Consider the following 111,945-nt stretch of genomic DNA (forward strand, 5'->3'; position numbering starts at 1 on the left):
GAGAACCTTTAAGATCTGAGTATGTTTTAGGATCAGTTTCACGCCTTGTGTTTCAAAGTGGACGTTAGTGTCAACCTCAGTTTGGCTTGAGCGTGGAGATGAGATGTGGGTTAAAAGGCTTTCATTAGTCTCTAACTGAATGCTTAATAAACGCTTCACACTCATCAAGCTCTGGTTCAATCGACTTCGTAATGTCTGAGCTTATTACCATATTCATGGCGGTGACACAGAGGTCAGAGTTTGAGTTATTGTCAAGGTGCCTTTGAACAGATTTTATGGCGAGGATTGTGTCTGATTTATTTTGCTACTCATGGCGATTAAAAGTTTGTTTGTGACTCTGGAAACACCAGAAAGGGAAGCAACTCAAACTGTGATACAAGTTATAAAAACATAATGAATGAACACCTATATTCAATCTCAATGCGACCTCTAATGGCCAAAGTGTTTGCGATGAAAGCGACATAAAGTGTCAAAATCAAGACAAAGTCCACTTTGGGCGAGAGGGAGAGGAGGTGGACAGGTCAGGCAAGCACAGGACTTTCATCCAGGAGAATTGTGTTTGTGTCCTGGGTGAAATCAAAAGTAAATGCCGACTTAGTTTAAGAACATAAATAAATGCAAAGCATGATCACTGCATTAAAAAAAAATCACCAGTAACTTTACTGATAACGCAGTGCAAACTGGTAAATGGGAAACAGTCAGAAAGCATATTAAAACATGTAACTATTGGCTGCTTGAGTATATACACTATATGACAGAGAATGATTAATATTCCTTGCAAGAACTGTATTGAGTTTAATTTACAAAAAGTAGTCGTGACATTTAAATTCAAACAACATGAATAACATGTGAAATCTCAGATCACTCAGAGAAATAAGTCCAGTTATTTGGGGTTCTGTGTATAGGTGTCAGAATAGGACATGTCATTAATATCTGTCATAATATTTAATATTTGTCATCTGACAAGAAACACACAGATCACATCATCACTTCCAGCAGCCATCTACTGTACGTCTGAGTGTCACCGAGGTGGACTGTCTACCGATCCGCAGTCACCTCCAAAGAAAACAATTAACACATTCTCATTTCCTGCCAGACGTGTCCATCTCACTGACTGAGCTGAAAAGCTCTGAATCAAATGTCTCCCTGCTGGTCTGACTCATGACTTTCAGAACTTTAATTGCACTTTGAGTCAGGCAGGTGGCTGAGCACCTGTCAGCCCTTTTGTATGCAGTAACGCACACACACACACCCACACACACGCACACTTAATTATCTTATTGATTCTTTTTTCATTAAAAAAGACCTGTTTAATCCACCCAAAATAAATAAAAATAGATAAATAAAAATAAATGATTTTTTTAAGATAGACTTTTTTATAATCAATATAAACAATGAGTTCCCTCACATGAATGAAAACCTGTCACAAGGTCAGCTATGGGCAACGAGAGAGGAGGACGCAGAAACACGCAGGCAGAGGAAGGTTAATTTAAGGGACTTTTCAAGAAATTGCTGGACAATGAATCAGCACACCAGCCTGTTTTCATTCCAAATGTGTAAAATTCCCTCGCTTGTTTAGTGATGTTGGCGTCAGACACTGAGAAAAAAGCCACATTTTACGGCACTAGGATATGCAGGCGGATGAAAACTGTTTTTTTTGCAGTATGAAACTCTGCTAGGAGATGTCAGATTGAAATCTGGTAACAAAATAATATAAAGAGCTGGAAAGCCTCTATAGGGAGGATGGGACCAATGGTGGAAGGGTCCAACAAACCTTGGACTTTCACCCTGGAGTCTACTGTTCGCTTCCTGAATGAATGTTGAGCCAAACTATAAAGCTTATTTCCTAAACCTAACCACGTGATTCTATTGCACAAGGAAATAAATCTAAATGTGAGGTGTTTTACCAACGTAAGTTTATTTTGAAAGAGACTGGATGCATCTAACAGGGAGAAACTTTAAATTTCCTGCAAAAACAATTGTATTTTGAAAAGTCACAATGCATTTAACAGGCTTAAATTGACAAACCATCCCTGAATGTCAACAACAAACGCAGGAGACATGAATGGCACTGACTAAGCAGTGATATGTGATGAAATGGGATGAGAATGTGTTTAGCACTCATAAGGATTGTCCAAAATGCAGTGAAAGACTAGCTACATTTGTGTTCAGGGAGGCAAAGTTACAGCGTTTGTCAATGGAGCCTGGCTTTTAAGAGTCTTAAATCAATCAAGAATGTCCTCCACTTTTTTGGATTCTTTGTTCACATTCGACGCATAGAAGAAAAACAAAGTTTACTTCACAAATTCAACGTAACACAGGGTGAGTTAATGATATACAGTTGGTCATTTGGGGGGTTAATTATTCCTTTGAGCCAGAGGAGCTGATTAAGGAATTAGGAGCAGGTGTGCAGGGCAGTCAGGTGGCAAATGATAGGGGGGTGTGATGGTACCCAGTGGACAGGCAGAAAATGGCAAGATCTGGAAAGTTTTGGGGAACTGTCCAAGAGTTACTCTGATTTGGTCAAATGGCGTTCGATACACAACTTTTAGGGAAAACATACACAACATAAGTTCTTATTTGTTGTCCATTAATATGGTTTTTTTTTAAATTCCAAAGATATCTCCAGTTTTGGCTGCTTTTTGGCTGAGGCAAAACTGAGTGCTGTGGTCACAAATGTATACATAGCTATACTTATATATGACAAACATGTCACAGGCACCTCAGGGTTTCAGTTCAGCCTCATTTTGTCTCCATCTCTGTTGGACCGTTTGCTCTTGCCCTGATTTCAGCAGACCGGAGGGTGTAAATCTTGGGGGATAACTTGGAACGGAGCCTCTGGATTTGTCACTGTGCAGCACAACAGAGGTATTTTAGCAATGCAAATCTTCATGAGTCCAAATCAGTTCAGCTGCAAAAAGATGCCCATCTGCGGATGAAAATATGATTGGAGCTTTTAAAAGCCACAAAATCACCTACTTAAAAGAATAAACATATCACTTCACCACACACAACTGTGCAGTAAAAGAAAATATACAGTCTAATCCTTTTAACAGCATCTTTTCTGCTGAAAAGAGACATTCCAGCTTTTGTCTTACTGAGGGCAACATGAGGACACAGGAAGAGACAGTTCAAAAGCAGAGTGATTACAGTATGTCTGGGAGCAAACTGAATCAATTTCTCTGAATGTATCGTAGGTGTTAAATTTAGATGTGAGCCTCCTCCTCCACCTCCTCCGGTGATGGCTCTGCAAAGTGGGAGCCGTTAGAATTAATGCAATTTGAAATCCTCACTTCCTGTAAGAGAGACGGAGAAAAGAATGATTTTGTCAGCAACAGTTACCAGTGGAAAATTGCTACAAGAAAAACACAGTTCTATGGCTACATCTATATTTGAGGTATCCTTTGGCAATTTAGTATTGCACTTTTAAAAAGTTTGTTAGGAAAGAATGACGTGGCAGTAGTGATAGGCAAAAACTAACAAATCTCTTTGAACAACTTAACTGTGAAGAATTACAGATTACTGGTCACTGACATCTCTGTGTAGGTGTGTATACGGACAGTAGGGACATGTTGCTACCAATATTTGAGTGATTCTGTTTGCATTATCCTTACTAGTTCTTTGCATGAAACTCTAGGACAAATTGCATCTTGTATTGAATCAGTAAGGGACAGTGTTTTTTTTTTGGCATTACTGATCATTACTGATGGTGTTAGACACCACTTGGCAGCATCAGATAATAACGTATGGCTTTGGTTTGAAACGCCACTGGATAACAAAGTACTGTAAGGGGCTAGAAAGTCCCTAGGATGTGGTGGTGGATTGGTCCAACAAACACCGGACTTTCATCCAGGAGGGTGGTTTTTGCTTCCTATAAGAATGTTAAACCTGAACCTAAAGCATGTCCATTTGTTGCACAAAGAAATATGTTTATTTTGAAAAGGACTGTATGCATTTAACAGGAGTAAACTGACAGGCAGTTGACAACAGATGCACCGGGGATATAGAGCATCATGTGTAGATGCCCAAACTCCACTGAACAGGTGGCAACGATATGTGACAAGTTGGAAGTAAGAATATATCGCCATAGAGAACTAATGTAATGCACAGCAGCCTTTAGGACAGGTACATTTTGTTACCTTGACATATTATGACTTGAATCTCATTATATTATAAGTTTAGTGTCATAATGTTAAAAATCTTACAGTAACATGGACTTTTAAAGTGGTTAAGTCTCCTAACAAAAGACACAAAAGAAGATGAAAAAGTAAATGATGGCTTTATGTGTTTGACTCAGCAGTAAGGCTCTGAAAGCACATAATGCCTCAGAGCCTTACTGCAATACTGGATTTTAAACTGTCACCTATCACCTGAATTTAGTTTTTCTTTACAAAAAGACATTTTCATCAGAAATTGGTGCATAAAACTAAAATGCAGGAAATTAAGTCATTGAAAATCATATGAGGTCTGTTCCGCACAATGTGTTCAGTTGATACCTTTATTGGTTATATGCAAGCTTGGAAAAATTTACCTCACTCCAAGAAACACAGTTTTTTGCTGCTTAATATTCCTGTTTTGTGTGAAAGCGCCCAGTTCGAAACAATGTTCAACAAACAATGTTCAACAAGTGAATTAGTCACATAAAGAAAGGCCTTAATCTTTTCATGGTCACAAAAGTAAGAGAACTGCTGCTGGACTCAAAGTCCTAAAAGTAGTAATTCTTCATAGTGTGGACTATGTTTGCCTCCAGTGTGTTGGACTGTCCTGAGCAGCCTTGAAATGTCCAAACAGTTTGGAAAATAATGGAAATTTTATGGAGTCATGGTTTTGCATTTAAATTAAATCAGTTACATAACTGGGAATATAATGTAGATGGGTAAAACTCCACCAAAAAGCCAATTGAATTATCTTTTTATATTAATATTGGCTGCTTGCAGACATATTTTGTGCCATGAGTCACAGATGGATTCCACTGTAACTGCTCTGAATCCAAACTCACTACTGCTCCCTTCTTCCATTAGGGAGCAACAGTGCAACTGAAAAAAGTGACCAACTCAATTGTTGCTGCCACTGTAGTAACAACAACACGTTCTCATCTCAAACTATCAAATATCGGCGGTTGGTTTGTGCCACTCATGACTACATTTGCGCTAGGTTTCCCCCTGCATCTGTTGACGTTCTGTGGCGGCTTGTCAACTTACGCGTGGTAAATGCTTTGTGTCTTTTTAAAATACACTTCTGTTTTCACAGGAAATGTACAGTCTCTGCTTGTCAGATGCATACAGACTTTTCAAAATAAACTTGGGTCAGTAAAAAAAAACAACTCACATTTACCTTTATTTCCTAGTGCAGTGAAAGCACATGGTTAGGTTTATATAAAGAAAAAAAAAATCATCATTTGGCTTACAGTTCATATTGAAAGCAAAGAGCGTGAAAGTCCGGGGTTTGTTGGACCTATCAGGCCCTCAAACCCGCTACACAGGGACTTTCCAACTTATATTCCATCCTTCCTGGGAGCGTTTATAACTGATACCATGTGGTAGCATATCATACCACTGCAAAAGGTGCCATCCAGCTGCAAAAAAAAAAGGCTTTTAGGTGTCTTTGTTTAACGTCAAAATCACTGACCAAATGGCAGTATGTTACAACTTGCAAATTAGAACAGGCTGTCTGAATGATAAAATATTTTTTAAAAAATCTAGGTTGCCACCCTCATGGAGGTTTAAACATCAGTGTCCAAATGTGTAAAATTGTATCTGAACAGTAGAGAAACACACAAATATGAGATAGGGGTGTAAAAATGTGATGTGTTTGTCTTACAGTAAGAGTTCAGGGGTCCACATGTCTCTGTGTAAACCACAAAAGGTCTTGTAGAATTTGGATGAGGCTGCGTGCTGTCCAACCTGCTGTTTAATAATGTGTTTCCATCCAGACGGCCTTTTTAAATCTTAAAATGTGCTCTTTGTCCTGTGAGGAGTGGGCATGTAAATGCTCTGACAAAGAAGTCATATGCTTTTAGTCGCCATGGTTACGGTGGATGGTGCGACCCTGTCATTGAAACATTTGGAAACAGACATGAAATTTGTTTGAAATGGCCAGAATGTAGCATGTCTGACAAACATGGGCCACGTGGGAAAATGTAGGATGTTACATGTAGAGTGCATCAACTAAAGATCATTCAGCCACTAGAGGGTTAAAAAGCGAACCTTGTGGATTTACTGGAGTGGAAGATGAGGAAGAAGCTAAGGAAATGACATTTTGACATGTAATTTTTGATCATTTTTATATGTTATTCTAATGAACATAAATATAGTTTTAAGGTGCACTGGAGTCAGACAAATATTGCACATAATGCAAGCTAGTTTATGTTTATGGTGGCAGGTGAGAAGAAACTATTATTGGGTGTATTTTTTCACGATAATGATTTGAGGAGCCTGAGAGTTCAAGTTGTTCAGACAGAGTCATAGGGGTTGATTTTAACCAGACAGTGATGTAAGTGATACAAGAACAGACTCAGTGGCAGCCATGTAGGACTGGATCCAGCAGAGGTTCGTGGGACAAACGGTGCTCGGGGCAAGACCCGCCACCCCCACCTAACCACCACCAACTCTGTGTGTATCTGTGCGTGCGTGCTATACGATGGAGGAGGAGCGCTGGCCGGGCACCACAGTGTGTGAGCGATGTTGCCTGGAGTGTAAAGTTGCTTTTTTGAAAGTCGAGGAATCAGTGTACTCGCCTGCTCCGTATCACCAGTCTGCATTCAGCTGCAGTAAAAAAGACCACTCTTTTAAAGTTCTGGTTTCTCTCTCAAATTTGAGAATTTCTGTGCATAGTGTGTAAGTAATGGTGTGGTCCCTCAGTGTGGCATTTATCTGGATCTCCAATGAATGTTTGGTTAAAAAAAAATGGTTACATAGTGACTTGTAATAACTTGTAAACCTTCTGGACAGCCACAGCCTTTTCGGATGTGCACACAGTTCTATTTACAGTAGAACTGAGGGTCTGTGTCAACCCCAGCATGAAAACGGGGGGGCTGAGATGTGAGTTTACCGTCTTCCTTCTGTCAACATTGGGTGAAAGTGAAACTAAGAGCTGCTGGGTCTGGGGTATGTTGTTTGAGTGCAGAAAACTCAATAAGAAACAAAGAGAAGTTGCACTAGATGGGTTCACGACAACAGGACGTTGTTTGCACAGACACTTCTAGTGTTTAAATACAAATCCCCTTTGGGTATCAATCCAGCTGACACTAGGATTGATCTTTAAAGTGAAAACATAGAATAGAAAGCATCAATATTTTGGTATTGATCTGCCCATGCCTAATGGACAGGTTTACATTAGAGTTAATGGCAAGCACAGTATGTTGCAAACAGATGCTGAACCCAGCATCACTGCAATAACTGGCGTCACTTACCAAGCAGTGAATTTTGGGTGCTTTGGCAGTTAGACCAGGCTGTGTGGTGGAGAAGGAAGCAGCTGGAAAATTGAACCCCCTCTGCTGAATCTCAGACATTCCTGCAGTCAGAGCAGTGAAGAGGGAGCTGATTGGAGACCTGGAGTGGGTTGTGTAAGTAATGCATGGTATGAATGCCAAAATAATAGAACAATAGTAGTATTACACATCCATTCAATAACAACTGAGCTTTCAGAAAATATTTCCTTTTATTTGCGCTCTTCATTTGAAAAATAGAATATAAAACACTGAAATCTTTCTTTATGCTTTCATTTTTATGAATATCAGTGAAAAAAGACAACTTTTAAGCGAAAAGAGATTGAGAGTACGGACAAAGATGTGGACAGGCAGAGCCACCAGCTGCCGGTGTGTCTTTCCACCTTCTGGTCAGGACTTGGAGTATATTTGCTCGGGACTCTTACAGCCGATGAAAAACCTGTGCGATTATTTTGTGTGAGCGTCAGGCTGTGAATGAGTCTTTTGTGAACCCTGGGGCAATCCAAGTGTGAACCACTTCAGATATACCAATGCGATTATTCTTGTGTTTGTCCACCCACTCACATCAGAAAACATCCACAGAGTGATGATTGGTTTTTAAACGAGCTGTCCAAACCGCTGTCCGCTCAACATTAAGATGATAATTCTCATTAGCCTCAGGTTATAAAATCTCTGGGCTTTGTTATGCCCGCTGAGGCATTACACTGGCTGCTAATTATCTGTCATCACCAGCGACAGCGTCTGCCACTTGATCATATCCAACATGTCTCAATCGGAAGTGACAAATAAATGTACACAGCGATAAACGTGCACATTAATTATGCCTCTTTTCATTTAAATTTAGAATATACACATTAAAACACAAGAAGCAGTGCTGTAAGTATAGGTACATGACATATGTTTTGGCTGTTTCATGTGCTTTTTAAAGACAATTAGACTTTGTTCCTCTGTACAGTATGGTCATTGCAGTAGGTGATAATAGATATAACATTTCTCATGTTAGGTTATGACTGATATCCAGTTTAGACACAATAAAGGCGCTGGGCTATTTCCTGGTTTGTTTGTTGGAATTTGGTTTGATGCCGTTTGCTGTTGACATTTTTTAAGTTGCGGTAACTGTAATTCACATCAATGAAAGTACTTTTCAGTGTTATACCTTTGGAGGATTGTATGTTTTTGGTCAGTGCTTTATGAGAGCAGCAGCTTTATCAAAGTATCGAAAGTCATTTCACAAACCTGCAGAAGCCTCGGCTTATCTTTCAGCGACTGAGAAATGGCAACAAAGCAATCTGGGATTAAAGGTTGAGTGGAGTCCTCATGCACATATCAATGATAGCTTGCTGTAACATATTTAATTCTAAATTATTGCTTTTTGAATGTAATAAATGTAAAGGTCTGAATAACATATATAATAACAGTCATTTGAAATGGGATGATAAAAACATGAACTGATTTCTCAGCGTGTGGTGTATGACATTCAGCCATAAAGTGCACTACATTTAACATTCAGCCGCTACGTGTGCACATACCGAATGCCATTTTGCTTTGACACCTGTCGGGGACGTTGCCTCTCTCAGCATAAACATGGAAGATGGACTCATTTGAGGGAGGAGAGTTATCAGGCGGCATCTCGCCCACACAGCCGCTGATGGTTGCAATCAGCAGAAGGAGGAAGAAGGGGACTCGAGAGGGCAGCTCGTCAGCTCTGATAAGGCCTTTTGTATCACCTCTGATTGAGTTGGAATACTTACAAGATGCACTGTGATGATAGTCATCTCGGCTAGTTGCTGTCTGGGTGGGTTGTTTGAGGATCTCGGCCGTTTTGTATTCATGTGCGTGTTTGTAAGAGTGAGTGAGGGAGTGAAGAGAGAGAAGGCGAAGACGTGAGAGTGTTTGTGTAAGTCAAGAACTCGTGCAGGGAAATGTACACATGACACGGCTGCTCATCCTCCATCAACACATCCAATCTAATGTCACATGGGATTAAATTTGAATGCAAAGTAAGGCCTTCTGGGAAAAGCCCATCCACATTTTGGAAGCTGCTGTTTTGAGGAATTTACAGGGACTCCACTGACACATAGTTTTTCTGGTACAATAAACCATTACCTGGGAAATGCATGTCCCTGAAGTGTCTCAAAAACCCTAACTGGACTTATTTCTCAATGTGGAACTCATAAATTTCACTGGTCAGTTATTTTAATGTAAACTGTAACTTTGGTTTTTATTCCCCTCATTCATAAGCAAAAGTGATTCGTTGAACACTTGGGGAAACATCACTTTTCTTGTGCTGCTTTCAGATGCCTCTTACAAGTATTTCAACCTTTGAACCCTGGGCACATGGGTGCAATTTCATTCAAAGACAGATTGCGAGAAAATAGTAGATTTAGATTTTTTTTTAGCTAGGGTAGAATGTCTAGGGAAAAAGAGAAAAACTGTATCAATAATTATCAGAATTACATATTAAAATGCATTATAATATTTAGCACTTTTGTCATGTTTTAACTCTTTTTTGCTTATTTTTTTTAAATATTTTCCTGTATTTCCCATTTCTTCTCCCTTTTTCAATTTTCAGCACTAGAGGTTGCCTTTTTTGAGTAGTTGGTTCCTTGGTTAATATTGATAGTTGTAATACTTACCTCTCCTGGTATATAAATCCAGGCCACAAAGTTGTAAACACTGAGCATGAAGATCTATCTTCATTAAAACTAAGGGGCCTGAATAATGAAAAACAACCTTATGTGTGTCCATGTATTCTTTGCCATGTATTATGTATTGCAGGAGCAGAAAAAAATAGAAGAAACTTGAAATTATTTAAACAAGCACAGAACTTTCATCTATTTTGAGCGCCATTGTTTTCTGCGGCCTTATTTTCATGATTGTTGATGGGAGTGGATGTCTGGTGCTTTTTGACTTGCAGCATGTTGTCAGCCTCCTAGAAAGCTCTTTGGCATCATGGAGCTGTCAAAATGTGGAAAGTCCAACTCAGCTGAGTGAGCTGCAAGCAATCTTATCTGCAAATGACCATAAGGCCCTCCTAATATTATTTGATGTTGTTATAAGCTGGCGTTGTGTGTTCTCACAGTTTGTGCTAAATTACAACAGTCTTTTGTCCCTTATTACTTTTTAATGGCCTCATTATGTGATTTTTGTCTGTGATTTAGATTTATTTTTATATCTTTCTAAGTACATAGGCTTCTAAAAATGTGTGGATATTGTGTGTTGTCTTATAGTATAGAGCACACATTTTGGATAAGTAGTTTAACCTAAGAACTCCTCATGTTTCACCGAGTGGAGCTACAGAAGGCTGAGAACAACAGTATTAATTGGTCAGTTGGTCCAACGAATGGATGGATGGCCTCCACTTCAAAGCTACCTCATGTGTAAACTCGGTTTCCAACTCTCATCCTGTTCCCATGTGAGCTATTTTCTCCCGGTTTTAAGTCAGAACCCAGCTGCTGATCACGGGGCTCTGCTTGCAGCAGAGAAAAAAAAAGCCTGTGGCTCATTTTGGCCTTGGAATATAAAGCTATGAGGGCTGTATGAAAATCCTCTGCTTGTCCCCCAGAGCTTCATTCTCTCTGGACCATTTTGCAGTACTCCACTTTGAGAAATATGAACATGTTTATCGACAAACAGCCCAGTTGCAAGAAGAAATGTTGGCATTGCATGCGTCTGCAAACCTGGATATGAGACATTTGTGTTATTATGCGGTGGTTTTTTTTTATGTTTCAACAGTGCTTTGGTACATGCTTGGTTATGTTTAGGCACAAAACCACTTGCTTACGGTTAAGGAAGAGATCATGTTTTGGCTACCAACAAGTTAAATAAGCAACGAGTAAGAGGGTCATTTGTAACAAAGCTCATGTTGTATTTTTTCTTTATGTTAGTTCACTTCTTTTGTCTTACACTTTGGACATCAGATTCTATATACCTGCACCATGTTTTTATCTCAAGTTGTCACGTTGCCTCTGTGTCAATGGACTTATACACTCTAGGTGTCCTTCTGCATCTGTTGATGCCACAATAGATGACAGGATATCAACAAAAGCACATTATGGGATTACACTACAAAAACACATGTTTATGTTAAGACAACAAAAGCATGTGGTAACCAACGCCAGGATGTCAACAAAAGCACATGCTTAGGGTTAGGCAACAAGGGCACGAATGGTTAAATTTGGGCAAAAGGGCACGTGGTTAAGTGTAGAAAAAAACAAACATCATATTCAGACAGGAAGCAAACACCTGAGGGTCAAACATGTTACCCTGGTCAAAGTCTGAGATTTGTTGGACCCATCTTTCGCCCCTCATGTTCCCGCCTGCCCTATAGGGACCTTTGTGCTTCTCTTATTGCACGGTTACTAGCAGCATGTCAACCTGATGTCGTCCAGCGGTGTATTATGCAGACACGACTGGTTCTGTTCAGCCAAGTTCTCAACTGATGCTGCCGAGCGGAGTATCATACAGCTGCGAAAGCTGGCTTTTGGGGTTGGGATCTTACACTGACATCATTGCAAAAGCAGCAGTGTCTGTCGACCTTGGAACGAAAATAGGCTGAAACTTGACATGCAAAACTTATTTTAAACAAAGTAATATGTATATTCACACAACATTGCAGGAGGGTTGAATGCTGCCGGGATGATGTTTAGTGGGAATTTGTTGCACTTTTGGTAAAAGTAAGGGAAAAATCAAAGTTTCTGTTAAATGTTAGTAAAGTACACGTGTTGCATGAATGGCGAACCCCACCAATAACGATAAAACTTACTTTACTTCCATAACTTAAGTATATTGAATGTCTGTTGCTAAAAAGATGAGACTGTGTCAGAAATGGGGTTTTATTTGAATAATAATAATAATAATAATAATAATAATAATAATAAAGAATCATAATTTCAATCACTTACAATCCTGTTGAGTGCCAAAAAGTTAGGATTTCTTCATATTCTGTACCTTTGTGAGCTTAAGGACTGTGGCATACAGTAACAGAATCCTCTTAAAGTGCTTAAATCCACGCAAAGGCATACATAAGTAGAGACAAAAGCTTCATCTCTCAGCATTGGCATTTTCAAGCTCTGAAAATCTGCAAGTTGTGCAGGTGTTCAAAAGGTGCATGATTCTAAGAAAGAAAAAAAAAGAGTGATTACCTGCCATGAAATGCTTTCTTCACTGGAAGAAAGCCTGACCTCTTCATAATCTCAAAATGCCACAGTTCCTGTCTTTCACAGATGCCTGCTCCTCTTTGCCTCCCGGTCTTTTCTGCAGTGGGAAACAGACTGCATCACCCACTGCTACCATCTGCCAGTCTGCACCGGCCTGGCACGGGTTAGCAGGTTTTCACATTATAGAGAAGCGTGCATGACCCATCGTAGCTCCAAACTACTAGAGCAATCACCTGAAACCTTCAGCAAATGTGTGCATAGACAAACTTCTTGCACTTAACGTATAGACCTGTCTGTGGCACAGGACACAAACTTCCTGGAAGTCATTCAAGAAGGTCAAAAATCATAATTACAGCTGCATGAGAACATTGTGAGTAATTAAACGGAAAATAAAGAAATAACATTAAGGTGTGTGTGTGTGTGTGTGTGTGTGTGTGTGTGTGTGTACTTGTGAACCAGTGGGAGATTTGTCACTTTGTTCAAGTCCTGGGGAGGAAAGTTTCATTCAGTCAATTAAAAGTAATCCATTAAAGGTAATTGGGTTGGACTGATACTAATTAAATATCTGATACTATCTCTGATAAAGATAATGATATTCGTATATAATAAAATAAGATTGCTTTTAGCATAATGGAGGTCATGTTAATGGACATGCAGCACAAATCTAAACTATATACACTTTAAATTGAATCCAAAGACGATGATGGAGTAGGTCATTAATAAGCATTTACAATATAAACATTTTAAATTTAAATCTAAAACTCTGTCAGCCGAATGTTTTTGTTTTTGTATCCTGTCTGGCATTTTGGGTCTATTATTATTTTAATAATAATAATTATTTTTTAAAATTTTACTTATTTATTTATTATGCTCCAACAGGGCAATACATTTATTTCCATTTAGTATTCTGACAATTTTCCTGTTTAATTCGTAAGTATATAAAATGTCAGAAAACAGTGGAAAGAATATCCTCTACAGGCTTCCAGAACCAATTATGGAGTAAATAGGTTGTATTGTAGGACCAACAATTGAAAATCCAAAGATTTTCAGTTTGAAGTGATATAAAACAGAGAAAAGGAGAATTTCACTTAAAACTGTAAATGTAGACATTGTGGTGGAGAAGTCAGGGGATCACAAAGTCTTAAAGATACATTGTCCATCCAGGAACCACAAAGGTCTGTAGGTACATAGTACTTTTTGTCATTCCTTTTAATCACCTACGGATTTCTTTAGGCAGCATGCCAAAAAAAACCCCCAAAAACTAAACATAAGGGAGAAATATGCCAAAGATTTAATTTAATGCTTGTTTGGGCGTCCAGCGTGCGAGCAGTGCGGGCTCTGTTCATGTTGCACTGGATGAGTAAGATCTTAATGCTGCTTGGCTAGCGCCTTCCCTCATCTGCATTTTCAGTTTTTTTGATGGAGTAATTCAGCTCTTAAACTGTTAAATTAGCTGAGTTCAACCTCTGGGAGTTTCTGATGGCTTGTTTGATGTGTTTTGCCGTCATAGAGGACATAAATCCTTGACGAGGGAGTCAAAAAAGTGGACCAGGGACAGACTGAATCATCTGTCAAGCAGGTGAGAGTTAGCAGTGTCACTCTGCCATGATGAAAAATGCTAACTGCCAGTGAAAAATCATCACTTCCATAAGTCTGACAGGAGAGCGTTTGAGTGCGTGACTGAAGAATTAGCACTTAGAAACGCACTTGGACAAGCCTGACAGATGCAGGATTTACATGAAGCTTTAATGGAGCTCACTTTTCCGTTTTATGACAGAAAAATCTTCAAGGTTAAGGATAACTTTTCCCATGAGATGAAAATAAACCAGAGAAATGCAAAAGACTTAGTCAGCATTATTGAATGGATAGCTCACCCAAAAATAAAAGTTTAGTCATTATCTACTCACCCTCATGCTGTTGGATGGTCAGGTGAAGTTTTATAGTCAAACAAACAATTGAAGCTTATAGTGACCAAGATTCAAATGTGACAAAAACAAACAAACAGAAAAAAACAAATAAAACCATTAAATGCCTCCATGCTGCCTGTCCGAATTAATCCAAATGTACTGACGCCCAGACATGCAAAGTTATTTTAAAAAAAAAAAAAAAAAAAATCACTAATGCCGTGTTTTCAGCTGTGCTGTACGGTAGCTCCTTATGTGGGATATGGCTAAATGTGGGATGCACTATGGCTATGTATTATTTTATTTTTTTTATGTTTTTTTCCCTTAGTCTGATTTTTATTTTTATTTTAATCTCTTTTTTGTGTTATTATCTTTTAAAATCCTGTAGAGGAACAATTGTGCAAAATGACCCCTCTTAATAACTGCTTCAAACAAACTATGGCTAAAAATGATTCTGGTCACTTGGATTACTTTGCACAAGCAGTATGTAGGTTATTTATGGTGAAATTGTTTTTTGTTTGTTTTTTAACTTTAAATTCTGGTCACCATAAGCTTTCATCTTTTCAGAGATGACTGGAACACTTTTTTTGTGAAACTGCAGTCATGTTTTGTGGATTGTAAGTAATGCAGAAAATGACTGAATTTTCATTTTTGGGTGAACTATCCCTTTAAGTGCAATATTCAATGTCTTTAAGCTCTGCTTTTGGAAACCCAGTCACCTAAAGATTTTTTTGAATTGAGTGTTTCTGCAAACCACAGGTATATTACACTTTTTTCAGCTGCACATGTTCCCTTTGCTGTTGTCACTTTCTTCCTATCCTGCAGCTCTTCCCAGGTGTGCTGCATCACCTTATGAGGTGCACCTGGTCTGGGAAGGAGCTGCTTAAGAGCTCCTGTGGCAGCAGCACAGCAGAGACGCTTCTGCTGTGAGAACTAACATTTGCTATTGCCTTTTTTGGTGGATCAATAAATGCTGTTTCCCTTGCCAATCAGGATCTGATTATATTAAAGTCACACCTGATAGTGATCGAGCACAATGAGAATCTGATAAAGCATTAGTTCTCTCCTTTTGGTTTTTAAAAACATTTGTTTTATAGAGAGGCATTACTGCATTTCCAGTCAAGATTGTGCCATCAAAGCGAGTATTTATGCCACGACATAGCCAAGTAGGTTCTGTGCTTAAACCAACCAAAGTGTTGTTAAAAAATAAAATATCAGCTACATATTAATGTACAAATTTACTGCATCCATGCTTTGCAGAAATATACAATGCCAGTATTTGTTCTGGTGTTTAGGTTGGCTTTTGGTCTCTTCCAGCTCCAGAGGGATATATTTGGCTCCCAGGTTGCTGAATGAGAGACTACACTATTCTCACCAGCTGGTCTCTGTGTGTCTGTGTTTCTCTTGGTGCTGAGCAGCTAGAGTAAAATTTGTTTTTTAAAGCTTTTTTCTCTCAAAACAGCAGCCTGCCGCGGCTGATAACACCACTACGAGGGCGCCGAGAATGAAACAAAACAGTAAAGTTGCCGAAATTCGCTATAAAGCTCCTTGAAGCCGAGAGGAGCTGCAGATATGAGCCAGTGACCTCTTTGACATTCTCACATTGTCATTTGATCCATTTTTTTTAGAATACTCTGTGTTATTGCTCTTATGGGTTGAGGTGATGTGTCACTTATTAAAACCTCTTTTTTTGTGTGTGATTGTTATTAGCAATGTTAGAAAGAGCAAAACTCTTCAATAATGTCCCCGCACTCTCTCATATTGGCTTTTCCTCCGAGCTGCTATTGATTGATCATTGTCATCGACCCCAATCTCCACAACGACCTTTAGGACTTCATCAGAACAATGTGTGAACCAGAAAAAAAAAGAAAGTTGTCTGGTTTCAGCTTGAGACCAAAAGGCGCCCAAATGATCCAATATGTCATTTTATCTGACTGTGTCCAGGCTGCAGCCGCTGCAACCACCACTGCATCAATCAACACATTCCTCCCGTCAATATAAATGCAAATCATACAATCTGGTAAGGCCGTGTGGATTATGACTTAGCAGTAGACTGTCTGTGCAAAATGATGCAGTGAAAGGTCAGTGGCTCATTAAGTTCGGGCGATTGCCAGGACCGGGACAGCGAGTATAAGGGGATGAGCTGACTCGTCTGTACACTGTAAAGAGCAACAGTATTGCCGGGCCTTTTTAAGATGTTCAGAGCTGGGACTGCTGCATCGGGCAGCAGCTGTATGATGTGTCATATCACTTACAGTGAGGCAAACCTACACAGCACTGTGTGACATTTTGTCATTTGATTCAGTGTCTACATATGCTCAAACTTTTATTTATTTGAATCTTGTTTTATTTTTATACAAACTTTTGCATTTGATTTTGGACTCATGATGCTCAGTTATCTTGGTGTCAAATTCCAAATCAGGTGATGAAAATTCAAGAGGAGAAAACTGTTGGGGCAACGGTTGCACAGGGGGAAATGTTTTTTGCATAATAAGAAGCACATGACTTGAATTACTAATAACCAAAAGAACCTACTGCATATATTCAGGAGTCCGGTTGGCCAGATTACATATTGCAAATTAATATTTCACACCATGACAGAGCTTTGGATAAGTCCTCTACTGATACAAGGAGGAGCACACACACACACATACACACACACACACAAATGTCAGGATGGTTCTGTTTCAACAAGTTTTTAACCCACTTTCGATTTTGATTACAATCAGTTTTGTTATTTTCGATATGGGTTTGGCAATTCTTGTTAAGACCACTAGATTTCAATCTGCAAAAATGAGAGGGAACCATAAATCCTGCATTTATTGCTCACTTGCACTCATTTGTCAAGTACAAAATAATGCCATTAACAACTTTAGCACCAAAATTACCACATGTATGCATTTTTTTTTCAGTGCCAGGAAACCCATTGAAAGTAGGTGACAGATAGCTTAGAAACTCTTTTCTTCCCGCTGTGTCAAGTTCAACGTCACGGATGTGTGTGTTGGACTGATACTGTACCTGTTGAATAGTCAATGGCCCTTAGCGTCGGATACGCACCCACAATGCTAACTTTGGTGTCTGTATCTGATGCACTGGGCTTTCAACAAACTAGAAATAGAAATAGAAAACCATCGGAATAATTATATGCAATAATTATGTGAATAAGCCCTCCCCCCCCATAAACCCTTGAGAGGCCCCCATTTAAACCCAGCATAGCCTATATGGGCACACTCGCATGCTTCTTTGCATTGTCAAAATAGTCCAAAATCATAAAACATTTTTGACATTTTCTGAAAGTAACAAGCACTGTCGCACTGTGACGCGTTTCAGCTTGTAGATTGGCTATTTTCACCATTTGTCCTAACGTTGGCGTCTAGATGCTTATTAACACTAAACATACCTGCAAGTGATGCACAAGCCTCCTCTTGCAATTTCTTCTTTTTCTGTTCTCTGCCCCTGACTCCTGTTGCCTTTTGGGGCCCATTTTTTTCCTCACTTGTCACCGCAGGGCGGGAATCATATTTCAAAGCAAACGCATGCTGCTGCAAGACCGAGCAGGAAGGAGGGGCCACCTCTGTTCCTGAATCCTGATACATCCATGATGGCATGCACAAGCAATGACACGTCACAAGACTCGCGACCGCGACACATGATTATTTTGAGCAAATATGTATAGTACAGGCTTATCTTATTTCCTATGTGCTTCAGTTTAACTTAAAATAAAACAGTTCATCATTTAGGCCTGTAATTATTATGATGATCGGCTCAGCTGGTTTCCCCTCAGCACTGTGGTGCCCTACGCACAGTGCATGGTGCGCGTGTACGTAGCAGTGGCGCTGTCTAACTGCTGAACCTTTTCGTCTCAAAATACAATTAAAAAAGGCTGGTATCACTGGCGTCTGCACAAGTGTCAAAATAAGATGAGTAGGGATGAGATTACATTGGTTTTGGTCCTACTGTGAGGCACACAAAGGCCTAACAAACTGGTCTACAGTGTGAGCCTTTCTGCCAGAAGAGATTGTTGACATCTGAGGAGTTTACAAACCACAAAATTGCAATATGTTCACTGACAATGTTTTTTGAGCCTCAGTGGAAATGTTCTGGATGGAAATGCTGGTTGGTCGGTCCTTTACTTTGGTCTAGACTGAAATATCTCAACTATTAGATGAGTTGCCATCAACATGCTATCCAAAAAACTAAGCCTATGGATGGCTTTTTATCAAAGAAGTCAAAGTTTTCTCTTATCGTGTGAAACATCTCATCTACAAGATATTATGACACAAAGTTTTGTACAGATTTATTATTTCTCTATGGACTGTGGTGACCATTAAACTTTCCCCAAGCACAACCAAGAGGTTTCTGGTTTTCAGCATTCATTCTTAATATCTGTCAGATGGATTGCCATGAAATTTGGCCCAGATTATTCTGTCTGTTAAGTTTCACACAGATTAGGTCATATTTTATATTAGAAGAAATTCAAATTCAGTAGGCAAATTCTCCTAGGTTTTACTAAGCACATTCATGCTTCCTGAAAAACGACTTCATGATTTTAAAGACCCTTGGACATTTCCACTAGTGCCACTTACTAGTCAAAGTTTTCATTTACCCTGTGAGATATCTCGTCTACTGGATAGAATTTAAAAAAGTGTGTATCTATTCATGGTTCAAAGATGATATATCTCAATGACTGGATGCTCTGACTTTTCCCCTGGAACAACCACGACACTGACATTTCTGTTTTTCAGCATTATGTCTCAACAGCTGTCAGATGGATTGCCATGAAATTCGGCTCAGACAAATCTGTCCCCCTGAGGCTTTATTGTTCCAAATTGGCTGATCCCTTAACTTTTCATCTATAGTGACATAAAGCTTACAATGACACTATTTCAAAAATGTATTGCAAAGTTTTCATTAAATTTGCCATCAATAATCCTGCCCGACAAAAGATGAATTAAAAGGCCAGGTTTGCACATAGATTAGGTCATATTTTAGATTACACAATTTAAAAACGTATTAGGCAGATACTTATGAGATTCACCAAGTAAATTCATGCTCCCTGGAGGATGACCTATTTACCCTGGGACCTTTCATTGAGAGCCTCCTTTAGCAAAATGTGTTGTTTGTTCTGTGTGTCTCCACCATACTTACTGTACACACAAGAACTAGCATGCACACACACACACACACACACACACACACACACACACACACACACACACACACACACACACACACACACACACATACACACATACAGATGGGCACCTCCTGGACTTAATCTAGTGGTGGCTTAACTCCAGCCTCAATAAAACAGTCCATTTAAATCGCAGACCTTTCTCCACTCCATAGATAATTACCCCCATTATTCTATTGATGAAGTGGCACCTGAAAAATCCCTTTAATGTTTTACCCTCTTTGTATTTTGCAGCAGCAACACGCCTCCTGTGCTGCATAAAGCAAAAAGTTTTTTTTAAAAAAAAGGCTATAATGACCGTGTGGGCGCTGGTTCAACCTCCAGGAAAAACCAAATATCCACCTGTGTCAAGCTGTGCCACAGGAACACTGAACTTCACCTGCTGCTTTTCTTTTACCTTTAAAAAGATCAATAGGATGAGGTCCTTATCATCTTGTACCATCCTTGTCTGTCAATAGAAAGCACAGACAGAAATGTGAAGTTGTTCCTCAAATATTACAAAAGTATAGGTCTTGTTATTCATTCATGCCAACCCCTTATTCACTGCCCTTCCCCACAGAGGTTTCAGTGGCACGGCAGCCGTCCTCATTTGTTTTGCAAACTAATTCAGGGCTATCAGCAGCCAGACCGATTAATTAGGCAATCGGTCGGGAGCGGAGGGAGTTTGTCACAGCGAGGTCACTGCATGAGGTGTCCATTATTCCCATCTCCCACTGAGGTGCATGTAAACCTCCCACTGTTGGCCTTTATCACAGAAAACAATAGTAACTCACAGCAGAAATGTCTTAACATTGCAGATGTTAGTGCAGGTGTTATTCATGCTGGTTTCTCACTTTTGTGGAGCTGGAACCAGAAACGTTTTTTTTTATTAATCTGTCATTAAAATACCTGTTACTTTATTTTTCTGTTTTTATTGGCTCCTTAGCAAATTGTTTCAGCACTTCTGAACACAAATATTCATTCAATCCTCTGATGCACATGCAGGGCAAATGAGAAATGGAGACTAGTAGTGTTAAGGCCAGAGGTTTTCAAACTGTGAGGCTAAGAGGCACACAAGACTTGCAAGGAGGGACATGCACACAGACATTAGGCAATGGTACTACAACTTTATAAAACAGAAAGTTGGTTTTGTAGATTTGCCTGCTCATTTAGCCCTCTTACCAACATGGTCAACAGTTGCAGCCAACACGTTCTCATCCCAACTTGTCACATTGTGCCCCTCCATCCATGACCTTCTGCGTCTACCTATGACATTTAACGTATTCTTGTGCATCTGCTGTTTATGCTGCTGGATGCTGTTACCATGATGTCAACAAATGCACATGGTGGGATGAAGCAGCATGGTCCTTATGTTTACACAACAGCACAGACTGTCATGATGGTTGGGATTAGGCAACAAAGTCATGGATGGTTAGGTTTAGGCAAAAAAGGCATATGGTTAAGTGTAGAAATACACACACACACACACACACACACACACACACACACACACACACACACACACACACGCACACACATGGTAAGTGAATTCTGCACTCCTGCGAGGAAGTTACTCAAGGTATGTTTGCCACAACTTTTCTGTTATGATACTGTCAGGCCTCACACTCTGTTTCTATAATTTTCAGCAAATAGTGATATTTAATGTTCTGTGGTCCAACTTGTACTTTTACTATAATAAAGGTACTGTGGTAGAATTAATACAAAAAGTATTATTTCAAAACATGCCAGGAACATGATAGGAATGCTAATATAGGGACTCACTTGTTAGACGCTGTAGTACTTTCGAGACCAATACAGTGGGTTTTTTTAAGCTCCTATGACTTCACTGGTTTTGAAATAACAGGCCGCGTTATAAATGAATATGCTGCTCTCTTCTGGCTTACAATATGAACTACATATTTTTTTATGAATAAGCCACAGTTAGGTCATTCTAACAGGAAATATAACATGAGAACAAATGGTGAATCTTAATCAGCAGATCTCTAGCATCAAAGTCTAGAGTCTGAACGAGCACACCACAGGGCCAGCTGTGTTTCACACCAAACTGAATGAAATTGACTCATGCATCCTTTACTGTCAGAAAAGAAAAACAGAAAGTCAACACACATTACGACTCAAAAACTCAAAAACAAAAAGCAAAACAAAGATACTCAATGGATCAAAACACATGATATTGTAGGCAACAGGAATCTGAATAAATTACTTTTTATTCAATGTTTGAGCAGAAAAAAAATGCAAAAATCAAGATCACATAACAAAACTAAGGATCCAACAAAAACTGAACGAAAAACCAGGACATGCGCTGCAGTTGTATACTACTTGAATGGGCCCATTTCCTGAATTCAGGAGGTCTTTTCTGACTTTGGTGTGTTCATGAGCTTTAAGTTGTAACATATAAACAACAGGTGTTGGGATGTATTTTATTGCTCAGAGCATTGAAACAACACGAAGGACTTGTTGCTGCACCAGTACACTCCCTAAAACTTTTAAAATATTGATTTAAAGGATGCTAATAAACAACTTTTTAAACTAATCGAGGTCACTTTATGTGTAGAGCAACCAACAAATATGATCTAATACCTTATTACAACTTACATGTGAACAAAATATTTATGTGATATGTGAGTCCATTAGTCCATTATGTTTCTGCATGTATGCTATAAACTCAGCAACTCAGCAAATGTTTTAGACTTTCTGATTTGTTGTTACAGCTTGATGGTTTTCTTGTAAATTTTCCCATTAAGGAACTAATTTGTCCAGTTATTTCAACACCACATAAATGCAGGATTATATGCTAATCTGACGAGGGGGATGAAGTGCAGGTGGAGAAAAGGGCAGATGAGCTCAGGTGAGGGGAATAAGGTGATTAGGAGAGCAGGCAGCGAGCTGATTGGCTGAGAGAAACTGAGGAGCAGTGAAGGACTAACGAGGCTGATGTGGGGCAGGTGTGCAGAAGGGCATAAGAGGGAAAGGCAGCACAGAAACACAGAAGGGTGAGAACACAGTAACCAGAAACACAAACAGCCAGAAATCACTCTGCTCACAAAATATGCTTTTAAAACCAAGCTTTAAAAAATATTACACATTAACATTATTTTCTACTTTCATTGAGTTAATTCTTTAACCAACATCAGTCCATATTAAAAATCAAATTCTCATTCATTTTGAGAGTTTTAAACCTTTGAATGTCACACTTTTTCTCATGATGCCACTTTGTTTCTCAAATGAAAACACAGATATGCAGACACAAACACAAATAATTTATTTGCTCACTTAATATTGATTGGCAAGACAGTGAGACTAAACCCTGTGATTAGCCAACATAGGTGATTTTGGGATATTGTCAGGTCAAGTGTTAGGAGGCCGAAATGTTTTCTGGGGTGCTAATGCTGGCGCACTTTGAAAGGAATCAATACTTTTTTAGCATTTTTTGCTTCGATTGAGGGACAGATGTATTGGAAAACCTATCCTGAGATGGACCAAAACATTGTGTGTTTGTCAATAAAATTGTTCTAGGTGCAAACTACAGAGCGTTTCAGGGGTTCATTCTGATCTTTGACCGGATGAAAGTCAGTTTAAACAGTCCTTACGTTTTCTAACAACATTGTATAAGTAAGTTTTCACACTTTTGAGTCAAACTTTCTGTTATCTGATAATAGAGGGCATCCTTAATCCAGCTCAACATGACATGGTCTGATCTCCATCACGTGTTCTTGCATGTAATTTGGGGGAAATACTCAGTGATGAGGGTCAGACAGCAAACTCTACTTCGTAGATAAACTCTGCCATGCACCCAAATGTAATAATTTATACATTCATTGTGGTAATTATCAGATCTCCTCTGGTAATAATAAGATAGTGGGTCATGACCAAGGCCTCCTTCTGGTGGGCAAAAATATATATATTAAAAAAAATAAAATAAAATTACGCCAAATTCCTACAAACCATTGAAAATCAGCTCATTTACAGACTTCCACAGTTCATTAAATGGTTTTATTTTCTTGAAAGACAGTAGATAATGGTGATACATTTACAGTATTATAGGATCTTAGTCATAGTACAACATCTGGTAAATACCCGACATTTAAAATGAAGTAAAACTGATTGATATATTGATTGATTGGAACGTTTATTTCAAATATGCAATGGACAAAGCAATATAAAAGTATGGTATAAGCAAATCATTGTTGATAGAAAAAACAAAAGCTTTCATCACAAGAGTCAATACATTTCTCAAATACAAAATTGACACAATTATAGCTGAGCAGAAGAGGGCGCCATTATTGTTTACATCTCATGTTGTCATGGACACAAACTTCTTTTCCATAAGTACATACACACTTTATTCTGCATGATATGATGGTTGGTGGGTAAAGTTCAGTAGAAAGGAAATAGCTCCTTCATGAAACTGCTCACATCAAGATTTGTGGATTATCTTGTGCAACCAGGTCATGATTTCTGGAAAAAAAAAAACCCTCTGCAGCTGAGTTTTTCAGATGCATATTTTTTTTGGCACCATCACCATGATTATCGTTGTCAGAAATATTTGACAAAAAGGAAGCAGGAAGTATGTAGACAAGGATGGTTACAATATTTAAAATGAATGTATCTAATTTTATATGTACACAAGCAAATAGGAAAGAACCTCGCAAAAATAAAAAAAATACCAGCCTCATTATTTTAAGGAAACATGTATATAAAATCCATAGTCTATAGATATGAACTCCTTAAAGGAACTACTCTGCTCTCTGAGGTCCTTCCTCTTCAATCGGCCCTCCTTCAGCTGTAGAAGGACCCTAGTTATAATAATCCATCTCAATGTTCTCCTGTGTAGCCGTATTCTGCCTCCTGCTGGCCTGGAGAGACATGACAGCACACAGATGTGTCACTCCTGTCTTTGGTTCAGTAAACACAGAATGAGTTTCATTTTAGTTTGTCCAATAAACAACATGACAAGACTTGTGTCTGTACCTTGCAGTAGATATACATGGCAGCGTTCACCAAGGCCAGAGTCAGCAACAGGACGACCGCTTTGATGATAAAAGGTGTTGAATCTGATTATGAAACACACAGACAGTCATGTCAGTAAGTGTGAAAATAACAGCTCCCATTAAACTGAAGTGACCTGAACTCTCTCAGAATCACTATGACATGGAGTCACTTGACTTCGTCTCACAAAGAGTTATCTCTTAAACCATACACTTAATATTTAGTTCATATTAAATGCATCTGATGAATTTAATATCTTAAATTGCATTTGTTCATATATGTTGTGCCACTGATCTCTCTGTCTACTCGGTAAACTGTTTCCTGTTCTGAACACAGTTGATCCTCCTGATATTTAGCCTTTTATGCCTCCACACCAGTGGTAGCCATGGCTGGAGCTACATGATTTTTTTTTTTTCATGCATCCCATTTTCGTGAATATATCTCAGCATATCACAAGAAGACGAAGATGGCAGGCAAGGGCAATAATGGGCTATATAATGCAGGCCAGTCTCTTACTTCTGCATTAAGTTAGCTTTACACGTACGGACACAACGGACAGCTGATCATTTCCAGACCGTTTGAAAGAACTATCTTTTCCACGCTTGCATGTAAACAGTCAGTATGATATTTAGTTTCTCTTCTTTCGTCAACTTACCTAAGACGGTGAGAGACAGAAGATGGCTTTTAAACGAGAGGTTATGAGGCAAAATGTAGTCACAGCTGTAAGTTCCTTGATGGGTGAGCTCTGCTGAAGGAAACAGGAAATTGGCAGAGTGATTGACAGCGGGCTGGATGTAGTTTTGTGCTGAGTTGGAGGAGTTCAAAGTGAGCAGGAAAAGGCCTCCTGGGTACTCGGGCTCGACTGCGCAGCTGATGGTGAAGTTCGAGCCCCGGATCACCTGAAACCCCTGCAGCTGTGCCTGGGAGACCCCGTCCATGGGGAAGGACACAGAGATGTTAGGCTGAAGCAGCAGCTCTGTAAACACAAAAGGTCAGATTCAAAAAAGACTCCTGAAAAACTGACTGACCGATTATTAACAGCAATATTCAGCATTTTTTACAATTATCGAGACTGTACATTTGTAATGTATGAATCGTTAATTCCAACAACTGCTAAAAATAAGTTAATTAAAAAATGTGCTAAATGTGCTCTGATGTTTGGCACTCTGCGTGGACAGCAACTAATAATCATGCCCTTATACCATATAACAAGTTGCATGTCAGCTAACATTTGACAATGCAGTGGGTGGATTATAAAAAATCTAAAGTTTATTATCATCAACCAAACTTTTAGTTTTGTTCGTCATATTTCTGCATATATGATATCAACTTCAGTGAGTTTTCCCAGTGGGGAAGTCATCTGTGTGATTATTCAGAAATTAATGCAGGGAGAGCTAAGTACGGCTATAAATCAGCCTTTAGAGTAGTTCCTCTACAAATTACTAATAAACCAGAAAATTAAACAGTTCAATATTCAAAAAAACCTTTTGGATTGATTCAAAACTTCAGTCCATATTCTCGCCTTCTGCATCCCCCCAACCTTACTCTGTTTTGTAACATTTAATTAAATAGACACAAAATTTGTGACACAAAGCTCCATAATGGCATAATGGCATTACTCAGCTAAACATGCCCCAATATTTTTATTTTGTTATAATATGGAAAAGAAAAAATGGAGCTGATTGTCTTCTTGCTTCTTTGCATCAAATTAGTTTTTTTTCTGTTTCCCACTGGTGGCAGACATCTTGGACCATGCAAGTTCAGTCTCCTTTTTCCCAAGTGTGTTTCTTCCTCCTACCAGAAATGAATGCTTTTCTTTTGGGCATGCATCTTAATCACAGCTTTACAAACTATTGGCGAGCTGGTTTATGTGCAACATATCCATGACCAGCCCATTCTCATTTTAAACTCCTAAAATTGGACAGCTTTGTCAGTGCTTTAGGTGTAACAGCATAACACCAAAGGATGGTGGTGGAAAGCTGCAATATGTGATGACTAGGATGAGAAGGTGTTGCTATGACAACACACAGAGCCCACCATAAACAGACAACAAGCTTTGTGTCGCAAACTGCAGTAAAAACAATGCATATTCCAAATGAGCTGCCCAAATAATGCTCCTAAAACCCAAACAATACCAGCATATTCCTTTATTTGGAACATGCTAAATTTGGAAAATAGTCTAATTTGGAGAATCTAATCAGAATATGCTGTCTGCATGATGCTCATCAAATTCACAGTAGTGTAATATTTGGAATAACAGTGGAATGTTGGTGTGCATGTAACCGTAACCCCTACGACAGAGAAAGTCACATTACTATTCATTCATTATTATTAAAACAATACTGTCATAATGATGTCACTGATGAGTTTACCTGAGCAGGTGAGATTCAAGTTGAAGGGAGAGTAGTTTGATGTTTTGCAGTATCTCCGGGGAGATCCAAACGGGACACAGTCAGCATGACTAAACCCCGGATGATGGATCATGTACTCTCTCCGTTCTACAGAAACAGCAGAGCCACAGTACAGAGCTCTACATGCAAAGGCTGCTTCTTTCAGGGTCCAGTGAAAGTCACTCACTGGTTTCCAGTCTCCCTGTTTCACCTCCAGGTAACCTGCACAACGACTGTCTCCTCCCACCAACCTGACAGGATCTGAACAGAAAAAAATAGACTCAACATTAGAAGGATAACTTGAGTTTCATTACAACAGAAACAACCATATCAAAGCTGCAGCTTCTCTTCTACCTAAACAGGTGAGTCCAACAGCTTTGCCAGGTGAGCAGGTGTTTCTAGCTGGACCTGAGATTGCACAGTCCATGAGAGCAGACTTGTGGCCTCCACACTGGAACTCGTCAGTCCACATTGGAGCCTCCATTTCACCATAGAGCACCCCCTGGTAGAGTAAAGGAGACCCACAGCCGAGCTCCCGACAGACCACCTCTGCATCCTGCTGGTCAAAGTCAGCTTCACACACTGAGGACCAGTGGTTGGACTTTTTAGACTTCACCTCCAGTCTGCCTGAGCACAGACTAGGTCCATTAACCAGTCTGACAGATTCTGGAGAGATAATAGAAGATAAAATCGAGACAAATAAAAGACAATGGACACAAAAAAGCAGCAGACCTCGGGTCCAATGATATGATATTATCACTAAACTTAAAGAGTATATCAACCCCCAAACCAGACTTTTCAGTTAAAAAGCAATATATGTGGCTATTCAGTAGTGTTGTTGATCAACTCAGGTCCAACTCTTGACATTTGAGTGCAAAGTATTAAAATTGTATGTTCTAAATATGCCTAGTGACTGCCCTGTTAAGGCTGAAACCTGGCTATTGCAATTGAATGTTTTTATTGGAGAATGAAGTCATCACATGTTGCCACTTTGCAGTAGATTTCCACGTCTATGTTTTACACTTAAGGTATCTTTCTGCTTCTGCTGTTTGCCTCCCGGGATGCCAGTGATGTCAGCACAAGCACATGCTGGGATTACGCTGCATGTGGTTTTGATGACACAACAAAAGCACATGGCAACCAACGCCGGGATGTCAACAAATGCAAATGCTGGCACAGATGGACTCGGGGAAGGAGGCACATAGTGAGGTTTAGAAAAAACATCATTGTTGGACCAATACACCTCCCCTCCCACCCAGTGGCAGCATCATGCTCCTTATATTACACTGTTACCCACAGGTTCTGTCCAGCCACATTCTGAGGTGACGCTGCCCATCCACGTCATGTTGCAGAGTCAGGCGCTGTCCCCTGGCATGTTATAACACTGTGACCAGTTCTGTCCAGCTGTGTTCTCAGCTGACTCTGTCCAACAGCGTATCATGCAGATGCGAAAAATGACTTTTGGCATTGAGATCTTATTCCTCAGCACTGGCAAAACTGTGGTTTTTGACAACTTCAGAATGAGAACGAGCTGTATACACTGATGGGCTTACCTGAGCAGGTGAGATGTACAACCACTGTAGAAGCATTTGAAAGTGCACATTCCCTGAGAGCAGATCCTGACTGAACACAGTCAGACTCGATGACCCACACAGTGTTCTCTGAGGATCTCTTATGCCGTCCGACAGAAACAGCAGAGCCACAGCCCAGCTCCCTACAGGCAACATCTGCTTCCTTCAGGGTCAAGTCATCAACCCAATTCCACATGTGTTCCTGTTCCACCTCCAGGTTACCCTCACAGCGACTGTTTCCTCCCACCAACCTGACAGAATCTGAACAGAAACAAGAGACTTAGAATTAACAGGATAAAGTGAGTTTCATTAGAGCAGAAATGAGCCAAATCAAAGCTGCAGCTTCTCTTCTACCTAAACAGGTGAGTCCAACAGCTTTGCCAGGTGAGCAGGTGTTTCTAGCTAGGCCTGAGATTGCACAGTCCATGAGACTAGACTCATGGCCTCCACACTGGAGCTCTTCAGACCACATTGGAGTCTCCACTTCCCCATGGAGCGCCCCCTGGTAGAGTAAAGGAGACCCACAGCCGAGCTCCCGACAGACCACCTCTGCATCCTGCTGGTCAAAGTCAGCTTCACACACTGAGGACCAGTGGTTGGACTGGTTAGACTTCACCTCCAGTCTGCCTGAGCACCGTCCAGACCCATTTACCAATCTGACAGATTCTGGAGAGATAACATGAGGTAAAACTGAAACAGAAAATATGCCAGACCCAAAATAAAAGGTGTCATGAAACAAAAATTCAGTGATTCACACAATTTAAAAAAAAATTAACAGAGCATTAATAACATCGCAACTCATATTTATGGGCCCTAACACACCAAGCCAATAAATGGCCTTTGGTCAATACCGGGCCATCTGTGAGTGTCTGGTGCCCGAGTGTTTCCCACACTGTTGGCACTGATCAGCTCTTATCAGCCTTGTCAACTTTTTTTTGGCTGATTATGCATGTTGAGTGTAACCACATAATTTTGTAGTATAAAGTGGTGGGGGCTTTTTGTTTTTGTTTGTTTGTTTGTTTTTTAACCTACATTCTAAGTTAAATTTTGAAAAGAGACTATTTACATTTAATGAGTGGAAACAGTCCATTTGTTGTGAAAACGCATGTTTATTTTGGAAAGATTCAATGCATGCAACTTGCATAAATTGACCCACCATTTAGGGTATCAGATCATTGATATTTCACAAGTTAGGAATGAGAATGTGTCAGCTTACCTGAGCAAGTGAGGTTAAAAATGGATGAGGAGATCCCTGGTTCTACACACTGACTCGCAGCAGAACCATGACGAACACAGAACGGACGGATCACCCACACAGGACTGCGTGAGAATCCCGTAATCAATTCCACAGAAACATCAGAGCCGCAATCCAGCTCACCACACACAACAACTACATGCGATGGAGTCCAGTGAGCGTGAATCTTAATTTCGCTCACTGGTCTCCATTCTCCAAGATGTTTAATTTCCAGCATTCCTGCACAGCGACTGGCTCCTCCCACCAACCTGACTGACTCTGAACAAAAACAAAGACAATCTTTGGTAAAGAAAGGGATTTAACCCCTAGGGCCAGCTCTAATATTAAACACACTCATAAAGCTCTGTGCACAAAATGTGCTTTTCCAAATCCAGCTTAAAATGTTATAAAAATTATTATACATTAATATTATTTACTTCTCTCAATGGGCTTATATTTTAACCAACAACAAATCTAATAATAAATACCAAATATTCATAAATTTTAAGAATTTTAACCCCATAAATGTCAGGTTTTTGTCATGATACCACTATATTTTTTGATTCAAAAGAAACCCATTATCATTTTTATTTTTGTTTGTTTGTTTGTTTGTTTGTTTACTATCACAGCCTGGGTTATGTCAATGACTCCAAATTCCAAGTCAAAAGCCCAGAAAGACACCCAGATATAATACAATTCATATTTTATGCTTTGATGGCTGTGGGATCAAAAATGACAGTTTAAATGGTTTTCACTGGCACATTTTTTCCACTTAGCAGTATAAATGTAACATTTTTTTACACTGAATTTTAGACACTGTGGGAGCTGAGTTGGAAATGCCAAGATCAAACAAAAATATTCAGTCTTGTCAAATGTATGCAATATACATGAACAAACTAAAATCATATAAGAAAAAGTGTGTAAAGCGTATAAAATGTACTATAAAATGTTCATTATACTTGCTCATTTTGCTTTAATGATTCTTTTTCTCTTTTCTTTCTCTGTTTACCTTTTGAGTTGTGTTTTTCTTCACCCCGGAGTCCTGAGGAGAAAAACAGGACAGAATACAGATTAAAACAATAATCCCAGTTTGGAAGGTTAAGATAGCAACAATTAAACAGTAGTTGTCACTGGTTTGTCACTTTTTCACTCATCGCAACTACTTATGACATTTCAGGTATCCTCTGCTCCTTGATACAGTTTACACACACTGTCACGATAGTTAGGACTAGGCAACAAAGTCAAAAGTGGCAAATGGTAAGGTGTAAAAAAAAAAAGAAAGAACAGACAACCACACGGAAAGTGAAAAGGACTCCCGCACGGAAATCAATTGTTTGAGGGACCCATCCACCCCCCAGCAGTTTATTGTGTTTTCTTTTTGTTGTTGTCCATTTTAAAATTGGTCCATCAAACATAATACTCATACTCATACTCAATACTCATACTAGTAATCTTGCATTTGATAAGAAGCAACTGACATGTTATAGATTATACGACTATGGTTTCTGTTACCATGACAACAGGCCGATGGGGCTGTTACTATCAGACGCTAATGATAGATGCTAATTCAAAGTAAGTAAATTGTTCTTCTCTGTAAAAGCCTTGCTCTGTCCCACCAACAGTCCGCAACCCAAAGATTATCAGTTTCTGTTGGTCTCTGCAGGAAGCTCGAAGCTGTCGATTACTTTTGGTTTCCTTATAAGTTTTGAATTCAAACTTTGAAAACTTTTAGCACAAACATTATCATCAAAAATTGTGCGGGGTGATATTTTTTATATTTGTGTCGTATATTTGTATATTTGTGAGACATTTGTACATGAACCAAATGATCCCATCTGAGGTAATTACTGAATCTAAATATTGTTTTTGACGGCATGGCTGGATGTTGCAGGGACAATAACTGACTAAAAAAAACTTTTGAAAGATTATAACTTAAATATTAACAAATGTCTTTTGTCCCTTTATGTCTTGTCCTCCTGAGTCTTTCATACAATGTGTGTGCAGTGTTGATGGTGGCGTGTGTGAGCAGTTTGTTCTCTAGTTTACTCAAAATCAATATTTGAATAATATCACATCATCTTTAAAGTCCTACCTGAGCTCCACAACAACAGCATCAACACCAACAAGTGATCCATGTTCAGGTAGAACATCTCTCGGTCTGCCTGTTCGTCTGCTCTGATTATCTCATGAAGTGTCCTCAGTGTACATCCCCGTACAGGAAGAGGTGGAGTTCAGGACCATATCACACCAGTTTTAGCATCACTGGCTCTCAGTTCATGTCAGATCAGACTTCTGATGAATTGTAAAATTGTTAATGGGAACACCCCTTTATGCTCGTCCGATCTCCTGAAACCAGTGATACTCAATTTAAGCAATTTAAGGCCTGCGGGCCAAATCCTGCTCCTGATAGGGTGCCAGGTGGCCCCCCAAACCATTTTCTAATTCACACTAAAAATAAGATGAATTGTTTTTGTACTTTAAGGAGACAAAGTGAACAAAACAGCATCAAATTGAGCTTGTTTATTAAAAAATATGTGCCATTGGAGGATCCCCCGTGCCCCTGATAAAGGTGCTAACTAAGCCTAGAAATGTGTTAAAATCCCAGTAATGTCCTAGAAGTGTCCTAAAATACTAGAAATTACTGAGAAACAATCTTAAATATTTGTTCTAAAATCATAGAAATGATGTAAAATCCCTAAAATCTTTGAAAGATCCTAACATTCTAGAAATGTCCTAAATTCCTAGAAAAATCCTAAAATCCTTTGCAGACTTTCTGATTTGTTGTTACAGCTTGATGGTTTTCTTGTACATTTTCCCATTAAGGAACTTAATTTGTCCAATTACTTCAACACCACATAAATGCAGGATTATATGCTAATCTGACGAGGGGGATGAAGTGCAGGTGGAGAAAAGGGCAGATGAGCTCAGGTGAGGGGAATAAGGTGATTAGGAGAGCGGGCAGCGAGCTGATTGGCTGAGAGAAACTGAGGAGCAGTGAAGGACTAACGAGGCTGATGTGGGGCAGGTGTGCAGAAGGGCATAAGAGGGAAAGGCAGCACAGAAACACAGAAGGGTGAGAACACAGTAACCAGAAACACAAACAGCCAGAAATCACTCTGCTCACAAAATATGCTTTTCAAACCAAGCTTTAAAAAATATTACACATCAACATTATTTTCTGCTTCCATTGAGTTAATTCTTTAACCAACATCAGTCCATATTAAAAATCAAATTCTCATTCATTTTGAGAGTTTTAAACCTTTGAATGTCACACTTTTTCTCATGATGCCACTTTGTTTCTCAAATGAAAACACAGATATGCAGACACAAACACAAATAATTTATTTGCTCACTTAATATTGATTGGCAAGACAGTGAGACTAAACCCTGTGATTAGCCAACATAGGTGATTTTGGGATATTGTCAGGTCAAGTGTTAGGAGGCCGAAATGTTTTCTGAGGTGCTAATGCTGGCGAACTTTGAAAGGAAATAATACTTTTTTAGCATTTTTTGCTTCTATTGAGGGACAGATGTATTGGAAAACCTATCCTGAGATGGACCAAAACATTGTGTGTTTGTCAATAAAATTGTTCTAGGTGCAAGCTACAGAGTGGGTGAAAGTCAGAAAACAATCCTTACGTTTTCTAACAACATTGTATAAGTAAGTTTTCACACTTTTGAGTCAAACTTTCTGTTCTCTGATAATAGAGGGCATCCTTAATCCAGCTCAACATGACATGGTCTGATCTCCATCACGTGTTCTTGCATGTAATTTGGGGGAAATACTCAGTGATGAGGGTCAGACAGCAAACTCTACTTCGTAGATAAACTCTGCCATGCACCCAAATGTAATAATTTATACATTCATTGTGGTAATTATCAGATCTCCTCTGGTAATAATAAGATAGTGGGTCATGACCAAGGCCTCCTTCTGGTGGGTAAAAATATATATATTAAAAAAAATAATAATAAAATTACGCCAAATTCCTACAAACCATTGAAAATCAGCTCATTTACAGACTTCCACAGTTCATTGAAATGGTTTTATTTTCTTCAAAGACAGTAGATAATGGTGATACATTTACAGTATTATAGGATCTTAGTCATAGTACAACATCTGGTAAATACCCTACATTTAAAATGAAGTAAAACTGATTGATATATTGATTGATTGGAACTTTTATTTCAAATATGCAATGGACAAAGCAATATAAAAGTATGGTATAAGCAAATCATTATTGATAGAATAAACAAAAGCTTTCATCACAAGAGTCAATACATTTCTCAAATACAAAATTGACACAATTATAGCTGAGCAGAGGAGGGCGCCATTATTGTTTACATCTCATGTTGTCATGGACACAAACTTCTTTTCCATAAGTACATACACACTTTATTCTGCATGATATGATGGTTGGTGGGTAACGTTCAGTAGAAAGGAAATAGCTCCTTTATGAAACTGCTCACATCAAGATCTGTGGATTATCTTGTGCAACCAGGTCATGATTTCTGGAAAATGTTTTTCAGATGCATATTTTTTTTGGCACCATCACCATGATTATCGTTGTCAGAAACATTTGACAAAAAGGAAGCAGGAAGTATGTAGACAAGGATGGTTACAATATTTAAAATGAATGTATCTAATTTTATATGTACACACTGTACACAAGCAAATAGGAAAGAACCTTGCAAAAATAAAAAAATCCCAGCCTCATTATTTTAAGGAAACATGTATATAAAATCCATAGTCTATAGATATGAACTCCTTAAAGGAACTACTCTGCTCTCTGAGGTCCTTCCTCTTCAATTGGCCCTCCTTCAGCTGTAGAAGGACCCTAGTTATAATAATCCAGCTCAATGTTCTCCTGTGTAGCCGTATTCTGCCTCCTGCTGGCCTGGAGAGACATGACAGCACACAGATGTGTCACTCCTGTCTTTGGTTCAGTAAACACAGAATGAGTTTCATTTTAGTTTGTCCAATAAACAACATGACAAGACTTGTGTCTGTACCTTGCAGTAGATATACATGGCAGCGTTCACCAAGGCCAGAGTCAGCAACAGGACGACCACTTTGATGATAAAAGGTGTTGGATCTGATTATGAAACACACAGACAGTCATGTCAGTAAGTGTGAAAATAACAGCTCCCATTAAACTGAAGTGACCTGAACTCTCTCAGAATCACTATGACATGGAGTCACTTGACTTCGTCTCACAAAGAGTTATCTCTTAAACCATACATTTAATATTAGTTCATATTAAATGCATCTGATGAATTTAATATCTTAAATTGCATTTGTTCATATATGTTGTGTCACTGATCTCTCTGTCTACTCGGTAAAGTGTTTCCTGTTCTGAACACAGTTGATCCTCCTGATATTTAGCCTTTTATGCCTCCACACCAGTGGTAGCCATGGCTGGAGCTACATGATTTTTTTTTTTTTTCATGCATCCCATTCTCGTGAATATATCTCAGCATATCACAAGAAGACGAAGATGGCAGGCAAGGGCAATAATGGGCTATATAATGCAGGCCAGTCTCTTACTTCTGCATTAAGGTAGCTTTACACGTACGGACACAACGGACAGCTGATCATTTCCAGACCGTTTGAAAGAACTATCTTTTCCACGCTTGCATGTAAACAGTCAGTATGATATTTAGTTTCTCTTCTTTCGTCAACTTACCTAAGACGGTGAGAGACAGAAGATGGCTTTTAAACGAGAGGTTATGAGGCAAAATGTAGTCACAGCTGTAAGTTCCTTGATGGGTGAGCTCTGCTGAAGGAAACAGGAAATTGGCAGAGTGATTGACAGCGGGCTGGATGTAGTTTTGTGCTGAGTTGGAGGAGTTCAAAGTGAGCAGGAAAAGGCCTCCTGGATACTCGGGCTCGACTGCGCAGCTGATGGTGAAGTTCGAGCCCCGGATCACCTGAAACCCCTGCAGCTGTGCCTGGGAGACCCCGTCCATGGGGAAGGACACAGAGATGTTAGGCTGAAGCAGCAGCTCTGTAAACACAAAAGGTCAGATTCAAAAAAGACTCCTGAAAAACTGATTGACCGATTATTAACAGCAATATTCAGCATTTTTTACAATTATCGAGACTGTACATTTGTAATTTATTAATCGTTAATTCCAACAGCTGATAAAAATACGTTAATTAAAAAATGTGCTACTTTTGCTCTGATGTTTGGCACTCTGCGTGGACAGCAACTAATAATCATGCGCTTATACCATATAACAAGTTGTATGTCAGCTTACATTTGACAACACAAAATTTGTGACACAAAGCTCCATAATGGCATAATGGCATTACTCAGCTAAACATGCCCCAATATTTTTATTTTGTTAAAATATGGAAAAGAAAAAAATGGAGCTGATTATCCCCTTGCTTCTTTGCATCAAATTAGTTTTTTTTCTGTTTCCCACTGGTGGCAGACATCTTGGACCATGCAAGTTCAGTCTCCTTTTTCCCAAGTGTGTTTCTTCCTCCAACCAGAAATGAATGCTTTTCTTTTGGGCATGCATCTTAATCACAGCTTTACAAACTATTGGTGAGCTGGTTTATGTGCAACATATCCATGACCAGCCCATTCTCATTTTAAACTCCTAAAATTGCACAGCTTTGTCAGTGCTTTAGGTGTAACAGCATAACACCAAAGGATGGTGGTGGAAAGCTGCAATATGTGATGACTAGGATGAGAAGGTGTTGCTATGACAACACACAGAGCCCACCATAAACAGACAACAAGCTTTGTGTCGCAAACTGCAGTAAAAACAATGCATATTCCAAATGAGCTGCCCAAATAATGCTCCTAAAACCCAAACAATACCAGCATATTCCTTTATTTGGAACATGCTAAATTTGGAAAATAGTCTAATTTGGAGAATCTAATCAGAATATGCTGTCTGCATGATGCTCATCAAATTCACAGTAGTGTAATATTTGGAATAACAGTGGAATGTTGGTGTGCATGTAACCGTAACCCCTACGACAGAGAAAGTCACATTACTATTCATTCATTATTATTAAAACAATACTGTCATAATGATGTCACTGATGAGTTTACCTGAGCAGGTGAGATTCAAGTTGAAGGGAGAGAAGTTTATTGTTCTGCAGTATCTCCGGGGAGATCCAAACGGGACACAGTCAAAATAACCTTCCCCCCAACGTCGGTTTATGTACTCTCTCCGTTCTACAGAAACAGCAGAGCCACAGTACAGAGCTCTACATGCAAAGGCTGCTTCTTTCAGGGTCCAGGCAAAATCACTCACTGGTTTCCAGTCTCCCTGTTTCACCTCCAGGTAACCTGCACAACGACTGTCTCCTCCCACCAACCTGACAGGATCTGAACAGAAAAAATAGACTCAACATTAGAAGGATAACTTGAGTTTCATTACAACAGAAACAACCATATCAAAGCTGCAGCTTCTCTTCTACCTAAACAGGTGAGTCCAACAGCTTTGCCAGGTGAGCAGGTGTTTCTAGCTGGACCTGAGATTGCACAGTCCATGAGAGCAGACTCATGGCCTCCACACTGGAACTCTTCAGACCACATTGGAGCCTCCACTTCACCATAGAGCGCCCCCTGGTAGAGTAAAGGAGACCCACAGCCGAGCTCCCGACAGACCACCTCTGCATCCTGCTGGTCAAAGTCAGCTTCACACACTGAGGACCAGTGGTTGGACTGTTTAGACTTCACCTCCAGTCTGCCTGAGCACAGACTAGGCCCATTAACCAGTCTGACAGATTCTGGAGAGATAATAGAAGATAAAATCGAGACAAATAAAAGACAATGGGCACAAAAAAGGAGCAGACCTTGGGTCCAATGATATGATATTATCACTAAACCTAAAGAGTATATCAACCCCCAAACCAAACTTTTCAGTTAAAAAGCAATATATGTGGCTATTCAGTAGTGTTGTTGATCAATTCAGGTCCAACTCTTGACATTTGAGTGCAAAGTATTAAAATTGTATGTTCTAAATATGCCTAGTGACTGCCCTGTTAAGGCTGAAACCTGGCTATTGCAATATTTTTTCTTGGCAAATGAAGTCATCACATGTTGCCACTTCGCAGCAGATTTCCACGTCTATGTTTTACACTTAAGCTGTTTGCCTCCTGGGATGCCACTCTAGTGATGTCAGCACAAGCACATGCTGGGATTACGCTGCATGTGGTTTTGATGACACAACGAAAGCACATGGCAACCAACGCCGGGATGTCAACAAATGCAAATGCTGGCACCACTGATGGGCAGTAACGCATTAGAAGTAACGCGTTACTGTAATCCAATTACTTTTTCAAGTAACGAGTAAAGTAAGGGATTACAATTGCAAAAATAGTAATTAGATTTCTGTTACTTTTCTGCAAGCAGGCTGCGTTACTGCGTTACTAAACCGTGATTTTGTTTTGTGAGACTGTCTCGTGACAATGACGTAAGAGCGGCGCGACGTCTGTGGTAAACAACAGACGTGTAGTGATTGTCGCTACCCGATCAACAAGACAACATGGTGCGCGGGAAAGAGCAGGACCGTGCAGCATTTAATTCCTGGAAGTACCGGCATTACTTTGAGTTTGACTCAGTTAAAGGTGACAAAAACATTAGCGTCCGCTGTACACTGTGCGTGGGAAAAAAAACTTTTATCTACAGCGAAAAATTCCACGTAAAATCTGAGCAAGCACCTAGCAAGCCGGCACGGGAATGTGAAACTCACCGAGAATCCCCCGTATCCCCCCACTGACATGCCCGCTGAGGCTACCACATCCAGTTCCACCGAGCGAACCTCCGAGGGCCCTTCTCCTGCTAAACAGGTGAAAATAGACTTAAGACCGACAGGGCTTAGTGCCGCTGAACTGAAGAAGCTCGTCGCTGGCTATATTGTCGAGGACATGTTGCCCATTTCCACTGTAGACTCTGAATCGTTCCGACGCATCGTAGTTAAAGGATTGAAACTCATAAAACAAGTTTAAAAAGACAGTTTCATTTAATTCAGTTTTATCTAATGGAATATGCAGAAAGAATAGAATTAGGCTGAGAGGTCTATTGCTTTATATTGTATTCAGGTTGTGCATCATGTTTTTGAAAAGTAACTAAGTAAAGTAATTATGAAAGTAACTAATTACTTTTGAAAATAAGTAATCAGTAAAGTAACGGGATTACTTTCTTGGAGAAGTAATCAGTAATCAGTAACTAATTACTATTTCCAAGTAACTTGACCAACACTGGCTGGCACAGATGGACTCGGGGAAGGAGGCACATAGTGAGGTGTAGAAAAAGACATCAATGTTGGACCAATACACCTCCCCTCCCACCCAATGGCAGCATCATGCTCCTTATATTACACTGTTACCCACAGGTTCTGTCCAGCCACATTCTGAGGTGACGCTGCCCATCCAGCGTCACCTCAGATGTTGCAGAGTCAGGCGCTGTCCCCTGGCATGTTATAACACAGTGACCAGTTCTGTCCAGCTGTGTTCTCAGCTGACTCTGTCCAACAGCGTATCATGCAGACGCGAAAAGTGACTTTTGGCATCGAGATCTTATTCCTCAGCACTGGCAAAACTGTGGTATTTGACAACGTCAGAATGAGAACGAGCTGTATACACTGATGGGCTTACCTGAGCAGGTGAGATGTACAACCACTGAAGAAGCATTTGAAAGTGCACATTCCCTGAGAACAGATCCTGACTGAACACAGTCAGACTCGATGACCCACACAGTGTTTTCTGAGGATCTCTTAAGCCGTCCGACAGAAACAGCAGAGCCACAGCCCAGCTCTCTACAGGCAACATCTGCTTCCTTCAGGTTCAAGTCATCAACTTTCTTCCACATGTTTTCACGGTCCACCTGCAGGTTACCCTCACAGCGACTGTTTCCTCCCACCAACCTGACAGAATCTGAACAGAAACAAGAGACTCAGAATTAAAAGGATAAAGTGAGTTTCATTAGAGCAGAAATGAGCCATATCAAAGCTGCAGCTTCTCTTCTACCTAAACAGGTGAGTCCAACAGCTTTGCCAGGTGAGCAGGTGTTTCTAGATGGGCCTGAGATTGCACAGTCCACGAGACTAGACTCATGGCCTCCACACTGGAGCTCTTCAGACCACATTGGAGTCTCCACTTCCCCATAGAGTGCCCCCTGGTAGAGTGAAGGAGACCCACAGCTGAGCTCCCGACAGACCACCTCTGCATCCTGCTGGTCAAAGTCAGCTTCACACACTGAGGACCAGTGGTTGGACTGGTTAGACTTCACCTCCAGTCTGCCTGAGCACCGTCTAGACCCATTAACCAATCTGACAGATTCTGGCGAGATAACATGAGGTAAAACTGAAACAGAAAATATGCCAGACCCAAAATAAAAGGTGTCATGAAACAAAAATTCAGTGATTCAAAAAAACCAACAACAAAAAAAAAAAACAGATCATTAATAACATCTCAACTCATATTTATGGGCCCTAACACACCAAGCCAATAAATGGCCTTTGGTCAATACCGGGCCATCTGTGAGTGTCTGGTGCCCGAGTGTTTCCCACACCGTTGGCACTGATCAACTCTTATCAGCCTTGTCAACTTTTTTTTTGGCTGATTATGCATGTTGAGTGTAACCACATAATTTTGTAGTATAAAGTGGTGGGGGCTTTTTGTTTTTGTTTGTTTGTTTGTTTTTTAACCTACATTCTAAGTTAAATTTTGAAAAGAGACAATTTACATTTAATGAGTGGACAGTCCATTTGTTGTGAAAACGCATGTTTATTTTGGAAAGATTCAATGCATGCAACTTGCATAAATTGACCCACCATTTAGGGTATCAGATCATTGATATTTCACAAGTTAGGAATGAGAATGTGTCGGCTTACCTGAGCAAGTGAGGTTAAAAATGGATGAGGATATCCCTGGTTCTACACACTGACTCGCAGCAGAACCACCATAAACACAGAGCAGACTGATCACCCACACAGGACTGTGTGAGAATCCCGCAATCAATTCCACAGAAAGAGCAGAGCCGCAATCCAGCTCACCACACACAACAACTACATGCGATGGAGTCCAGTCAACGTAAATCTTAATTTCGCTCACTGGTCTCCATTCTCCAAGATGTTTAATTTCCAGCATTCCTGCACAGCGACTGGCTCCTCCCACCAACCTGACCGACTCTGAACAAAAACAAAGACAATCTTTGGTAAAGAAAGGGATTTAACCCCTAGGGCCAGCTTTAATATTAAACACGCTCATGAAGCTCTGTGCACAAAATGTGTTTTTCCAAATCCAGCTTTAAAAAGTATTATACATTAATATTATTTTCTTCTCTCAATGGGCTTATATTTTAACCAACAACAAATCTAATAATAAATACCAAATATTCATTAGCTTTAAGAATTTTTAACCCCATAAATGTCAGGTTTTTGTCATGATACCGCTAAATTTTTTAATGAAAAAAACCCCCCAAAAAACCCACAAATAAATGAATTATGTTCAATATTCTACATGCAAATTCATTTTTTTATTGTTATTATTTTTGTTTGTTTGTTTGTCTGTTTACTATCACAGCCTGGGTTATGTCAATGACTCCAAATTCCAAGTCAAAAGCCCAGAAAGACACCCAGATATAATACAATGCATATTTTATGCTTTGATGGCTGTGGGATCAAAAATTACAGTTTGAATGGTTTTCAATGGCACATTTTTCCCACTTAACAGTATGAATGCAACATTTTTACATTTTAGACTTATTGTAGGAGCTGAGTTGGAAATTCCAAGATCAAACTAAAATACTCAATTTTGCCAAAATGTATTCAATATGCATGAACAAAGCCAAAATTATATATAAAAAAAGAAGAGTGTAAAGCATATAGAATGTACCAGTCAGTCCTTTGGGGTTCATTAAAATTGCTCATTTTGCTTTAATGATACTTTTTCTCTTTTCTTTCTCTGTTTACCTTTTGAGTTGTGTTTTTCTTCACCCCAGAGTCCTGAGGAGAAAAACAGGACAGAATACAGATTAAAACAATAATCCCAGTTTGGAAGGTTAAGATAGCAACAATCAATTCTTGTCCATTTGAAAATTGGTCCATCAAACATAATACTCTGTGGTCTGAAGTCAACTTTCAAACTAGTAATCTTGCATTTGATAAGAAGCAACTGACATGTTATAGATTATGTGACTATGGTTTCTGTTACCATGACAACAGGCCGATGGGGCTGTTACTATCAGATTGATGCTAATGATGATAAATATGTTAATGTCAGCAAAATCATTCAGGGGAGGATGAATTACTGCTGCAACTAACACTTAGATCTATTGCTGATGACATTACTGATAATGTTTTTCAATAAATCAGTTATGGACTCTATAAAACATAAGTAAATTGAGAAAATTGTGCTCTCTGTAAAAGCCTTGCTCTGTCCCACCAACAGTCCGCAACCCAAAGATTATCAGTTTCTGTTGGTCTCTGCAGGAAGCTTGAAGCTGTCGATTACTGTCGATTACTTTTAGCACAAACATTATCATCAAAAATTGTGCGGGGTGATATCTTTTATATTTGTGTCGTATATTTGTATATTTGTGAGACATTTGTACATGAACCAAATGGTCCCATCTGAGGTAATTACTGAATCTAAATATTGTTTTTGACAGCATGACTGGATGTTGCAGGGACAATAATTGACTAAAAATAGAATCAGCTTTTGAAAGATTATAACTTAAATATTAACAAATGTCTTTTGTCCCTTTATGTCTTGTCCTCCTGAGTCTTTCATACAATGTGTGTGCAGTGTTGATGGTGGCGTGTGTGAGCAGTTTGTTCTCTAGTTTACTCAAAATCAATATTTGAATAATATCACATCATCTTTAAAGTCCTACCTGAGCTCCAAAACAACAGCATCAACACCAACAAGTGATCCATGTTCAGGTAGAACATCTCTCGGTCTGCCTGTTCGTCTGCTCTGATTATCTCATGAAGTGTCCTCAGTGTACATCCCCGTACAGGAAGAGGTGGAGTTCAGGACCATATCACACCAGTTTTAGCATCACTGGCTCTCAGTTCATGTCAGATCAGACTTCTGATGAATTATAAAATTGTTAATGGGAACACCCCTTTATGCTCGTCTGATCTCCTGAAACCAGTGATACTCAATTTAAGCAATTTAAGGCCTGTGGGCCTAATCCTGCTCCTGATAGGGTGCCAGGTGGCCCCCCAAACCATTTTCTAATTCACACTAAAAATAAGATGAATTGTTTTTGTACTTTAAGGAGACAAAGTGAACAAAACAGCATCAAATTGAGCTTGTTTATTAAAAAATAAGTGCCATTGGAGGATCCCCCGTGCCCCTGATAAAGGTGCTAACTAAGCCTAGAAATGTGTTAAAATCCCAGTAATGTCCTAGAAGTGTCCTAAAATACTAGAAATTACTGAGAAACATTCTAAAATACTTGTTCTAAAATCATAGAAATGATGTAAAATCCCTAAAATGTTTGAAAGATCCGAACATTCTTGAAATGTCCTAAATTCCCTTTCAGACTTTCTGATTTGTTGTTACAGCTTGATGGTTTTCTTGTAAATTTTCCCCTTTAAGGAACTAATTTGTCCAGTTACTTCAACACCACATAAATGCAGGATTATATGCTAATCTGACGAGGGGGATGAAGTGCAGGTGGAGAAAAGGGCAGATGAGCTCAGGTGAGGGGAATAAGGTGATTAGGAGAGCAGGCAGCGAGCTGATTGGCTGAGAGAAACTGAGGAGCAGTGAAGGACTAACGAGGCTGATGTGGGGCAGGTGTGCAGAAGGGCATAAGAGGGAAAGGCAGCACAGAAACACAGAAGGGTGAGAACACAGTAACCAGAAACACAAACAGCCAGAAATCACTCTGCTCACAAAATATGCTTTTCAAACCAAGCTTTAAAAAATATTACACATCAACATTATTTCCTACTTTCATTAAGTTAATTATTTAACCAACATCAGTCCATATTAAAAATCAAATACTCATTCATTTTGAGAGTTTTAAACCTTTGAATGTCACACTTTTTCTCATGATGCCACTTTGTTTCTCAAATGAAAACACAGATATGCAGACACAAACACAAATAATTTATTTGCTCACTTAATATTGATTGGCAAGACAGTGAGACTAAACCCTGTGATTAGCCAACATAGGTGATTTTGGGATATTGTCAGGTCAAGTGTTAGGAGGCCGAAATGTTTTCTGAGGTGCTAATGCTGGCGCACTTTGAAAGGAAACAATACTTTTTTAGCATTTTTTGCTTCGATTGAGGGACAGATGTATTGGAAAACCTATCCTGAGATGGACCAAAACATTGTGTGTTTGTCAATAAAATTGTTCTAGGTGCAAGCTACAGAGTGGGTGAAAGTCAGTTTAAACAATCCTTACGTTTTCTAACAACATTGTATAAGTAAGTGTTCACACTTTTGAGTCAAACTTTCTGTTCTCTGATAATAGAGGGCATCCTTAATCCAGCTCAACATGACATGGTCTGATCTCCATCACGTGTTCTTGCATGTAATTTGGGGGAAATACTCAGTGATGAGGGTCAGACAGCAAACTCTCCTTCGTAGATAAACTCTTCCATGCACCCAAATGTAATAATTTATACATTCATTGTGGTAATTATCAGATCTCCTCTGGTAATAATAAGATAGTGGGTCATTACCAAGGCCTCCTTCTGGTGGGCAAAAATATATATATTAAAAAAAATAATAAAATTACGCCAAATTCCTGCAAACCATTGAAAATCAGCTCATTTACAGACTTCCACAGTTTATTTAAATGGTTTTATTTTCTTGAAAGACAGTAGATAATGGTGATACATTTACAGTATTATAGGATCTTAGTCATAGTACAACATCTGGTAAATACCCTACATTTAAAATGAAGTAAAACTGATTGATATATTGATTGATTGGAATGTTTATTTCAAATATGCAATGGACAAAGCAATATAAAAGTATGGTATAAGCACATCATTGTTGATAGAAAAAACAAAAGCTTTCATCACAAGAGTCAATACATTTCTCAAATACAAAATTGACACAATTATAGCTGAGCAGAGGAGGGCGCCATTATTCTTTACATCTCATGTTGTCATGGACACAAACTTCTTTTCCATAAGTACATACACACTTTATTCTGCATGATATGATGGTTGGTGGGTAAAGTTCAGTAGAAAGAAAATAGCTCCTTTATGAAACTGCTCACATCAAGATTTGTGGATTATCTTGTGCAACCAGGTCATGATTTCTGGAAAAAAAAAACCCTGCAGATGAGTTTTTCAGATGCATATTTTTTTTGGCACCATCACCATGATTATCGTTGTCAGAAATATTTGACAAAAAGGAAGCAGGAAGTATGTAGACAAAGATGGTTACAATATTTGAAATGAATGTATCTTAATTTTATATGTAAAGCAAATAGGAAAGAACCTTGCAAAAATAAAAAAAATACCAGCCTCATTATTTTAAGGAAACATGTATATAAAATCCATAGTCTATAGATATGAACTCCTTAAAGGAACTACTCTGCTCTCTGAGGTCCTTCCTCTTCAATCGGCCCTCCTTCAGCTGTAGAAGGACCCTAGTTATAATAATCCAGCTCAATGTTCTCCTGTGTAGCCGTATTCTGCCTCCTGCTGGCCTGGAGAGACATGACAGCACACAGATGTGTCACTCCTGTCTTTGGTTCAGTAAACACAGAATGAGTTTCATTTTAGTTTGTCCAATAAACAACATGACAAGACTTGTGTCTGTACCTTGCAGTAGATATACATGGCAGCGTTCACCAAGGCCAGAGTCAGCAACAGGACGACCGCTTTGATGATAAAAGGTGTTGGATCTGATTATGAAACACACAGACAGTCATGTCAGTAAGTGTGAAAATAACAGCTCCCATTAAACTGTAGTGACCTGAACTCTCTCAGAATCACTATGACATGGAGTCACTTGACTTCGTCTCACAAAGAGTTATCTCTTAAACCATACACTTAATATTTAGTTCATATTAAATGCATCTGATAAATTCAATATCTTAAATTGCATTTGTTCATATATGTTGTGTCACTGATCTCTCTGTCTACTCGGTAAAGTGTTTCCTGTTCTGAACACAGTTGATCCTCCTGATATTTAGCCTTTTATGCCTCCACACCAGTGGTAGCCATGGCTGGAGCTATATGATTTCATTTTTTTTCGTGCATCCCATTCTCGTGAATATATCTCAGCATATCACAAGAAGACGAAGATGGCAGGCAAGGGCAATAATGGGCTATATAATGCAGGCCAGTCTCTTACTTTCTTTAAGTTATTAAGTTAGTTTAACACATAAGGACACAACAGACAGCTGATCATTTCCAGGCCGTTTGAAAGAACTGTCTTTTCCACGCTTGCATGTAAACAGTCAGTATGATATTTAGTTTCTCTTCTTTCGTCAACTTACCTAAGACGGTGAGAGACAGAAGATGGCTTTTAAACGAGAGGTTATGAGGCAAAATGTAGTCACAGCTGTAAGTTCCTTGATGGGTGAGCTCTGCTGAAGGAAACAGGAAATTGGCAGAGTGATTGACAGCGGGCTGGATGTAGTTTTGTGCTGAGTTGGAGGAGTTCAAAGTGAGCAGGAAAAGGCCTCCTGGATACTCGGGCTCGACTGCGCAGCTGATGGTGAAGTTCGAGCCCCGGATCACCTGAAACCCCTGCAGCTGTGCCTGGGAGACCCCGTCCATGGGGAAGGACACAGAGATGTTAGGCTGAAGCAGCAGCTCTGTAAACACAAAAGGTCAGATTCAAAAAAGACTCCTGAAAAACTGACTGACCGATTATTAACAGCAATATTCAGCATTTTTTACAATTATCGAGACTGTACATTTGTAATGTATGAATCGTTAATTCCAACAACTGATAAAAATACGTTAATTAAAAAATGTGCTAAATGTGCTCTGATGTTTGGCACTCTGCGTGGACAGCAACTAATAATCATGCCCTTATACCATATAACAAGTTGCATGTCAGCTAACATTTGACAATGCAGTGGGTGGATTATAGGTGTAACAGCATAACACCAAAGGATGGTGGTGGAAAGCTGCAATATGTGATGACTAGGATGAGAAGGTGTTGCTATGACAACACACAGAGCCCACCATTAATAGACAAGCTGTGTGTCGCAAACTGCAGTAAAAACAATGCATATGCCAAATGAGCTGCCCAAATAATGCTCCTAAAACCCAAACAATACCGGCATATTCCTTTATTTGGAACATGCTAAATTTGGAAAATAGTCTAATTTGGAGAATCTAATCAGAATATGCTGTCTGCATGATGCTCATCAAATTCACAGTAGTGTAATATTTGGAATAACAGTGGAATGTTGGTGTGCATGTAACCGTAACCCCTACGACAGAGAAAGTCACATTACTATTCATTCATTATTATTAAAACAATACTGTCATAATGATGTCACTGATGAGTTTACCTGAGCAGGTGAGATTCAAGTTGAAGGGAGAGTAGTTTAATGTTTTGCAGTATCTCCGGGGAGATCCAAACGGGACACAGTCAGCATGAGTTAACACCCAATTTCGGTTTATGTACTCCCTCCGTTCTACTGAAACAGCAGAGCCACAGTACAGAGCTCTACATGCAAAGGCTGCTTCTTTCAGGGTCCAGTCAGAATCACTCACTGGTTTCCAGTCTCCCTGTTTCACCTCCAGGTAACCTGCACAACGACTGTCTCCTCCAACCAGCCTGACAGGATCTGAACAGAAAAAATAGACTCAACATCAGAAGGATAACTTGAGTTTCATTACAACAGAAACAACCATATCAAAGCTGCAGCTTCTCTTCTACCTAAACAGGTGAGTCCAACAGCTTTGCCAGGTGAGCAGGTGTTTCTAGCTGGACCTGAGATTGCACAGTCCATGAGAGCAGACTCATGGCCTCCACACTGGAACTCTTCAGACCACATTGGAGCCTCCACTTCACCATAGAGCGCCCCCTGGTAGAGTAAAGGAGACCCACAGCCGAGCTCCCGACAGACCACCTCTGCATCCTGCTGGTCAAAGTCAGCTTCACACACTGAGGACCAGTGGTTGGACTGGTTTGACTTCACCTCCAGTCTGCCTGAGCACAGACTAGGCCCATTAACCAGTCTGACAGATTCTGGAGAGATAATAGAAGATAAAATCGAGACAAATAAAAGACAATGGACACAAAAAAGCAGCAGACCTTGGGTCCAATGATATGATATTATCACTAAACTTAAAGAGTATATCAACCCCCAAACCAGACTTTTCAGTTAAAAAGCAATATATGTGGCTATTCAGTAGTGTTGTTTATCAATTCAGGTCCAACTCTTGACATTTGAGTGCAAAGTATTAAAATTGTATGTTCTAAATATGCCTAGTGACTGCCCTGTTAAGGCTGAAACCTGGCTATTGCAATTGATTTCTTTTATTGACGAATGAAGTCATCACATGTTGCCACTTTGCAGTAGATTTCCACGTCTATGTTTTACACTTAAGGTATCCTTCTGCTTCTGCTGTTTGCCTCCTGGGATGCCACTCTAGTGATGTCAGCACAAGCACATGCTGGGATTACGCTGCATGTGGTTTTGATGACACAACAAAAGCACATGGCAACCAACGCCGGGATGTCAACAAATGCAAATGCTGGCACAGATGGACTCGGGGAAGGAGGCACATAGTGAGGTTTAGAAAAAGACATCAATGTTGGACCAATACACCTCCCCTCCCACCCAGTGGCAGCATCATGCTCCTTATATTACACTGTTACCCACAGGTTCTGTCCAGCCACATTCTGAGGTGACGCTGCCCATCCACGTCATGTTGCAGAGTCAGGCGCTGTCCCCTGGCATGTTATAACACTGTGACCAGTTCTGTCCAGCTGTGTTCTCAGCTGACTCTGTCCAACAGCGTATCATGCAGACGCAAAAAATGACTTTTGGCACCAAGATCTTACGCCTCAGCACTGGCAAAACTGTGGTATTTGACAACGTCAGAATGAGAACGAGCTGTATACACTGATGGGCTTACCTGAGCAGGTGAGATGTAGAAACACTGAAGAGGCATTTGAAATTGCACATTCCCTGAGAGCAGATCCTGACTGAACACAGTCAGACTCGATGACCCACACAGTGTTCTCTGAGGATCTCTTATGCCGTCCGACAGAAACAGCAGAGCCACAGCCCAGCTCTCTACAGGCAACATCTGCTTCCTTCAGGTTCAAGTCATCAACCCAATTCCACATGTGTTCCTGTTCCACCTCCAGGTTACCCTCACAGCGACTGTTTCCTCTTACCAACCTGACAGGATCTGAACAGAAACAAGAGACTTAGAATTAACAGGATAAAGTGAGTTTCATTAGAGCAGAAATGAGCCAAATCAAAGCTGCAGCTTCTCTTCTACCTAAACAGGTGAGTCCAACAGCTTTGCCAGGTGAGCAGGTGTTTCTAGCTGGACCTGAGATTGCACAGTCCATGAGACTAGACTCATGGCCTCCACACTGGAGCTCTTCAGACCACATTGGAGTCTCCACTTCCCCATAGAGTGCCCCCTGGTAGAGTGAAGGAGACCCACAGCTGAGCTCCCGACAGACCACCTCTGCATCCTGCTGGTCAAAGTCAGCTTCACACACTGAGGACCAGTGGTTGGACTGGTTAGACTTCACCTCCAGTCTGCCTGAGCACCGTCCAGACCCATTTACCAATCTGACAGATTCTGGAGAGATAACATGAGGTAAAACTGAAACAGAAAATATGCCAGACCCAAAATAAAAGGTGTCATGAAACAAATATTCAGTGATTCCAAAAAAAAAACCAAAAAAAAAAACGGATCATTAATAATATCACAACTCATATTTATGGGCCCTAACACACCAAGCCAATAAATGGCCTTTGGTCAATACCAGGCCATCTGTGAGTGTCTGGTGCCCGAGTGTTTCCCACACTGTTGGCACTGATCAACTCTTATCAGCCTTATCAACTTTTTTTTGGCTGATTATGCATGTTGAGTATAACCACATAATTTTGTAGTATAAAGTGGTGGGGGCTTTTTGTTTTTGTTTGTTTTTTAACCTACATTCTAAGTTAAATTTTGAAAAGAGACTATTTACATTTAATGAGTGGAAACAGTCCATTTGTTGTGAAAACGCATGTTTATTTTGGAAAGATTCAATGCATGCAACTTGCATAAATTGACCCACCATTTAGGGTATCAGATCATCGATATTTCACAAGTTAGGAATGAGAATGTGTCGGCTTACCTGAGCAAGTGAGGTTAAAAATGGATGAGGAGATCCCTGGTTCTACACACTGACTCGCAGCAGAACCACCATAAACACAGAGCAGACTGATCACCCACACAGGACTGCGTGAGAATCCCGCAATCAATTCCACAGAAAGAGCAGAGCCGCAATCCAGCTCACCACACACAACAACTACATGCGATGGAGTCCAGTCAACGCGAATATTAATTTCGCTCACTGGTCTCCATTCTCCAAGATGTTTAATTTCCAGCATTCCTGCACAGCGACTGGCTCCTCCCACCAACCTGACCGACTCTGAACAAAAACAAAGACAATCTTTGGTAAAGAAAGGGATTTAACCCCTAGGGCCAGCTCTAATATTAAACACACTCATAAAGCTCTGTGCACAAAATGTGCTTTTCCAAATCCAGCTTTAAAACATATTATACATTAATATTATTTTCTTCTCTCAATGGGCTTATATTTTAACCAACAACAAATCTAATAATAAATACCAAATATTCATAAATTTTAAGAATTTTAACCCCATAAATGTCAGGTTTTTGTCATGATACCACTATATTTTTTGATTAAAAAGAAACCCATTATCATTATTATTTTTGTTTGTTTGTTTGTTTGTTTGTTTACTATCACAGCCTGGGTTATGTCAATGACTCCAAATTCCAAGTCAAAAGCCCAGAAAGACACCCAGATATAATACAATTCATATTTTATGCTTTGATGGCTGTGGGATCAAAAATGACAGTTTGAATGGTTTTCACTGGCACATTTTTTCCACTTAGCAGTATAAATGTAACATTTTTTTACACTGAATTTTAGACACTGTGGGAGCTGAGTTGGAAATGCCAAGATCAAACAAAAATATTCAGTCTTGTCAAAATGTATGCAATATACATGAACAAACTAAAATCATATAAGAAAAAGTATGTAAAGCGTATGTACTATAAAATGTTCATTATACTTGCTCATTTTGCTTTAATGATTCTTTTTCTCTTTTCTTTCTCTGTTTACCTTTTGAGTTGTGTTTTTCTTCACCCCAGAGTCCTGAGGAGAAAAACAGGACAGAATACAGATTAAAACAATAATCACAGTTTGGAAGGTTAAGATAGCAACAATTAAACAGTAGTTGTCACTGGTTTGTCACTTTTTCACTCATCGCAACTACTTATGACATTTCAGGTATCCTCTGCTCCTTGATACAGTTTACACACACTGTCACGATAGTTAGGACTAGGCAACAAAGTCAAAAGTGGCAAATGGTAAGGTGTAAAAAAAAAAAAGAAAGAACAGACAACCACACGGAAAGTGAAAAGGACTCCTGCACGGAAATCAATTGTTTGAGGGACCCATCCACCCCCCAGCAGTTTATTGTGTTTTCTTTTTGTTGTTGTCCATTTTAAAATTGGTCCATCAAACATAATACTCTGTGGTCTGAAGTCAACTTTCAAACTAGTAATCTTGCATTTGATAAGAAGCAACTGACATGTTATAGATTATACGACTATGGTTTCTGTTATCATGACAACAGGCCGATGGGGCTGTTACTATCAGATTGATGCTAATTCTAAGTAAGTAAATTGAGAAAATTGTGCTCTCTGGAAAAGCCTTGCTCTGTCCCACCAACAGTACAAAACCCAATTATCAGTTTCTGTCAGTCTCTGCAGGAAGCTTGAAGCTGTCAATTACTTTTGGTTTCCTTATAAGTTTTGAATTCAAACTTTGAAAACTTTTAGCACAAACATTATCATCAAAAATTGTGCGGGGTGATATTTTTTATATTTGTGTCGTATATTTGTATATTTGTGAGACATTTGTACATGAACCAAATGGTCCCATCTGAGGTAATTACTGAATCTAAATATTGTTTTTGACAGCATGGCTGGATGTTGCAGGGACAATAATTGACTAAAAATAGAATCAGCTTTTGAAAGATTATAACTTAAATATTAACAAATGTCTTTTGTCCCTTTATGTCTTGTCCTCCTGAGTCTTTCATACAATGTGTGTGCAGCGTTGATGGTGGCGTGTGTGAGCAGTTTGTTCTCTAGTTTACTCAAAATCAATATTTGAATAATATCACATCATCTTTAAAGTCCTACCTGAGCTCCACAACAACAGCATCAACACCAACAAGTGATCCATGTTCAGGTAGAACATCTCTCGGTCTGCCTGTTCGTCTGCTCTGATTATCTCATGAAGTGTCCTCAATGTACATCCCCGTACAGGAAGAGGTGGAGTTCAAGACCATATCACACCAGTTTTAGCATCACTGGCTCTCAGTTCATGTCAGATCAGACTTCTGATGAATTATATAATTGTTTATGGGAACACCCCTTTATGCTCGTCTGATCTCCTGAAACCAGTGATACTCAATTTAAGCAATTTAAGGCCTGTGGGCCAAATCCTGCTCCCGATAGGGTGCCAGGTGGCCCCCCAAACTATTTTCTAATTCACACTAAAAATAAGATGAATTGTTTTTGTACTTCAGGGAAACAAAGTGAATAAAACAGCATCAAATTGAGCTTGTTTATCAAAAATATGTGCCAATGGAGGATCCCTTGCACCCCTGACAGAGGTGCTAACTAAGTCTCTAAAGTCCTAAAATTTTAGACACATCCTAAAATCCTAAAAACATCCTGAAATCTTAGACACGTCCTAATGTCAGAGAAGTGTCCTAAAATACAAGATATGTCCTAGAAACATCCTAAAATCTTTGCAATGTCCTAAAATCATAGAAATGTTGTAAAATCTCAGAAACAATTGAAAGATCCAAAATTACTGGTCATAAAATACTCGAAACATTCTGGACTCCTTAAACATCCTAAAATCTTAGAAATGTTATATAATTCCAGAGATCCTAAAATCTTAAAAATATCAAACATTGTAGAAACATCCTGAAATCCTAGAAATGTCATTTTATAAAAATTAGGTTTTTTTAAAAAAAATGTTTTAAAAGAGGACTATGAGTTTTTAAAAATGAAAAGAACAAATAATGAAAAGGATCATATATACACACGATTCAGCTAGCTATAGCTATATTTGGAAATATATTGTTTGACAAATATTTTTTATTGAAACGTGATACCACGTTAAAAGTTGTACTTTTTAATACTATCATTAACTTCAATAAATATACCTTATTCACACATGATGCAACTTCCTGTGGTCTTCGGTTTTTAAGTCATTAACAGGCTAATGGTGCTTTATACCACGACCGCCGCTCTTTTTTGAACGTGACTCAGTCATCAAGCAGCCACGCCCCCAAGCTCTTATAATCAGTCACCTCCAGTCACAGGCAGCCACACACACTACAGCCGACCACAGAGAGTGCAGAGCTGCAGCTGCACAAGTGTTTGTGGAGATTTATAGAGACAAGAACACAATGATGAGGATCAGCCTGCAAACTCTGATAACATGTGAGTAAACTCTGACTTCACTGTATGCTATCTGATGTGGAGACTGGCCTAAAAATATACTTTATTGTCTGTTTATGTAGAAGATAATTCAGTGTCTTAAGCAAGTGTTGTAAGAGTCAAGGCAGTTCACTTTAATAAAGAAAATTTTGGCTCAGGGAGGTGCAGGGGATGCAGATATAGCATGTTAAAAAGTCACTTCAACTACCAAATAAATTTTGATTTAATATTCAGGCTCCAGTGCAAAAATATCCTGCTTACTATCTGATATAGCTCTAAATCAGTGAAAACTGTTTAAAATCACTTCAAATTTAATCCAAGTTTCTGTTTGGGGGAGATAATCTCTTGTTTACCATTGCATCTGGATTGTTTCACATTTTTCACCATTTAAGTTGCAGCAACTCCTAAGAGTAGAATTTTTGGTTGGTTTTAAGATGGAGTCACATGTAACTTTTCAATTAAAAAAAATCAGAATCACAAGCCCACTCTCCACATTGAGTAGTTAACATATGAGAGAATGCATCTTTGTTTTGTAGTGTTTGATTTAGTGCTGAGCTCTAAAACACAGAATAATGCATATAATAAAGGAAATATATTGTTGTTTTTTAAGTAACAAGGAAATTACCTGAAAATAAGCACACAAAAAAAGAAAGAAAGAAAATGACCCAAAAGTGCTTTCTGTAACATAATTCTACATGTGGTTATAATAATTTGACATACAGTTTTCTGGACATTTTTCCATAATTTTTTTTTTTAATTTTAACAAATTATCACGTTGTTTTCTTGTCACCTCTTTCTGATTTTTTTGCAATTTGAAGAAAATTTCTTGCCAAGTTGCTTATTGCCCTTTTTCCCTTATGTTTTCAAAAGAAATCAAACCAATTTGCCTAAATTTCAAGTGCTGAATAGCTTGTTAAATACGTCGTGAAAGGCACCTCGACACAGCACAGGTAAACTGATGTCGATCCAGGTCTCAAGGAGTTAAGCAAATTTGTGTCAGGGTCACTAATGCTCAGAGGCAGAAAATCTTGACTGACTGTGAAGAGCACAGTGCTGTTTTGAAACCTGTGGGTAGTAATTCAGGTCTTACATCCCAGCATAGTTGTGCAGTGTCTTTCTCCCTGATGTCTCTTAAATGCATCATACCTGGCCTCTGCCCTGACTTCCTGTTTGTTGAAACACTGATGACAAAACTGTGGTTTCCTTCTAAAGAATTACAATGTCTTCTACTCCACAGAACATGACTCTGCCATGACAATGCAATACTCTTAAAAAATAATTTATTGTAAGAGTGAAGTTTTGAAGTTGGTTTTTTAAACTTTCGATACCTAATTCGACATCACTTTTGTGCTGCTTTCAGGCGCCTTTTCGCAAGTAGTTAACACTGTGAAACCTAAGCAAAGTGGTTCAAATTATTCAAAAAAGTGATTAAAAAAAGAAGCAATGAGCAACTTAGTTAGGCATGTTCCTCAAATTGCAGGAAATAAGTAAATTTAGAAAAAAAACATGATAATGATAATCATTGCAGCAATGCAATATTTGCAATATTTGATGTTTATGATAAGGACTGACTTATGTTGGTTAAAAACTTAACCCACAAAGTAGAGAATAATATTAATGTATAATATTTTTGAAAGCTTGGCTTTGAAAAGTTCATTTTTCGTGCAGAGAGATCGGAGTATGAGTAGCATTAAAGCCAGCCCAGAGGATTGACAAAATGTCTTTTGTTTTGCAGGTTTACTGTTGTGCCGTGCAGTTACAACACAGGCGGAAAATACAACACCAATATCTCCATTGCCCTCCTCAGCAGCAACAGTCCCTCCTACCGATTCACTGAACCCTGAGACCATGTTGACCACCATCAGCTCCTCGCCTACAACTTTGAATTCATCATTTACACAACAGACCGAGTCAACTTCTGATGGCACCAATAAAAATTCCTCCAGTCCCACTCCGTCCATCAGCAGTACAGCTTCCACCTCGTTGACAGCTACAGCAGAGATAAACAACACTTCGAACTCGACAACGTCAACAGCACAAACTGTGCTCACGTCTTCCTCACCTTCTTCATCAACCCCATCATCCTCATCTACCACAGCCCAAATCCAGGAGACTAGCACCAGCACCAACGGCACCAGCACTGGTCCTGGCCCCACCCTCAACACTACACACAACACAACGCCCCCTGCCACTGCTACTGCTACTGCAACTGCAACTGCAACTGCAACTGTAACTGCAACTGCCACCGCCACTGCCACTGCAACCACAACCCCCAGCGCCACTGCCACTGCCACTGCCACTGCAACCACAACCCCCAGCGCCACTGCCACTGCCACTGCAACCACAACCCCCAGCGCCACTGCCACTGCCACTGCAACCACAACCCCCAGCGCCACTGTCATTACCACCAGTACCATCCAAACTACCACACTGGTTGATGAAGGACACAAGTCCAAGGCTCTGAGCTCAGGTACGTCAAAAAGTTCTTTTCTTTCTTTACATTTGCTTGAATAACAGTGTTAACACAATGTTAAATATGTTGCGCAAGGTTTTTATGCACATAGATTTATAGATTTTCATTTATTCAGTCATTATCAGTCAGCGATTATCCTGTTAGGGGTCGCGGGGGGGCTTTCCCAAATGACATTTGGCAAGAGGCAGGGTACAACCCCATTTTCATTAAAATTACAGCATGCACACTGTTTTTTTTAATTCTGGTAGGCTATAAACTGCTTTCCTTATGCCAGTAGTGTAAGGCTGTGTGCACGGCTCTGCCTTTTGTGTGTGTTCTTTTTTTTGTGTGTCACTTTCGGCGTCACTCACAGGCTGGTCACTTTTTTCCATGAGTTATTTTTTTTTTCTGTCTTTTCTTTAAACTCAGTTTGAACTAATATGGAGCGATGTTCCTGCTCAGGTGTTGATGAACAGTTATTAGTGGGGGCACATCAAGGCAACTTACAAGTTAAGGAGCTGAAATTGTGTTCACCCATATGTCGTGTTTCCATCACGGTCAATCAGAGACAGTGGTGATAAATACCCTTGACCTCTCTGTTAGCAGGTTTTCGCAGTTTTTAGGTGTGGTAGAAAAGTGGCTATGTAGAGACAAGCAACCATTCATGTTTACAGTCACATCTACGGCCAGTTTAGAGTCACCAATTAACCTGACCTGCATGTCTTTGGACTGTGGGAGGAAACTAGGTATCTGGTATCTGAATGTGTCATGCAAGGACATTGCCTTACACACTATCACACCTAACCAAAGGCAATCACACCTCTCTGATTAAAGAGGTCAAATGTACGCATGCAGAGTCCATGGATCAGGTTCCTCCTCATCTATGACCTCCTTAAGCTCTGAGTCAATCTGTGGTTAATATGTGAACACAACACTTTCCTCTTACACTTCCTTGTTTACTTAACAGTTGAGTCTTTATAGATGAATGAGTGAAAGCAAATGGCAAAACATTTGATGAAAAAAAGGCTTTCTGCCAGTCCTCCCCCTGCTCATTCTATCATTCACATAACTGCTCAACAACTGACCAGGTTTTTCATGAGACCAGGTCATTGTCATCATTTCAGATATTGTGGCAACACATGTCACTCTTTACAGACCTGTTAGTATATGTTACAAGTTGTACAGGCAATATTATCATGGGGAATTCATAAGCTCAGTGTCTGCAAATTCTGTGTTTTCCTTGTTTTTTTAAATCATACATTCAGTAGTGTTCTGGTCAGTTTTTATATATTCCCTTCATTTGCGCAAAGCCACCTTATACACGGTTTGTGCCTCTTTTCATCTATCCACTTTTACTTCTTCTTACTGTAAGTATTTGCCTTGTTAAAGTGCTCTTTATCCAGGCTCAAAAGCCTAAACAATTCCATGTTTTAGGTGTTGTCCCACAGTTTGAACTTTGTCCTTCATGTGCGGGAATGTGAAAAAGTCTTTCCCGTCATTAGTAAATCTGATAATGCATCTGACTCAGAACTTTTATGGCGTGTCTACAGGGCAGTGGTTTTTGAATGTGACTTTTTCTAGGCTACGTGTCCCATTTAAAAATGTGCATTTGCATTCAGATGAAGCTTGTGGGCAACTGCCTCAGTGTCATTTGGAACTAGAGTGAAATTTTGATCTCAACCTCCAGAGTGTCTAGCACAAACCTCTCTCTTACACTCTACCCACTCAACACCAAGTGAGTGAAAAAAACAGACAGCTTTGTTCCATGATGAGCGAAGGACTGATCATCTACAGTAAATAAACAAATCCTTAAATTTCCTCCAAGCTCATTGTGGAAACTCAACCTTATTTGTTACTATGTAGTCTATCAGCCAAGTTACTTAAACTTTAACCTTGGAGGGAGATATTGGCAATTTCCCAATGCCTTGTTTGACAGCTGTCTGATTATTTTATTGCGCCTCCGTACCATCTCAAGCATACAAATAGATCTTTAACAATGTGGTTCATTCAGTTTCCCACTGGGAGATTACTAATTATTTCTTCAGCTCAAGGGTCAGTGTTGTCTGCCGGAAAAAGAAATATCTTAAGGTCATGGTACATTGTGAGGCACAGTGGCCATTATGTCTTACCTGATACAGAGTTAGAGATTTAACAGAGAAGATTAAAGTCTATCACAATAAGTATAATCAGTTGAGGCCAGCCACGTACTGTGTGTGTTAGACCAATCAGGAAACTATGAGGTGATAACATAACTTACAACATCACGAAATCGCTGAATAACACAAACACATTTTGGAAGTGCTTGGGAAAATTGGACGAATAAATAAATAATAAATCTGGGTTTTTTTTACTAAAAATGTATATTTTATTGTCTCTCTCCAGGAAGTATCGCAGTCATTATTTGTGTGTTCATTGTAACCGTCACCCTAGTGTTAGTTGGGCTGTACTACTACAAGGTCCGGTAAGTCAAGAGCTCATCTCCTACAAATACACTAACATGCAACTATTAATTATACTATAACTCAAGCAGTAAAATTTGATGGGAATGGTAACATTATATAGATTATACTTCATACTGAAGTAACTGCAAAAACAGCAATTACAAACATGTAAATACTAAATGAGCAGTTTTTTAAGTATATTTTACAAGTAAGTACTACTGTCGTTTTTATTCCTGTTTTCTCCACCTCTCCATTCCAGGCGGACATCCTATGGCCCTCTACTGGAAAACAACGAACGCAGCACTTTGGGAAACTTCAGCAACCCCATGTATGACCCTTGAATCTGAACTTTTAAGGTCTGACTCGCAAAGTCACCACTCATACCGAAAGTCCTCAGTCTGCAGAAGCTGAGTGTATTTGTAGTTTGTGCGTAATAAGTTCTGAACAGGCGCACATTTTATAACTGTGACATGCGGCCTGATCACTTGACTGCAAAATACAAAACAAATGTGACATTTTTATTGATCTTTGTCCAAGTAGCCTAATTTTTGTTACACTTTAAGTGTAGTACAATTGGCCTAAAATTGCAGTTTTTACTCAGGTAGCTTTGCAAACAGCTCTAGCTGCATATAGACAAAACGCACAATCATATTACCACAAATGAAAGTATAAATTGTTGTAAAAGCAAGTGTCAAATCAGGAGTATCATGTATCTAACAGGGTAATTGTAAAAATAAGTCATCTGTCAACAAGTATGGATTATGTGAACTAAACCAGGATATTTTTTACAATAAATAAATTACTGAGCAACTGTGAAAAGGTAGCTCTAGGCAATATTTAGGAATGGTTATTAATGACTAAGATCTGTCAGTGATGTTTTCCGCTGTCTGGGAGCAGCAATGGAAACTGAGAATTAGAATTTAAAAAATGGTCACCAAAATGTGTGACATACAAAGGTAGAAAAAGCCTGAATTTATGCCTGAAATGCAAATAATGTAGATATGCATAATGACACAAAATGTTCCTTCATTTTTAACACTGCTCCTTTAACCACCCACTTAGATACCTTTTCCTTGGTTAAACTGTGAAATGATGAGATTTCTGTCACAAAAGTGGATAGATTTTCTTGTGGCTGTATCGACGAAGTTCAAATTTTAGACAGCGCTCATCGACAAATGTCCTGCTTTTACATGCATTTTTAGATTCTGCAGATTAGGAGGAGGTGAAGAGTTAGTTATTTGGAGGAAATGGAAATTCTGAGAAAGCACTGATAGCACGGTAATGATGCATAACTTTTATCAAGTGTTTTGACAGCGAGTGGGAGCATCAACATATACACAAGAGGATAGTTTAAGAGCCTTTTTTTTATTCAAAGCTTCAAAAATCACCATTTTGTCAGTGATCTCGGAGTCAGACACCAACTTGTTGACATTCCGGGATGCTGCTTCCAACATCACGATGTTAACAAAAGCACATGTTTAGGATTAGGCAACAGAGGCAGGTGGTTAGGTTTGGGGAAAAGACATCATGCCTTTGCTCTGCATTCAAACAGGAAGCAAACACTGACCTCCCGGGTGAAAGTCCCAGGGTTTGTGCTCCTTTTATTATGCCCTTACAAACAATGTTTCAGCCTGATGCTGTCTGGCAGCAAGTCATCTTGACATGGCAGTTTTCTGTCTGGCTGCATTATCAACTAACACCCCCCATCAGCGCATCATACGACTGCACCAGGTACCATCTGGCCAACTGGAGTCGCATCAAAACACTGCAAAAGATTCTGTCCAGCCATGTCACATTCTGACACACATCATACTGCCGCAGAAGGTGGCTTTTGGTGTCTGTATTTTATGCCAAAATCACTGACCAAGTGGCAGTATATGATGACTTTGTAATAAGCATAGGCTGGAATGGTACACACTGGACCAAAGCAGTTTTTAATGCAGTGAGCAACAACCCAACCTGTCAAATACTGCCACAGTCAGTCCACTGTCAGTGGACCATAGACACGGATGCACAAAGGCACCCTTCCCGGCGGTATGCTACATACTGGGCAGCAGTCTGTAACACCACCAGCAACTACTGTAGTATAAAGTGCAATTAAGTGTTTTACCAATTTTTACCATTTACAATTAGAAGCCGTACATTTCCTGCGAAAACTGAAGTGTATTTTGAAAAAACACAAAGTATGTAACAAGCAAAAATTTTCATGACATCTCTGAATGTCAAAAAAAAGGCACATGTTTAGGTCCCCTGACAAAGCAGCAGTAATTGATGAGTTTGGATTAAAACGTGTCGATAGTGCAGTGGAGACATTTTCAGGCAATTTTCAGGATTTAAAACAGACGCAGTCCTTGATTTTCCTTGAAATGGGTAGGAATTGTTTTCATATTACAAACCACACAGTGCAGAGGCCGAGGGAGATTAGCCTTGAAAAGGACAATCTTTGGTTCAAGTCCCTTGTATTCATTATGCTGAAGTGTCCTTGAACAAAACACTGGATCCCCATTATGTGCTGGTCTGCTGCTGAGTCTGACCTCTGACCTGTGGAGGAACAAAAAAAAAACAAAACACAGCAGTCATTTGAAAATGGAGAAAATTAGTTTTTAGGGGAAAGATCTCAGAAAATGTAACGTACATTGAATGTGGCCTTAATAAAATGTGTATTGCAGGGAAATGCGTCTCTCTCACACTTGATCAACTTAAACTACTATTTATGAGTTAGTTTTTTATTATTGAGTGTGATTTTGCTTTGTTTAGCAGCTCAGCCAGGCTGCATTTCCAATTATATTATTTCCAAATATTTAATTAAGTATTTGTTCGCATTCAGGTGAAGAATAATGTGACAATATTTTATTGTGTGATACGATTGTATTAAATTGTTTGTGCAATAAAAATGATAAAGGAATAATGTGAGTGCTGGTGATGGTCTTGTAGAGCAAACTTGAAGGTGCGTGTCTATGCAACAATAATGAGAAGCAAATGACAAATACAAACACACACACATTCAAATGCTTTTCTTAGCCTGGTTAGTGGCGTGGCAATGGTCAGTCTGTTGACTCACCACTTTGATCCAGACTTTGATATCTCAGTAACAAGTATTCCATGAGCCACTGAGTTTTGGACAAAAATTCATGGTGTGCAGAGGATGAATCCCTCTGATTTGACCAAATATCTGCAAAACTAATGACATTTCAAGCCACTTCATCTGTAGGGAGGACTGGGGGCAACTGATACACTCAAAATTGTTTGATGAACTAAATCTAGAGTTTATTGTGGTCCTTGGTATTTATATGAAGGTATTAAGTGTGTTGCTAATTTCCCCTTATATGCTTGTACTTTTGCATTTGTGGGGCACATGTAACATTTGACTTTAATGTTGTGACTAAATATGTTTGTAAAAACATTTGATTAATTTTTATAAGGAGACCATTAATAAAGGTACATAAAAATCAGTCTAAAGGGGTTTTGAGTAATGCCACCAAACAGTGTTGCCCTCAGACTCCCCTACCTTGTGTTCAGTACTAAGTAGCAACAGCTGCAGCTCTACCCACACACCTGTTTAAAATCTGCTCCTCAGCTCTCCTAGTTCCCCACTCATCACTCACCTGCCATCAATCAGCTCATCAGCTCTTCAGTACTATTTAAACTGCTGGTGGTGTCCACACTGGCAGTGTTGTTGCTGTGACACCTCTGCAACGCTGCCTCTGATATGAGACCTGAATTTCCACATTTATTTGCAGATATTTTACTCATTTATGAAGTCGTGCCATCTCCTGCGTTGTCAAAAACATGGTTCTGTGAACATTTCACAATAAAATACCTTGTGTCACTATCTGATGCTATTCTGTCAACAAAGACATTGTCAGAGGACTTCTATTTTGATATTTTATTTTTATATTGCCTTTTTTTCCCCTGAAAGAAAGCAAACAATTTTGCTGAGATTTTGAGGATTTAAATACTTCTGAAGGCATCTGAGCGCAGCACAAGAAAAGTGATGTTAATCTAGGTTTCAAAGGCTTAATACAGAAATATCATAGCTGTTTCAAAAACATGGAAAAGTGACAAGACAACACAGAATGTGCGTAAAACACACGCAAATACAAAGGTTCAGCACCATGCCTTCATCTCTGCTCCTCAATGGGCTGCAGAGCATTTATTAGTGGAAGCTTTAATAGCAGTCCTGTCATTGCTGCCCTCCCATCGTAACTGCTTCCATTCTTCCTCTTTCTCAAACCCTTTCCCATGAAATCCTCCTCTTCTGCTGCCCACGCTTGTCTTGTCTCTCCCTACTTAACCCCACACCAGCTTTCAACCCACGTTCTTTTTACATCCCCCCTTTCAACCCCGGCTTTGTTATTCGGTTGATGTTTTACAAGGAACTGAACGACTCATTGTTTTTGGCCACAACATTCATGGTTGCATATTGCTAAAATACTGTACCGTAAGAAGTAATCATTGACTGGTTGACATGATTAAAACCCCAGTGTCCAAGTTATTTTCATCTCTTTCCTAACCTGCATTACAGTTTAACAATCTCTTTTTAAGTGCAAGTGTAACTTCCTGTCAAGGTCCAAATACACATCCCACAAAAAAAGTAGAAACAACATAATGTAAAAAAAATCTTTGAAATGTCTTGGATTCAAAACTTTACTCTCAGGTAAATAGATGTATTACTGCATATGTGAAAACAGTTGTAGACCTCTTTGTCTCCAGAAGGAACTTCAAAAAGCAAAAATGAGACCAACTTACCACTCTGCAAGTCACAAGTAAGTTTCAAGTCCTCGTACTCGAGTCCAAAGTCAAGTTCCAAATGCTGCCAAAGTAATGCCATTTAACAACACAGTTATAATGTTAAACATGCATTCTTTATGGATTTCTCCTGCAACTTGACCAGATGCTATCAGATTAGTGTAAACAAAATGAATCATTGAGAAATTAGGAGTTTCCTTGCTGGGAGTTAATATCACTGGTTTTTAAGCAAAATCAATTATTTCATGGCACACTTTTAGATATTTGCTACAGGGAAGGTATAAGCATCTAATACATTTCCACAAGTGATGTCCCCTCAGTCAAGTTATCTGATTTTGTGAAGACTGCAAAAAGCCACACTGGATATGAAGTGGACTTATTTTTTCTTTTTTAAAACCATTTAAATAACACCCTTTGAGTTTAATAACAGACATGATTTGGTGCATTGGAGATTTAAAGCAAGGTCATGGAACTTTTGCTGTAGAGTGACCACTTACAGGATGATGAAGCTGAATTTTCATTTATTTCTCATGAATTCTTGAGCCTATTACTTGTTTTACTTTCATGACAAAACCATTGACATGTTTATCTCTGACATGTTGAAACATTAATTTAATATCACGACAAGTACACAAAAGTCAAGAACAGAGTAAAAAGCAATGCAAATTCAGTCACACAGCAAATCAAAAGTTAGCCAACATTAGCCACAACACCAAGTGAGGTGGAAGCAGGAAAACCAAAATGAGTAATTGTGCATTTTGTCGCTTATGAAGTCAACTTGATGTGTGCACTCTGTACAGGATGAAAACATGATACAGAGATAGATACAAGTACTCAAAAATGTGCAGAAACATAGTAGTGCAAATTGCATAGTTACTTTCCACCGCTGTTACATCGCCTTTCTATTTATCATCATTGCAGGGCAGCAGCAGTAATAACAGCTTTCTGCGATGCACTGTTATTATCAGTCCTTAAATACCCTGAGCTGTGTGTGTGTGTGTGTGTGTGTGTGTGTGTGTGTGTGTGTGTGTGTGTGTGTGTGTGTGTGTGCGCACGCCTCTTTATACTTACACTGAGGGAAGGGTGGGACCATGTTTTACATTACAAGAATCTGGACAGCAGGACTGCGAAAATGATACACTTTAAAACTTACTATCTGAATGCATAAACATGGAACAATTACAGTCCTTAAAATGAGCCACTGTCCATCACTGTCACTGTTACTCACAGACATGACTTCTATTCAGGAAATATACTCTACAATGCAGTTTAGTGTCAAGAAACTATGATTATATGAGTCAAATTATGTCCTAAACATTCTCTTTATGTGGCAATTTCTTAATTACTGCAGGAGAAGTAGCAAGAAAGAAGATAACGAGGAGTCGCACAGGCTGGCAGTGATGCTCAGGGAAAACATTAGACAGCATGTGCTTCTTTTTTCAGTTCATCTACTGGCCTCATTATACTGAGACGGTGTCAGACTTTATGAAACAGGAAGAGGTCTTGTCCTCTCTCTCGCTTCACTTTCTCAAAGCTGTTTGAAACTCCAAAGTCTGACAACATGCAGTGCAACCACAGTGACACAGTGGCTTACAAGCTGCAGAAATTAACCTTTTTTATTGTGACTCCTACTTATATATATAAAGCTCTCAAAGCAGACCCACATGACGTTATTTGCAAAAATATGTTATTAAGGAAACATCACAGGCCTCATCATGAACATATTGCATTAACCATGTGCTCCCTTGCTCTAACACCAACTCCGTAATGGGTTTTTGTCATTACATATATTGTATGTAATCGTTTTCACTTTTTTTTACCTCACTGTTTCCACCGTACTGCTAGCTATTTTTCGTATTTTGCATCTTTTTGTTATCTAGTATTAATTTTGTTGACCTTTGCTATACATTTGCATTTCTGCTATGTTTTTTTAGTCGTTGAATATTGCATCTTTGTTTCTGAAGTCTGTCCGTTGTTTTGCAACTGCACAGCAATTATCCTCAGGATAAATAATGCTTTATCTTATCTGTTTCAACTGGAAACCTGAACCTTAAGGGCAGCAATTGACAAGGGTAATAAATCTATACTCATATCTTCAAAACCACACACACACACGCGATATACTTACCCACACACAAACGTCCTGTTAAGAGAACGGAAACCACCGGTGTTTCATTTACTTGGAAAACACATTTGCAGGTTTCACTTTCTGCCTCACTGACACTAAAGCTTCTCAATGTCTGGTTTCTTATATGTTTTAACTTAAGAATTACAACCTGTTGTACAGTCTGAAAACATTTCGTAACTGGTTTGATAAATTTCAAACTGTGTTGTAATAAAAGCTGAAAAGGGAGATAAGAGAGGGAGACATTGGAGATACATTATGATAGCTGTATGGATTTTGATATCTGTTTTGTCGTATGAAGCATTAACTTCTTTTAGCAAGTAATCCACTGTACTCTCACACCTGTGCAATTATCTACAAATCAATCAGTGGCGATGTGATTGCAAATAATAAGTCAGAACTGCAAAATACTTTGGGGGATTTTTTAATGAACTGAAACTTTTCTGGTTTTGCATTGATGCGATATGTTCATTGCATTTTTGAAGTATATGAAAAACACACTAACTCAGAGATACATCATCAAAAAGCAGTACAGAGCTGTTTGAGCTGCAACATAAATATCTCAACACAAATCACCTAGAAAAGCATAATGAACACTGTTCCTCTTTAGCAAAACACAGTTTTTACGTTTGAGACTTATTTTTCTTGCTACATCAATAATGATGTTTGGTTGTTTGGAGCTGATGGCAACTCATGATGCCATAAAACTCACTCAAAAATGACTGTCTTGGAAATATTTACCATTAGACGTCACCTGGTGTGCATAAATATAAAGACACAGAAGATCATCTATGTATACGATTCTGCAGAAAGTTATGTATAGTACACATAACCAGAAAAATTAATTAACTATAGCATTACTAGTTCATTGTGACCATATATTAAAGTTGCAGTATTTAGCAGTAGTGTGCAGTATTCAAACCCAAGTACTGATACCACACTGTGGTAATAGTCTGTCCCAAGTACAAGTCCTGTATTGAAAAAGTTGCTTAACTAAATGTAATTAAGTATAACTGGGTACATGAACTTAAAGTAAAAGTACCCAATGATGACATATTTAAAGAAAAAAAAGCTAATTCAAAATAAATTAGAAAACTAAAATGTTTACTGAATGTTAAGCAAACACAGCTGCAAAACAGTGGTTAATTAATCAGTTAATTTATTAATACACTAATTGTTTCAGCTGCATATAGACATTTTGGTAATTTAAAATGTAGCAAACATGTTATTTTATATGCTTTTCTTGCAGGTTTTTTATGCAAAAAAATCAAAATAATCTATTCATCAGTAACTCGAAACTAAAGCCTTCAGATTAATGTAGTGAAGTACAAAATGTTCCTCCAAAAAGTAGTGGAGTAGAAGTACAAAGTAGCATGAAAAGAATAGAATAAACAAATAAACAACAAGCACATGTACTTTAGCATAGTACTCAAGTAAATGCACTTGGTTACATTTCACCACAGGTATTTTCTATGAGTTTAAAGGAGTATTACTATTTGTGTTTACAGTGTTATATTTAGATCCAGACACTTGCACGCAGAGCACAAAAGTACTCTTTCCATGTTGCCACTGTGTGTGTATCTACTGTATGTTGCACATGAGTATTATTACCAGCAGATGTCACTAATCACTAGGTTTCATGACATACAAGATGCGACTGCTGAAAAAAATACTTTAACAGGTAGGACCAAAATAATGTTTTGCATGTCTCAAGTAAGTCTCAAATCCCAAGTCAAGTGCCAAGTCCTGGGCTTTAAATTGTGAATCCCTAACAAGTCATGATGTCCTCTTCAACACATGACATGTCATTTTAACAACTTCAATATAAAAATCAGTCGTGAAAATGTTGGCTGCTGTTGCCCTCCCGTGCACGTTATGATGTCGCCAGTGTGGTTGCCATCTTAAGAGAGGGCATGGTTACACGTTGTGCTACTGCTTTGCTTGTGTGTGTGTGTGTCTAATCAATGTGTTGTAGGTGCCGCTGCAGCGATTGACTGGCTGATGGCAGATGGCTGATTGAGGACACCTGTGTTGGGGTGTGGACTGAGTCTATATAAGAGACTCATCACTCAGTCCACACTTTTCCTGAGTCCCTGACACAAGACCCACTTCTTTTGTTTGTTTTTCTTGTTTTGTTTTGTTTTGTTTTCAAGAAAAGAATTGTTATGTTCTTGTGTTTAACCTGGTGTTAAATCCCTCTTTATGTTGCAGCTTTCATGCCAGTAGTTTTGGTTGTCAAAAAGCTAGAATTCACTAATTCCATTTAAAAGCACTACTTACATGGGACTATTATCACCATGTCACTTCGTGTGATTTAGAAATGAAAAACTAACAACAAGGAGCTCATCACACACACACACACACACACACACACACACACACACACAGACAGACACAGACAGATCACTAATTAGACTTAATGAAAACATTCCATTAAGCCACATTTCAACTGTGCTTTCTTCATTTTTGGTTTGTATCTGCAGGTCCTGACAGCACAGTTTCTTGATTACAAAGCAGAGGAGTTTCGGGCTTATTACCTTCGCCAAGGGGGTCCATTTAAATTTGTCATATAAAATGAAACTATAATTTAATCTAAATTCAGCATGGCATATTGCCCACTTGAAAAACTCATCAGTAAAGTGAGTATGTTAGGAAAAAAGAAACAATGATATATGTAAACTGCAGAAAAAAAAAGAAAACTGCCCTAGATGTTGCCAGTGGATTATGTAGCTGACTATTATTGTGACATGTACACAGAGGGGTATTGTAGTTTTCCTACATTTCCTATGGGAGAGTTTATCAAAAATATAAGACCATTAAAATACTTTGTTTTAAAAAAATGGAAGCATTACCATCCCAATGATTTCCATATATGCACTTAAGATGATATCTTTATTTAAGGATCAGTGGGTCATGTAAAGATAAGTTATGGTTAAAATTTTGTCATTTTTCCTCGAACAACTTTCTTGGCTTGATGACAGACTTTGTCACTATAAGGTTCAGTAATGATACTTAAAATAAAAACCAACGAATGAGGCAGATCTGTGTTGCTAAAGAGATCAGCAGTGCTGTCACCATCTTCAGGAAATGTTGTAAGGCGTTTCTTGAGAAAGACACTTATGGGAGATGCTCAGCACCCAACAATGAGCCACAGCCTACTTATTTTTACTTTAAATATTCTACGGAAGAAAGTTAAAATAAGAGATCCTAATCGTAATATCAGAGAACAGAAAGAGGAAGTAGTCTAAGATTTTTACTGTCAACTCCTACAACCTTTGCTCAGCTCTCAAATCATCAAGGTTTCTATTGTGTTTTTTTAAAATATTACTTAACCGTTCACAAAAGTTAAGCTGTCTTACTTACACAATTTACTTTCCCAAATCAACCAGGACACCCAAAAACTTAACTGAGCACTTCCTGTGTCTGAACAAAAAACTGTGGTAGGCTGACGGTAATAATTGACCAGGGTTGGATTTTCCCCTGAGTGGCTCTGGATGAAGTGCAAGAGATGTGGTTTAAAATTTTCCAGCGCTGTTTCTGACTCAGAAGAGATGCAGCGAACCTGCACGAAGACTTTCACATGTGCATACTTGAATGAAGATGTGTTTACAGTAGGAAGTGGTTTTATGTCTCATACTGTTGGAGACATGCGATGTGTGTGTTGGGACGATGATGGATACATTTTGGTGTGTGTGTGTGCGTTTACCACCAGTTTAGACAGTTACAGTCATGTGTGCAGATGTATTTGTTTAGACACCAGAGCAGCAATAAAGACGAGAACCCTCACTGGCTTCCCACCAGCCGTCTAAATAGCCATGTTAGTTTTAATTTGAATGACTTGTCATGCCCCTCAGGGTGGGACACCAATGATGAAGCCTTTCTTTTTAGCATCTTGATTAGACACACAAGGCCTTCTACAAGCTCCGGTAAAAAAGCCATCCACAGCATCCATTTGATGCTGAGGTCAACTGACCAGATAAACGAGCAAAATATTTTGGGGTGGTGAAAAAAATAGGTATATCACCCAGGAAATGCTGTTTTTCTACCATGTGAAACCAAAAGTTAACACCATTGTACAGGTGGCATGTAGTTTCGTCATTTAATTACGTCATAACTCTATAACAAATGTACTCATTAACACCTGAAACATGATCCTTTTTCTCGCCTAACTCAGTAGCTGCATTGCCTAACTGCAACTGTTGCATAACATTAACCATGTTTTACAACACTTTTACCCAGGAGACTACTGTGCGTCATATTAACACACTAAATGATGCCCTGCACGTCAATATGACACGCTGAGGGGGCGTGACAAAGCGGCTATATTTGATAACCTGGGAAGGAAAACAGGGTCAGAGCCAAAAATTGCAAAAACTATTTTTTAAATAGTCATTTAGTGTGCTAATTAATCACAGTTGCATTGATAGAGGGCTTGGTGCATTACTGTTTTTGAACAAACACGTAAATGTTTGTTAATGTTAATGCTGGTTCCTCAGTTGGTTTTACATTTGTTTCAATAATGTCATTTTTTCAGACTTGTTTACTGTGCTGATCTGTGTCCTTAAACATCTAATATGAAACCTTTTGTGATTCATTTTGCTCATGCATGATTCACTCTGAGGTGTTTTAACCATGAGAAGGGAGAGGAAGACAGGAGGGGGAAAGTTTCAGAGCGATGTAGTAAGACGGTGGTGTCACACACGCACAGGTCTGATCAAAGTTTGGCTGCTCTCTGACTCTACTGTAACATTCCACTGACTGCTCAATACTCACAGAGTCAGTCTTTATGTTGGATTATTTTTCGTCTCATTCAGACCTTTGTCTCCACTTGACTTTTTCCAGTTGCCTCCTATCACCATGTCATATTTCAATTTAGTTATTGGCACCGAGCATAACCAAGAACCTATCCAGAATATTGATATCAAACAATTCTGCAAAAATCATGATAATAAACAAACCCAACTTTTTGAAAATGTCTTTCTTCTAAAATATCAGCACGTGGCAGTTATGATATGGTTCATATTTAATAAGGATTGTTGTTACAGATTTAAAAAGAAAAGAAAAAAAGCAAACATGTTTAGTTTATTTTAAATAAGACATCCGATGTGTCCATTCCCATCTTTCTTACCTTTCTTTCTTTCATGCTACATAAAAAAGTACACTTTTTCCTGCATTGCATGTTCACAGTAGACATAAATCCCACGAAGCTAAGCTGTCCAATATGGACGTGAGTTTTCAGAACTTTTTTTAAAAGATGATGTTGCTATGTAAGACATTTTTCCACCCAAATTGTGGGAGTATTTGTCCACATGCATTAAAAGACTTTCAGAGCCAATCCTTCTGACCTCCTTTTTTTTATGCAGATGACACACTTGTGTTCACATCAAGATAAACAGCAGCCTCTAATGACCTCTCTGACATGCTGAGTTAAATAAAGGTTGCATTTGATGCAGTTTATTGGAGTGCAAATCAGTTGCAGTACTAATTTTCACACTTATTTCAGATTTAGTTATAGTCTTAAATTCTTGAAAATTGTAGTTATTTTAAAGTCACATTGTAGGGTTTGTTTTATTTTGTCAGTCAAAATGTAATCAGTGGGACTTCGTTTTAGTTTAACTGTAGTCAGTGTTTTAGACAGTTTATTGATACTGTAATGGATTTTGTTGAAGGATGTTTCTATTTTTGTAAATATTCCGATGAGAAGTATTTGACTTGAATTTATAATATAAATGAGTTACTGACCCACCCTCATTTTCTAAGATTTCGTATAAAAATTATTATGTAAAGGTATTTTTATGTACTACTTAGTATTGATGAGGTCTTCGGCTAAATTTGGCATCATATTTTACTCAGTAGAATAAATCAGCAGTTATAAAAACGTGTCAGCTGCATCATCGACGCAGTCAAATAGACTTAATAAGTTACTTTGCATGGAGCTAAAGTAAACACAAAATGATGTCAAATGTTTGAATGCGCTAGGGTCTGTTTATGAGTTGTAAAAAAAATCATAAATTGTGATTTAGAAGTAGTAGGTGTTTACAGTTAACTAGCTTGGACTGAAACTGGTTGGATGGAAAACAACCAATGCTTCAAAATGGCTGTTGTAATCTTATTTCTATCTGTCCAAACAGAGGCAACAATTTCTTTTTTCATATTTTGCATCAAAACTTTTTGTTGATTTAATTGACTCTTCAGTTCTTCCATCCTCTTTTGTACAGCCCGTCAAAACAATGAGCATGTTGCCAAGTAGTAATCAGTACATTTGCCAAAGAAAATACTTGACTCAAAATTAATTATCTTTCCACTGATTCATGCATGCGATTAGGTGATCTGTATGTGTGTGGTAAACTTCCTATCCTGCCCCTCCTTTCTATTCCAGCTCCTCACAACCCAGTCTTACCCAATCCTCCCCTCAGGTCCCCTGCCGTCACAGCCCAGCCCAGCCTCTCTGTCCGGCCAGCATATATGAGCAGCTGCCAGTCCTGCATGGAGGTCAGACATCTTTTAGAGTGAAACTGAGATTGATCACAGCTGCACAGAATCCCAGTGATTTCATTTAAGATTTAAGAAAAATAAGAAGGAACTACAGAGCATATCTGGTGCCACAGGAAACTGGTAAGATGTTATGTTTATTTTGTTAATTACATGTAATTTTGATTTATGTTAGTTTCAACTTATATCTTATGATGTGTTACGAGCAACTTCTCACCAAGTATGTGAGCATTTACCTATTAATTTATTTATTTATTTTAGATTATTCAACATAAATCTGATTCTTATGCCTAACCTTGGACAGTGCTTGTTTCTGCCTGTTTTTTAATGAAGTTGTTTTTGTTTGTGGCTTACCTCCTTTGTAAACAAGAACCAATCAGAGATGGAGCTTCTGACAACCGCCCTCGTCATCGTTCTTCTGTCTACAACAGTCTCCGCGAGACCCGTAAGCTAACCACAAAGCTGCATATGAATCTTCCCTCATCCTCCTCCCTCACTGCTCTTCCTCCACTTAGTTTTCTTAGTGTTGTGTTGTGTCACCCTTACAGGTGACATTTTCAACCCTGTGCTAAGAGTTAAACTTCAGGATTTAGTACAAATATCAACAGATTCTAGTTGAGATACTCTACTTTAAATCTTTCCTCCTGTATTTAATGTGTGGTGTCGTCTGAGTTCCTCTTTCTGTAAACTGTTTCAGTGCTGTTTCTTTGTTGATGATATACTTACTTTACTGTTTTGAGTTTAGTTATCACAACACCTTTACTCTAGTAGGCCCCATACAGCCTCTTTTTTCATCATTACACATAATGCTCTAAAATTACTACATTATGAGTATCAGATTTTTCACCCTCTAGTGGAAAAAGTACTCAGATGCTTTACTTAAGTAAAAGTAGAAATGAAACAGTCTAAAAATACTCCTGAGTCCTGAATAGATGAGGATTTTGTATATATTTGGCTTATTCCTATCTCATTTAATGCTTTCAGTATAGAAAATGATAATGTAATCATAGCTCGTGTCCAAGGTCTTAAAAAATTACAAAATAATTATTAGTATTATTTTCTTCACTAAGTAGAATGGCCCTTCATGAACTCCAAGTTTCTCCATTATTGAAATTATATAATTCTTTAAGGCCAACCCACAGTATGGTTTTGGTACTGTAAAGGTGTGGAAAAGATTGTGATTTAAGTTTTTAAAAAGCAAAAATTAATAACTTTTTCCTTCACTACACAATGTAAAGAACATAATACCTCCTGCATCGGCACCAAACATAAATGATGCTGCTGAATCATACAATGTTTTAATATCTTTCATTTGATATTCTCCACAGACTGGTTCGCGTCGGCACCATGATGCTGACATTGTTGACAATTACTTGCAACAGAGATGGCTTGACAGGAATAACATCTGGTTTCGGTCTCCTGAATCTTCTAGCGAAGAATCGTCTTCAGAGTCAGATGAGTCAAGGGAGTCGTCAGAATCTAGAGAATCTTCAGAAAGTGATGAGTCCTCTGAGGAAGTCCTAATCACCGATCTGACCACCACGGCCATGACATCCTCCACTACGGTACACGGGAGTACGCCAACCCCCGAGCCAGACTCAATGAGCACAAGCTTTACCACAGAAGATGGGAGAACGCCCACCCCCGAGCCAGACACAATGAGCACAAGTTTTACCACAGAAGACGGGAGTACGCCCACCTTTGAGCCAGACACAATGACCACCGATTCTGTGACAGTGACAACGCAACAGCCAGCCACACCTGACGCTGCCACAACACCCTGCAGTGTGACTCAGTGTGTTACCTTGGAGATTCCAACCGCAGCTCCCATCACAGAAAGCAGAGGAGACAACTAAACAGCTGTGTTTCAAACAACAACTTAACAAAATGTGTCATTTCAGGTCACATTTTTGAGTCTATTGTAGTTGCCAGGGTTAAAACTCAGTGGGCTTTCTTAATTTTAGTACCAAAAAGGTTAACATACAAGTACAGACAAGTTCAGCCCCATGTTCCCCCGGCACCCATGCATTTTTTTTCATTCAAATTGGACCCTATGTTCCCTTAGCCCGTTGTTTCCTCGGCTTGAGAGCCAGCTCTTCTGTCAGTGCCTCATGATTAGGAATTACGATGCAAGTTATTATGTCGCAGATTCATTGAAACTTTACATTTGGTTAGGTATAGGCACAAAAAACACTTGGTTATGGTCAGGAAAATATCATGTTTTGTCTTAAAATAATTGGTTTTGGGGACACAAGTCTTGCTACAAAAGATATGTCTCAGCTCATGCTCTTTGTGCCACACCCATGTATGGTCCCTAAAGCAATCACTCACTAAATCACAAGTAGTTCTGTCATTTATTGGTGTCAAACCATGGCTTTCAACTTCAACCTCCAAATGACAAAATCTGCTCATATACTATGTCACTTTAGAAATGTTGCTATGATACTTTTGGCATATGCAAATGTACCATATTGGTGGTTTGTAGAAATGCAAAATGCTAACATTTTAGCAACTGTGCCAATCGCTAACTGCCTTAAGATGCCTTAAGTCCAGTAATGACCACTGGATGAAAAATTTAAAAATGCTATGTTGAAGTAATTTTTTGTGCAAAAGCAGATTTTTTCAAAAGATGCATAATTTTTGGGTGTCTGACAGCTCACCTGGTAGAGTTGGCTCCTCATGTGCAAAGCCTGTGGCCCTTAGTTGCGTGTCATTCCCTTTCTCTCCCCCTGTCATGCTTAAGCTATCCTATAAAATAAAGGCAAAAGCAAAACAAAAATCTTAAAAAAAAACTTTTCTTTTAAATGTACATCCAAATATATTATTGAGATTACACTGTGTGTTTACATGGACATGAAAAGCCCGTTTATGGGCAAGTCTTTGGAGCATTTGGTTTGTGTTTGAACATGTAAACACCATATTCTCTTTATGAGAAACCCAAATATGCCAGCTGGAGTGACCTTAAAGAAACTGAGATGTATACGAAGAATATGTATAACCCGATGTCTCTGTGCACATGTAAACAGCTTTTGCAGAGTATGATCACAATTTGGATAGGCCTCATGAAGAGGTTATGCATGTTCATGTAACTCTACTCATGATTGTTTTCACTTACAGTATATGATCTGCAGTGTTTCAGCCATCAAAATGTGGTATTACAGAGCAACTTTAATGGAGAGACCACTTAGATATGTCTGTATGGTATCATTACATAAACACGCTTATGTTTACATTTAAGTATTAACTGACCAGGAAAGTACAAGCAGAAAAGTCAGGTGCATCTTTCAATGTGCCAGATATATTCAGTGTCAGTATTTCCACATAGATCTGCTCCTGAATTATTGTTGTACTTTGTTGTATTTTACATTCTTGTTACAATTATAAGTACTCTATAATGCACTGGAATTTTGCCCGAAAATAAAAAGTCATTCTTCCGCACGAAGTATTCAGAGTGTGTATCCCACAGCAATGTGTTTTTAAACTGTGAAGGGTGTGTTGTTTATCTTATTCACCAAAGACAAGCGCTAACAAGACAGAATTACTGCCACAGTGGGTTGCTTTAATTATGGGTTATAAATTCATCTTTTACCAAATTAAATATGGCCTGAAGGGCTGAAAACAACACCTTAATGTCGTTTGTTTGTTTTTACTTCTAATGTGTATGAGTTTATGTGTTGTAAATAAAAGATATGATTTCTCTTTCAATATCTAAATTACTGTGGAATTGACATACTTTATAAAATCATGAATGTGTAAATAAAAATGCGATGGCCCTTAGTTAAAGACAGTAATATATTTAAAATAAATGTGTTTTTAAGTAAAAACAAATATGAAATCTCCAATGGTGAAGTGACTCCTCATGTGGTCTTAACCCAGTGGTTTAGAGACGCAGAAAAAGAGGATGTTGTTTACTTTTTGAATATGGTGTAAACATCAGGAATTAAGGATTCTTTTTTTATGACACATTTAGTGGTCTGTTTTACGTGTAAGGTATTTTTACAGTCATCTAGTGGTATCTAAATTATGTGATTTGTGGTTTTAGTTTTACAGGCCACTGTTCCAATATAGCTAGGCAGATAGAATTTAAATCATACTGTTCATAGCATTACAAAAATGATGTTTTAATGCTTCAACAGCAACATATTCTTTTTGTAAAGAATACCCCTATTTTTGTGGATAATCTACAGACCTCACTGTCACTGTAGGTCTGTTTATTGGCCCTACATCCTATCAAAAAAAAAAATCCCTATGAAAGGTGAAGAGACAAAAATCTCAGTCTCTTGGGACATGAACTCTCTGCCAGGGTGAGTGAGAAACTTTGGTAATTAAATGTGGGTGAACTGACAATTCATTGTCACAATAGAACATCTTCTTTTGTACTTCTTGGAGGAGGAGGCAAATCATTTGAGAGACAGATTGTCGGGCATTGTAAATAGCACTACTAAACCCTCAAAGCAGGCAGGGTGGACCAGAAGTAGCTGCAAATAGTGTTTCAATGAAGTGGCCCCATCTAGTGAGAAAACTAATAAATTACAGTCTGCCAGCGTTTGGGATATTAGGTTTTTTGCTATGTGAAACTGTTTAATCCTTCATATAAGGCAAGGGTTAGGGTTAGGGTTAGGGGTTAGGGTAGATGATGTTCTACCTTAGCCTGACAGTTATGTAGCCTGACAGTTCCCCTGTATACAAAGCCAGGTCACTAAAAAATTGCTCTTCCGAGTTTGATTTGAAGGAGCTTGACTGGTCTGCAAAGACTTTTACTCAGTTCAACAGCTTTGGGAAAAAAGGGGAAAAAAAGTCTAATTGAATGCAAATCTCTGCAACCAGGTTCCAAAATTTTGTGGACACCCTACGTCCAAAAGAATAGAGGCTGTTATAGCAGCACATAAATGCTGTTTTGGAATTACATTTTCAACAATTACTTTAGGGTGTAGAGGTGTAGCAGGCTCATGTTTTCTTGTGGTGGGAAAAATAAGAAAGAGAAAATACAGCACACTTACTACATGCAAGAAGGCCGAATGCCACAGAATGAGGTGCCTTCTTCAAATCAAAGAAATGTTCAAAAATGCTGGCTGATTTATGTCAGACTATTAAGTTAATTGCAATCTTTGACCTGACAGTGTTCATAGACCCTAAATGACATTCAGTCAGTGATGACAGCTAAGTTTTGGTAAACACTGAACTTTAAATTAGAGACTTGAACCTCTAAAGGCAGTGCCACAAAAGAAAAACTGCGGTTGGTCTATTAAAATCAAAAACATGTTTTCTTTTCTTTTTACTGACAATTTGGACTCTGAACACACTGTTTTGCTAAAAAAAAAAAAATAGCGACTGTCTTGAAAGACTTGATTTAATGTCAGTTCTGTGTCTCAAATCCCACTGCAGAATTACACAGCTTTCACTATGACTCATGGATAACTGTAGGCATCACAAATTAGCCTATTATCCTGTTATTATTATTATTTTAGATTTCTACATAAAAGCTAAGCTCAGGCGTATTTCCAACGCTGAATGAGCTGTCAGTGGCCCTCCCTGAAGGAGTGGCACGAAGCCAAGATGAAGGAGATGGCAGGAGAACTCAAAGCCGACATCTGTGGGACTAGAACATCAATCACTAACCAAAAACCAAGTCAAAGTCTTGAACCAACAAGAGAGGGATACAAAACCAAGCTATGTCACTGATTTTCACCTGCAAACTGAAATGTGCAATTGTTACATTAGCTGTAAGACCTTATCAAGTGTTGAGTTTTATAAGAAAGCTACACTGACTTACAACAATACCTACAAAGTTAGAACCCTAGCAGGTGTCAGAAAACCAGATTTACAGTGCCCGATTTTCACCAAGCTGAATCTCTGACAGATCTGTGATCATGAAGTCACTGCTGCTGATTGAGGAACAGATTGAGCAGACATTTTTTCATTAAGGATGCATAAGCAAACCCAGGCACAAAAGCTAACACTGTCTTTTCAAACTGCATTAGTTGTACCTGCATAGACATCACTGTCAGTTTATTTACGCAAACTCCGTAGACCCCTTAGATTAGTAGTTAACGAGCAGTCTTAACCCACTTTTATCTGTCTCGTCTTTCAACCTGAGGGGCTTCACTGCTGCAGTTTTGGGTTCAGAGACGATATGAAACCTGTAATCAGTCTGAACTCCCTGTGCGTTTATCTGTCTCTACAGCGTCTGACAGCAGGGAAGACATAAATGGATGAGAAGACGAAGTGTAGACAAAAACTAGATGCTCCAAAAATGAAATTTTGGGCAAAATCACTCCCATATCTCTGGTTGTTCTAAACATTGCTGCTTAAAGAGAACTTCACTTTGACAAATTCGGGATATTTTTACATGCAAAGTGAATGTTTTTGTCAAGTCTGCGCCAACAAATGAATTGTTACTTGACCTAATATTGCTTTAATTATGAAAATTACAATTATACACTAATTGTTTTATGTCTCTCTGCTGCGATATTGTTTTGTGACTTATGAGGGAAAATCTCTTCTCATAATCTTCTCACCTAACAACCCTTCCTGTCTTCTAAAACAAATGTAAACAGCCAGCAGTGTCATTTTATGAAAAAGAACTTTATTAATATTTTAGAAAAGGTACAATATGATACATTACAGTAAACAACATGGGACAAACAACATGTAGTGTAGGTAACTGTGCAAATGAACAGGACTGTGTTGTATCTATGTGTGTGTGTACTGCATCTATATCTCACTGAACCCTGTAACAGATACTGACTTCCTCTTAGATTACATCCTTTTATCTACACCAGCAGAGTTGATACTAGCGAGCAAAAAAGCCAAGCCACACAGGCAGCAAATGCATGACTTAGTGTCAAGTTTAAACTGATGCTTGAAATGATTACAAGTATTTAAATAAAATGTGCAATTTTCTCTTTGGAAGCACAAAACCAATGCAGGTTTGCATATTGCAGTTTTGATTAAATGCAGTGTTGTGCTAGTGTAGATATCAGGACTGTTTATTTCCAGTTTTGACTTCACCCCACAGTAACAGAAGGGAGAGTGGAGGGGGCAAAGGTCATTAGGTCAGTCCTGTTACATGTAGCAGTTTCAACATCCTACCACTTTTCCCCTGCAGGGTCAAACATTGGATTTACCAGGGTAACCAGACCACAGGATGAAGGAGTTATTGGTTTATTTAAATACAATCCTGAAGGAAAAGCATTTCTGCACAAGTTATCACATAAATATTGCTAGAACACATTGAAATGAATAAGAATGAATCCTTGGCTGTCCCTGTTTGGCCCTACAGTAGAAAGTGGCTCTGGAGGGGGCTCTTTGCACCTGAATGCAGCGTGTGCTCTTTATGTGACTCTATCAGACACCACTTCGTGGATGCTTATTTGGCAGTGATGACCACTGGTATGTCAGTGGTGGCGTCTGGTCCCGCCCCTTGCTCGTCTGAGTCACTCTCATCGCTCTCGTCTGACTCGCTGTCAGCAGCTCCGGGCGTGGCTGTGGCCTCCTCGCTGCTCTGGCTTTCCTCGTCCTCTGACTCCTGGCTGGTGCTGGCGCTGTCGCTGGTGGTGCTGGCGCTCTCCTCCTCCTCCTCTGGGGTGCTGGAGCTCTCACTGGTGGTGGCATCGCTGGCGCTAGCACTTTCCTCCTCTTCTGGGATGGAGGCCTGGCGGGGGCTGACGTCCTGGTCCTGTGAGGTGCCAGAGGTGACGTCGAGGCCCTGGCTTTCCACCTCGGGGGTGCTGGTGTCCTCTTCCATGAGGTCAGAGTGGACCTGGAGAGCCTGGAGACGAAGCAAAGGAGGGATGGAGGGATCAGTTTATGTAATTTATGTGGCCACAGTATATACAGCTACACTGAGAAGGAAGAATCCATTCATGCTATGAAGTTTGCAAAGTTTAGCCACATTTTTAGGTGTATTGCAAAAAGCTCACATACAATTTTGGGATTATTGGACAGTTTGACGGTAGGCTTGAGTGACATCGCGGTTTTGCAGTATACCAGGCTATTTAGAAATTCTGAAGGTATCTTTTTTAATAATCATAAATACAGACACTCCAATCTTATTAAACTCAAGTGTAGTGCACAGCACATTGTACATCATTATTTTTCTAATTTAATTTGGACTCTTTGGACGGACTAACACTGTTAGCTCAAACTGTACCTTGTACATCTTCACTGACTTCTCCACCTCGTTGTCCTCAGTCATGTCGTAGGCCATCTTCTTGCCCATAAACTCGTAGGACTTGTAGGGAGCAGGCACCTTGTGGTAGGATTTGTCCTCCACATAGACAATGGACTTGTATTCGCTGGGGTAGCCTCCCAAACTGTCGCCGCGGCCTGAGTCTGTGACGATGGTAGGCACGATGGGCTCGGCAGTGGTTTCAACCGCAGGTTCCTCTGTGACGACCACAGGGACGTCGGTGGCGGGAGCTGGGGTGGAGGACTCACCGGACTCTGAGCTGTCGCTAGACTCATCCTCATCAGTTTCCTGGAGACACAGAGGGAAGAGGCGGGCTGTCAGAAAGCTGTTTTTTTGAAAATATGATTTGGTGATTGGAGCAATCGGGCAAATCAACAGGTTGAAAATGTTTCTTGCGACGAACTGAAGGGCATCTATAGTTCTGATGATTGAAAATTACATACCCAAAAACCAAACCCGACATGCTGTATATGTAGCTACATGTGTTATTAGTGTAATTTTACTCACGCTCTCCTCTGCTTCATCATCGTCGTCATCATCATCGCTGTCCTCACTGTCCTGGCTGTCGACAGAGGCTGTGTCTGGGGATGAAGTTGTGTCTGTGCTGTCAGATTTGAGTTCTACTAGAGCCTCTGCTGCTGCTTGCTGCAAAAAAATCATTAAAATGCAAAGTCAATAAGCTCAGAACAGCTGTAGACACCAGACATAAGATTGATCTGATTGTTGAAGGCGATGTGCTCTGATAGATTTGACATCTCTCACCTCGTCAGAGTTCTCTGTGCTCTCGTCTGACTCAGTAGTAGCTGCTGCTTCAACGTTCTGCAACATCAGATAGACACAATACATTTAATTAATTTCCATTTTTTTTCTCATTGTTTTTTTGCTTGTTTAGTTGATTCTTTATTCATGTCACATGACATTAATAGGCTTTTGAGCTGCTGCTGAATGCATGTTCCTCCTGCTCTCTGTGCATCAGAAACAGGGCATCGGGGCAAAGTACTGACACTATACCACCAAAAGTTGGGGGACTCACAAGAAATGGGGTTAAAAAGAAATGGTCAAAATTAAACAAGCAGAGGCTATATGACTGTATGAAAAACATAATTTACCTGCACAGGTGCTGCAGGAACATCTGCCGCCTTTCTCCTGATGGGCTGAGCTGCTGGTCGTCTCACCTGCACACATAACCACATCTGTCAACTGTTGTGTTTCCATTTAACTGTCAGTTTAAAAAAATATATATATATTTTTAAATATGGAAAAAAAAAAAAGAGGGAATCCATTAACTGTTTTGGAGCGAGTAAACCAGGCTACTCAAAGGGTAGTTTTATCAGATGTTGGCAGTATGGCTACGCTATACTAATGTGCAGAGTGTGATTGAGCACACCTGCTCATCAGGTGCATGCAGTATAGAAAGACTGAAGCCAAATGTCTTAGCATGTTGGCCAGTGTGGCAGTATGGCTGCTGTGTGTTGAACTGAAAACTGAAGCAACTAGTTTTTGTGCACCAGACTTAGTGATCATTCCTTTTTTTTTTTTTTTTGGAAGGAGGGTGTTTAACTCTTGGTTCAGTCATTTATTGTTAAATGTAGTGTTGCTTTCTTATAAAGAAAGCATTTTTATAGGACTTTTTGTACACATTTATCGCCTTCTTGTTCATAAATAAATCACAACTTGAGTTTATGCAACTATTTCTGCTTGTCTTCTTCCTTTCTCCAAATTCTTCTTGTTGCTTCCCTAATCCCCTGAGCTGGGGAATATAACACACAGTTAGGTCTTGAGATATTCCTTTCAACTGTGCAAATTTAAATTATTCTTTTGTGTCAGTGTTCATGCTGTCCAGACACAAAGACAAATTATGTTGTTTTGGAAATTTATGGCAACATAGCAACATCATAAAAAGCTGATCAGTCAAGTTAAATGTTTGCTGTCAAAAGTTAATTACTAAAGGCATTTTTACATCCCATAATCACATCAACTCTTTTTTTGACAAAAGCAAAACCCAGATTTTTGCGCAGTTGAAGTTTTATCAGATTTTGCTGTTTCTGAACTACTGAAATACTGAAATCTCTTTCTCTACAGTTACTCACCACTTCTTCAGAGCTCTCTGAACTGCTGACAGAAACTTTTCTCGCCTAAAAATAAACAAATATGTACAAATTAAATCAAAAGAAAGTCAAGAAAACCAAAACTGAAGTCATGGACGTGGTGTGATCTGAGGACAAATGCTGTTGTCAGACAGAGAAAATGACTCACCGGCCGGCAGAGGACTGTGGCGAAGAGCAGAACGAAAACAATGGCCACTTTCATTGTGTCACAGTTTGGTGTCTGCATGGGGAGAAAACCAGAAACATTCAGGGTGAAGTCACACAATACATCATGATATAACACAATAAAACAACATGACTGCACAAAGCTTGTTCGACTCTAAAATACTCATCCGGATGTAATAACTTCAGGAAACACAATGACATGTCAGACTGAAAATGACCGTTTAGTGTAGCCTCAGTAAGTCCTCTCGCCCAGATTCCTTCCTAAAAATGGAGGCGGCACAGTCAGTCACATGACTAACTAGCAGTGGCACCTCCTGAGACTGTGGTAGTTCACAGGAAGTCATTAAGTCTTTAATTTCAGCCCTTAACGAGTAGTTACGCGTCCCTGACAACTCTGTTTCAATTCAGTAAAGCATTTTTCTCTGTCATCAGAGCGAGAAAATCACATCGTTTTGATGCGTGGTTTATTTTGCTATGAGACAGGATGTTTCTGGGCGATTCTGATTCGAAAGATTGTAGAAAATAACAGGTATGATTTAGAAAAACATGAATGTGGGATGTAAGGGGAAAAACACAGTAACATTTCGAGGTGCTACTGTCTGAGTGTTGTTTATATTTGCATCAATCACTCTTCAAAACACTCTTAGAGAAAGTATTAAGTTTTATGTTAGATTAAAATGAGATGTTGCAATATGAAAAACGTCGATGTACACACTGCTTCTTCTTTCTTTTCTTTTTTCTGCAAAAATTAGTGTCAAAAAAACTGGAAGAAATTGTGCATCTGTTGGGGACTATCGTCAGCAGAGGAGCAATACACATTTGGTGCTCAATTAGCAGCAGGACAGTGCATGTGGAATTGAGCCAAAATGAACTATAAATAAAAAGAGTAAGAGAGTATTGAAATATTTCAGGCTTAAAGTAAAGAAATAGAACTTGTTACTGGGATTCATTGTTTGTTTTTGACTTGGAATTTGTTTAAAGTCACAGTAACTGAAAGTTTTCCTGAAGTAGATGACTTTTCATCTGTACCAAAGTGAAATACAAGCAGAATTTCAGCATTATGAATCGCTCTTTCCACTATTAAACCTTGTCAACAGCAGCTTTAGAAACATTTTTTTTTCTTTTCTGCATTCCCCTTTCTTATTGTAACAAGTTTCTCTCTTTTCGTGTATGCTATGGGAGTGTCTGCGTCTATCTTTAATGATGGACTCGTCCTATACTGTGTAATTCACCAGGTTATAACTGGAAAGCCACAGCGCAGCAGAAACATGACAGACGCCCATATGACTGTATGCGTGTGTGTATTTCTGTATCTCTGAGAGGCCCAATTTAAGTTTCAGACCTCAAGAGTATGGACATTTTTGAGTGTTGTTTGAGGACTTAGTCTTAGTTTGAAGGTTGAATCTTGGTTTTAGGGTTTTTAGGTCAGGACTGGGTTTAGGTTTAAGATGAGGTTGAAGTTGGGGACACACAGGTAGCTCTGGGTTGACAACCCAATCGCCAGAAAAAGGGATGGTGTGTACATTTCTGCAGACTACAGACATGTAGTGTTTTAATGTAGCGGATTGAATAAAACTCCACATCTCAACAACGCTGTGGTTAACATGGCACAAAAAACATGTGGTTATGGTTAGAAGAAGATGTTTTGTTGGTGGCACGATCATGGCTGAAAGCACTGCACTGTCTCAACAAAAACAAGTAGTTTTTTTGTGTGTTGGTGTCTAACAATCATCTACAGCTTGGCTGCCGTGTCACTAAGGTTTCACACCATCCATCTCAACCTCCCATTGACAAAGTTGGCTCATATACATGCAATCTGAAGTACGGTGAAAAATGGTAAGCCTGGCTTTTTCTAACAGTAGTCAAATCTGCCAATCAGCCCCTACAACACTCCCCAATTAACAGACCTCTTTTCTTAAATCTGAGCACAAACTAAAGTGTAAAAATGCCAAGTTGCGGTTTTATGAGGGGTAATGGTCAGACTGCTTCTTAGCCAGGAGCACTGACTGCCTGATGTATTGAGTTTGCCAAACAATCAGTACCTTTGTGACTTAATCTCTGTGCCACCAGGATGCCTAAAATCATCCCAACCCTTTTTGTGAACCATTATCTTCTCTTTCTTCATCTCTTTAGTTAATACACTGTTGACTGAGCTGGGAGTTAATCTGCATGTGTGTGAGTGTTTACTCAGTGTGGTTAGTTGGGGCTGGACCTGGTCACATGACATATAATCCCGAAAATTAGTTTCCTGCTGCCCACACTTTCCTCTTCCTGCCTCTGTGTCACTGAGATACTAATCAGCCAATCAGATCTGCCCAGCCAGCTTCACCTCTGACCAATCGCAGGCGGACTTCCGCAGCTGTTAAGACTTTTAAAAGAAATCGTAATTAACTGCAATAAACTGCAGAGCTTTTATGGCGGATAACCAAACCCTCTTGTGGCTACATATGTTTAATGTGAGTTTGCTCAACACTCACTTTTGATTTCTGCTGATATTTAACAAATGTGTCTGAAGATCAGTAGAAATTAAGTTGCCATTTGTTAGATAACTTTCAGGTTTGCAGTTTGACTCTTTAACCTCCAAACCAATGCACCTTGCATCAAAAATGCCACTAAACCAGCAATTAGGGTTTTTTTCAAAGAATCTTTATCGGAAAATAGACCTTTTAAGGCAAATTACTGTGCAACGGTCAAATTATATTTGCTTTGTAAAAACATTTCTATACACTTTTGGAACTGTTTGGACAGAGTTTGAGGTTTTTTGTTCTGTTTTGTTTTTGTTTGGTTTTTTTTTTTAACAGAAAATCTATTGCTTCCAACATGTGTCCAACAAATCGCCAGAATCTAGAAACTACACTTTTTATGGCATATCACACTGCCAGGATTAAAGCAAATTATATTTGCTTTGTAAAAGCTTTTAAAAACTTTTGAATTTGTCTGTACATGGTTTTTATAGTTTTTTGTTTTGATTTGTTTTGTTTTTAGAAAAGGTTAAGGAAAAAATACAGAAAATGTACTAGTTTTGTTGGTTACATTTCTTGCAGTGTTGTGTTTGTAAAATCAACCTTTTAAATACTTATATTCACAGAGTTGGAAGAGAAAATACACAACATGGCCATAAATACGTGGACACCCAACATGTTCACCTTATGTGATAGTTCAACATGTCATTCTAAAATCATGGGTATTAATCTGCTGCTGTAACAGCCTGCACTCCTCTGTGAAGGCTTTCAACAAGATTTTAGAACCTGTCTGCACAGATTTGTTCCCATTCAGCCTCAGGAAGGTGCTCCAGTTCATACCCATGGGGTTGAATGAGGATGAGTTCAGGGCGCAGTGCAGGCCAGTCAAGTTCTTTCATACCAAAGTGGGAAACCAGTCATGGAGTTGGCTTTGTGCATGGGTAAAAAGGCCTTCAACAAATTGTTGCATTGTCTGAAATTTCACTGCATGATGTAGCATTAAGATTTCCTTTAAATTAACTAAGAGGCCAATAAAAATATGCATGCTGGGGTGTACACATACTAGACTAGTTTATTGCAAAATGCATGAAAGAACGTTGGACCTTTTTATGCTGCAAGTTTCTAAATGTTGAATTGTATTTTCTGAGTTAAATTAAGGACATTTCCAACAGCTTATACAAATATTAACCCACCTCATCACACCACCAGTGCTGCAGAAAAACTCCAAACACTACACTAAAAATATATCATCATGTTTTCATTCTGACCTTGTTTGCAGTCGGAGGAAGCTTCAGGAGTTCAGCTGCTGCAGATTATGGAGCAGAACCAGACAGACGTGCTTTGTCTTTAGTTTATCTCCTGGGTTTCTCCTGGATGTTGTTCGCTGCTCAGTGATGCTGCTGCTGAATCCGAGCCTCCTGGTTGGCTTATAAACCCTCCAGCCTTGGGCAGCAGCCAATCGGCTCAGAGCTTGTGATGTCATGAGGTTAACCGCTCCGTGGTCCACCTCTCCTCTCTCTCTCCCACTCTTCCTGTGGTTGGTGCTGTGGTGGTGTGGGGGCAAACACACACACACACACACACACACACACACACACACATGCACAATGCAAAGACAAATACATGGATAAAGATATACAGACATTTACAGCCCAGACAGAAGCATGTGAATGTGCTTTTTTCCTTCTATCCTTCAAGCACACACACACATACACACAGATATGCACATGCACACACACACACAAACACACACTTTAGTGTACGAAGTTAATTTAAGGACAAGTAGTGACAGGCTCTGGGAAAAAACAGCAGCATATAGTGGCGGGTGGTATGACAGTGATTCAGCTTCCTCACAGACAGAAGAAAATCATCTGACTGATGTCTCTCTGGATAATTGAGAATTTGTCTGCGACACCAGACTGATCCATGTGTGTGTGTGTGTGTGTGTGTGTGTGTGTGTGTGTGTGTATGTGTGTTTAACAGTCTGTGTTATGTAAGTATGTGAGTAACTTTATGCAACCTTTAATATGTGTCTGTGTGTATAGCTTTACATCTTGTAAACCTATATGTTTAGAGGAACTCAGTCAAGTTTTTCTCTTAGAAAAGATAAAGGTACGGTCACCATTGACTCATTTATACATATTTTAATCCAAAGGCAGAATAAAAAGGTTGTCATAGTACTTCTCTTCAAACCAAGATATGTTACCTTTGTACATTATTGTGTTGCAGATACATTTCAGCAATGCTGGGGTCAACATGGTTCCATTTAGGCACAAGAAAAACTTGGTTATGGTTAGGAAAAGATCAAGTTTTGGTTTAAAATGCCCAGTTTTGGTGGAATAATTGCAATTGGCATTAAAATAGATATATTAGACAACACCCTCTATCCTTAGACCCTCAATATAAATAAGTCCACCAAAAAATTAAAAGAGAATAACTGAGGAAATCTCAAGAAGAGCTGTTGGGTAGAGATCCCTATTCCAGGACAGACAGATATAGAATAGATGTTTGCGGAGACTAGACCAAACTAACAATTGTAAAATCACAATGTCAAGGGTGCAGGATGAGGAAAATACAGTATAGATGCATTGTAAACATATATGAAGTATATGAGGTATGGAACAGAGGAGTGTACTGTATAAATCAAGATCAAATTCAGACTCTGCACAAGTCCTGTCTGATTTTTATTGTCTGAAAAAAGCAGAGGTCAGAAGAGGACAATTGAAGTTTTCTCTGCCAAGTTCGCTGGTCACACATTTTGTTTAGATAGCTTGAAAATAATTTTGTTTTACACCCTGCTGGCTTTAATTTGAAAATAAGACTGAGAGGGCGTGTTTTTTTTGTTTTTTTTTATGAAAAAATAAAAAAAATGAATAGGGGGTGCGGTGGGTTACATCCAGACAGACATGCATTCTCTGAATTCTCTTGTAATTTGGATTTTATGCTTGCAGCGCAGTTGAGACGACACAATCATTAAACTTGATTGGCTCATAAAGTGTCTGAGTCTGTCAGATGGTATGTGCTGTATACATACACACAGTCATGTGCAGGTGCAGGGTTGTTTACATCTGAGTGCACTAATACACCAAACTAGACACATTATTTTTTCAGATTTATGATCTAGAAACAGACAAATGATTAAACACAAACATATATATACCAACTTGATCTCACAGACATCCCAGAGACTAATGCTTTATTACTGTTTTTCTTAAAGGCACAGTTCACCCCAAAATTGAAAAATACACATTTTCCTTCATAGCTGTAGTTTTATGTGGCGGCACTACGCAAATTTTAATGTCAGTAGATATTTTAAATGTTGTCCAACTAAATTAAATCTCTGTCCAACATGAGAGGCCAACATCTTTCTGACCTCATTTGATGCTGTTGCCATTGTTTGTTTACTTAAATTGTGTGGGTTTTTTCATTAGCTCTTATCCTTTTAAGGAAAAAATGCAACAAATACAAAGAAAATATGACAATAATGACAATGTAGATGTGCTAGATTCAGCACTGCATAAACACAAGAGAATGGATGATCTCATACACAAGAAAAGCATAACATTTCTGTAAGTGGATAAAAACTGAGGTAAGACCTTAATCCAGCGGGCCCTGACACATTTATCCCAGACATGTCTCACGCTGCTTTATTCGTCTTTTACAGTAAGCCAAAAAACACCAGATCACCCAGGTTCACACACACACACACACACACACAGACACGAACACACCATGTTCTTTTACAGCTCAAGGTTTGCAACATAGAACTAATAACAATAATCTCGGCTATAAACAATTACATGAAGTCAGTGAATAAACTATGCAAGAACATCATAATATTCAGTTAAAACAAATGTCCAAAATGTTTTTGTTTTTTTCAAAAATTAAACTTAAAAGAATAAAAAGTGAACCCTGAAACAAGGTCACAAGGTGCTGCAGTTTAATGCGGACAAACACTCATCAACTCCTCAACAGACACATCCTTAAAGACAAAGACATTCGTGATCTATAGACTCAAATTATCAGACAGCGATGGTTCTCCGGGGTCATGGTGTACAAGACCGAGCAGGACGCCCCTGCTGCGTTTCATGTGCGACATACCTCAGTGTGTCGGCAGGGGAAAACAGCTTTGATGTGTGCGGTTGAGTAATTGTACGTTTGTGACTCTGAGGCCTCAAAACTCATCAAGCTGTCAGTCTGTACGATCAGAGCGATGACACATTGTGTTACTGTAATCAGACTGTCAGTTTGCAAACCCAGTGACTAACGGTGTCGACAGATAAACTGAGTGTCTTCTGCATGTCTGTTCAAAAGTCAGTGTGTTTAATGAATTAAATAACTATTTATGCAACTTCTGTCTGCGTGCATGTGTTTAAATGTGTTTGTGTGTATGATCTGAGCACTGCACATGTCCTGCGAATTATCGCCATTTATGTCTATTATCAATTACTGATTTAAGTTCATTAGAAATGTTGCCAAAGCAGGAATAATGTGCAATTTTACAATACAAGAGACTGAGACACTTTGTTCCACAGCCGTCTACAAACGTCAGCCATTTATTAGATCATTTTTTTCTGCACAACATCAGCTTGTCATGTTAGCATTTTTTGGTGGTTGTGGGTTTAATGTGTATACATATACATACAGTATATACGTACATTGAGTAACTGTAACTCAATATTTCCTTACCCTGTGAACAAAGTGCACAGTGGAGATTTACAGTGGAATGGATTACTGAAAGGGCCTACCAGGTACAAGTCCAGGGGCCCAAAGTGTCAGCTGGTCCCCTATCCTTCACTCGCAAAATGTCATGTGTAATATTAACATGTACTGACCAGGAAGATACTCAAAATGACCACAAAGAGACACAAAATTGCAAAGTACAAGCACAATTACCAAAAAGAGATATAAAACAACTACAAAGAGACACAAAATGCCAAATACAGAAACAAAATTACCTTAAAGAGTCACAAAACAACCACAAGAAGACACAACTTGATCAAAGAGAGACACAAAATGTCCCAAAAGAGACATAAAAAGACACAACATGACCACAAAGAGTAAAAAAAAAAAAACCCCACAAAGATACACAAAATGACAAAAGAAAATACACAAAGGAGACACAACACAACCACAAGGAGACACAAAATGACCACAAAAAGACACAAAATAACATGATTTTTTAATTTTCTGATAAATGACTAAAAAGAGATGCAAAACCACCGCTAAGTGTCTGTCTTGGTCCCATGTAAGAGAGGTGGTGGGGCCCTTTGCATATCTGCACCCATGGGCCCAGAGTCTTATAATACGCCCGTGTTCTTCGCATGTGATATCAGTACCAACGATTAGCAGTAAGCATCAACAATTATACATTACCTGCAGATATACACCTTCAACACTAATTTATAATACAACAATGTTGTTTTCTACTGAATCTAATATTTTAAATGTTAACTGTTTTTCCATCTGTGACCTGTTTTTCCATTTCATTTTTGAGCTGCAGTGTGGAACAACAGCAGCCATCACACCACACTTAAAACTCAATACGTTTAGTCTGCAAGTTACTTTATATATCTTGTGTGAATGCCCTTAACATGCTGAAAACTTATGGTTAGGATTAGGTGCTCAACTAAGACACATATGGCGAAAAAAATAATAAAAACAACAATGAACACGCAGGCAATTCAGAAATCAAATGTTTTTGTATGTGCTCAAATGTATTTATGTTTGTGTGTCCGCGTCTTAAATCATCAACAGTTGAGCCAAAAAACTCCCATGAAATTTAATCACCAAGAAATTAAACATGAGGAGACAAATAAAATGTCCCCGACTGGTAGCAGCATAGTTTTTCTTCTACCTGTCCTCTGTTGACCTGTTGAATATGAAGTATGGCTCGATATATTCAGGGTACTGACAGGTGAAAACTGTGAACTGTGATGTGGAAAGAACTTATTAAAGAAGTAATAAAGAAAAAAGCACTGAAGAAGCAGAAAATGTCAACTAAGCCAAACCGCAGCAGAGACAATGAAAAGGGAAAAGAACAGTAAAAAACATCAAACGTGATGAGTGGAGGATGGACTGGTCTGGGACACTGAGTCTCCTGTAAGGCCTCCTACAGTTTCCAATGTCGGCAATAAAAAACCGAATCTGAGTGGTGTGAAACGTTTATTTGGAAAAACACAAAAGTGTCGCTTCTCAGTTCAATAAAACTGTCCCAAAAAAAGGACTAAAGTGCAACTAAAAACAGATCACATGGACTAATATGTGAGCATCTCCTCTCTGTTGATGTGTGAGCAGTGTATTTGTCTCATTGTGCCATGTGCATGCATTTATTTATTATTTGTATTTTCTCACTTTCTGTCGTATTTATATATGTGTAAATATTTTTACATTCCTCACGGGGGCCTATTTTCTTGTAAATGTATTTAAATAAATGACTATACTGACATGTTTCACCAGTAAACTAATTAATCCCCAAGCCAACAACATGATAGCATGACAACTTCTCTTCCAGAGCTTTGGAGTGAGTTTCAGCGCATTATTTGGCTGTCTGGCAGCAACTTTACTGTTTGGTTTCACACTCGCTGCTCTCATGGTGTTGTTTTCAGATGCATCGGGCAGCTGTTTTAAGAGCAAAATGTCTAAAAAGCCAATGTGCACCCCTCAACAGCACCAAACAGACAGAAGGTGGGTTTCCATTACACATTTGCACAAAATTTAAGCGATATTTTCTAAATGTTGATAAAACACAATTGCGAGATGACTGAATTTTACATTGAGTGATGTTATGCGACTTCCACTCTCGTGATAACATTCCAAGAAGCATGGTGATGGATGTTCAAAACATTAGCAGGTTTATTTCTACTGCAGCCGCAGCCTCACTAGCTGTCATTATTTCCTATCAAAGGTGACATAGGCGTGTTATGCGAGCGATAATGGAAAGGCAAGCCCCTTATACATGGGAGTGGCCACGTATGAGGTATTTCTGGAAGGTGAACGACCTAATATCAAAAAGAGCCATGCATATTTGGACAAAAATATATGAACATGAGCCACACATGTACATCCTGAGGCTGATGTAATCGTTTCTTTTTAAATGCATGTGAGGGGCCTCGATCTCTGCGGTCGCCTCAGAGTGGAAATATTCCTTTTAACGGCAACCTCAGGATATTTGTGTGTTCAAACAAATTGCTGCATTAATCTTTAATTGAACATCAGTCCATCAAGTTCTGTTATCGTAAAAATTATATGTGAGAGTGTTAATGGATGCTGGGAGAGATCAGATGTGGTCTGGCTGCTGGCGGAGATGGAACAACTTTCTGTGGTGTTTCACTCACACAAACACACACACTCAAAGACATGTACATATATAACACATGCAAACACACACACACACACACACACACACACACAAGCTGCAGTCTATAAATGTGGTGGAACACTGGCTGGCAGACAGTGGAACAAAACATTAATGAGAAGAGTGTGAAACCCGCTTTGATAAGGACTTTCCCAGACTGTGTGTGTGTGTCCCTGCAATGCAAGAGTGTGTGTTTTTGTATTTCTATGAGGACAACACTGGAAAACTGAGAATCACATGAATTATGATTTCTTTCAATTAAAAAAAATCACACAATCAATACTTTCATATGCAGTAACTCTGCTGAGCTTGGTTTTCTAACACACATTGTGAATTTTATGCTTTTGCACAGATTTAAACAGATTGCATTAAATTTGTTCCACTTATTGTATCCATTGCTTTTTTTAACCAAATATCCACTTGGTATTTACATCCCATCTGTATTTGGATATCTTATTTTGATCATGAAGTACTCGCATGCATGCAGTGTGCAAATTTACACAGAACGCATTGCAATCAGGATGCAGTCAGGTTGGTTGGAAACATCTGGAGGCGATCTGATCCCAGCCAGGTGTGAATGCATTCTGTGCAGGTGGTTTTCCTCATGATTAAGGGTAGAAATAAATGTTTGGCTTTCTAATTTTCTCTGAGAAACAAACACTTAAGATCACAAGTGTCACAAATTCTTCCTGATCCTCTTGATTTTCCATGTCAGTCCATTTCAGAGCCAGACACTCCCTCCTGCTCCTCCCACCAGCTCACCTGCTGCTCATTCGCCTGATTACTCCCAGCAGTATATATGTATATATATACCAGCTCACTTCCACTATTTGACCAGACTCTCTCCATGCATTACGCCAAGCATCCCAGCATTCCTTTCACCTGCCTTATTCACTGGTTTCTCATCTTTTGCCTGCCCCTTTCCTGGTTAAATTTGCCTTCCTTGTTTGGTTTGTTGTGACCCCTACCTATTTAACAGGTTAAAGATCTAGGACTTGCTCTTAACTTGGTGACTTAAGTTATGCCTTTGGGTTTTTGTCCATCAAAATATGTCCCCTTCATAAAAGTTGCTTGCTTGCAGTGACAGTCTAGTGCAGATTGATTCAGTTTATTGTGCTGCCATAAGATTGGGTAATCATGACTGGGGGAAGAAAACAAAACTGGGAGCATTCATTTGCAATGATCGAGACAAAAGACACAAGTAATGAGCCAGTTTAGATTTCAGTTGCTGTTATGTTACTGTTACATTTTGAGTTACCATCAAAAGTAATAGAATTACAAAACCGGGTATCGATGGTGTCTCTGTGATGTGCTACTCTGTGATGACAGAGCAAGCTGGAAAGACCCAGGCAGAAACAGGAAATAATGATAATAAATAGAACAGACAGAAATAAAGGAAGGAGGAACTCAAAGAAAAAAGAAAGGAAGCAATTACAGTCACAAATAAGACACAAAACATTGCAGCTTCATCAGTTTTTGTTTTGTTTTTATAAATGAAAAAATAGGTCTCAAGATCTTTTCCAGTCTGATAACTAACTGTGCCCTAAATTGAATCAGTTTCTGTTTTACTGACTGGGCTAAAACAATGGTGAGACTGGCCACAGTTTGGATCTTTTTTTGCCTGAATTTTGCATCTTCCATAAACAAAGTCTGGATAAGCTGCGGCTGTTGAGACAGGAAATAAATACATTGTGAAAGAGACAAAGCTCCAGCTTTATGTGGCTGGGGTTGCCTCTCCGTTGAATAAAACAACCAACTGTTGGACTTCTGCAACACAAACACAGAGCGCAGTGAGAATAATGCAGTTAATCTGATGGAAAGCTCTTACATAACAAAAACGAACGCATCTCTGAGACGGGCTCCAAAACTCAGCAGGACGAGGACAAAACCCGGCAACCCGAGAAACGACTCATCTGGGATGTTGCTGCTGATTTTAATGCAGACATGGTTTTTATGTTCCAAATGAAACAAAATAACCAATAAGAGGAAGACAGGGACAAACAGCTTGTAGTAAAACATGTTTTTGAAAAACAGAAAAATAAAATTGTTCTTTCAGAGTTTTTTATCACTTCCTGATGTGATTTTTTTTTTTTCGCAGACCACGGGTTCACAAATCACACACACACACACACACACACACACACACACACACACACACACAGGTTTGCAATATATTCTTAGCTTCCACCCCCAGTTTCCACCATGACTGGGTGGCCGTTCACTTCCTGTATCTGGTTTAGCCGCAGCGTCTCACTTCCTGGAACCAGCAGCAAGTTTCCATGGAATGCTATTGCTTTCGTTGTGTGTGTGTGTGTGTGTGTGTGTGTGTGTGTGTGTGTGTGATTTGTAAATCTGCACACATAAACACATTTTTAGGATCAAGTCAGGTCGCAATATATATTGTCATGAGGTCATCAGAAAACAGTGCACCTATAACTGGATGACTCCGAAAAAGATTTTTCCAGTTTGAGTCATTTATATTAAAATAATCAATGTTTACAAAAGAAGTTTTTTGTTTTTTGTTTGTTTGTTTTTACATTTTCTCCGAAGTGTCTTTGTCGGTAACACTTGAGAACAAAATTGAAACTAAAGGCTTCTGCAGCCTTTAAATAAGCCAGTTCTGAAAACATATTTAACACGTCTTTTATTTCTTTTCCAAACCAGGTGAGCTTAAGAAGAAAACAAAAAGCTCTGAGAGTAAAATGATTATGAATCAACACAGACATAAAAACAATATTAGGCCTCATGCAAGAACAATTTTCTTTTGTTATCCAAAACCTCTCTGACTTTGTTCTGTGAGGCATGCTCGCACAAATGTTAAGCATTGTCTTAACTACACAAACAGGTTAATCGCTCATTTTAGCCGGATGAATACACCTGGTCATGAGGAGGTGTGCATCCAGGTGATTTCATCATTAGCATAATTTACACCCCTGAAAGAGCCGTATATGACTGTCTGTTCCTTAGAGTGTGTGGGTAAGCTTTTGGTTGAACCATTTCTGCTGGAAATGCTGCTTATGTCTCACACACAAAAAAATCCCTTTGGTGGCAAAATTGCTGCTGGAAATGCCGCTGAGGTCTTGCTATAAAACAGCTTTTACTGGTGCATTTGCAGCTGGAACTGCTGCTGATGTCTCACAAAAAAACAATAGCTTTTAGTGGAGCAATCACAGCTAGAAATGCTACCAAGAAAAAAAACTTCTGGTGGAAAATTGCTACTGCAAATGCCACCAAAAAAGCTAAAAACAACCGGCTTTGTGGTTTGTCAGTCTTGTTGGCCTGTACAATATATATTTACTTAAATAAAAGCATGTTATGTCTATGAGATGAGGTATTTTTCCTTTTTCCCAGAACAGCTGACCTGATTGAAATAAACAGTCAAATTAGCAGAGCACTTTCAAAAAAAAGCACAGTCGCCACAGGAATATGCTACTTGGTGCGTGCAGCACTGGTACTCTTAGATGGCTAAAAAAAAAAAGTCTCTGTCCAGGAGCAATGTGGTACTGCGGAGAAAATAACTTGATCAAACTACAGGGAAGAACCTCAAACACCAACATTATGGGTTGGAGGATATGTTTAGAGTTTAATGAATCCTCCATGGAAAGATGAGAATGTACACGTTTCGACTGATGCTAATATTCAGCTGTGTCCTCTTCAAATGCAACAGGCTCGATACAGAAAGTTGGATTCAGATTGGTTTTGAACTCTCCTGTTGCCAAAATAAAACTGAATAAAATGCAGGATTTTAAGTCACCCAACTCTGTCCAATAAAGCACCTACTTGTGCATCATACGACCTCTGTTTACAAGCCTCGGTTCGGTTGTAGATGGGCATTGTGAGCCTAAACAGACTAAATATGACAACAGTAATAAAGTAAGTGTTGCTTCAGACCAAAGAAAATAAACTTCAGTGGTAACAAGCTTTGCCTAAATGGTAGTGGTTGTGGAGATGCTGGTTTGGTAAAGGATGCCGTATTGTCCTTCAGTTTGTCAGCAGTGGTACAGGCTGATTGTCATGTGGAGAAACATTGGGTTTTTAATCAGCAGGGAATTATAGGATTAAAACAGGCGTTTGGTTTCTTCCCTTAGTTTCTATTTTTAGTAAAAACAGAATGATTTGAGAGCAGAAAAACATGAGTGAGATTTTAGACTTTATTCTATGTATTCATTCATTGAGATTTTTGGGTCCTATCCCAAAGAAAAAGCCTGATAAAATGTTACAACTATTGGATGAGGCAGGATTAACTACTAACGTCTGTGACTGCAAGAACTGTGATTGATCAGCTCAGACTGCTTGTGTTTCTGGTTAAAACTGTTGAAATAAGAACAAGGATCGACACAGACATGCTTGCAGCTTCTTGAGGCTGCACTTAGTGCTTTGAGCTAATTGCTAACATCAGCATGCTGACAAGCTGATGTTCAGCAGTCATGTTTACCATGTTTGTAAAAGTAGCTTTTCAGAGACTTTGAGAGTAACCAAGCATTGAGGTTTCAGGTGATATTATTTAGCCATAAAACTGAGAAACCCATAATTACGTCACTACACAGTTCTCCCTCAAAATAATTTTCTAAGCTCACAGTTAAAATAGAGATTTCAAATTTATTTTCAGTCTTTTGTTTGTGTTTCTGTTGAGTAACGTGTAGATTTAGTTTCAGTTTCGGCCTCTGTAACTACTGTATAATTACCTCAATCTTTTCATTTTCCAGAGTGTAGTTTTCCCTCTGTTTTAGATTCACTCCGACATTACAGCAGATTTGTCTGTGACTAATTACAGACGCTGTTTTGGAGTTTTCTTTTTGTAGTAGTCTGGCACTGACACGGCCACTTAGTGTCTTGCCAATCCCAACTGTACAATCTTGATGCAGACCAGTGCAGCTGTGTGCATGCTGCGTAAAGTGATGATATTTTTCTGAAAGAGAAAATCCAGCTCCAAGTGAGAGGTTTACAATAAAATTTCTGGTGTTTGACAACTCTGCAGATTTTCCTTCTACAGTAGTCCAGGGGTTTATCAGAAGTCCAACACAAAACTACTTGATTCAAATCAAGAACCTTTAAATGAAATAAAATAAGCATTAGGCTTGTTGGCAGTTCCAACAACTGAATGATGAGCTGCTGCTCATAAAATCACAATCTGAGTTGTTTATTTATGTGAATGACTTTTGCAATCCAAGATTTTCATTTTGATGTTACTGTCATTGGACAAAGCTGTAAGGCAAGTATAAGGGGCTATGTACATTTGTACTCAGTCTTGTGAAGAGCAAAGTTTCCTTTACCAAATGATTGTTATTTTTGAGATGATATATAAGGTTACATGTCATCAGAACAATTTTATTCAGCTCAGATTTGACCCTCCAGATAATTAGCAAAGCAATCACCAGAAAAAAAGAGATTGCATCATTAGTCAACCACGGACAAGTTAAATATTTATATTAATTTGCAGCTGATAAAATAAAACTCAAAGTTTCTAGAATAAAGCCAGAATGCTTGGTTATAGTCAGAAAAAGTTCATGCTTTGGTTTAAAACAAGCATATTTGATGGCCAACGCTGGAAAAGCAGGGGTGTTCCAGTAAAAAAACACCCTTATTAGGTGTCTTAAACACTGCTGGGAAACACCTAGATGTGTCAGTGAAACACATCTAAGTTCCATGGCTCATGCTGCTGAAAAATGCTGCAAAGAGCAGGTGAAAAACACCTACGCTCGGGGCTCAAACGTTGCTGGGAAACACTGACATTTGTCAGAAATAACATCCAGGTTCCATGGCTCATACTCCTGGAAAATGCCCAGGTTTGGTGGCTCTAATTGTGCTGGGAAATGCAGCAGTGTGTCAGTAAAAAATACCCTTGTTTAATGGCTCAAATGTCGCTCAGAAACACTGAGATCTGTCAGCGGAAAACAGTCAGGTTGCATGGCTCATGCTGCTGGAAAATGCTACAAATGGCAAGTTAAAAACACAGTATTGTCATGTCACTCTATCCACCATCCCCTCAACCTCACAACAACATAATCAGCTCACACACTATGTCACCTTAGAAGCAATGATATGCTATGTATGAAATGCACATATGTAACATATTCGTTGTTTGCAGAAATGTACAGTGCACATTTTTTCTGCTGGAGGCCAGAATCTGGTGGCTTGATTTGATTCTGGCAGGAATCAGTTTTGACTTTAGATAGAAACATTTGCATTTTTATTGGTATGCATGCATTCACTGTCTTTATAGCCTGAAAAAGACAACAAAACAAACACTTTTTCATCTTAGACTCAGAACTCATAACATTATCTTCATGAATCATACCCTGTTTCAAATCTCCCATCAAATAGCTCCAGTTCTCACTCATAACAAATTATCTTGAATCAATGATCTTTCACTTCTCCCCTGAGCTTTTCATCTTACATTTTACGCCACTTTTCTTACATACATTTCTCTCAACCACAAATTGCTCTGACTTTTGATGTCCACTTGTAATGACAGTCTCCTAAATAAAGAAGCTGCTTTTTTCTCTTGATGCCTGAGAACACATTTCTCCAGCTCTGGTGAAACTTAACTTTAAAAGTGAAAACCAGCAGAAGGCACGAATTTAAGGTATATATTATCTGCATTTTAGCAGCGGGATTTGCGTCAGCTCAATGCAAAGTGACACGAATCAGAGCAGCGTCACAATTACAGGTCTGAAATATATGTCAAGCTTCCTGTCTGTGTGAGGAGCCCAGGGTGGTTCCCTAACAACATTTCTCAGACATTCCTCTTCTAATTATGCCTGAGGAGTGTGTGTGTGTGTGTGTGTGTGTGTGCGTGTGTGTGTGTGTGTGTGTGTGAGGGGGCTGAGGGGTGTGGGGAGGGGGGTAGTAAAACAGTAAAGTCTGCCCTCATGTAAAGCTCTATATTCCACTTGATGACTGACACATTACACTCTTATGTCACAATCATAACCGTCAAAACAGAAAGTTTCTGCTCGGAGCTGTGTTTGGTTTGGCCTGCGTCTCAGACTACATATTATGTCTTTTGTTGATTTTGTAGTCTGAGGATATAATTCATAGTATTCTGGATATAGTTTGGGTGGAGCTGGATTTAGGTTTGCTTTAACTTTCCGCTCATACAGATGTAGGCATTGCGCAAAACCTCTTTACTAAATGCAACACTTGGTTCGGTGTTTGAGATGTTGTAGCGGAAGTTTTGTCAAATGTTTGGTCCAAAACCCAAACATTTTTGGTTCACTATCATACCTAAACATACTTTATCTGCTGAAGATTTTTGTTCAAATCATTCAGACTCATACAAGAGAGCGGGGAAAAACAGAACCCAAGATATGAATTATTTCTGCATCTCCTAATTGGTAAAAAAAAAAAGTGGCTAAATACAAGCTATGAGTGCAAAATAAAATTATATTATCAACACTAATATAATCAATTCAGCTAATTAAAATGGAGCTATGAACTTTGATCATGGTTGCCATGGGATGCAGTGGGATCCCCCAGTTCCCAAGGAGTAACAGGAAAGCTTTGGTGGAGAGAAAAATATCTACAGTATACCTTACTCAACCTCTTGCCCCAAAGATAAACAGATGAAATATGGATGGAGGGAGGGATGGATGGAAAACTTTCTTGTTTTTTGGGAGCGACAAATGTACACATAAATATTAGGAGGGAAATCCCTCCGATGCATTCTGCAGAGAGAAACAATATCCTATTGGTATTGTACGTCAGATACTCAACCCTTCTTTTAGATCCTTTGGTAGAAGCTAACTCCTAAGACAAACATCTGGTTCTTTAGTGTCTAACTGTAAATATTTCGTAGTTGCCAACTGTTTCTGTTTGCTGTTTGGTGCTGTAAATGTCGCACACAGTGGGTTTGTCAGGGCTTTATTCCTGAAAACTGTTGCTTTCTACTGATGACAGCAAGTCTGGCAGACAAGCCCTGAGACAGAATCATACAGTAAATGTGCTGTAAAAACAAAAATCTGAGCTTTAAGAGGCTAAAAGCTCTGAAGTTGTGGAGAATTCTCTGCGGAAGTGACACAGTCATTTAAAACATTTATGTGGCTTTAAATTTGTATTTGGACATGCTTGTATATGTGTTATGGCTCCCATCACCAGTATATGATAGCTTTTTATCACAATCCCAAACATTTCTTCTCTCAGTTCTTAAATCTACTCTCACTCATTAGCAGGGATCAAGACCACTGTGTGGTTTCTTTGGCTGCTGGCTTATAGGCTTATGTCACCCATTAGCAAGCAGCATGACTATTATTTTTAATGCATATTAGTCATTTTTAGAGTTTGTTCCTCACTCATTAGCGAACACCACAGACATTATTTTTCAGACATTTAAGTCACTCCTGCTTCCTGACAGTTTGCGGTTTAATTTGCTGCAGGCTTGTAGGGTTAGATCGATATGGAACAAGGCCCAGCAGCTAATGCTGCTCTTGTAGACGTATATAAAGTCAGAGGCTTTTTAAAAAACACATTCAACCACAATACGCTGAGGGGAAAGAGCACTAATATCACTTCAGGCTCTGTGTATGTGTATCTCATTAAAAAGTTACAAGGGTCTGTGTTTGTGTGCACAATTCAACTTTAGAGTGTGAATGCAATCACACTGTGCACAACTTTAAGATATTTTTGCAGGAGCAGGGAAGGGTCACAGCCTAACCAGCACAGAGTGGAAAAATTATAAATGTAACACATTCACATTTAAATGATGCATTTCAGTCATTGGCTCAAAAAAAATTGCTACCTCTGTAAATCTTTTAATATCAATTGATTTTTTAAAAGTGTATCATGGAGCTTCAGGTAACTTCATGGTATTTTCTGGGGCTATGATTCGTGCTGATGTTACATCAGTCTATACTTTAATGTAAGGTATCCATTTGGCTGTGGTTGGAGTAAAAACACAAGTCAGAAAGATTGAGTATTTGATGCATGTATATTGCATACCACATACACTTTAAATGTACTGTACAGCAGTTACAGCACTTAGCCAAAAGGCCAGGACAGCAACTTAAAGATTTACTACACTGCTGATGGGAATCTACTAATTACAACAATGTATGGGCTATAATGTCGGCATCATGGAAGAGATGAAACCATAGCTCAAGAGAAATTGTTTGAACAAGAGATGAAAGGTGCTCATCGTGTGATTGGTATGTTTTTCACTAGCCAGTGGAAGTAAAAGAAGGTATCATCAGGATATGTGTTGGCAGTCCTTGCCCCAAGATTTGCTGCAAAAAATGGCCCACTTTTACGATGTTTGTCCAAGCCCTGGTTGACCAGCAATTCAGATATAGTGAGTATCTTTAGAAGAACTGTTTTGGGAAGAGTCATTAGAAGCTTCTCTGATGCTCAGAGGATAATGAGCCAAAACTTGCCAACACTGAGAGTTGACTGAGTCACCAAGTCATACTGGGAACATCAGAGGAGCCCCAAAAGGAGACGACAAGCCAGGAAGAGTTGAAAGAACCATACATTTATTCCAAACTCTGCGTAGATCTGATGGGATGAACTAGACCACCAACAGGGAGGGATTGGGGCTATTGGGTGGACAAGTATTTTCATTCTGTGCCAGACAAGTGACAAGTGACTTAAGACTTGGAAGACTATCCAACGCCTACTTTTTATTTGAGTTTTTGGATGTTTTTTAAAGGTCACTGTGAGGAACCAGTGATGCGTTGAGGACAGAGGCACTAATGATGCCTTCAGACAGTGAGTTACTGCTGCGTCTGCCGCCCAGTGATGTTTTTATTCTTTATTTTTGGCTGACTGGCAGTAAGGCTGCAGATGATGGCTTCATCCAAGTGGACCAAGCCTCAGTAGCACTAGAGGGTACTGCAAACAGCAGCATGCCACTGTTCCAACAGCACAACATTTGAAGCCCAATTTGAAGCACAATCCTCTAAAAGCCTGTTATCTAGAGTGTTATCAGACTGAATGTTAATACCCGGTGTGAAATGGGTGGACAGAAGGTCACACAGGCTTCAGTTTTCCTATTGCTTCTTCAAAAACATCAGCTGAGACCTGAATTTTACCAATACGTCCCTGAAAGCTACTGGCTAAAGGGGAAGTTTTAGCATTGTACTATTCATGCCACTCACCAACAGCATGAGCAGCTTAAATCAGTGTTTGGATGCAGATTGGCAGCATTCAGTCAGTCCCATCAGGGTGGTGTGTGTTGAGAGCATGCTCGGGAGTTGTTGGTTTAGAAAACTTGGGTTTGGTTGAGAAGGACACTTACCACTCAGTAGAGATTACTTTCGTGGGCGGCACTGGTGCCAGAGAGCACACTGAGTGGTTGTACCGCTGAGAAAACTTCCTGTGAATGGCATTCAACTCCTGCATCACCATGCAGCACTCGGCCAGTGTTTTCTGGTCATGTTGGCTGCTGTCTTGTTAGGGTGTTGGTCACTGTTTTGGGGTATTCTGCTCACTAATAATATTTAACAAGCAGCATGGTAAACCAGCCGTAAAGTTAAGCTTCAACATTGTTTCTATTGGGGCATAACAGGGGAAACATTTGTGGTATCAATAAAACAAAGAAATATTTTGCTTTTGAGGTTATTGGCACTCCTAAACCTGACCAATAACATGTCTTTGGTTATGTAACTGTGTTTTTTAGTATTGCTTATAAATCTTCATTCCAATACTGTGGTTAAAAAAATATCCACATTCATAGTCTAGATCACATGAACCCACTTTGTCTTTACATCTCTGAGAGGATTTAGGTCTTTATTGTAGCTCCATATATTTTCAGCTAAAAGCAGTCCCACGAGCACATGTGTAGTCTGTTCTATATTTGCATCAGGGTGTGGCTGCAGAAGGGCTGCATGGGGTATTTTTGTCTGTGAAGATGGACGGCTGTGGTCATGTTGTGGTCAGACTCTTCGATCGGACCAGACAGTTACACACTGCAGAGGACAGAGGACATGAGAAAGAAGACATAAAAAGAAAGGAAAATGAAAAGAGGATAGGACAGCAGAGGAGAAGAGAATTTTGTCATTCTAAATATTATTTTAATGGTTTAATGAAATTTTTTTTCTTTCTGATCCATAACTAACATGTTACTTTTTAGTTATGGTGAGAGCAAAGTCATTAGCATTACATAATCCACTGCTAAACACTGACATACATAAACAGCAAAATGCACCAATATCAAAGCTTTATGATAAACCATAATTTGTAAATCCTGCAGCATATTTTTTCTTTCCTCTGTAAGCGCCTAGTTAGTGATTCACAGGTCAAAGACTAAAGTTACAGTCCATTTAGCCGTACTTAGACCTCCTCTGCTAAATGTGTTGAATGTGCATCTTATTGACCTGGTTACATTGAGTCTGCAGATAATAAACGATACAGTTTAGTCTCTTTTAACAACAAGCAAGCCACACTGTGGTGTCTGAGTACGGTATCATTGTGGCACAGCTCAATCGCCACAGCTTCTTATGTATTGTTCTCTAAACCTACAATGTAAACTGTGGTAGCTACTATTGGAAACCCCCATCTTTGTGTTTTTACCAGTTCTGTGTGTTACGGAAAATTAGGCAGAAAGACAATAGTGTCTGAGTATATATTGAGCATAGGGTAGAATTACTGTCAGATGGATAAAGATTTAAAGATGATACATTTAGAAATAGTATCTCCTGTATGTCTGCACCATCCAATAGGACAAATTTGTCTGGTTCACTATCATCAAAGCACCTTTTTCTGATCAGTATTCTGATACAGTGATGACCTAAATCTGAATGTTTTGTAGATCTGCAAATTTAGGTATTCAGCAAAATAAAGATAAACTTATCCCAATGGTTCGTATAATATCTTGTCAAAATACACAACACGTTCTTATCCCAACTCAGATGGTACTTTCTGCATCTACTTATGACGTTTTAGGTGTCCACATGGCAACCAACGCTGATCATTATTAGCATGATACATAAACTAGTACGTTTTGGCTGAGTAAACAGTGTGACTTGTTTCTTATAAGTAAGACAATATTCTAATCTGCCAGCCTGCATATGGGGCCCAGATGTTTGTGCAATGCCGCCACATCTCAGATTCAGAAGCCCCGGCTGAATAGGGAGGTCCACCCTACACTTAAGCAGATGTGAATAGCTGTCTGTGTGTGAGACCTGTGAAAGACAAGAAACCTGTCTAGGTGTTCTGCCCCCCTCTACATAGAAAAAGCATACAGTAGAGATGATGGATGTGTGGACGATTCTCTGAGGCGGAAACTGTGGTATTGTAAGGTTATTTAACCTTTGCCAGAGGACATAAACAAAGATGTCAGTCATTATTCCACTGGAAAATTTTAAGAAATATATATATCTGGCTGTAATGTACTCAGCTGACATACAGTCATAAATGAATAAACCAGAGAAACACCTCATAGTCTCAAAACTTATGTGTTTTTCCTCATTTAAAAGCTATGTATAGACCCTTGCCTCACGCACTGATTCCCCGTAAACATTTGGTTCTAAAACGTCTTTACTTTCCGTTCCAAAGTGACCCCAAACCTCTTTAATATTTGCAGATTTCCTACCAGCCCCTGACCCCACTAATTCATTAATTTCTAATAAACAGAGTTTATTATGTAATATCCGCAGTAAAGTTGACCGCTGTGAGGCAATAAATGTAGATTTTCATTGTGGCAAATGTGATGCTGAGAATTATAATGGCAAAAGCATTGCAGCAGATACAGTGTGACTGTGAGATCAGAGTCCGAAATCACAACTGTCTCATTGCGGGATCAGCAGCTTTCTGATTTTGTTGTCACAGTCAACCACTGACAAATTTACAGCGTGTGGCAGGTCCTAAAACATATTGAAATACTGAACCTTCATCCGTTATAAATTACTGCTGAAATCAACTTTTCATCTGCATTTGTCATCCTCCTGGCTGTGGCTCAGGTGGTAGAGCAGGTTGTCCACCAATCAAAAGAGAGGTGGTCCGATACACAGCTCCCCCGGTCTTCATGTCTTAGTATCCTTGGGCAAGAAACCGAAATTTCAATTGCTCCAGATGGTCGAGCAAGTGTGAATGTTTAAACTTGATTGGATGTGACACCTTGTATGGTAACCATGGCCATTAGTGTATGATTGTGTCTGTGAGTGGGTGAATGTGATGTTGTGTAAAAGTATGTTAAGGTGGTCAGAAGACTAGAGAGACGCCATACAAATGTCCAACACATCTACCAGCATCAAAACAGTAGGAAATCCCACCTTTTGTATGTTTTAGTTAGTTGCCTTGGCCAAGTGTAACACTGATAGGTAATGCTACTATGCACCAAAATGTTAAGGTTAGTTTACCTTTCATGCACGGCTAGAAAAACGCAAAGTGCGGCACAAGAGATGAGCACACACCAGACGCACAATACCATAGGAAAACAATGGTTTTGCTGGTCACACGGTGTTAGAGATACCTCTCGGTGTACAGGGCCTTAAACTTGAAACGATTATTTTCTGTCCACTTCTACAAATCAAGTTTTACAAAACACTGACGTATTATCCCCCCTTTAAGTTAATATAGTGAACTTAACAAACGTAACAAACAGTTGCTTGTTTTCACATCTAGCAGCTTAAAAGCAACTTGAGAGTTCACATGAAATCCAATTTCTGACCTTTTGATGAACTAAAGTCCATCATTCACTCTCTTTTAGCTCTGTTTTGGACTCCAGCAACTCTTGAAGAAAATACAGTATGTACCTTTTCAGCTGCTAAATGTTCCAGTTCTGACCAGCTAATCTTTAACTGTGTCTGTCTGCTGTTTGGTGCAGAGCTGAGTGTTTTTACAGTTCTTTAACTAAAAAACAGCTGGCTGCTGTGGTCAAAAATGACCTTGACGAGAGGGGTAAGAGTAAACTAAAACAAAACCAAAAATCTACAGCATTCAGTACGTTTACTCAGCTTCACTCACGTCTTGTCAGCATGAAGTTTAACTGCATGACTTGTACACTCTGCAGCTGCAATTTCCCCGTAAATCAAGGCAGTTATTAAACCTGTTACAGCTGTTAGCATGTGGCCACGGCAACACAGACTGAAAGGTGGTGGATTTAGAACAAAAGCACAACAGCAGCTGCGACCCAGCCCTCAGAAACCAAAGTGAGTGGGCCGAGCGCCCCGCGTGTTTACATCTTTCAGTCAGTTCCTAGAAGAGGAGGCTGAGAAAAGAGCAGGGCCTGCTTTTATGTGATTGCCAGATAATGTGTTTTGAGACGTGATAGACGAGGACTAAGAGACACACTCAGTTTTGACAAATATTTTGTGTGAGATTGAAACTAATCTCTCTTTGCTGTCATTAAAAATGTCATTTCACAAAATGCTACCAAGATTCTTGTAGGTATTATACAGATATATATGAATGCATAATGTAAATCAAACACCAAGGCAAGGAATTTTGTCATTAGTGATGTGGTATAACTGATAATTGCAGAAATTGTATCAATATTTTTTTAAATCAGACAATTTAGTAAAATGCATTTAAATAACTATTTATTTTAATAATTATCCTCTGTTTTGATGCTTCTTTTTTGTTTGCCTCATCTTTACACACATACAAAAGCACATGCACAGTCACACATATATGAAAAAATATCATCCCACTTGACTACCACGTGTTGAATGTTGCATAAGTCTGTCCTGACTGCTGTTTCCATCTTTGCTGTTTCTTTTTTTACTGGTGTCAAAGTCATTGTCCATAAAATGTCTTTATTTTCATCTTTAATTGAACACAGAGACAACACAAATTTGTTAAATCAGACTTCTCTACATGCAACTTCTGTGTTTTCCTCTCCAAAATCTACTGTCAACTACAGAAGCACTTTTCTTTGTGAGAACTTCTGACAGTTATAACCTACAAAATAACGTGCAAAGCAAGATGCTGCACCATCTACAGAAGAAACATAGATAAGCACATTGTTGACCAGTGTTTACTCAAGAAGGTAAAGGTTACTTTTTTTAAAAAAGCACTGTGGGACACCCAGTGGCTCAGTGGATAGAGCAGGTGCCCCATGTATGGAGGCTGTGTCCTTGGTGCAGCAGCCATGGGTTCATTTCCAGCCTTGGCTCTTTGCTGCATGTCATCCCCTCTCTTTTTCTCTCCCCTTTCATGCTTAACCTGTCCTATGGAATAAAGGCATAAAAAGCCCAAAAAATAGTCCTTTTAAAAAAAAAAAAAAAAAGGCAACACATTACTTTATTGAATTACTTCTTGTAGAGAATATAGTTTAGAAGTATTTAGTAAAACCTCACGAGGAGTCTCTAAAACTGTCAGACAATCCATTCTTCCACTTTGTCAGTACAAGACTTTCCAGGCTAAAGAGCCTCTCCATTGGACAGCAGCGCTGTTGCTCACACGTTTGATGCCTTTGGCAATTCGGCATTGCCTTCACTTTTCAGACCCAGAAATAACTCCTTGGTTCCAATAAAGCAGAGCAACGTAATTCAAGCAAACGCAAGGAGTCGCTTTGCGCACTACCACTTTGTAAAGTGTAAAAGTATTTCTGTGTTCTTTCCATTCCTGATGGTCTTGACGTGCGTTTTTTTTTTTTTCCACAGACACATGACTGGATTGAGGATGACACGGCTGTTTTATTAGTTTGTCTAATATAACACTCACAACACATTCACACCACCATTTGAACCCTGAGCTGAGCCAGTGATTCTATTTACATCTTTACAAGCTCCTAAAACCCTGTGTAACTTTATTTCTGTCCGCCTGCATCTTTATTTACTGTATCTGCTATTAAATCTTCACACAAAGAGTCACACGTGACTTCATTAGGAGGTGGTACGGTCTAAGTGTGGACAACTGTGTGAAGTTGTTTTAAATTATTTAAGGATAAGACCTGAAATAAACTTTTAGGCCTAATTGCAAACAAATGGCCTGGCCACATGTTTAAATGACGACAATCACAAAGTAACCTGCCTAAATTTGCTGATGGAACTCAAACATTTGGCTTGCATCCCTGCAGTAAGATTTCACTTTATCTCTTTGTCATGGCTTAAGGTTATTGCATAAGTCATAACAGCAATGTTGTTTCATACAGAGTTAAGTGACCTCCATAATCCTGGAGTTACAGTAGAACTGATGTGGGAGTTTACGAGTATGTGAACTACAAAGAAAAATAAAACCAGCTGCCTAATCACCTTTCCGGACCACAATGACTCCAGAGCAGACGAGTGGTTCAACAGGCTGTTCTGGAAATGGAAGATCACTGTTTTCTTTACAAATTCACATTTTAGCCACTTAGCAAATGTACTGACAGGTCAGCGCAGGCAAAGCGCAGGTGTTGCTAATTACATTAGCATTTCTGGGTTTTTTTTTTTTGGTAAGGTCTCTATAAGCCAGGACAGTGAGCCAGCCAACACACAACCAGGGACAGAAAGGCATTCAGAAATTTTTAGTATTTTTATGTACACCCACGCTTTTCCTGCTTTATCAAAATGACCTGGTGAGTGTCATAACAATAATGAAAGGGTAAACACATTTAATAAGGCAGCATTCCTCCCAGGATTTGTAGCCTCCATACGTGTTGTTGATATTACAAACTGTTAAATATAAAGTAACCAAAAAATCTGTATGGGCGGTCTAAGAACTAAATGTTGCATGTTTCAGCAAACCATGAGTATGTTATTTGCTCGGGTCATAAGTCATAAGTCCTATCAATGTTTCTAAAGTGACATATTTAATAAGCTGACATTGTCATCAGGAGGAGGTGGGTGGGATGGCAAATGGTCATTTATTTAGTATTTGCAGAAGTTATAAGTGAGGAGTCATACCTTGTGTGAGAGAAAGTCACATGGGAGAAACTTTTAATGCAGCCTGCATGGATGCTTGTGCCTGTTTGTGTGTGTGTAGATATTTTTTCAACAGCATCACTGTCTCAGAGGAAGTTCACCACTTGAGGTAATAATACAAAAAATGTGTGTGCGTGTGTGCATGCATGTATGTGGGCAGCTGTGTGGTCAGTGACACATGACAGCAGACTCATCCTCTTTCATGAGTCCGCACCCAAAAAAATCCAAAACACTAAAAATGTCAAATTTATTTTTGTGAACCCTTGAGATGTTTTGATGATAATACTGTAAGAGCATCCAAACAGTTTGTGTGTGTGTGTGTGTGTGTGTGTGTGTGTGTGTGTGTGTGTGTGTGTGTAAGTGCATGCAGGTACAGTATTTATGTTATATTTTAAGTTCTACTGTGTTTTAAACTACAGTAATGTCACACAGTTTTTCATTTGGACATTTATGATTATATGTAACATTTGTAAACGCTACAAAATGTTGATATTTGCTCTTTTTTGTTTGTTTTTTGTTTGGGTTTTTTTCATTATTTTATTTAACAGATCTTTAAGATGGCTCTTCGGGTCTTGAGCTCTTACAAAGAGTTTCCTGTAGCCTTCTGACTCCAAACAAAACACCAACATGGTCCAACTTGAAAACCTTTAAAAAACACATTTCACAAAGCACAACATTTTAATACAGGAAAACATTTCACAAAACAACAAATATTTTAGAAAACAAACTGCGGAGGTGAGCATGGTTGGTAATCAGCTGCAGGAGAGGCAGGTGTGGGGACGGCTGATTGGAGCAGTGTCAGGTGGGCTGATTGGCGCAGCTGGTGCTCGTTGGCTAATCACGCTTTCCCTTTAAACGCAGCAGTGTGCAGGTCCTCTGATGACTGCTACACACCAAAGACAGACACACAGCCATGCTTGCTGTCAGGTTTTGTTTGCTTTAGGACAGAAAACATTATTTGCAGAGCTGTGTCGGGGATTTGGAAGCAGCTGGCAAACAAATTTTTTGTTGCAATTATGTGTGAGCAGTTGGCAGAAGAACATTGTCTGTGAGCGAACTGGGAGAACTCACTGTGGCAGCGAGACCTGCTACAAAAACATTTTAAATAAAACATGACATTTGAGAAAACATGATATTGCTCAAAATGTTTCACAAAACATTTGAGAAAAAACATCAATTCAGTGTACAAACAAGGCGGGACAACACTTCTTATTGTAATTGGACAAAACTCAGGTCCACTGCAGGAGTCAGATTTAGATGCACTATTCCTATATGTATACCTACCTTAATTTTATAAGTTGAATTATTTAAGGGCCGTTGGTAAGGAAAGTACGGGGACTTCTCAGTTTCTCATCACTTTAATGCGTACTTCATCATCAGGAAAACAAGAAATCAACTGAACACAGCAAGGTGATTCGTCACCTCACATCTCTCACATCACTCCATAATCTCAACCATCCTTGGCCTCAAAGGGAAGGTGCACCACATTCCTAATTTTAACTTTAGGGGGGGCATATGATAAAATGTATGACTGTACCATTATTGAAATGTACTTATTTGTCTAAATAAATTAGAGAATAGAATAGGGTTATCAGCCAAATACAATAAATCTGAACAAAAATAAATCTAATCTTACATAACCATGAGCCAGTAAACCCACCTGTGATTATGTGACCTGTGTGCTACGTCATCACCATGTTTCTTTTCCTTTACCTACATAACTTTACATGGAGTACATAACATGTGTGCCCAATAATGGTTATTTTCCTAAACCCAATGTACATAACTTTGCATTTACATATGTAATGTGACAATACAATTTGTGTGGCACTAATTTGTTAGATATCATATGAAAAAAATATATGTGCATTTTCATTAGCGATGTGAACAGTTGCATGACGATCTTAGTAACAGTTTTATTTACTGTTCTTAGTGTGTGCTACTCAAATTTTAAACTGAGTTTGAAAGGACAAGGAGATTGAGCAAACTTAATTATGTCACAGAGCTGCAGGACATGACATTACAAAATCAATAATAATAAATTATGTATCTCTGGATATCAGAAATTACTTACATAATGAACTGTCTCATAAACAAATTCTAGTTTTTTCAAACAGGAACAAAAACGTTTTTATTCCTAATTATTTTAACCTTACAAGAACAGTTAATTTCACTTCTCAGAGTACAATTGTGTAAATTAAATACAAAATAAACTCAGGCTGTATAAGAATATGATTCCCCTGGCTTTGTTTCATGTTGCCAATTGTCATGGCAGCTCTTGCACACGAGGCAGCATAACCTAACTTCCGAGCCATAAATCATGGCCCTTATGTATACATAAACATATGCCTTATAATCCTACATGGGTTTTGAATTTCTATACTATAGTCAGGTTAGAATGAGGGTTGGCATTTTTGCTCAGTCCATTGAAAGGCAAAGGACACACAGCAGCCATAATCACGGCATCTCATGCGGACACAGAGGCACATCGTGGGTCCAGCGTAGCTCAATGTGGCCTCAAGAATTTGTGTTGTGACCGCAGAGGGCCTCCCTACATTTGTATGTGCATGCATCATCCAAAAATAATGCAGGAAGTGAAGGGAGCGACTGTCTCTGGACCTGCAAGTGACCTCGCATAAACCTCATGTTTTCAGTCACACATGAGATGGGTCCAGCAAACATCCTGTGCTGCCAGAAAGCTTTCAGGTTGGTGAAAATATGTACGGCTATCCGCAATTTACTGACGCTGACCAGCGGAAACACGGATCACAAATCAGACAAGCTGTTTGCTCAGAAAGAATAAGAAAAGAGTAATTTTAAAAGTGTTCCATTCCACAGTATGTCTTAGTACTCTTGAACATAAGTCCAACTAAAATTAAATTGCACTTGTTTTATTTGCTACAACAAACATTTTTGCTCTGTAAATCACCTATTTTGTGTTCTCTGATGAAGAAAAAAATGGATGAGGTGCAGAAGCTCAAGAGGTCTAATTGGTTAGCACTCAGCCCAAAACATGTCTGTGCATAAAGCTGCATTCAAA

At 39.0% G+C, this 111,945-nt stretch overlaps 4 protein-coding genes and 3 pseudogenes across 9 annotated transcripts; 2 read left to right on the forward strand and 5 right to left on the reverse strand.

Moving 5' to 3' along the window:
- Positions 1-23,684: 23,684 nt before the first annotated feature.
- On the reverse strand, positions 23,685-32,116 carry LOC121960106 (scavenger receptor cysteine-rich type 1 protein M130-like; annotated as a pseudogene). The gene is made up of 10 exons (XR_015775140.1): positions 31,981-32,116; positions 30,898-30,930; positions 29,871-30,167; positions 29,009-29,320; positions 28,637-28,915; positions 27,438-27,749; positions 27,066-27,344; positions 25,349-25,669; positions 24,676-24,758; positions 23,685-24,560 (listed from the first exon to the last, which is right to left on the reverse strand). The product of XR_015775140.1 is annotated as a scavenger receptor cysteine-rich type 1 protein M130-like (transcript).
- Positions 32,117-34,663: 2,547 nt separating this feature from the next.
- On the reverse strand, positions 34,664-35,890 carry LOC148186224 (uncharacterized; annotated as a pseudogene). Its single transcript, XR_015775258.1, has 3 exons — positions 35,573-35,890; positions 34,899-34,981; positions 34,664-34,783 (listed from the first exon to the last, which is right to left on the reverse strand). The product of XR_015775258.1 is annotated as an uncharacterized LOC148186224 (transcript).
- Positions 35,891-36,951: 1,061 nt separating this feature from the next.
- On the reverse strand, positions 36,952-42,995 carry LOC148186225 (scavenger receptor cysteine-rich type 1 protein M130-like; annotated as a pseudogene). The gene is made up of 7 exons (XR_015775139.1): positions 42,749-42,995; positions 41,826-41,858; positions 40,746-41,042; positions 39,880-40,191; positions 39,508-39,786; positions 37,327-37,638; positions 36,952-37,234 (listed from the first exon to the last, which is right to left on the reverse strand). The product of XR_015775139.1 is annotated as a scavenger receptor cysteine-rich type 1 protein M130-like (transcript).
- A 1,676-nt stretch (positions 42,996-44,671) lies between these two features.
- Positions 44,672-52,333, reverse strand: LOC148186226 (scavenger receptor cysteine-rich type 1 protein M130-like). The gene is made up of 10 exons (XM_088070994.1): positions 52,269-52,333; positions 51,181-51,213; positions 50,167-50,463; positions 49,311-49,622; positions 48,939-49,217; positions 47,734-48,045; positions 47,363-47,641; positions 46,334-46,654; positions 45,654-45,736; positions 44,672-45,538 (listed from the first exon to the last, which is right to left on the reverse strand). Exons 1-10 carry the CDS (start codon positions 52,324-52,326, stop codon positions 45,479-45,481), a joined length of 2,034 nt encoding a protein of 677 aa, XP_087927120.1. The 5' UTR covers positions 52,327-52,333; the 3' UTR covers positions 44,672-45,478.
- A 1,144-nt stretch (positions 52,334-53,477) lies between these two features.
- Positions 53,478-61,388, forward strand: parm1 (prostate androgen-regulated mucin-like protein 1). 2 transcript variants are annotated; one of them, XM_088071243.1, is made up of 5 exons: positions 53,478-53,585; positions 55,318-55,909; positions 55,982-56,052; positions 58,417-58,495; positions 58,735-61,388. In XM_088071243.1, the coding sequence occupies exons 1-5, from the start codon at positions 53,552-53,554 to the stop codon at positions 58,814-58,816; spliced, it is 858 nt and encodes a 285-aa protein (XP_087927369.1). In that variant the 5' UTR covers positions 53,478-53,551; the 3' UTR covers positions 58,817-61,388. The 2 variants fall into 2 exon arrangements, with proteins under 2 accessions (XP_087927369.1, XP_042365749.2); XM_042509815.2 differs by having other exon boundaries at positions 55,318-56,052.
- A 10,421-nt stretch (positions 61,389-71,809) lies between these two features.
- On the forward strand, positions 71,810-75,463 carry LOC121959757 (uncharacterized). Its single transcript, XM_042509234.2, has 3 exons — positions 71,810-71,964; positions 72,212-72,286; positions 73,170-75,463. The coding sequence occupies exons 2-3, from the start codon at positions 72,224-72,226 to the stop codon at positions 73,695-73,697; spliced, it is 591 nt and encodes a 196-aa protein (XP_042365168.1). The 5' UTR covers positions 71,810-71,964; positions 72,212-72,223; the 3' UTR covers positions 73,698-75,463.
- A 2,944-nt stretch (positions 75,464-78,407) lies between these two features.
- On the reverse strand, positions 78,408-86,173 carry spp1 (secreted phosphoprotein 1). 2 transcript variants are annotated; one of them, XM_042509581.2, is made up of 8 exons: positions 86,036-86,173; positions 82,289-82,360; positions 82,123-82,167; positions 81,142-81,207; positions 80,795-80,851; positions 80,540-80,677; positions 79,994-80,320; positions 78,408-79,612 (listed from the first exon to the last, which is right to left on the reverse strand). In XM_042509581.2, exons 2-8 carry the CDS (start codon positions 82,340-82,342, stop codon positions 79,211-79,213), a joined length of 1,089 nt encoding a protein of 362 aa, XP_042365515.1. In that variant the 5' UTR covers positions 82,343-82,360; positions 86,036-86,173; the 3' UTR covers positions 78,408-79,210. The 2 variants fall into 2 exon arrangements, with proteins under 2 accessions (XP_042365515.1, XP_087927467.1); XM_088071341.1 differs by lacking the exon at positions 86,036-86,173 and adding an exon at positions 82,524-82,579.
- Between the last annotated feature and the right edge of the window lie 25,772 nt (positions 86,174-111,945).

Source organism: Plectropomus leopardus, chromosome 20, assembly GCF_026936395.1.
Source record: "Plectropomus leopardus strain MGB_pleo_1.0 chromosome 20, ASM2693639v1, whole genome shotgun sequence".
NCBI lineage: Eukaryota > Metazoa > Chordata > Actinopteri > Perciformes > Serranidae > Plectropomus > Plectropomus leopardus.

Bases quoted from the DNA above. Each gene is read 5' to 3' on its own strand.
- LOC148186226 (XM_088070994.1), bottom strand. From the start codon at position 52,326: ATGTTCTACCTGAACATGGATCACTTGTTGGTGTTGATGCTGTTGTTG. The intron at 50,464-51,180 runs GTAAACAGAGAA...GTTTTTGTTCAG, and splicing joins AGAAAAACACAACTCAAAAG to AGTCGGTCAGGTTGGTGGGA. The intron at 45,539-45,653 runs GTACAGACACAA...ATGTCTCTCCAG, and splicing joins CCATGTATATCTACTGCAAG to GCCAGCAGGAGGCAGAATAC.
- parm1 (XM_042509815.2), top strand. From the start codon at position 53,552: ATGATGAGGATCAGCCTGCAAACTCTGATAACAT. The intron at 53,586-55,317 runs GTGAGTAAACTC...TTTGTTTTGCAG, and splicing joins CCTGCAAACTCTGATAACAT to GTTTACTGTTGTGCCGTGCA. The intron at 56,053-58,416 runs GTACGTCAAAAA...GTCTCTCTCCAG, and splicing joins GTCCAAGGCTCTGAGCTCAG to GAAGTATCGCAGTCATTATT.
- LOC121959757 (XM_042509234.2), top strand. From the start codon at position 72,224: ATGGAGCTTCTGACAACCGCCCTCGTCATCGTTCTTCTGTCTACAACA. The intron at 72,287-73,169 runs GTAAGCTAACCA...TATTCTCCACAG, and splicing joins CAACAGTCTCCGCGAGACCC to ACTGGTTCGCGTCGGCACCA.
- spp1 (XM_042509581.2), bottom strand. From the start codon at position 82,342: ATGAAAGTGGCCATTGTTTTCGTTCTGCTCTTCGCCACAGTCCTCTGC. The intron at 80,321-80,539 runs GTGAGTAAAATT...CTGTGTCTCCAG, and splicing joins ATGATGAAGCAGAGGAGAGC to GAAACTGATGAGGATGAGTC. The intron at 79,613-79,993 runs GTACAGTTTGAG...CTTCGTCTCCAG, and splicing joins AGTCAGTGAAGATGTACAAG to GCTCTCCAGGTCCACTCTGA.